The following is a 144,179-nucleotide window of genomic DNA, read 5'->3' on the forward strand; positions in this document are numbered from 1 at the left end:
GCGTTCATCCAATAGACTGCGAAATTTTCAGTGGCGACTATGTTCACTGGCCGACATCCCGAGACCTTTTTTTCGCCATCTATGTCCAGAATCCAAAGCTTTCGGACGTCGAAAAGCTGTTCCACCTCAACTCGAAAACGAGTGGTGAAGCAAAGTTTATCTCCTTTAACAAACGAAGGGTTTGAATCAGCCTGGAGGAACCTGCAGAATCGTTTTGAAAGCAAGCGATTGCTCGACAACAGCCAGCTTAAGATTCTGTTCAATCTGTTTGCGCACTCAGCGCTTGTATTTAAATCACTAGTTGTAGGGCGAGAGCGGGAGCCAATAAAGCTTTCGTCTGTTCGCTCTTGCGAATTCGCCCCGTCTCTCGCCACCGTAGCATAAGTTAGGTTCTAAGAGAAATTATTGAAATATAATTGTTAGTGATCCATCGAACATCATCGTAGCCACTCCTTTTCGTCGCGCTTTCGACATAGTTTCACAATTTTTCGCAAATTAAAATCGTCTCGAACTACTGCGTTCACAAAGTTTTCGCGTTGTTAATACAAAATAGTATTAAATTTTTCATGGTGACCCCGACGTGATCAGCAGTAGAGTTCGCGAGTTTTAATTTTTTTTTGTCGGTGAAAACTATAAACAATACCAACAACAACCAATTTATTCGTGTCGGTTCGGCCAACAAATTAAATTCAATAATTTCGTCGCTGGAAATTTTCTGCGTTCTTGAAGTTGCGCCTGACATTTCGGCAATGTTAATTGCTCAATTTGCTGCTGCCGCCAAATGGAAGACAAAAAGGAAGTTGCAATTATCAAGTCGGCCATCCAGGTATAGTTGAAAGTTAATCTGTGGCGTTTTGTCAATTGTGTTTTGGCCCATCTTTCAACTTTTTGCATTCGTGTAAAAATCGGTAGATAGTGAGCATTCTTACCAAGAAATAAAAATTTGCATGTACTAACAACCAAAATTCTACAATAAACATAATCTATTTCGAATTATGTATATGTGAATCGCTTTGGCCAAAGAACAAGCAATAAAATACTCGTCGTCGACCCAATTAGTGCGAACTTAATTCCCCCAACTTTCGTCGTAGTGAGCACCAATTTAGGGTATAAATAAAAATAGCTGGAAAAAAAGTGCAAATTGTGAAAATTGAAGCTCTCAGAAAATTAGCGGCAATAACTTTCGCTGCAGTTTGTCCGAACATTTCCCGCGCTTTTCAGAATTTTCCCGCGCTTTTCCAATTTTCCGCGCTTTTCATAATTTTGCGCGCATTTTGGCATCAGGCTTATATATTCGTTGCCCTTAGTTATCGGTCAGTGTATCATTCTCCGTTAGCACCTGCATAGGAAGAGCCGCTAGCCGCGTACACATACACACGCACACCGACACCGCTGCCGCTATTTCGAGTTATCTTTTGTCGTTTTCGTTCTCGATCGCTGCAGCAGTGCAATTTTCGGTCTGCCTAAACGTTTGTTCGTTTTTTTCGGTACGCTTGAGCTTGAGCGGTAACTCCCCTACAGTGCGTGCGTGCGGCATATACTGTCGCAGGGTTTATATAAAAAATATAAAAACCCTATTTAGATTTTTCGCTGTAATTCTCTCGGCACTTAGCTCCCTTACACCGTGTGCGATCGGTATATTACTCGTTGATTTTTTATTTTATTATTTAACAAAAAAAAAAATAATTTAATAAAAATAAATATTTAACACCTCTTCGATACCAACCAAATAAATACAAATAAACGCAATGGCAACTAAGGATATCGAAGAGCTTAAACATCAACGAGATGTTTGCATGAAAAGTATTAACCGAACTTATTGCCACTTAAAAGAAGCTAAATTATCTATAAATCCGGTCGAGCTTGAGTGTCGATTAGAGATTCTAAATACGCACATTGAAAACGCTTCCGTTTTGCAAAACCAAATAGAAGTGAAAGATACAAAATATGTATACCGCGAAGAGTTGGAAGAGAGGGCCGTAATGACAAAGTCATTGCTGATTTCAATTTTAAACAAGTGCAAACAAAATAATATCGAGAAATCCGCTCCGCCAGCAAATCTCCCGCCTCAATGCCGTCTACCGAGCGTTGCTCTCCCAACTTTTAGCGGAAAACACTCCGAATTTAAAAATTTTATAAGCCTTTTCGAAACTTTCGTTGACAAAGATGACACTTTACACGATATTGAAAAATTCAATCATTTAATTTCGTGTTTAGCTGGAGACGCTTTAGGAACAGTTAGGGCCTTCCAAGTCACTGCGGAAAATTATCCCAAAGCCCTTGCTAGCCTGAAGCGGGTGTACGATAATGATTGTCTTATTTTTTTTGACAACATATCGACACTTTTTAATTTGCAAAAAATTTCCCAGCCTTCAGCTACAGCCTTGAGAACCCTCATCGACACGGTCACAGCCTTGTATGACTCCTTGCTGTCTATTGGGGATGATAGACGCATTACTAATGCCATTTTAATACATCTGGTAATGAGCAAGGTCGATGCAGGAACTAAAAGAAAATGGGAAGAACAGTTAGATTATACTTCGCTTCCACTTTGGAGCGAATGTGAGGCGGCCCTCAACAGGCGATACCAACACATGGTAGCAGAAGAGGCTTCCAAGCCCAAAACTGTTCAGCAGGCCCAATCCAACCCTAAGAAGAATGGAAATAGGAGTTTTTCGTTTGTCGCTGCCAGGAACGACTCTGTTCAATGCATGTATTGCAACTCAGCTGAACATCAGATTGGAAACTGCGCTTCCTTCGCAGCCCTGACAGTTCAGCAAAGATTCGATTTCGCTAAAAGAGCACCCTTATGCATTAACTGTTTAAGAAAGGGTCACACTGTCAAAAAATGCAAATCGAACAGATGTAGAGTGTGCAATTCCTCACATCACACTTTGCTACATATATATGCCCCAAACACAAATCTCGCGTTGCCACCTCCTTCTCAGCCCACGCTCATGCAGGAGTCTCCATCCACTTCGCATGTTTTGCATGCGAATGCATCGGATCGAGTCATTCTTGCAACTGCTGTTGTGAGCGTCCAAACAAAAAGCGGCGAGTTTGTATTAGCTCGAGCGTTGCTCGACTCTGGTTCACAATTAAACTTTGTAACCGACGAGCTCGCTCAGAGGCTCAAAATTACAAGAGAGGACGTGTGCATGAGCTTGCGAGGCATTGGTGGAACTAATGCCCAAGCCACAAAAAAAATACACACGATTGTGAAGTCGCGAGAAGGGAACAGCCAATTGTCGTCCGATTTTTGGATTATGAAAAATATTTCTGGTTATCATCCGGATCAAGCGGTGAACACCAGCGGGTGGAGGGTGCCTGAAAATATTCAGTTGGCAGATCCATTCTTCTTCAAGCCCCAAAAAATAGATATGCTTATCGGCGCTGAAACATTCTTTGAACTTTTATCTATTGGCCAGATAAAGCAGGGGCCTGAATTCCCCATCCTACAAAAGACAGTTCTCGGCTGGATAGTGTCAGGCAGATGTGCCTCTGAAAATAATAAAAACGCTGAAAAAATGGTACATCTCAGCTGCCAGGAGGAAGCGTTGGAGTCAATTGACACAACCCTGCAGAAATTTTGGTCTGTGGAGGACTTGCCGCCCAAGGCTAAAGTCCATACTCCTGAGCAACAACTCTGTCAACAACACTTTGAGAAAAATACTCAAAGATTGTCGTCCGGTAGATTTTCGGTTCGTTTGCCGTTTAAATCTGACCCAAATACTCTTGGTTCGTCATACGAAGTTGCGAAACGTAGATTTTTGTCGCTAGAAAGGAAATTGTCAAAGGACCCTTCGCTGAAGAAGATGTATATTGAATTCATGGAGGAATATGTTTCACTGGGCCACATGTCTTCCACCAATGACAAAATTCCGAATACTCCGCACTATTTCATTCCGCACCAATGCGTTTTACGGCCACAAAGTACTTCAACTAAGTTGAGAGTAGTTTTCGATGCATCGAGCCGTACTTATACGCAGGTAGCGTTGAATGACATCTTGATGGTAGGCCCAACTATTCAAGAGGAGCTGTACTCGACTCTGCTTCGGTTTAGATTGCGTAAGTTTGCCCTTGCGGCCGACGTCAAAAAGATGTATCGCCAAGTGATGGTGGACGAAGCTGATCGTAACTTCCAGCTCATAGTATGGAGACGAGATCCTTCTGAGTCCCTGAAAATCTTTAAGTTGAACACCGTTACATATGGAACTTCGCCAGCACCCTTTTTGGCGATTCGGTGTTTAATGCGGCTAGGAGAGATGGCGCAAGCAACTCATCCAAAAGCCGCAAAGGTTATTCAGAATGATTTTTATGTTGACGATTTGTTGACTGGCGCCGGGTGCGTTGAGGACCTGCAAAGCCTTCGAGACGAAGTTTCTCAGGTCTTGCAAGAGGCAGGCTTTGAATTGGCAAAGTGGTTTTCAAACTGCCCAGAGTTATCCGCATCTGATAGCGCTGTAATGCCACTTATGGCAGACTCAGACGTAACCAAGACCCTTGGCGTGGTTTGGTTACCGGTTAAAGATTACTTTCAATTTCGGTTGGATGACTCTTTCCTGGATCTTCGCGCGACAAAACGAAATATTTTGTCGGTGACTGCTCGACTTTTCGACCCACTTGGCCTCTTGTGCCCTTTGGTCACAAAGGCAAAGATGTTGTTGCAGGAACTGTGGCTTCGAAAATTAGATTGGGACGAGTCGCTACCGATGCAGTTGCTCACGTCGTGGGAGACTTTTAAAGCGACGCTTCTGCAGCTGCCTAAAATTAAGGTATCGCGATTCGTCAACACAGATCCACAAGTCCCGATTCAAATACATGGTTTCGCTGACGCTTCTATGCGAGCGTATGGAGCGTGCATCTACATTCGGACTCAAACTGCTGAAGGTTTGAAAGTGTCTTTATTGACCGCCAAATCGAAAGTAGCTCCCCTCAAGACGAAAACTTTGCCTCGCCTTGAGCTGTGTGCAGCTCACCTTTTAGCAGATCTCTATAATCGTGTCAGGCCATTGCTAAATTCTCCCATTGAGAATGTTTTCCTGTGGACAGACTCCGAGATCACTTTACACTGGATTAAAACCCATCCCTCGTCGTTGTCGGTTTTTGTTTCGAACCGGGTTGCAGAAATTCAGGAGTGGTCGGAGAAAGCAATTTGGAGACACGTTCCCACGAAAGTCAACCCAGCAGATATAGTGTCCCGAGGATGTGACGTAGAGGAGCTTACAACGTCCATTTGGTTCGGTGGGCCTTCGTTCTTGCTAGACTCAGAAAATAATTGGCCTGTAAATAAACATTTCGAACTGCCGGCTGATGTAATGTCGATGGAGCTACGCAAATCGGCAATAGCTCTCGTAGTCAGCCCAGAGCCAAATTATGTGCTTCAGAAAATAGAGTCTTTTTCGTCGCACCTGAAGCTTCTGAGAGTTTTCGTGTGGGTTTTTCGTTTTATTCAAAGGTGCAGAAAGGTGTCGAAGCCCTTTGAAAAAAGTATTTCGCCAAGAGAACTGGATTTCGCTTTTGATAAAATTGTCGAAGTTGTCCAATTTCACGAGTTCAGGGACGACATAAGTAAAATTCGGAAGAATAAACCGGTAGCAACGAATATTCAAAAGTTAAACCCTTTTCTTCAGGAAAATAAATTGGATTGGTGCTCCTCGACATTGCTACGAGTTGGGGGTCGGTTATTGAATGCTCCTATCCCGTACGAAGCCAAATTCCCGTTGTTGCTGTCTAAAAGCTCACAGGTCGTCAGATCCTATGTGTCATACCTGCACGTTACGAACTGTCACGCTGGCCCACGAGCTCTCGTAAGTCGTCTGCGCGAGAAAATCTGGCTAGTTAATGCTCAAGAAGTCTGCCGACGAACAGTTCGGTCGTGCATGCGCTGCTTTCGCTGTAAGCCGCAACTTTTGACGCAAATTATGGGAAACTTGCCAGCAGATAGACTTCGAGCTCTCCGCCCGTTCAATATTTGTGGCGTTGATTTTTGTGGTCCCTTCAGCACAACGTATCGTATCCGTGGTAAGCCACCGTACAAGTCGTACGTGGCCTTGTTCGTCTGTTTTGCGTCCAAAGCGGTCCACTTAGAATTAGTGTCTGACCTAACCACTGATGCGTTCTTGTTGGCATTTCAAAGGTTCGTGAGTCGTCGCGGGATTCCGGAGAAGGTGTGGTGCGACAACGCCACCAATTTCGTCGGCGCAGATCGCACATGAGAGAGTCCGAGCCCGTCTGGAGGAGCAGGGGGGCGGTATCGAAACATTCGCATCAAAAAAAGGATGCGAGTTTGCGTTCATACCGCCCAGAGCACCGCACTTCGGCGGACTATGGGAGGCAGGTGTGAAGTCTGCAAAGCACCTGTTCCTTCGGACGGTAGGCCAAGACCTCTTGACCGCGGAGGAGCTCGGAACTCTGCTCACCAGCGTGGAGGCCGTGCTCAACTCCAGGCCCCTCGGCGCTCTAAGCAGCGACCCGAACGACGGCGAGGCCCTGACCCCCGGGCATCTGCTCATCGGCGGCCCTCTTCTGGCCCCACCATCAGCGGCGCTCCCGGACCAGATCAGCCTGACCTGCTTGCGACGATGGCGAGGTGTCTCGTCTCTCAGGCACAGGTTCTGGCAGCGATGGTCCCGGGAGTACATCTCCAGCCTCCAGCAGCGGTCCAAGTGGCACCAGGGGGAGCCCAACCTCGTCGTGGGAGCGCTCGTCGCCGTCGCAGAAGACAATCTTCCGCCCCAGCAGTGGAGGATCGGACGAGTGGTAGCGGTGCACGCCGGCGCCGATAGCAAGGTTCGCGTGGCGGACGTCAGGACGCAGGACGGCGAATATCGGCGAGCTGTCCACCGACTGGCCCTGTTGCCCGTTCTGGGCTGAAGGACGTCGTCCCTTCAGAGGGGGCGGTGTTTGCGCACTCAGCGCTTGTATTTAAATCACTAGTTGTAGGGCGAGAGCGGGAGCCAATAAAGCTTTCGTCTGTTCGCTCTTGCGAATTCGCCCCGTCTCTCGCCACCGTAGCATAAGTTAGGTTCTAAGAGAAATTATTGAAATATAATTGTTAGTGATCCATCGAACATCATCGTAGCCACTCCTTTTCGTCGCGCTTTCGACATAGTTTCACAATTTTTCGCAAATTAAAATCGTCTCGAACTACTGCGTTCACAAAGTTTTCGCGTTGTTAATACAAAATAGTATTAAATTTTTCACAATCCTTAAAGCACCCGGAGAGCACAATCCAAGGGTGTTTGTCAGCCTTGGAAATCGCTAAGGTAGACACCACCAAATGGGATTGTCTGCTCGTCTTTTTGTGCTCCTCGAGGCTGCCGAAATTGACGCTGTCTCTGTGGGAGCAGTCTCTCCTTCAACCATCCGTGATTCCAGGGTGGAATGATTTCAAGGTTTTTTTTACTAGGTCGTCATCACACCCTTGAGGCAATTGAAGAATTCAAACCTACGGTGGCGGCTCAATCCAGAGGCCCACGAGCTGAAAGCGGGCCGCGGATCATCCACAACAATCGTGTAGATTTTGTTCAAGGGAAAACCATACTATCCGTCTGTGTCCCCAGTTCCAAAATATGCCCGTCGCGGATCGGGAACAGTATATAAAACAGCAGAAACTCTGTTTGAACTGTTTTGCAAGAACCCACATGTTGAGAGACTGCACAAGTACTCACAACTGATACACTTGCAAAGGTCCCCATAACACTCTCCTGCATCGTGGCGGCCCCCCACAACTCCAGTCAGAACCCATATTTGACCTCCAACCACCATTACAGACAGCATCCATACCTGACCTCCAGCATACCTGACCGCCGTGAACTCGCAAGGGGTCCTCCTGAGCTCGGCGCTCATAGAGATCAGCATAAGGTACTCTGCACGCGCTTTAGTTGACTCAGGATCAGAAGCAACCTTTATATCGGAACGGTTATTTAACCTAATTAAGATCCCCTATGAATCCATCCAAGCTCAAGTTGCGGGAGTAAACCAAATTGTTGCTGCTCAGCCTCGCAAGCGCTGTCAGTTCAACATAGGCTCCCAACATAGGCGACATATACAAATCGAAGCCTTCGCATATGTATTACCTCATTTAGGCGAAATCTCGAAGGTTCGTTAAGGGACCTGCACAACCTCCAACTAGCAGATCCGAATTTCTACCAGAGTTTGCAGATTGACGTGCTCATAGGCGCCGATCTACTTCCATCGATTATTCTAGGCGGCTTCCAGTCAAACGTTAGCGGAACACTCCTTGGCCAAGAGACCATAATCGGGTGCATTCTTCGCACTAACAGAATAGCTTCCTTCTCGACACAAATGTCTGTCACTGAGTCTAAGCTAGACAGCATCTTCACCAAATTTTGGGAGGTGGAGGATGTTCCAGTGAAGCTGGTTGAGGAATACAGCTCGCTGTGTGAGAACAACTTCCAGCAGACCACTAAAAGGGGTGAGAAAGGGAGGTATGTGGTTTCCAGCAGATCACTAAAAGGGATGGGAAAGGAAGGTATGTGGTTTCCTTGCCCTTTAAGGAGCCTAGCAATATAAACCTGGGACATTCAAGGCCTATAGCCTTGGCGCAATTCCTAAGAAACGAGGCCGGCTAAACAAAAACGCCCCCATAAAAGTAGTATTTAGGAGTACTTAGATTTAGGTCATATGCAACTAGTCTCTCCAAACGACGACTCCAACAACTTTTATTTGCCTCACCACGGGGTTTTCAAACCAGACAGCACCACGACAAAGGTTCGCGTCGTGTTTAACGCCTTCAATCCATCGTCAAACGGATACAGTCTTAATGATATCCTTCATACAGGTCCCCCGCCGACATCACCAAGATGTACCGGCCAATTCTCGTCCATTCTGATCATACACGCTTCCAAAGAATCCTGTTCCGCGATAAGGAAGGGAAGCTCTGCGACTATGAGCTTAACACTGTGACTTTTCGCGTTAATTGTGCGCCCTTTCCGACCATTCGAGTGCTTCAACAGCTAGCTCACGATGTACTTGACCAATATCTTTTAGCAAGTGACACAATTTCCAGATTCATGTATGTCGAGGATGTTCTAGCAACCAGACGCAGCAGTCCGCTGTTCTAGCCATCAAAGAACTCCGTTTGGCCTTTCGTCATTCGGGCCAACATTTTCATGCAAGAAAATTGGCTGCGGGAATTAAGCTGGGACCAGCCTCTCCCGACTGATCTCGTCACAAGTTGGCATGATTTTCTTAAATGGTATCCAGCCCTGAAGGAGATTCGCATTCCCAGATGGGTGCGATTTCATCTAGCAGCGAAACTGCAGTACCACGGGTTTTGATGTGCATCGCAGAGCGCCTGCCATTTTTGTTCGTGTCGAAGCGACTGACTGCTTTCATTCAAGACCCGAGATGCTCCAGTAAAGTCCATTTCCATACCGCGCTTCTCTCTAAACTAGCTGCAGCAGTTCTCTCCGAAATGCCTCCTACTCACTACGACACATTTTATTGGACGGACTCAACGATAGTGCTTGCATAGTTAAGCAAGCCAGCATGCACCTGGACTACATTCGTTGCCAACAGAGTTGCGAGAGTTGATCAACTCACCAATAGAGACCTTTGGTGGCGCTTTCCTGAGTGGTTGCTTCACAACCAGGAGCAATGGCCACTCAATTCGTCGGTCCAGCTCGAAACCGAGCTCCAACAACGCCCAATAAAGTGTAACATCGCTATAACGCCTCCGGCAACTGACATTTTAGAGAGAGGTTTTCAACGTTTGAGAGGGCGTTAGTGTTCTCGCTTACGTGTTCGCTTACGCTTTGCAATAAGATGTCGCAAGCAACATGTCGACGTGAAGGCAGAACTCTCTGCAGCAGAGTTGTCTGACGTCCAGGAGCGGCTAATTGTGCTCACTCAGCGAAGTGAATTTGCAACAGATAGCAAGGCCTTGAGCAACAAGCGACGAATTCCAGTCTCAATCAGCATCTCCAATTTAAACCCCATTCACGACAGTCACGGTGTCTTAAGAGCAAGCGGACGTTTACGAGCGTCTAAGATGCTAAGTTATGATAAGAAACATCCAATCGTGTATTTTTGCAAAACTTCTTGTCCTTTTTACCCATCGCATATCCTTGCATGGGGGTAATCAGTTGGGGATTCGACTGATTGGTTCCAAGAATTGGATTCCTAAGCTTCGGAATCTTGTAAAGGAAGAAGAAGAAGCTGCAGACTCAGCTGATGGGAGATTTGCCCTCTGCGAGATCCACATTTTTCAGGCCGTTGACTCACACGGCCATTGATTTCGCGGAACCATTTGACATTAAAAGCTAGGGCGGTCGAGGTTGCAAGGTAACAAAGGGGTATGATGGCTACGTCAGACTTAACCACTGAGAAGTTTATAGAAGCCTTCTGCGCTTCTCCGCCCGACGTGGATGTGCACACCACATACACTCTGACAACGGCAAATCCTTATCCAAGGATTTCATTGAAGCCACGAGTACATTGATCCTTTCCAAGTTTTGTAACGAACTGATTTTATTTGTTTCTCCGCTCGCTACGAATGTCGTGTTTGTCCCACCAAATTTATATAAACGTGACAGCCCTATTGATCAGTGAAAACGCACAGAAAAATTGGGAATATACAATGATCTTTTATTCGTCGACTTGACCCTCGGCCGGGGTTTTGTATTGACAATTGGAAATATTCTCCGCCGTCGGCTCCTTCCCACGTTGAAACGTCTCGCTGGGTTGTGATCGCTACGAAGTGGTGTCTCCCTCGCCAGTTTCGCTCGCTATGCCTTCTTCTTAGGGATGCGTCACCGTTCCCAGACTAGGGTGAACAAGCACTGTGCTCTCCAGGCGTACGCCTTTCGCAGCCGCAGCCTCCTGTCCCTTGCTCTGTCCCGGCCGGTCGCACCTACCAACGCAGTCCCTGGGTCAACGTCAAACGCGACAGAAGTTGCGACAAAGCGCCTGGACCTAGCCGTGTGATGCCGTAAGGACCTCAGCTACCTGTGTCTCAATTCGGAGACTTTAGCTCTAAGTCCCAAACGTCTCGACGTAGCGATCTTGTTTCCTTGATGACTCCACACGGCTTTACTTGGTTCTTAACGTTGTTTCACTGGTTCTGGGCACCACTCACTCTCGCCGCACTACCGTTACTACGGGCAAATTCGCCGCGTAACTGGTAACTGATAGGCCACTGCTTGCATGCGCTTACTCTGCTTTCTAACTTGTGGGGAGTTATTCAACTCCTCACAACTTAGTCTCCAAAATGTGGTCTGGCACTTCAACCCTCCCGGCGCACTTCATATGGGAGGCAGGTGTCAAAAGCTTCAAGACACTTCCACAAGCAGACGGCTGTCGGGAAATACACATTTGAGGAACTAACTAATTTCCTAGCAAAAATTGAGGCCTGTTTAAACTCAAGGCCTATTTCCCTAATGTCCGAAGACCCTACTGACCTTGTAGCTCTCAGCTCCGGGCACGTCTTATTGGGTGGGCCGCTCCTCTCCGTGAACGAGCCCGAGATTAAAGAGCCCCCATTTCCATTATATACCGGTGGCAGCGGCTAAAGGCCCTACATCAGCAGTTTTGCTTTCGATGGAAGGAAGAGTATCTGAAGGAGCCCCACAAAAGAACTAAATGGCAATTCCCAATGCGAGGCATTCAGACGGGGTATATGGTGGTGATCAAGGAAGAAAACCTACCACAAACGAATGGCGTCTTGGGCGGATCCAACTTGTGCACCCAGGCGCAGATAGCTTGAAACGAGTGGCAGATGTCCTCAACACACGTGGCGTCATCCGACGACCAATCGCGAAGATGATCCGTCTCACGATGGAGGCCACTGATTCCAAGTGTTTCCGCCTACCAGAATTACCCACTGTCAGACGTTCTTACTAGTCCTAAGTTCATGTCATCCTCTGGTGTCTGTCCTCATACATGTCACAGTCATCCGCATCATTCATAACGCATTACTTTTGTTTTTATCTACTCCCACACGCAGAGAGTTTATGATGGCGCCAACCAGCAACCAACACGCTTACAGGTGCCGCGATTTCGCGCGTTAAGAAAATGCCAACGGTTTCTCCATTTTCCGGCCCTTAAGCGACTCCGCGCTGTCCTAATTAACCGGTATTGCGCAAACTGCCTTGCTCACGAGCATTAATTTCTTTCGGAGACTAGAACAGGGTCGGCGGAATTGCTAAAATGCTTAAAGCTAGAATCGGACCGATTCTGAAACGCAGCCACAAAATAATTTTTAATAGGTTAAATATGTTTTTATAAACCAAATTTGTAAAGCAAAATTGTTCTTAAAATACCAAAGAACAATGTAAAAATATCATCTGCGCTTTTACTTATCGCAAAGTATTGTAAATCATTTAATTTCTGTGCTTGCGGAATTGAATCCGCCAGCCAATTGCTTGGCGGAAAGTTTCAGTGAGTTTTTTTTTGAAGTTAACAGAGACTAAACAGAGGGAACTTAGATTCCGTTTGAATCTTTCGGAAGTGAAAACTGGAACTGGTCTAGGAAATTCGAACCCGTGTGAATCTTTCGGAGGGGAAAACTGGAATAGGGCTGATAATTTTATTTTTGTAGATATGGCTGCAATTATATTTTTATAAGCATTATAAATAGAAGCTAACTGCCTAATACATAAGAGAGATTTTATGTTTACCTCGCTTTTTGATGGTTTAACAAGTTCTTACACAACTCATGATTGTTTAGCTTTTTCAATATTTAATTCAGCTGATTTTTATATCCGACAGTTGCCAACACTGCACTGCATACAGTTAACAGTCCTGTAAGCGCTATGCCTACTGGGATGTTGTTCAAATTTAACGGACGAAAAAAACCTAAAACGCCTAACTTTAAATACCACAAGAAATCTAATTTCCAATGAATTTCAGGCATGATTAGCTTGTCCGATTAAGTCGGATACCAACATAAAATTAGAACCTATAACAATTTTTAACGGACTTTTTCGAGTGTTATATTGTGAGGAGTTGAATAACTCCCCACAAGTTAAGAAGCAAGCAGGGTAAGCGCATGCAAGCAGTGGCCTACCAGTTACCAGTTACGCGGCGAATTCGCCCGTAGTAACGGTAGTGCGGCGAGAGAGAGTGGTGCACTGAGCACCAGACAAGAACAAGGAGAGTCCGAGAGGGACAGCAATACAAGAGAGCGGCGAAGGGCCGTGGGCAGAAGGAAGTAACGGGACGGCACCGGACTTTGGACCCTGATATTGGTGCCGTGCGCAGAGGGCGAAAGGTCGAACGGTAAAACCGTGGACTTTGGACCAGGAGGCAAGGAGACGCCGATAATTAGCGGTAAATGGAGGCCTATATAAACCGGCCGAGCGCAGGAAGCTGGATCAGTCGATTTCTACCAAGTCAACAAGTAACAGTCATCAAGTGAACCAGTAACCAGTGGAACAACGTGAAGGAGCAAGTAAAGCCGTGCGGAGTCATTAAGGAAGCAAGATCGCTACGTCGAGACGTTCGGGACTTAGAGTTAAAGTCTCCGAATTGAGACACAGGTAACTGAGGTCCTTACGGCATCACACGGCTAAGTCCAGGCGCTTTGTCACAACTTCTGTCGCGATTTGAGCTTGGCATACCACCCGGCGTGTCCGGCAGAGTTGAACAAATAGAGTCCTTCGACAAAGAACCGTGGGCTCAGAAGGAAAGTTGTCTAGAACTAGCTGCCTGCCTACAAGGACTGCATTGGCGAACTCCGGCGTATGCCTGATCATCCTGCAGGAGCTGTACAAGGTCCTGGTGCGACTGGCCCGGAAGGACGCGCGTTTGTTCAGCTGGTGTCTCGAAAGGCGTATGCGTTAAGAGCACAGCAGTCCACCGCTAGAGTCCCAGAACGGCAGCTTACCGAGTCGCCAACAAGGAGCGGAGCTGGTCGAGATACCTGGAGGCAGAACAAGGACAGCGAGGACCCCAGGACGACGAACAACGAGCGTCGAGCGAGCAGCCTATACGTCGAATTCTTAAGCCTGCGGCAGAGAGGGTAGGGTGGAAGCGTTCGTCTAGAACCTGGCGGTTGACCCAGGGACTGCGTTGGCGGCCTCCGGCGTACGCCTGAACCGTCAAGTAGAAACTGAGCCGACGTCCGGTGCGACCGGCCGGGACAGAGCAAGGGACAGGAGGCTGCGGCTGCGAAAGGCATACGCCTTGAGAGTACAGTGCCTGTTCACCCTAGTCTGGGAACGGTGACGCGTCCCTAATCCCTATAACCCAGCCGAGCCAAGGGCAGCAGAGGACATCGCAAGCCAAACCGGCGAGAGAGACACCATTCCCGGCGAGCCAGCACGATCCAGCGAGGCGTTCAACGTGGGAAGGCGACGACGGAAGAACGTAGTTCTACATTATCATTACATCACCCCGGCCGAGGGTCAAGTCGGCGAATAAAAGATCACTGTGTACTCCCAATCTTCTGTGCGCTTTTCACTGATCAACAGGGCGGTCACGTATATATAAATTTGGTGGGACGAACACTTACATCTTCTGAGCTAGCCGCACGACATTCGTAGCGAGCAGATAATAAAGAAAATCAGTTCGTTACATCTGGCGCCCAACGTGATTGTCCTGACAGTGAAAATACAGCAATAAACAGAAATGGGGAAAAATTGGATCTATCTCCTGAAGAAAGAGGATTTCCCAAAGGTGGCAGCCAAGCTTGGCATTATCCTGGAGGGCAAGTCGGACGACATGCGAAAAGCCCTTTCAGAGTATGTTACGAAGACACAAAACGACCCAGGAATGGCGGAAATTTGGGCAGAGCTGGAGGAATTGTACGACAAACCAGGCTCGAGCGGCAAGTTACTAGTCCCAGACGCCGAACAGCTCATAGCTAGCCTGGGCCTGGAGAGTATGAAGGAGGCAGGAAGATCCAGGGGCCCAAGCCAAGAAAGAAGAACAGAACAGCCTAGCGCACCAGACTATGCAAAAGTCGCAAAGCAAGTCAGGGAATGGCCGTTCAAGTTTAACGGCACGGAGAAACCACTGGAGTTTCTGGACAAGTGGAATGGTCAGCAAACACATACGGTTTGAACCTGAACCTCATTCCCCGAGCCATGCCTGAATTTCTGCAAGGCCCTTAAATGGTTCATATCAAACAATAAACACTGGAGGACATGAGGAGAGCTCAGCGACAGTTTTCAAACGTATTTCCTGCCAAGGGGTTTCTTCTCAAAGCTCGCAGATCAGGTCAAACAAAGAAAACAGGGCTTTAGAGAGTCGTTCAAGGACTATATGGTTGACATGCAGACCATGATGAGACCACTCGGCTACTCCCCAAAGGAAATACTAGAGCAGATAAAGGAAAACTGCACGCCGGACCTGAGGATTTCCCTGAGGACGTATAAGATAGACGATCTAGAGTCTCTAATGGTGCTGGCTGACGAGTATGAAGAACTCGAGAAAGAGCGAGAAGCATTTATTCAAGAAAACAAATTCTCGCGAAGCAAAGCAACAGCACTACAACAAGTCACGTGTAGAAGGTGCGAAGAAGAAGGCGGACACCAAGCACCTATCGACGGCCCAAGCCAATGGACTCCAAACGCCTACAACCACCAGAGCACGTTATGGAGGCCACCCAATACCAATCAGAGATTACCCAGGGCAGCACCAAGAGCCCACAGGTCACAGACACACATCGTGAACCCACACGAAGCTTGTAGACGGTGTGGCGGTCACGGACATTGGGCAAGAGGATGCCAATACCAGCGGCTGCTTTTCTGCTGGACTTGCGGCAAGGTGGGGGTTAGGAGTGTAGAGTGCTGCCAGAGGTCGGGAAATGGCCCGCGATCCCAGCCGCAGAGAGGCGAGCAGGGGTCGCAAGGTGTTGTCTCTCCAAACTAACTAGCGAATTAATCGAAGAAGAGCAGCAGTTATCCGCAGCGGTACAGATTGGCAGAACCTCACACAAAGCCACAATCGACACCGGGGCAACAGCGAGCTTTATAAGCGAGGAGCTTACAAGGACGAGAAGGCAAGTTAGGTTGGCAGATGGCAGGTGTAGCGGGATAAACACGCAACTCGAGGTGGAAATCGAATTCGGCAATAAGCGATTGCCCATGAGCCTGCTGATCCTACCAGGAGTAGTAGACTCGCTGGTGCTAGGATGGAATTTCCTCACGGGAGTCGGCGCCGAAATAAGGTGTGCCGGACATACGGTGGTGATCCCAGGAAGTAGAAGGCACAACGGGTGGTTAGAGGAAAAATTGTCCGTGGCGGTGGTGCAAACCAACTCTGAGGAATACGACGTTGAAAAATTCCAAGAGCAGGAGCTCGCGGGATTTCGAACAATGAGTGGAACGTCCAACATAGCCGAGCACCGAATCACCATGAAGGACGACAAACCAATCAAACAGAGATACTATCCGAAAAATCCAAAGGTTCAAGGGGAAATCAATGCGAAAGTCGACGAGTTGCTGGAGAAGGGATGCATAGAACACTCGAGAAGCCCGTACAGCTCCCCGATAGTCATGGTGAAGAAAAAGACAGGTCAGTGGAGGCTTTGTGTCGACTTTAGACAGATCAATGCCAAATCCATCAAAGATGCTTATCCGATGCCAAGGATAAATTACATATTGGACCAGTTGAGGGAGGCGAGATACATAAGCAGTCTGGATTTGAAAGATGGATACTGGCAAATTCCTCTGGAAGAAAATAGCAGGCCATTCACGGCGTTCACAGTGCCAGGAAAGGGGCTTTTCCAGTGGAAAGTAATGCCATTTGGTTTACACTCCGCCTCGGCGACTTTCAGAGAGCACTGGACCAGGTTATTGGACCGGAGATGTCACCACACGCGTTTGCATACCAAGATGACATCATCGTGATCGGACGGACACTGGAAGAACACAGTAGGAACCTGAGAGAAGTTTTCCGACGCCTTAAACAGGCAAACCTGAGGATAAATCCCGAAAAATGTCATTTCTTCAAAAGCGAACTGCTTTACCTGGGACACCGCGTTACGGACCAAGGAATCGGCACCGATCCCGAAAAAGTAGCAGCCATAGCCGAGCTGGAACCACCCACAACCATCCGGGAACTGCGCCAATACTTTGCGCGAATAGTGAAACCACTAAATGATCTATTGCGGAAAGGCACGAAATGGACATGAACAGCAGAGCACCAGCAAGCATTCGAGGAGGTTAAGGCAATGCTAGTGGCCGATCCTGTGCTGGCATGCCCAGATTTCGATAAACCATTCGTACTGCAGACGGACGCAAGCGATTATGGCATAGGGGCAGTCCTGACACAGGAAACTGAAAGCGGCGAAAAGGTCATTTCATATTCGAGCCGGACCCTGAATGGCGCGGAAAAGAACTATTCAACCAGCGAAAAGGAATGCCTGGCAATCGAGTGGGCAATCCGGAAGCTCAAACCATACTTGGAAGGATACCACTTCAAAGTGGTGACTGACCATATGGCGCTTAAATGGTTGAACAGCATCGAAAGTCCCTCAGGAAGAATAGCGAGGTGGGCCCTGGAGCTGCAGTAGTATGATTTTGAAATATCGTACAGGATAGGGGGCAGCTTAACGTGGTCGCTGATGCACTCTCAAGACAGCCTCTGCCAGAAGCCTTTAGGCTAGCCAAGGAAGCTCCGGAGGACACGCAGGGAACATGCAGCTGGATCAAGGATATATGTGAGAAGATTAACACACAGCCACAGAAGTTTCCAGACTACCTCATGGAGGGAGGCGAATTATACAGGCATATCCCGCACAGAGCAGGCAGCGAAGACGTGGCAGCATGGAAGCTCTGTGTTCCACGGGGGCTGAGGGAAACAGTCCTGAAGGAGAATCACGACTCACCAGCCGCTGGACACGTGGGAAGTCGGAAAACGATTGCAAGGCTGGCGGCTCGATATTACTGGCCAGGAATGCATAGGGGCGCCCGAGCCCACGTAAGGAAATGCGAGACATGCCTCAAATACAAGCCGAACCAGATGCAGGCAGCTGGGAAAATGCTGACGCAGATACCCGAAGAACCATGGGCAAATGTATGTGCAGACTTTGTCGGACCATTGCCCAGATCGAAGAATGGCAACCAGATGCTGCTAGTGCTGATTTTCAAAGTGGACAGAGTTGGTGCCACTGCGAGCAGCAACGGCAGAAACACTTCAAAAGGCGTTCCGAGAAAGAGGCGTTCGGAGTCCCGAAGGTGGTAATAACGGACAATGGAGTTCAGTTTGCCAGCCGCGCATTCAAAAAATTCCTCAGCGAAATGGGCATTAAGCAACAATTCACAGCACCATATACACCGCAGGAGAATCCGACGGAAAGAGCAAACCGGACAGTTAAAACCATGATAGCGCAATTTGCGGGACAGAACCAGAGGAATTGGGACGAGAAGTGGCCGGAGATTATGCTAGCGGTAAATTCAAGTACGTCGGAGTCAACAGGGTACTCCCCGTGTTTCCTCACGCAGGCTCGAGAGCCTCGACTGCCCAGCGCCCTGTACGACAGGGAAACCATAGGCACAGGAAAACAGACGGAAACACCTGAAGATAAGGCCAATAAGATGAAGGAGATCTTCGAAATTGTGCGCCGGAACATGGAGAAGGCTGCTCAGGACCAAGCCAGGCATTACAATCTACGAAGAAGGCAATGGAATCCAACAATAGGGGACACAGTCTGGGCGAAGGAGCACCATTTGTCAAAGGCAGCCGAGGGTTTCGCGGCAAAGCTAGCGCCGAAATATGACGGACCGTACACGGTAATAGATTTCGTCTCACCAGTCATTTGTAAAATCCGCCACAAGGATACACAAAAAGGAACGAACCGTCCACGTCAGTGATCTTAAGCAACAAACACAAGAACTCGGTACAGACAAGCAAGTACAACACGAGCATGCAACGACAAAAGGTGCGGGCATAAGCCAGAGTCTATATAGACCGCAGGGTAGCACAAGCATGCAACGACAAAAAGCACAGCCTATAGCGTCAGGCATAAGCCAGAGTCTATATAGACCGCGAAACACACGAGCATTCAACGACAAAAAGTGCAGACTATATCGTCGGGCACAAGAACCAGAGTCTATATAGAACGCAGGAAACAGGGAGGCACAGTGACCCAGACAACGAGGCAAACAGATTCTGCGTCGGGCATGAAGCCAGAGTCATCCGTTAATACGCCGCGAAGAATAAGGTGATGCACAGGACAAGAAAACGAAAAGACCGCAGGCCAACAACAATCCGTAGCTTCGGCAGACTCTGTACGAATCGAGGAAGACCACGACCAGATCTTTGTTTCCCGAGGAAAGAGAGAGACGGTACAGCTCGAGAGCTTTACCGTAGCATGCCAAGCCGGAAAAACACGAAAATAACGCGCACACACATTAAAAAAAAAAGGAAGGAAAATACACACACATGAAATGCACTACGGATGATCCGGCAATTTGAAATGAGAGATATACATGAAAACCGGGGTCGCAGGGAAACAAACCACTTGCCAACTAAATGCAGAACGACGCAAGAAAGCGATGAGCCGAGCAGGGTCGTTGACCCCGACCCCAAGGGCAGGAAAGGCCAACTCTGCAATCCTGGGCCAAGCTTTGGGGGAAAAAGAAAATAAGTAAAAATGAAATAGACAGGAAATTGCGCTTACCAAAGCATTATGCGAAGTCAATATAAACAAGGGATGGGGGCACTTCGATTCATGGCGGCCGATTGGCACTAGACGATAGTGTCGATCGGTGGGCACAAAATACTGGAAATATCGGCACAAGGAGTCACACGTTGGAACATCGATACATTAAGTGGCAACGCCACGTTGGGTCACGGAACCGATAACAACTGGAGACCGATCGATTTGGCGGAGAGTGACCATACAACAGAGAGTCACACGAGAGAGTATCGATAACACCGATAACGACTGGAGACCGATCGGCACGACGTAGAGTGACCATCCGACGGAGAAGGCAAATCACGGAGATCGAGAAAATCATCGGGGGAAACGTCTGGGCGGGAATTCAAAAGTCTACGGGGGAAACGTCTGGGCGGGAATTTAAAGTCTACGGGGGAAACGTCTGGGGCGGGAGATTCAAAATCTGGAAGGAGGATCGGCGCTGTGGAACTCAAGAAGTAGCTGTGAGCGTCGTGGGAACCGTCTGGAGGAGCAAGTCGACTAGAAGACTACAGGCAAACGAGGACAAGTACGAGGAGAAGACACGTCGAGGGAAGGATGTCAGAATGTGGAGAATACCAAGGCAGAGGGAACAGCGAGTCTCTTTTTTATTCCCGAAGTAAGGGGAGAATGTGAGGAGTTGAATAACTCCCCACAAGTTAAGAAGCAAGCAGGGTAAGCGCATGCAAGCAGTGGCCTACCAGTTACCAGTTACGCGGCGAATTCGAATACAGGCAAACGAGGACAAGTACGAGGAGAAGACACGTCGAGGGAAGTATGTCAGAATGTGGAGTATACCAAGGCAGAGGGAACAGCGAGTCTCTTTTTCATTCCCGAAGTAAGGGGATAATGTGAGGAGTTGAATAACTCCCCACAAGTTAAGAAGCAAGCAGGGTAAGCGCATGCAAGCAGTGGCCTACCAGTTACCAGTTACGCGGCGAATTCGCCCGTAGTAACGGTAGTGCGGTGAGAGAGAGTGGTGCACTGAGCACCAGACAAGAACAAGGAGAGTCCGAGAGGGACAGCAATACAAGAGAGCGGTGAAGGGCCGTGGGCAGAAGGAAGTAACGGGACGGCACCGGACTTTGGACCCTGATATTGGTGCCGTGCGCAGAGGGCGAAAGGTCGAACGGTAAAACCGTGGACTTTGGACCAGGAGGCAAGGAGACGCCGATAATTAGCGGTAAATGGAGGCCTATATAAACCGGCCGAGCGCAGGAAGCTGGATCAGTCGATTTCTACCAAGTCAACAAGTAACAGTCATCAAGTGAACCAGTAACCAGTGGAACAACGTGAAGGAGCAAGTAAAGCCGTGCGGAGTCATTAAGGAAGCAAGATCGCTACGTCGAGACGTTCGGGACTTAGAGTTAAAGTCTCCGAATTGAGACACAGGTAACTGAGGTCCTTACGGCATCACACGGCTAAGTCCAGGCGCTTTGTCACAACTTCTGTCGCGATTTGAGCTTGGCATACCACCCGGCGTGTCCGGCAGAGTTGAACAAATAGAGTCCTTCGACAAAGAACCGTGGGCTCAGAAGGAAAGTTGTCTAGAACTAGCTGCCTGCCTACAAGGACTGCATTGGCGAACTCCGGCGTATGCCTGATCATCCTGCAGGAGCTGTACAAGGTCCTGGTGCGACTGGCCCGGAAGGACGTGCGTTTGTTCAGCTGGTGTCTCGAAAGGCGTATGCGTTAAGAGCACAGCAGTCCACCGCTAGAGTCCCAGAACGGCAGCTTACCGAGTCGCCAACAAGGAGCGGAGCTGGTCGAGATACCTGGAGGCAGAACAAGGACAGCGAGGACCCCAGGACGACGAACAACGAGCGTCGAGCGAGCAGCCTATACGTCGAATTCTTAAGACTGCGGCAGAGAGGGTAGGGTGGAAGCGTTCGTCTAGAACCTGGCGGTTGACCCAGGGACTGCGTTGGCGGCCTCCGGCGTACGCCTGAACCGTCAAGTAGAAACTGAGCCGACGTCCGGTGCGACCGGCCGGGACAGAGCAAGGGACAGGAGGCTGCGGCTGCGAAAGGCGTACGCCTTGAGAGTACAGTGCCTGTTCACCCTAGTCTGGGAACGGTGACGCGTCCCTAATCCCTATAACCCAGCCGAGCCAAGGGCAGCAGAGGACATCGCAAGCCAAACCGGCGAGAGAGACACCATTCCCGGCGAGCCAGCACGATCCAGCGAGGCGTTCAACGTGGGAAGGCGACGACGGAAGAACGTAGTTCTACATTATCATTACATCACCCCGGCCGAGGGTCAAGTCGGCGAATAAAAGATCACTGTGTACTCCCAATCTTCTGTGCGCTTTTCACTGATCAACAGGGCGGTCACGTATATATAAATTTGGTGGGACGAACACTTACATCTTCTGAGCTAGCCGCACGACATTCGTAGCGAGCAGATAATAAAGAAAATCAGTTCGTTACAATATATAGGAGCCGTTTTACAATCGTTAAACAGCCATAAATTTTCAAAAAGTTTGTGTTTGTCGAGCTTTTGCAGACAAATGACTTGTCCAATCCAATATGACAATGTTAAGGGTTGATCTATTGGAAGTTTTCTTGCACCAGGATCGGTTTGCCACAACTCGAGATATAAAATAAAACTTGAACCGACAGCTGAAAATTTTTTTAATTTAAAAAAATCTTTAAAAAAATCTAAAGAAATAATTTTTCTGTGATATACACTTAGTTTAGAAGTCGTACGATACCAGAAATTTTCCGAAGGCGTATTTTTTTTTTAATTTTGTAATCTTGTGTTATCTGTGGAAACAGGGCTATAGAATCATTAGCTTTTATTCTTGGGCTTTGTTTTTGTCGACTAGTGTTAATAATCATGGTAGAAAAAAATATCTAAAAAAAATAATTATGTGAAACGAAACTTAAAAATATATTTGTAAAAATGAATGATGACAGTGACATTAAGGGACCGCATTGGCATACGGAATGTGTGATGGTAAACAAACAGCGCTCGAGCCAGCTTTTAAGGGAACTTATAGGCAGCGAAATAAATGCCAAGCGAAAAAGCCAGCCTAGCCAGGCCCTCGACCCATATCATTTGGACTGGGCCAACGTAACGTTTTACTACAATACCCTGGCTAGACGCCGGCAATCATGAAAAACTGTCGCGTATCAATCCTGGGCGGTCTCGAGCTGTATTATTTTTATTCTTAACATATTTTTTAAAGTTGCCGCCATCACAAACATGATTTTAAATAAGACAATTATATTCGCAGTAAAAAAAACATTGCAAGTTTTACATTAAAACGTTTTTTAATTTACTTAAAGTTTACATTCGTATTAATTTTAAAATCCTTAATCGAGTTAATCTAATCAAATAAATATTATAAATTTATTCGATAAGAGGATTTTAAATGTTTTTCTGCGTCACATTAACTAGGCCACAGCAATTGAAAGTCTAACTGTCAGTCAGAATCATTAATAGCTTTTTTTCTTTTCTTAGCCACTTGTGCCATTTTAGGTTTCGACCAATCCTCCTTAAAAATGTGTCATTTATTTAAATCGTATAGAATATCAAAATATGTTACCAACCTCACTAAAGTTTTCATCTGAAGAATATATTGTTTTCATCATTTCAGAATTCTTCTTATTGGTGGTGCTATGATTGTTGGCATCCTTTTTTCCAACAGGCTGCTTACGCCCACGGCCACTTCCACCGCGTCGCCCAACTGCTGTTGTATCGTCTTCCGCTGCCTGTGCAAACAGATCGCTAAATTGTTTCTGCAGATATTGTGTTAGCTCAATATTAAAAGTAACAGGTTATTATATTTTTTGTACCTTTGTGACCTCATTACTGTGAGAGTGCGCGGATTGCAGTGCCCGCTGCATCATACCATGAACGTAAAGGCCAGTACCTATACTATGCCTGCAACTTCTTCTATAATGCTCTAGATGGTATAATACCTATTGCAAAGATTGGTACAATTTATTAATTTATTGCTTGAAATAATTAATTAAAACGCACTTGATCAGCAGAAGGAGTACTACTCGCGACGAAATTCCCCTTTGATGGTCGTTTTCTTTTGTTGGGAGATGAACTCGGATATTTTGATGTAAGTAGTGATGCAATAATTTCTTCATACCGTTGGCACCAGAACCTGTTTATAAAACAAATAAAAAAAGTAAATGTTTATTTAACTTTCTATTTTGGCCCCACTTTTTAAACAAAAACCTTAGTAATACGTACTTACCTTTAAGCTCATCTTTAAAATTAGTTAGTTTTTTATTCTGAAAATCTAAAACTTTGTCTTTTCTTTATTTTTTTAATTGCATTTTAATGGTATAAAAAAATATTTTGAGCTTACTAAAATACGAAATGGGAATATTATCACAAAAAAGGAACTTTTTTTAATTAAAAATCCTTACCAGCTTTTTCAAAGCACGGACCAAACTTTTTGACGGTCATCACCAATCTTGATCAAAATTACTTTTGCTAAGAGTATAGAAACTTCAGAAACATAGACTTGCTCACAAAGTGAGTTAAACTTCTGCGACTGCAACTCTTTGTACAAAGGTACACACTCTGCAAGACATTTTGCACCGTGAAGTGAATTTTTCTTTAATACAAAGCGAAACACAGCAAGAAAACCGTGACAGAACGTATGCATAATGAAAACGCTTAAGAACAGATAACATATTAAACGAATTTTAATAAGAAATTGGTTTGTAAATGTAAGGTCGTTTCAAAATGAAATCCTTGAACTATAAATTCAGAAACCCAAAATTTTAAAGGATGCACAAATTGTACATTTTAGGCAATAGACATACAATTTTAGAAAAACAGTCCAGTCACTACAATCACTAAAGATATTACAATATCACTATCGACGTCTGCATAGGAGATGGTCAGATCTGCTGTGATGGTCCGATCGTAACGAGTAATTCACCAATCGAATCGCAGTAAAAGAATAGGGACTTTAAGAAAATTTATTGAGGAGTTCTTGAGCGCGTAGTGATAAAATATTCTACTTTTTTAGCACAGTTTAAATTTTATTGAATACGTGTCGAAAGTAAAACTTTTATTGGTATATCTCAAAATAAAAATGTTGTCGTGCTCGTTTGTCAGCTTCAAAAAATTTTAAGGACTTGTTTTAGAATTCTGGAATATATTTTTTTTTGTTGGGCAGGCCTTTATACAAAAATATGTGTTATTTACCGGAAAATCGATAAAAATAGCCAAACTTTTTTTAAAAATTGAATTTAAAACTATTCTTAGTTTAAGCAAACCGATATGAAATCCGATACTTTGCAATAAGTGAGCAAGAAAATTTAATGTTTTATTGGGAGCCAGACAACTTTATACTTCATTTTTATATTATTACAAATGGTGTTATAATTTCAGTCAGAAGGACACATTCCCGACCTTTTCACCATCACTAGGAAAGTCGATCTAGCCATATACGTCCTTTTGTCCTTTCGTTCCTACGGTTACTATCCTATCAGCTTAAAAGCTAATAGCAGTAGTTAAATCGAGCCGGATCGGACGACTGTATCGTATAGCTCCCGTGAAAACAATCGGACAAAAATATGAAAAATTTTTAACTTCGCTTTTTTTGAATTGATTTGAATATACTTCGATACAAAATAACGGTTTACTGTTTTATTTTAATTTTATTAAAACCGGACAATATCATATAGCTGCTTTTTAAACATAAAATCATAAAAATCGTATTATTGTTGTTTTAAAAAATATAATAATAATAATTTTTGGAATAGCTGCAACGGTATATAAACGTTGCCTTTAGCTTTAAAGTCTTGTTTGTTAAAATAAAATTAGTACTAAAGTATAACTAAACGTTATTTTTTTTTAAATCATCGAAATAATATTGACGCACTTTGACTATATTTTAAAATAAAACTTCTGATTTCAAACAAAAACACCTATTAACGAAGTAAAAAAGTCGTGACGGTCGCACCTTCAACATACAAAATATCTGATATTAAATTTTGTGACGAATGAATAAGCACTCGACACTTTTTAAATGTTCGTATTCAGCTCGCTGAGGTAAATAATGCCTGTTTAGGAACTGGGGGGATCCAACTTGTGCACCCAGGCGCAGATGGCTTGACCCGAGTGGCAGATGTCCTCAACACACGGGGGTCATCCGACGACCAATCGCGAAGATGATCCGTCTCCCGATGGAGGCCACTGATTCCAAGTGTTTCCGCCTCCCAGAATTATCCACTGTCAGACGTTCTTACTAGTCCTAAGTTCATGTCATCCTCTGGTGTCTGTCCTCATACAAGTCACAGTCATCCGCATCATTCATAACGCATTACTTTTGTTTTTATCTACTCCCTCACACAGAGAGTTTATGATGGCGTCAACCAGCAACCAACACGCTTACAGGTGCCGCGATTTCACGCGTTAAGAAAATGCCAACGGTTTCTCCATCTTTCGGCCCTAAAGGGACTCCGCGTTGTCCTAATTAACCGGTATTGCGCAAACTGCCTTGCTCACGAGCATTAATTTCTTTCGGAGACTAGAACAGGGTCGGCGGAATTGCTAAAATGCTTAAAGCTAGAATCGGACCGATTCTGAAACGCAGCCACAAAATAATTTTTAATAGGTTAAATATGTTTTTATAAACCAAATTTGTAAAGCAAAATTGTTCTTAAAATACCAAAGAACAATGTAAAAATATCATCTGCGCTTTTACTTATCGCAAAGTATTGTAAATCATTTAATTTCTGTGCTTGCGGAATTGAATCCGCCAGCCAATTGCTTGGCGGAAAGTTTCAGTGAGTTTTTTTTTGAAGTTAACAGAGACTAAACAGAGGGAACTTAGATTCCGTTTGAATCTTTCGGAAGTGAAAACTGGAACTGGTCTAGGAAATTCGAACCCGTGTGAATCTTTCGGAGGGGAAAACTGGAACAGGGCTGATAATTTTATTTTTGTAGATATGGCTGCAATTTTTATAAGCATTATAAATAGAAGCTAACTGCCTAATACATAAGAGAGATTTTATTTTTACCTCGCTTTTTGATGGTTTAACAAGTTCTTACACAACTCATGATTGTTTAGCTTTTTCAATATTTAATTTAGCTGCTTTTTATGCCAACACTGCACTGCATACCGTTAACAGTCCTGTAAGCGCTATGCCTACTGGGATGTTGTTCAAATTTAACGGACGAAAAAAAACTAAAACGCCTAACTTTAAATACCACAAGAAATCTAATTTCCAATGAATTTCAGGCATGATTAGCTTGTCCGATTAAGTCGGATACCAACATTAAATTAGAACCTATAACAATTTTTAACGGACTTTTTCGAGTGTTATATGTAGGAGTTTTACAATCGTTAAACAGTCTTAAATTTTCAAAAAGTTTGTGTTTGTCGAGTTCTTGCAGACAAATGACTTGTCCAATCCAATACAACAGTATGACAATGTTAAGGGTTGATCTATTGGAAGTTTTCTTGCACCAGGATCGGTTTGCCACAACTCGAGATATAAAATAAAACTTGAACCGACAGCTGAAAATTTTTTTAATTTAAAAAAATCTTTAAAAAAATCTAAAGAAATCATTTTTTGTGATATACACTTAGTTTAGAAGTCGTACGATACCAGAAATTTTTCGAAGGCGGATTTTTTTTTTTTAAATTTTGTAATCTCGTGTTATCTGTGGAAACAGGGCTATAGAATCATTAGCTTTTATTCTTGGGCTTTGTTTTTGTCGACTAGTGTTAATAATCATGGTAGAAAAAAATATCTAAAAAAAATAATTATGTGAAACGAAACTTAAAAATATATTTGTAAAAATGAATGATGACAGTGACATTAAGGGACCGCATAGGCATACGGAATGTGTGAAGGTAAAAAAACACATGCTTCCGACAGTTCAATCAAGCGCTCGAGCCAGCTTTTAAGGGAACTTCTAGGCAGCGAAATAAATGCCAAGCGAAAAAGCCAGCCTAGCCAGGCCCTCGACCCATATCATTTGGACTGGGCCAACGTAACGTTTTACTACAATACCCTGGCTAGACGCCGGCAATCATGAAAAACTGTCGCGTATCAATCCTGGGCGGTCTCGAGCTGTATTATTTTTATTCTTAACATAGTTTTCAAAGTTGCCGCCATAACAAACATGATTTTAAATTAGACAATTTTATTCGCAGTAAAAATAAAAAAATATAACATTGCAAGTTTTACATTAAAACGTTTTTTAATTTGCTTAAAGTTTACATTCGTATTAATTTTAAAATCCTTAATCGAGTTAATCTAATCAAATTAATATTATTAATTTATTCGATAAGAGGATTTTAAATGTTTTTCTGCGTCACATTAACTAGGGCACAGCAATTGAAAGTCAAACTGTCAGTCAGAATCATTAATAGCTTTTTTTCTTTTCTTTGCCACTTGTGCCATTTTAGGTTTCGACCAATCCTCCTTAAAAATGTGTCATTTATTTAAATCGTATAGAATATCAAAATATGTTACCAACCTCACTAAAGTTTTCATCTGAAGAATATATTGTTTTCATCATTTCAGAATTCTTCTTATTGGTGGTGCTATGATTGTTGGCATCCTTTTTTCCAACAGGCTGCTTACGCCCACGGCCACTTCCACCGCGTCGCCCAACTGCTGTTGTATCGTCTTCCGCTGCCAGTGCAAACAGATCGCTAAATTGTTTCTGCAGATATTGTGTTAGCTCAATTTTAAAAATAACCTGTTATTATGTTTTTTTGTACCTTTGTGACCTCATTACTGTGAGAGTGCGCGGATTGCAGTGCCCGCTGCATCATATCATGAACGTAAAGGCCAGTACCTGTACCATGCCTGCAACTTCTTCTATAATGCTCTAGATGGTATAATACCTATTGCAAAGATTGGTACAATTTATTAATTTATTGCTTGAAATAATTCATTAAAACGCACTTGATCAGCAGAAGGAGTACTACTCGCGACGAAATTCCCCTTTGATGGTCGTTTTCTTTTGTTGGGAGATGAACTCGGATATTTTGATGTAAGTAGTGATGCAATAATTTCAGACAGCTTTTCTTCATACCGTTGGCACCAGAACCTGTTTATAAAACAAATCAAAAAAGTAAATATTTATTTAACTTTCTATTTTAGCCCCACTTTTTAAACAAAAACTTTAGAAATACGTATGTAAATTAGATTTTTCACTTTGCGATATATTAAAAAAAAGCGATTTTTATTTTAATATACAGTGGAGTTTTATTGGTAATGTCTTAATAGTTAGATTCCCAAAATTGAACTGTCTTTACAATTGCATTATTCTTATAACTATGGCTTTTATCAGTGACAGCGACGCTAGCAGCGAAAGTGGACTTCGATCAGAAGATTTGGATTGGTCGAATTAGTGGCCTGATGGGTGGGTTGTCAGGCTGCATCTTTTGTTTATTAAATTTGGATTGGTCAAAGCTTTTATGCTGATGAATGGGTTCTCATGCTGGACCCTTTGCTTAAAAGTTTACCTCTTGTTTATGTCTGCTGTCGTCGGTAAAGGCGTGTGAAATGTTTATAATAAGGGGACTGTTGATAACAGGCGTGGGAAATGTTTATGTCTAACGGGAAATGTTATGTCTGATTAATTTGAATAACTCCTATAGTAGGCTCTGAAATGTTATGTTTGACAAATGAATTAATGGGTATCTCGGGATATACAGGCTGGGTGTTATGTTTGACAAATGTAAATGTAATGTAATGGGTATCTCGGGATATACAGGTTGGGTGTTAGGCTTGATGTCTGGAGTATTTGGTAATACGTCACTCGCCCCTCCTTTAGAACATTCAACATCCTTGTTGAATCTAACAAAAATTTCTTTTTTGTTGGCTAGGCGCCTGTAGGTAAATATGATGTAAGTAGTGATAGTTAAAACTATAATTATTAAAATTGTGAATACAATACACTTGTAAACTGTTTCTTGCTTTTCTTGATAGCTAATTGATTTCTTAATTTTTAACAATGGAATTGGTTCATATAATGTTACATTGGTGCTAGATAATATAATTTTATATTCGTTTATAATCTTTGAAGTAGTAAATTTTATGTTTCTTATTTCTAAAGTGCATTGACTTAATTGTATTATGTTGTTTCCCTGTATCGTTTTGTTGAATATTTCACAATCTTGCTTAATTTGTGTTTTGCTTAAATTATAAGTTATAATGATGTTCGGTTCAATATATTTTATAGATTCATTTTCTGATACAAACGTGTGTTGACAATTCGCTAGTTGATTAGTAAGAATTTGAGAGATACATTGATCAGTGATTATAAATTTTTGGTCTAAACTTGGTGTGTTTTCTAAATAAAAAACAATGTTTTTATCAGTTACAAAATATTCAAAATTATCATTTATGTCAATTTGTCGGCCTATATTATCTGGGTATTTTATAATTCTATATTTTTGGGTTTCCTTAAATGAAGTTGGTATATGAACTAAAATAAAAGTGTCTTTAGTCTGGCTACTTATCCAAGCTGAAGTTTTGATTGCTAAAAGTTTTTCTTCGTCTATATCATCCAACTCTTCATGTTTCAATATTTTAGGATTGAATATTCCTATTCTTGTTAATTGTAATCCCATTTGTAAATCTTCAATATACTCAAGGAAAATGTTTAATGAATATCTAAAAATGTGTAATGCATCCATTTCCTCTTCATCTTTCACAAGTCTTTTTATGTCTTGGGATTGTTTATTTATTACTGTAACTATTTCATTAAAATCTTTATTTTCAATTACTTGATCTTGTAAATTTTCTAATTTATCTTCTAGCTCTTTTTTATCGTCTTCTGTTAATGTTCCAAATAAGTATTTATAAGCAGTTCCTACAATATTAAATAATCCTCGTTTTTGTCTTTGTGTAGAAATAATTCCCTTGATTTCATGTTTTAGTTGTTTTAGTGCTAAGGCAATATCTGGTACGTAATTAAACTTGTTTTCGTATTTCATAAAGTCGTGGTATGTTTCTAATATTTTTGTTTGATTAATCTGTATCATATGATGTTCGTAATTTAAAGGTATTTTTACAATCCCTGTGTTCAGAAGTAAATAACCGTTGTTTGAAGTGATAGGTGTAATACTAATTTGTTGAGCTGTTGTCAATGTTACATTCGTCCACGTCATTATCAAGATCATTTTCAAGATCAGAGTCAGTACTGTCAGATTCCCTGGAATGATTAGAGAGATTTTGCGCTTTAGCTTTTTTAAATTTACTTATGTGCTTTATTACTTTATGACCCCTATTAGTTTCTTGCCAATGCTTTTCGTCTTTCTGTTCTAATGCTCCTGTCTTTTTGAATGGGTTTACTAATTTCGCTTTACGTTTCATATCTTTTTCAACTTTAGTATATCTAAGATCTACTTCATGTTCCTCACGATTTTTATTAATTTTATCTATTTTATGTTCTTTTTGTTTTTGCATATTTTTACTCGGTTCCATACCATAAAGAAAGATTTGAGCAGGGGTTTTACCAGTGGCATCATGAATTATTTCGTGATTATAGACATAAGTTGCTTTTTCTATATTCATTAATTTGTCTTCAGCATCTGAGAGTGTATTTATGATTCTAAGTTTTTCGTTAATTGTTTTATGAACCCTTTCTATGTCAGCTATACCGTTTTTACTACTAGTGATTTCAATATTGATATTTTCTTTCTGTAGCCAGTTTTGTAAAGATTTGGATACTAGACCGGGATCTTGATCCATTTTAATAGTTTTCGGTTTACCTATCATATTAAAAATTTTGAGTAATGCTTTTTTACTTTCAATCCAGTCTGTGGTTTTTGTTTCTATGATAGAAATGAATTTTGAATGAATGTCAATACATGTCAAAAATTTACGTTGGTCAATAAAATAATAGTCAATAACATATTTGTCACGAATATTTTGAGTTTCAGGAGTCTTTTCAAAAGGGAGTGCAACTTTTCTGTGCTCTGCTTTGCATAAATTACAGGCCTCGCATTTATTTATTATGTTTTGAATAAGTTTTTGTGCGTCTGGGAAATAGTATTTAGTTTTAAAATCGTCATACGTCTTTTTAATGCCTTGGTGTATCGTCTTTTCGTGTATTTCTAATATTTTTTCGTGGAAGTCTGCATATGTGGACAAGTTTGGAAGTATTACTGAAGTTTTCATTAATTTTGTACCAGTGTTTGGTTTAATTAAATCCATATAGGCTCGTTGAAAGATAGCAAAGTCTTCGTCATTATTAATGAACATAACAAAATTGTGTCCACATATGAATTTTATAATTATATCTTTTGCTAAACGGTCAGTCATGTCACTGTAAATTATTTTATTTATAGTTTTGTTAAAGTAGTGAGTAAGTTCGTTAGTGTCTTTATTTCCTTTTTCAAATATTAGTTGGTGATTAAAAACGTTAATAGGTCGTTCTGTGATCTGTATGCAATTGCCATTATCTTCTTGTGCACTATGCACTGTTGCTGCAGTAGTTTCTAATTCATCATCATTTTGAAAAACTTCTTCAAATTTTTTATCTTTAGTTTCCTTTTTTGTAATTCTTGATAAAGCATCTGCTACGTGATTCTCTTTTCCTTTAATGTATTTTATTTCATAATCAAACTCTCTAAGTTTAATTTTCCAACGTTGTAACTTCATATTAGGTTCTTTTATATTATGTAACCAAACAAGCGGTTTATGGTCTGAGCATATTTTAAAACTTCTTCCAAAAAGATAAGGGCGGAAATATTTGGTTGCCCATACTATAGCTAGTAATTCTTTTTCAATAGCTGCGTAATTTAAAATTTAATTTGTTTAAAGTTCTACTGGCGAAACAAATAGGCTTACCTTCTTGAGATAAAACAGCACCTAATGCATAATTGCTTGCATCTGTAGTTAAATCAAACTTTTTTTTCGAAATCTGGATATGTGAGAATTGGGTCGTTACTTATTAGAGTTTTTAATTTTTCAAATGCTTCGTTATAAGTTGGATCTTTAATATTTATTTTGGCTCCTTTCTTTAAACAAAGAGTCATTGGTTTTGCGATTTTTGCGAAATCTTTTATGAATTTGCGATAAAATCCGCAAAGGCCTAAAAATGATTTTATTTGTTTCGGAGAGTTTGGAATTTTAAAATCTTGAATAGCTTGAATCTTATTTGGATTTGCTTTGATTCCTTCAGTTGTAATTATATGTCCTAAAAATTCAGTTTCTCGTTTCATAAACTCACATTTATCTAATTGCAGTTTAAGATTTGATCTGCGAAGACGTTCGAATACTTTTCTAAGAGATTGGATATGCTCTTGCAATGAGGTTGAAAATATGACAATATCGTCCAAATACACAAGACAATGGGTACCTATTATGTCGTATAAAATATTATTCATGCAACGCTGAAATGTCGCTGGGGCATTTTTTAGACCAAATGGCATCCTAGTATACTCATAGTGACCTTTCTTGGTGGAAAATGCAGTTTTTTGTATAGATCCTGGGTCCATTTCAATTTGATGGAATCCTTTAGCTAGGTCTAATGTTGTAAAGTATTGACATTTACCTAATTTATCTAAAATTTCATCCATGTTTGGAATAGGAAATTTGTCATTTATGGTTATTTCATTGAGTCCTCTGTAATCAATGGCCATACGAAATTTGGGAATGCCCGATGCATCCTTTTTCTTTGGTACCATTACAATAGGACTACAATAAGGAGATTTTGATTTTCTGATAATACCTTGATTTATCATTTCCTCAATTTGTTTTTCTACTTCTGTGTCATAAATGTACGGATAACTATATGGTTTCCTATAAATCGGTTCTTCATGTTTTGTTTTTATTATGTGTTTGATTTCGTTCGTGAAAGTCAAATTGTCACCTTCGCGATACTGAATATCAAAATACTTGGACATTAAATAATGAAGTTCAGTTTTTTCTTCATTATTTAAGTGATCGTCTCTTAAATAATTATTTGTTAAGTCTGTTTGCATGGCATAAATATATTCGTCATCGTTTGTTATACTTGAAAAAGTTATATTTATCATTGGGAATTCGTAATTATTTAGAATAATAGTATTTCTCATGAAATCAATTTTGGCTGAGGTTTCTTTTAGAATTTTTCTTCCTATGAGAATATCATAATGATTTGAAAAGTTTTTTAAAAAAAATGTTTGCTTGGATGAAAATAATTTTGGGATGCTAAATTCGATATATTTTTCTAAAGTTACAGATTCTCCTATCGTTTGGACTTTTGTCGAAATATTTTTAGTTGGATATTTCAAAAAGTTTTCGTTTATCAAATTTATGCTTGAGCCTGTATCAATAAGACAGAGGCATAGTTTGTTATCAATTTTAATTTTTATTGCGGTGGTGTTTCTTCCGAGGCTATTGTCTGAAAATTTTCACTTGTGTCCATTGGCTCAGTTCTACGTTGTTGACCTGAGTCTGAGGTTCGGGCACGTTTTTGGGGAATATTAGTACTTTGAGTAGTCTGGGCATTTTGTACTTGATTATTTTGAAAAGATCTAGGATAATATTGATTGCCAGAAGAATTATTATTATAGCTGCTATTATTACCCCAGTTCCTATTTGAGTCGAACTTGTTCTGTCTCTGTTGATTGTTGTTATATCGATTTTGGTAGTTATTATTTTGGATTTTTTCTCTTTGACTATTATCTGACTGATTATTTGGGTTAAAGTTTCTTGCTGATCTAAAGTATTGATATTCGTCGTCATCATTAGAGTTTTGGGATGTATACGAGCGGGTATTTAAAGGTTTATCTACAAACAATCCTACAGCTTGGGCAGCTTGTTTTAATTTGAGAGGAGTTGATATGTCAAATTTGCTCAACGTAATGTATGTTTGAACTGGCAATTTTTCACGAATCACTTCAGCTAATGTATCATTCAAAGTTCTTGAAACTAAAACCGTGTTTGATGGATTGTTATCTAAGCTGAGTTTACAACATATTCTACTTGTTTGTTCTTCTAATTCTTCGACAAATCTACGTAAATTATTTTTATATTTAGTCTCACGTAATTCCATAATCATCCGATGTGGAGGTGTTGCGCTGTTGTATTCGCTGATAAGTAAAGTCCTTAATTCCTTCCAGTCCTGTGGTATATTTCTCATCAACAATGTTCGGGCTCGTCCTATTAGAAGGTTTCGGATGGCTGCTTGTATAATTTGATGTTGGGCTTCTGATGTTGTCGGATAATGGTAAACTAGTTCGTCAACTTCCTTTATGAAGAGAGCCAAGTAGAGTGGGTCTCCATTAAATTTGTTTATCTGCTTAAGTTGCAGAAGAAAATGGTTCATGGTCACGTCTGTAAGAATTTGTGTTGCTTTTGCGGCTGTGGCTGCGGCTGCTGTTGATGTTGATGGCATTTCCATTTTTACAGTTTATTAAAATTTTTTTTTTTTTTTTTTTAATTTTTTTTTTAAAAAAAATTTTGTTTACACGAAATATATCAGTTATTAGATTTATTATCGCTGAATTTAGACATTAGAAATCCTCATTCGTGATTTGACTAATGTTGTTGTTTTATTTTCACAATATTTAAGTAAGTTCGTTTTGCGGATACAAATAAATTTATTTTCACGAAGTGATTTTTGAAGTCCTTTTTAGGTAGTCACTCGCGAGGATATTACTTGTATCCTACCGGCTGCGCCAATTAGATTTTTCACTTTGCGATATATTAAAAAAAAGCGATTTTTATTTTAATATACAGTGGAGTTTTATTGGTAATGTCTTAATAGTTAGATTCCCAAAATTGAACTGTCTTTACAATTGCATTATTCTTATAACTATGGCTTTTATCAGTGACAGCGACGCTAGCAGCGAAAGTGCACTTCGATCAGAAGATTTGGATTGGTCGAATTAGTGGCCTGATGGGTGGGTTGTCAGGCTGCATCTTTTGTTTATTAAATTTGGATTGGTCAAAGCTTTTATGCTGATGAATGGGTTCTCATGCTGGACCCTTTGTTTAAAAGTTTACCTCTTGTTTATGTCTGCTGTCGTCGGTAAAGGCGTGTGAAATGTTTATAATAAGGGGACTGTTGATAACAGGCGTGGGAAATGTTTATGTCTAACGGGAAATGTTTATGTCTGATTAATTTGAATAACTCCTATAGTAGGCTCTGAAATGTTATGTTTGACAAATGAATTAATGGGTATCTCGGGATATACAGGCTGGGTGTTATGTTTGACAAATGAAGTAATGGGTATCTCGGGATATACAGGTTGGGTGTTAGGCTTGATGTCTGGAGTATTTGGTAATACGTCACTCGCCCCTCCTTTAGAACATTCAACATCCTTGTTGAATCTAACAAAAATTTCTTTTTTGTTGGCTAGGCGCCTGTAGGTAAATATGATGTAAGTAGTGATAGTTAAAACTATAATTATTAAAATTGTGAATACAATACACTTGTAAACTGTTTCTTGCTTTTCTTGATAGCTAATTGATTTCTTAATTTTTAACAATGGAATTGGTTCATATAATGTTACATTGGTGCTAGATAATATAATTTTATATTCGTTTATAATCTTTGAAGTAGTAAATTTTATGTTTCTTATTTCTAAAGTGCATTGACTTAATTGTATTATGTTGTTTCCCTGTATCGTTTTGTTGAATATTTCACAATCTTGCTTAATTTGTGTTTTGCTTAAATTATAAGTTATAATGATGTTCGGTTCAATATATTTTATAGATTCATTTTCTGATACAAACGTGTGTTGACAATTCGCTAGTTGATTAGTAAGAATTTGAGAGATACATTGATCAGTGATTATAAATTTTTGGTCTAAACTTGGTGTGTTTTCTAAATAAAAAACAATGTTTTTATCAGTTACAAAATATTCAAAATTATCATTTATGTCAATTTGTCGGCCTATATTATCTGGGTATTTTATAATTCTATATTTTTGGGTTTCCTTAAATGAAGTTGGTATATGAACTAAAATAAAAGTGTCTTTAGTCTGGCTACTTATCCAAGCTGAAGTTTTGATTGCTAAAAGTTTTTCTTCGTCTATATCATCCAACTCTTCATGTTTCAATATTTTAGGATTGAATATTCCTATTCTTGTTAATTGTAATCCCATTTGTAAATCTTCAATATACTCAAGGAAAATGTTTAATGAATATCTAAAAATGTGTAATGCATCCATTTCCTCTTCATCTTTCACAAGTCTTTTTATGTCTTGGGATTGTTTATTTATTACTGTAACTATTTCATTAAAATCTTTATTTTCAATTACTTGATCTTGTAAATTTTCTAATTTATCTTCTAGCTCTTTTTTATCGTCTTCTGTTAATGTTCCAAATAAGTATTTATAAGCAGTTCCTACAATATTAAATAATCCTCGTTTTTGTCTTTGTGTAGAAATAATTCCCTTGATTTCATGTTTTAGTTGTTTTAGTGCTAAGGCAATATCTGGTACGTAATTAAACTTGTTTTCGTATTTCATAAAGTCGTGGTATGTTTCTAATATTTTTGTTTGATTAATCTGTATCATATGATGTTCGTAATTTAAAGGTATTTTTACAATCCCTGTGTTCAGAAGTAAATAACCGTTGTTTGAAGTGATAGGTGTAATACTAATTTGTTGAGCTGTTGTCAATGTTACATTCGTCCACGTCATTATCAAGATCATTTTCAAGATCAGAGTCAGTACTGTCAGATTCCCTGGAATGATTAGAGAGATTTTGCGCTTTAGCTTTTTTAAATTTACTTATGTGCTTTATTACTTTATGACCCCTATTAGTTTCTTGCCAATGCTTTTCGTCTTTCTGTTCTAATGCTCCTGTCTTTTTGAATGGGTTTACTAATTTCGCTTTACGTTTCATATCTTTTTCAACTTTAGTATATCTAAGATCTACTTCATGTTCCTCACGATTTTTATTAATTTTATCTATTTTATGTTCTTTTTGTTTTTGCATATTTTTACTCGGTTCCATACCATAAAGAAAGATTTGAGCAGGGGTTTTACCAGTGGCATCATGGATTATTTCGTGATTATAGACATAAGTTGCTTTTTCTATATTCATTAATTTGTCTTCAGCATCTGAGAGTGTATTTATGATTCTAAGTTTTTCGTTAATTGTTTTATGAACCCTTTCTATGTCAGCTATACCGTTTTTACTACTAGTGATTTCAATATTGATATTTTCTTTCTGTAGCCAATTTTGTAAAGATTTGGATACTAGACCGGGATCTTGATCCATTTTAATAGTTTTCGGTTTACCTATCATATTAAAAATTTTGAGTAATGCTTTTTTACTTTCAATCCAGTCTGTGGTTTTTGTTTCTATGATAGAAATGAATTTTGAATGAATGTCAATACATGTCAAAAATTTACGTTGGTCAATAAAATAATAGTCAATAACATATTTGTCACGAATATTTTGAGTTTCAGGAGTCTTTTCAAAAGGGAGTGCAACTTTTCTGTGCTCTGCTTTGCATAAATTACAGGCCTCGCATTTATTTATTATGTTTTGAATAAGTTTTTGTGCGTCTGGGAAATAGTATTTAGTTTTAAAATCGTCATACGTCTTTTTAATGCCTTGGTGTATCGTCTTTTCGTGTATTTCTAATATTTTTTCGTGGAAGTCTGCATATGTGGACAAGTTTGGAAGTATTACTGAAGTTTTCATTAATTTTGTACCAGTGTTTGGTTTAATTAAATCCATATAGGCTCGTTGAAAGATAGCAAAGTCTTCGTCATTATTAATGAACATAACAAAATTGTGTCCACATATGAATTTTATAATTATATCTTTTGCTAAACGGTCAGTCATGTCACTGTAAATTATTTTATTTATAGTTTTGTTAAAGTAGTGAGTAAGTTCGTTAGTGTCTTTATTTCCTTTTTCAAATATTAGTTGGTGATTAAAAACGTTAATAGGTCGTTCTGTGATCTGTATGCAATTGCCATTATCTTCTTGTGCACTATGCACTGTTGCTGCAGCAGTTTCTAATTCATCATCATTTTGAAAAACTTCTTCAAATTTTTTATCTTTAGTTTCCTTTTTTGTAATTCTTGATAAAGCATCTGCTACGTGATTCTCTTTTCCTTTAATGTATTTTATTTCATAATCAAACTCTCTAAGTTTAATTTTCCAACGTTGTAACTTCATATTAGGTTCTTTTATATTATGTAACCAAACAAGCGGTTTATGGTCTGAGCATATTTTAAAACTTCTTCCAAAAAGATAAGGGCGGAAATATTTGGTTGCCCATACTATAGCTAGTAATTCTTTTTCAATAGCTGCGTAATTTAACTCATGTTCATTTAAAGTTCTACTGGCGAAACAAATAGGCTTACCTTCTTGAGATAAAACAGCACCTAATGCATAATTGCTTGCATCTGTAGTTAAATCAAACTTTTTTTTCGAAATCTGGATATGTGAGTATTGGGTCGTTACTTATTAGAGTTTTTAATTTTTCAAATGCTTCGTTATAAGTTGGATCTTTAATATTTATTTTGGCTCCTTTCTTTAAACAAAGAGTCATTGGTTTTGCGATTTTTGCGAAATCTTTTATGAATTTGCGATAAAATCCGCAAAGGCCTAAAAATGATTTTATTTGTTTCGGAGAGTTTGGAATTTTAAAATCTTGAATAGCTTGAATCTTATTTGGATTTGCTTTGATTCCTTCAGTTGTAATTATATGTCCTAAAAATTCAGTTTCTCGTTTCATAAACTCACATTTATCTAATTGCAGTTTAAGATTTGATCTGCGAAGACGTTCGAATACTTTTCTAAGAGATTGGATATGCTCTTGCAATGAGGTTGAAAATATGACAATATCGTCCAAATACACAAGACAATGGGTACCTATTATGTCGTATAAAATATTATTCATGCAACGCTGAAATGTCGCTGGGGCATTTTTTAGACCAAATGGCATCCTAGTATACTCATAGTGACCTTTCTTGGTGGAAAATGCAGTTTTTTGTATAGATCCTGGGTCCATTTCAATTTGATGGAATCCTTTAGCTAGGTCTAATGTTGTAAAGTATTGACATTTACCTAATTTATCTAAAATTTCATCCATGTTTGGAATAGGAAATTTGTCATTTATGGTTATTTCATTGAGTCCTCTGTAATCAATGGCCATACGAAATTTGGGAATGCCCGATGCATCCTTTTTCTTTGGTACCATTACAATAGGACTACAATAAGGAGATTTTGATTTTCTGATAATACCTTGATTTATCATTTCCTCAATTTGTTTTTCTACTTCTGTGTCATAAATGTACGGATAACTATATGGTTTCCTATAAATCGGTTCTTCATGTTTTGTTTTTATTATGTGTTTGATTTCGTTCGTGAAAGTCAAATTGTCACCTTCGCGATACTGAATATCAAAATACTTGGACATTAAATAATGAAGTTCAGTTTTTTCTTCATTATTTAAGTGATCGTCTCTTAAATAATTATTTGTTAAGTCTGTTTGCATGGCATAAATATATTCGTCATCGTTTGTTATACTTGAAAAAGTTTGATTCCGTTCCTCTGTTATATTTATCATTGGGAATTCGTAATTATTTAGAATAATAGTATTTCTCATGAAATCAATTTTGGCTGAGGTTTCTTTTAGAATTTTTCTTCCTATGAGAATATCATAATGATTTGAAAAGTTTTTTAAAAAAAATGTTTGCTTGGATGAAAATAATTTTGGGATGCTAAATTCGATATATTTTTCTAAAGTTACAGATTCTCCTATCGTTTGGACTTTTGTCGAAATATTTTTAGTTGGATATTTCAAAAAGTTTTCGTTTATCAAATTTATGCTTGAGCCTGTATCAATAAGACAGAGGCATAGTTTGTTATCAATTTTAATTTTTATTGCGGTGGTGTTTCTTCCGAGGCTATTGTCTGAAAATTTTCACTTGTGTCCATTGGCTCAGTTCTACGTTGTTGACCTGAGTCTGAGGTTCGGGCACGTTTTTGGGGAATATTAGTACTTTGAGTAGTCTGGGCATTTTGTACTTGATTATTTTGAAAAGATCTAGGATAATATTGATTGCCAGAAGAATTATTATTATAGCTGCTATTATTACCCCAGTTCCTATTTGAGTCGAACTTGTTCTGTCTCTGTTGATTGTTGTTATATCGATTTTGGTAGTTATTATTTTGGATTTTTTCTCTTTGACTATTATCTGACTGATTATTTGGGTTAAAGTTTCTTGCTGATCTAAAGTATTGATATTCGTCGTCATCATTAGAGTTTTGGGATGTATACGAGCGGGTATTTAAAGGTTTATCTACAAACAATCCTACAGCTTGGGCAGCTTGTTTTAATTTGAGAGGAGTTGATATGTCAAATTTGCTCAACGTAATGTATGTTTGAACTGGCAATTTTTCACGAATCACTTCAGCTAATGTATCATTCAAAGTTCTTGAAACTAAAACCGTGTTTGATGGATTGTTATCTAAGCTGAGTTTACAACATATTCTACTTGTTTGTTCTTCTAATTCTTCGACAAATCTACGTAAATTATTTTTATATTTAGTCTCACGTAATTCCATAATCATCCGATGTGGAGGTGTTGCGCTGTTGTATTCGCTGATAAGTAAAGTCCTTAATTCCTTCCAGTCCTGTGGTATATTTCTCATCAACAATGTTCGGGCTCGTCCTATTAGAAGGTTTCGGATGGCTGCTTGTATAATTTGATGTTGGGCTTCTGATGTTGTCGGATAATGGTAAACTAGTTCGTCAACTTCCTTTATGAAGAGAGCCAAGTAGAGTGGGTCTCCATTAAATTTGTTTATCTGCTTAAGTTGCAGAAGAAAATGGTTCATGGCCACGTCTGTAAGAATTTGTGTTGCTTTTGCGGCTGTGGCTGCGGCTGCTGTTGATGTTGATGGCATTTCCATTTTTACAGTTTATTAAAAATTTTTTTTTTTTTTTTTTTTTAAATTTTTTTTTAAAAAAAAATTTTGTTTACACGAAATATATCAGTTATTAGATTTATTATTGCTGAATTTAGACATTAGAAATCCTCATTCGTGATTTGACTAATGTTGTTGTTTTATTTTCACAATATTTAAGTAAGTTCGTTTTGCGGATACAAGTAAATTTATTTTCACGAAGTGATTTTTGAAGTCCTTTTTAGGTAGTCACTCGCGAGGATATTACTTGTATCCTACCGGCTGCGCCAATTAGATTTTTCACTTTGCGATATATTAAAAAAAAGCGATTTTTATTTTAATATACAGTGGAGTTTTATTGGTAATGTCTTAATAGTTAGATTCCCAAAATTGAACTGTCTTTACAATTGCATTATTCTTATAACTATGGCTTTTATCAGTGACAGCGACGCTAGCAGCGAAAGTGCACTTCGATCAGAAGATTTGGATTGGTCGAATTAGTGGCCTGATGGGTGGGTTGTCAGGCTGCATCTTTTGTTTATTAAATTTGGATTGGTCAAAGCTTTTATGCTGATGAATGGGTTCTCATGCTGGACCCTTTGTTTAAAAGTTTACCTCTTGTTTATGTCTGCTGTCGTCGGTAAAGGCGTGTGAAATGTTTATAATAAGGGGACTGTTGATAACAGGCGTGGGAAATGTTTATGTCTAACGGGAAATGTTTATGTCTGATTAATTTGAATAACTCCTATAGTAGGCTCTGAAATGTTATGTTTGACAAATGAATTAATGGGTATCTCGGGATATACAGGCTGGGTGTTATGTTTGACAAATGAAGTAATGGGTATCTCGGGATATACAGGTTGGGTGTTAGGCTTGATGTCTGGAGTATTTGGTAATACGTCACTTGTACCTTTAAGCTCATCTCTAAAATTAGTTCGTTTTTTATTCTGAAAATCTAAAACTTTGCCTTTTCTTTATTTTTTACATTGCATTTTAATGGTATAAAAAACGTTTAACTATTTTGAGCTTACTGAAATATGAAATGGGAATATTATCACGAAAGAGGAACTTTTTATATAATATAAGTTATAATGCCTTACTTTGAGTGTTTTTTTGTTAATGTTAACTTTTTTAATTAAAAATCCTTACCAGCTTTTTCAAAGCACGGACCAAACTTTTTGACGATAATCACCAATCTTGATCAAAATTACTTTTGCTAAGAGTATAGAAACTTCAGAAACATAGACTTGCTCACATAGTGATTTTAACTTCTGCGACTGCAACTTTTTGTACAGAGGTACACACTCTGCAAGACATTTTGCACCGTGAAGTGAATTTTTCTTTAATACAAATCCTTGAACTAAAAATTCAGAAGCCCAAAAAACAATAAAACGACGTAGTAAATTTTAAAGGATGCACAAATTGTACATTTTAGGCAATAGACATACAATTTTAGAAAAACAGTCCAGTCACTGAAATCACTAAAGATATTGCAATATCACTATCGACGTCTGCATAGGAGATGGTCAGATCTGCTGTGATGGTCCGATCGTAACGAGTAATTCACCAATCGAAAGGTACTGCTAAAAGAATAGGGATTGCATACCAAGACTTTAAGAAAATTTATTGGTTCTGGAGAATGGGCGGTGAATGTGAAATACTAAAAAAAAGTGGAGTTCTTGAGCGCGTAGTGATAAAATATTCTATTTTTTTAGCACAGTTTAAATTTTATTGAATACGTGTCGAATGACACCCGATTTGGATCCGATGCTCCGTTCAAAAGTAATTCAAAATAAAACTTTTATTGGTATATCTCAAAATAAAAATGTTGTCGTGCTCGTTTGTCAGCTTCAAAAAATTTTAAGGACTTGTTTTAGAATTCTGGAATATTTTTTTTTTTGTGTTGGGCAGGCCTTTATACAAAAATAAGTGTTATTTACCGGAAAATCGATAAAAATAGCCAAACTTTTTTTAAAAATTGAATTTAAAACTATTCCTAGATTAAGCAAACCAATATGAAATCCGATACTTTGCAAAAAGTGAGCAAGAAAATTTAATGTTTTATTGGGAGCCAGATAACTTTCTACTTCATTTTTATATTATTACAAATGGTGTTATAATTTCAGTCAGAAGGACACATTCCCGACCTTTTCACCATCACTAGGAAAGTCGATCTAGCCATATACGTCCTTTTGTCCTTTCGTTCCTACGGCTTAAAAGCTAATAGCAGTAGTTAAATCGAGCCGGATCGGACGACTGTATCGTACAGCTCCCGTGAAAACAATCGGACAAAAATATGAAAAATATTTAACTTCGCTTTTTTTGAATTGATTTGAATATACTTCGATACAAAATAACGGTTTACTGTTTTATTTTAATTTTATTAAAACCGGACAATATCATATAGCTGCTTTTTAAACATAAAATCATAAAAATCGTATTATTGTTGTTTTAAAAAATATATATATAAATTTTGGAATAGCTGCAACGGTATATAAACGTTGCCTTTAGCTTTAAAGTCTTGCCAAACGTAGTTTGTTAAAATAAAATTAGTACTAAAGTATAACTAAACTTTTTTTTTTAAATCATCGAAATAATATTGACGCACTTTGACTATATTTTACCTATTACCTATTTTACCTATTAACGAAGTAAAAAAGTCGTGACGGTCACACCTTCAACATACAAAATATCTGATATTAAATTTTGTGACGAATGAATAAGCATTCGACACTTTTTAAATGTTTCCATTCAGCTCGCTGTGGTAAAAATGCCTGTTTAGGAAAAATACATTAATAAAGCGGTCCGAATGAGAACGTTTAAAAAGTATATTTTTTTAGTTTACAATGGTAGATAGAAACATGAGTAAACGTATAGGGGGTCTGTTTCCCAAACATACCGGCCCGTCTGAACAGTTGCTCAGCAAATGGGTAAGACAGCAATTTTGGTGATCGGACGTTTAAAAATTCATCAAGTGGTTTTTACTGAAACAACCCGAACCTTGTCATCTTGGCCTGTGGATTCATTTCGATGGAGGTAACTTAGTTTCCTATAGTACTACCAAAGTTCTACATTCAAGTTCATGGTCTCCAGTTGCCATTTGGTACGTTAATGCAAAGGGGTGAGGTATTCCTTGTGGCAACGTTTTCAAAAGACTTGCCCCAGTGCTTGTAGTTGAGTCTACCGCTCTAATTGATTATTAAGAACATCGAGGCAAAATGCTTCCGGTAATAGTATGGGGAGCCCCAGTCAAAAAATGGGCCGGAGTCAGCGGACCAAAAGTGTTATCCCCTGATAAGCAAAGCGGACGCGAGTTCAGTAGTGTTTGAATATATATACAAACTTTAGAAAGGAGCTCGAGCTCCTTGCTCTGCCCCATGGCATCAAGTACGCGTCGTATGTCATGAAATGTGGTGCCGCTGTCAAAGAAGAGATAAGTTGGCTTACATCGGCAGGCAAGAAAAAGTTTGAACGCAGCGTTAAAAGCCTTGGTAGTTAGGTCACTAACAGCATCGATGTGAAGTGCCTTAGTTGATAGGCATACGAATATTGGGAACTATCCCTTTCCCATCCGTGGTGTGCACCCAGTTGCTTCTTTAATTGAAATTGGGCCAGAAATGTAATCCTGTATGTTGAAAGCAGCAGCTCGCTTGAACTCGAGGAATAGGAAGATCTCACATGATCTGGCTACTTGTGATTTGTTCGTTGTAGGAAATAGCGTTTGCACTGGAATACAATCTTTCTTATAATGTTGCGGGATCCCACAACCCAGTAGTGTTGCCGAAGATTTGTAGTTTCCACTCCAGTGTGCAGATACATCACTGTTAAGGAAGCGGGGTAAGGAATAAAACAAGAAAGAATTAAATAAAATAATCAGAGAAGACGACACTGTGAAGTGCAGGTGGCGAAACACCGAAATTGGCCAATACAGTAAACAGCAACGTATTTGTCAGAGTAAGCAATTCATAAGAACATACAGCAGAAAATGGGTGTGAGCAGCAATGAATACAAAACTTAGCAGAATCCAGAAGTGGGCCATTAAGCCAGAAAACGGGGAAATGCTGTACCTAAGTGGGAACACTTAGATGACCCGGAAGCAATACCACCAAAATAAAAAATCTTCCACCTTAGGATCGAGAAGACAGTCCAAGATACGACCGCAGAACCGCGCTAGGTCCATTACCGGCGAAAACAGTAAACGCGGAGGACCTATCCAAGTGACCTAATTTGGAACCCGATAGAAACACACTTTTTATATATCATGGGATCTACAACCTCAAATAACGTCGAAATTGTAGATCACAAGGAGTACATCACTTAAGTATACCATGTTTTGTGCCTCATTACTCTTGATTCTTATGTTGATTCTGAATCTCCTCCGGACGTACAAGCGATCTGTGCAAATTGGTCGGGACCACGGACACGCACTGGAGAAAATCGTAGCTGTCACTGCCAATTGGCCAGTAGGGTATGCAGGCACCAACCGCTCGCATAACATCGACAAGAGCTGATTTAGTTTTAAGTGTTCTCAACCACTGAAGAGCAGTCGTTGTTTTAAGTGACACGACTGCGATATGCCCTGTTCCCATCTCAGTGGACTGATTTCTATTAATTCGAATACATACATATATGTAAAACATTTTACTGCTACCACTAATTTAAGTTTGTAAACAAAAATAAAATGTATGCGATATGCCCTGTTCCCATCTCAGTGGACTGATTTCTATTAATTCGAATACATACATATATGTAAAACATTTTACTGCTACCACTGATTTGAGTTTGTAAGCAAAAATAAAATGTATCCTGAAATATTAAAAAATATATTATAACATATAATAATCATATTTATTATATCATAACCCAATAGTTAATACGCCCATATTCTTAGGGTACCAAGTTTGAAAAGTGGCAAAAGACAAAATATTCTTGATGCGCCGAAATGAAATAAACACACACATGTTCCCGGGTATGAGAATGCATGATCACGCATACATACAAAGACCAATTCAAGCAAAAAGCAGCCTTCTTCAAAATGCGCCTCTCTGCGACTTAACGACTGAACTCGCGCAATGAGTGCGCGAGCATAAAGATGAGAATAAGAATGAGAGAGCAAAAAACCCGAATGCACACGAAGTGCAGGGGCCTGCTGCTGAGAGCCCCGGGGGCCTCCCGATAAAAAGATTTTGTGTCCAAATTCGTTATATGAAATGACCAGTCTATATGTTATATGGTTAGTGGTTCGAATTAGTGTCAAGCGAACTTTTATAAAATATATATAATTAAATATTCGAACTATACGTTTTACATAAAAAAAAACTTTATTTAATTTTCTTTATCAACTAGTTTTAGGCCTCAAACTGAACTCGCTTCTTAACTTAAACTTCTTTGACGATCATACCTCGGTTTTGAGCTTTAGAGCTTTCTATGAGTGGAGTTGGTGTTAATTGAGTGAGTTTTCTAATTTCCCTTTGGATTGTTGATTAATAATGCACCAGCCACTCAATCCGATTGTTTAGTCTAAAATCTTGGGGTTTTGCTCGCATGGTAATTTTCCATTGGGATCCGAATGTGTGGGAACGAACTGATAAAGTAACTTGATTCGTTCTGGATGTTTAGTCTAAGACTTGGGTACATTTGCAATTAGATATTGGCTGATTGGGGTACTAAGGGTGTACGTGTGTGTGGGCGTGTACATGTATAAGAGTTATATGGGATTATGGATATGTCACTATATATATATATATATATATATATATATACATAGTGACATATATATATATATATACATATGCATATATACCTACATCTATGTGCAATTTAAACATTTAGATACATATATAATCCTCATGCATTAAATTTAGAGTCATGTAATATCCATAGTATTATTTTTATAAATTGACTCAAAGTATTATTCTTAAATATATATTCATTCTTAACAGTTTTGTTTCACGTTAATACAAATATTATATACACCGCGTAGAATATTTCTCAGTTTAATTTGGCACCTTAATTTACTCTTTTATTTGTCAATTAAATGTGCACCTTTTTAAATGAAAATCATTTCAATAAATTATGATGTGAAGCAGAAGTAAATAACATTTTGGTAAATGGGAAAACTCGGGTCAAGAACAATGACGTAACTTTCGACTGACGACACCGCCATTAGGGGATCGCATTGCAGTGGCCGGCAGTGATCGATCGGCATACGGAACGTATGAAGAGGCAGGGTAAAACAGCCACACGATGCCGATCGAAATTCGGTCAAGCGCTTGAGAAAGCTACTTGAGAAGCTTGTGGGCAGCGACGACAAATAACGAAACGAACTGAATCAGCTCTACCTTTTTCCTAAGGCACGATAAAATTATTCTTGTAATGTAGGGGAGGGAGTGGTTTCCAAAAAACCCACCCCGTCCGGCGAGCTGAGCCGGCAACCAGTGTGCCTACCCAGGACACAACTCCCTCGGCCCAAGTCCTTTGGACTGGGCACTAATACACCGACGTAACAGAATTGGCGCCCAGCGGAGGATTCTTCGCATCCTAAGAACTAGCACTTTCAACATCTGAAGATTTTTGTTTTACGTATTAAAGGTTACGATTACAAAATCGGAATACCGGATGTAGGGCATATCTGAAAAATTACATGCCAGTCATAATTTTAAATTTTTCTGAACAAAGATCAAAAATAACTTCCAGTGCCAGCGAACCCGATTTAATAATTGTTGTATTTTTTCATAATATAATTGCTGTTGTATGCAAAAAAAAAATCAAGCAGCATAAAAAGTGAACGAACACACACATATATTTGTCCAGTCTTTTTGAGTCGCGTCTTGGCTCAAGTGTCTTTATCGTCGTCATTCAAATTGGTAACTTGAAGATTTACCTCAAATATTTTAAATTTTTCTGATTTAACAAGAAAGTGTGACAGGCGGGTGCCACTATCAAGGTTGATTGGTATTTAATTACTTCGGCACGGGCCAAAACTTTAAGTTAAGATAGGTCAGTAAATGGCAGGGAAGAGGGAGAAGGTAACGTTGTCAATACCGCATACTAGGACTGCAAGACAGGCCTGGAGAGCAAGGCAAACCGTGACATCTAGCGATCAACAGGCACAGGAAACACAACAGTCTGTCAGCTTGGGCAGCAAGCTAGATAATTTAGGAAGCCTGGCAGATTACCACAGTTCCATCATGGAGGAGTCGTCAGGAGCTGTAGGAGCTAAGAACTACTATTTAGGGCCGCCACAAGGAAGGTCCAGCGTGTTACCTAATACAGGGGCACGATCGCGGCATTCGGAGTTAGAAAGCAGGCTGGAGCGAATGATATCTGCGCTGATCATGCAAGGCAACGAGTTAAGGGCTACAGTCGCAACCCAAATTACGGAATTATTTACCCAAGTAATTAATCTACAAACGAAAATAGCAGAAATTAGTGAATCACAATCAGGTAATTCACAAACAACCGGAGACACGTCCGCACAAAACAGCACTACTCGGCCGGCACCTTCAAGCCGCTATGAGAGTCAACTTAACACCGAAACAGAAGTTCCGGGGTCAGCGGCGCCGCCAGGTCTCTGGACCAGCATAATCAGAATGACTCTGACAGACGATACAGCAACAGTGGATGGGATATATCGGGCCCTGAGCACCGACCAACAGAGAACCGTAGCGTTATATTGGACAAGTGGAATCTTAAATTTGATGGGAACCGCCGAGGGATGTCAATAGAAAGTTTTCTCTTCCGAGTAGATCGCATGAAAGCATTATGGTACACTGATGAACAGGTATTCCGAGAATTTCACTGTCTACTCACTGGATCCGCCAACAAATGGTATTGGCAAATGCTCGAAGACAAAGCAGGCGACTATTATTTTGGATACCACTCGTTAACCCGAGCAATGACCAGAGCCTTTTCGACATCTGAGAAGGACTATGTCACCATAAAAGAATAAATGGAACGTCGACAGGGATATAACGAGAGTTTGGAGGATTAAATTTCTGCGCTGCAAAATTTGCAGTTTAAGCTAAGAAATAAAACTCCAGAATCTAACCTTGTGGATATATTGAAGGAGAACCTAAATTCTCAAATGGAAGCCTTTTTGTTGGCGTCAAGCATAACTACATTAGCCGAGCCTTAGAGGGAAGGAATACGTGTCGGATAATGGTTGAAGGACAAGAGGTCGCACCCACGGCACGTTAACGAGAATCGGAAGAGGGATATGAGGCCGATGACTACCAAGTAGAGGCTTTTCAGAACAACCGGCTACAGAAGGGTGCTGGAATGGTAAAGACAGCAAGGGGAAATCCATTCCGCCAAAACTTGGACAAGAAAACCTTGGAGTCAATGGGAACAAAACCCGGGGGAGAATGCACGTCGCCGTTTTATACATACCTTTGCTATACGTGCAATAAGCCGGCGGACTTTTATCGCAACCGTAAAATTGTAGACGGAACAGGGTGCCAAGCCCGGTTCCATGCAACGCAGTGTCACTATTGTGGTAAAAACGACTCTTATCACTCTACTCACTCTTCTTTTGTACGGAAAGGTCTGATCGGAGAGTCGGGGATGACCGGTCAGAAAAACGAGACAATAAAAGAGGCGACCTCAAGCCCCGCACAAATATCGTCTCATAAGACACGGTGTCAGCGTAAGACAGAGGCTCGCGACCGTATTTTTAATACGGCACAAGAGGAAGAAGACGAAAGGGGTAACCGGAAGAATAAGATACTTCGACACCTGCACCAGACCCTGGAGACTGCACGGGAACTTAAAAGAAAATTAGTTGCGTCTATCATCACCCTGAAGAATGACAACCGCCAAGACGAAAGTAGACGGCGAAGAGATTGTAGCCTTATTGGATACAGGGGCAAGTGCCAACTGCATTGGCAAAGGCGCGGAGCTGTTTTTACAACGGAGGCAACATAAGGTGCAGAGGTTAACCAGTCAAAACGTACAAACGGCCAGTGGGGGGAAAACTCAAGTTACAGGCATGATCACTCTGCCAGTGGAATGGGTAGGCGGAACAAGAGAATTGGAATTTTTAATAGAGCCCGCTCTACAGCAAAAAGTGTTTGGAATAGAATTCTGGGAGGAATTTAAGTTGCCTTTACCGAGGAAACGCCTATTAGATATTAGATATTACTTAGAATCCGCTATCGACCTGAAAGATGCATTTTGGAAAATACCTCTGGAAGCTAAAAGTAGAAAAAAAAACAGCTTTCACAGTGCCAGGACGACCTTTGTACCAATTTACCGTCATGCCGTTCGGCCTATGTAATGCTGCCCAGCGAATGTGCAGACTGATGGACAAAGTTATTCCAGCAGCATTAAGAGAATTTGTCTCCGTGTATCTGGATGATTTACTGGTTTGTTCTCCAACTTTTGAAGAACATTTGGATATGTTGCGGCAAATCAGTGATTGCTATAGGAGAGCAAAATTAACAATCATTGTGGCGAAAAGTAAGTTCTGTTACAGCCAAGCTAAATACCTGGGATATGTAGTAGGTGGGGGTTTCATAAAAACAGATCCAGCAAAAATAAAGGCTACTCAAGAATTCCCATAGCCAATATCCGCTAAGCAGATGCGGAGATTTTTGGGAATGACAGGGTGGTACCGGGGTTTTATACAAAACTACGCTCAAACTGCAGCACCGCTTCATGAAAGTCTCAAAAAGGACCGTGTTAGGAAATATGAGCTCGATGAAGAAGGCATTAGAGACCAGCCTGGTATCAGCACCAGTATTAACAACACCGGATTTTTCAAAACCTTTCACGATTTAGTGCGATGCATCGACGACCGGAGTCGATGGGGTGTTGTTCTAGACAGATGAAGAGGGTGGCGAGCATCCTATCGCATACATGTCCTCGAAGCTGGACAAAGCCCAAAGGAACTACAGCATCACTGAACTTGAATGTTTATCGGCAATATTGAGCATCAGAAAGTTCCGCCCATACGTTGAAGGAATGCCATTCAAGGTCATAACAGATCATGCTAGTTTAAAGTGGCTCATGGGCCAGAAAGACTTATCGGGCAGACTAGCAATGTGAAGTTTGAAACTACAGGCCTTTGATTTTGAAATCGAACATCGAAAAGGGTCACAAAATGTGGTTCCAGATGCGCTTTCAAGGATACATATGGAAAAGGTAACATCGGGACTTAGGGATACGGCAGAGGTAAACCTCGACTTACAATCAGCAGCTTTCCAGTCAAAAGAATACAAAGAATTAGTTTAAGCTGTTGAAAAACACGCCGAAAAGACTCCTGATACCCAAACGTCTGAGGGATACGTGTATAAAAGGTTAGTATTCCGAACAGGCGAAATAATTATCGACTGAGGCAGTTATATTACTGTCCGCAATGACGGTTGATGTACAAACCACTGTTAAGAATTGTGAAATCTGCAGGGTCAGCAAATCGACAAACAAATCCAGCAGACCGCCAATGGGAAAACAACAAATAACTGAACGGCCAGGGCAAAGACTTTACATTGATTTCATGGGACCATATCCCCGGACCAAAACCGGAAACATTTTGTGTGTGATTTTTGTGTGTCTGGACCATTTCACCAAATTCGTCTGGCTACAGGCAATGCGAAAAGCAACCACAACAGCCGCAGTAACCTTCCTCGAAAGAAATATCTTTCATCAATTTGGAGTGCCAGAATGCATTCACTCCGATAACGGTAAGCATTTTGTGTCGTCAACATTTGCCGAATTATTCACCCAATAAGGAATCCGACACGTTCGAACGGGCTTTTATTCGCCAAGCGAATGCAGCAGAACAAGTGCTACAAATGCTCAGGTCAGCTACGGACAAAGACCAGCGGCATTGGGACACACACCTGAGTCGAATCTCGTGGCTATCACGAAGCTTTGGGACTGGAACCATATTATGCAATGTTTGGGACCAACATGGTCACACACGCAAGTGCGTATCCGATCATGAGACGTATCGGCCGCCTATCAGCAACAGATCAAGCTCTATGCTTGGCGGATAAGATGGAACTAGTTCGCAGTGTACAGCAAGGATTAGCTCGGGCACACGAAAAAGCTGAAAGAACGTATAATACCCGCAGTAAGGAAATTAAATTTGCAGTAGGTCAGGTTGTATACTGAAAAAACTACAAGCAGAGTAGCCGAAAAGAAGGGTATAATGCAAAGCTAGGGCCCAATCGGGTACGGTGTCTCATACTTGGACGCAAAGGAGGGCCACTGTACGAATTAGGAAATTTAGTTGGAAAAAGTATTCGAGTATATCACGCCAAAGACCTTTTCGCTGTTTAAAACTGGTTGAAAATCAACAGCGATCAGTGCAATTGTACTACCCAGCGAGGAAGGAACCTTTTTGCCCGAGTGACAAATAAAAGAAGAAGAAGAAAAACTGCAAAATGAAAATTATATAAGAAATCGAAATCATGAGGGAGGCCGTGAAGAAGCATCTTAAAAAGGTGCGAGGCTAAGGGAAGACCTCTCCCCTCAGAAGTAGAAGCTCGGAACCGCAGAGACATAGCGGTGGACTAGCGGGAGAGACACGCCTGGGCGGATATTGCCCTAGAAGATGCGCTGCAGTCAACGCAGCGAGAAATTGAGAAAACCATGGCGAGGATAAAGGCCGACCTACGTCTCAATGAACTAATACGGCTGAGGAACGCCACACAGCGGGACCTGCGGATATGGGAGGAGGACTACCGCCAGGCACGGCTAGAGACTCCGCTCTTAGAAGCGATGTTTGAATACATCCACGCGAAGAATGAGCGGATCCGGCGAGAAAGCCAATTTGCAATTCGCCGGCGGCAGAAGAGGCAAAGTCTGCCTCCAGACTACCGTATTCATACCGAAAATGAAGACGACTACGAGCCGACCCCGGCAAGACGGCGTTTATCAACGTAGGACTTTAATGTATGTTTTTCCAAATAAATAAAAAGAAAAAAAAAATAAATATAAATAAATAAATATATATATTAACCATATGTTTCCTTCTGATTTTTTTTCTATTGTGAGGGCAATCAATGATAACAATAGCCCGGCTATCTCAGATAAGAGAGCGTAAGACGCCTAAATTCCAGGGTATGGGTCGAGGCCACACGTTAGGGCAATAACAACCTGACTACAATCGCTCCTCGTAGTTTTTTTTGCGAGTGCATTCCATGCTGAATCAGCATCGACGACCCTCGAGCGTGTTACGGGAGCGGGGTAAGGAATAAAACAAGAAAGAAAGAAATAAAATAATCAGAGAAGAAGACACTGCGAAGTGCAGGTGGCGAAACACCGAAATTGGCCAATACACTAAACAGCAACGAATTTGTCAGATTAAGCAATTCATAAGAACATACAGCACACAATGGGTGTGAACAGCAATTAATACGAAACTTAGCAGAATCCAGAAGTGGGCCATTAAGCCAGAAAACGGGGAAATGCTGTACCTAAGTGGGAACACTTAGATGACACGGAAGCAATACCACCGGTATAAAAGATCTTCCACCTTAGGATCGAGAAGACAGTCCAAGATACGACCGCAGAACCGCGCTAGGTCCATTACCGGCGAAAACAGTAAACGCGGAGGACCTATCCAAGTGACCTAATTTGGAACCCGATAGAAACACACTTTTTATATATCATGGGATCTACAACTTCAAAGGCATCCGAAAATACGGCGAACGTGGTAAATAACGTAGATCAATTGTAGATCACAAGGATCACATCACTAAAGTATACAATGTTTTGTGCCTCATTACTGGACTCTTGATCCTTATGTTGATTCTGAATCTCCTCCGGACGTACAAGCGATCTGTGCAGATTCGTCGGGACCACGGACACGCATTGGAGAAAATCGTAGCTGTCACCGCCAATTGGCCAGAAAGGAGCCAGCACTAACATATCAACCCGTGCACAAATAACAATCACTTTATTACTAATTATTGCAATTTCGGCACCTGAACAATAAACAATACTCATCAATCATAAATGAACAATTAAATACAAGCAAAAAACCAAAGTTTTTATATGTAATTGGAACCACCACGAGAAATCACTGCTAAAAGTGCTACCGTTAATCATCGCGAGTGCCGTTTTTCACTCTTCCATTCCTCGCAATTCGAATCGCAATAAGAGAAAATTTTTTTTTGTTTGTGAAAGATGAACAACATTGATCAATTCTAAGAAATGTCAATTAATATACGTTTTTTTTATATAAATTAATTCAACAATTTATTAATTATGTTAAGTGAATTTGCACTAATATATATATATATTTATGCATATGTGTATAATTAATTTTCCAAACCCAGAATACCACAATGAGAGCTCTCGTCGATGGAAATAAAAAGGGGTAAGTTAGTTGCGTTCGACTTACTGTCAAGCAAACCTTTATGAAATATATATATATATATATATATTTACACATATGCGTATATACCTAGATCTATATGCAATTTAAACATTTAGATATATATATATACATTTAGAGTCATTTAATATCCATAGTATTATTTTTATAAATTGACTCAAAGTATTATTCTTAAATATATATTCATTCTTAACAGTTTTGTTTCACGTTAATACAAATATTATATACACCGCGTAGAATATTTCTCAGTTTAATTTGGCACCTTAATTTACTCTTTTATTTGTCAATTAAATGTGCACCTACTTAAATGAAAATCATTTCAATAAATTATAATGTGAAGCAGAAGTCAATAATGTTTTGGTAAACGTCTATAAAAGGGGTCAAGAACAATGACGTAACTTTCGACTGACGACATTGACATTAGGGGATCGCATTGCAGTGGCCGGCAGCGATCCATCGGCATACGGAACGTATGAAGGGGCAGGGTAAAACAGCCACACGCTGCCGATCAAAATTCGGTCAAGCGCTTGAGAAAGCTACTTAAGAAGCTTGTGGGCCGCGACGACAAATGACAAAACGAACTGAACCAGCTCGACCTTTTTCCTAAGGCACGATAAAAATATTCTTGTTATGTAGGGGAGGGAGTGGTTTCCAAAGAACACACCCCGTCCGGCGAGCTGAGCCGAGCCGGCAACCAGTGTGCCTACCCAGGACGCAACTCCCTCGGCCCAAGTCCTTTGGACTGGGCAATAATGCACCGACGTAACATCACATGAAAATGTCGGAAAAAAACTCAGCGATTGAAGAGCTATTTGGAATGAGAATAGGATGCTTGGCGTTGTAGTTAAGGTACGACTTCACAATTCGTCCACCAACTCTTAATATTTTATTAACACCCACAAATGTAGCGTGGAGCTGGACGTTTCATTACTGTGTATACTCTTTTTGAAAATATGTTTCATAGAATATGCCGAAGGATTCCATTGAACTGAGGTACTCAGAAGCATGCCTTTGCTTTTAACGAAGGCGTACGATGAAGCGATAACAATAGCAAGTTATTCTTTTAAGACGCGTCCATGGTGATATCTTGTTGATGATTAAAAGTTCGATACTTTCATTAGAAAGGCTCTGTAAAATTGAAGGTTTTGCTAAACGTTCCTCGCTGTTGACATCCGGAAGTTTCGAAACGCGGAATTTGTTAGATGACGACGGCCATTCGTATTGTGGCTTGGCCAGCCCAGATAGGCCTTTTCCACAAAAGTTAATGTTCAAGAAGTTTGGATGGGTTAAGGCATCGATACACGCAGTCGGCAGGATTGTCCTCGGAGCGGACATGGCTCCAGCTGTTACGTGGCTACTCTTTCAGGATCTCAGCCGTTCTGTTGCCGACGTATGTGTTCCAGTGCCGTGTTGGTGCAGACAGCCACTGGTGCATTAATTAGGAATTGTTAATGAAGCCTTGATAGTCTCGTAACAGGAAGGGCAGCGTTTATTTCAACTGAATATTTTACACAATAAAATAGTTCTTTTAAAATTCACGCCTAAAACCCGGAAATATTTTTATCACTTCAAGTTCCAGAAAAAAAAATTTGTTTGTGTTGCTACACAACCGAGATATATTTTTATTTTTCAGTTTTTAACAAGAAAGAATACCTGTTACTCAGCTACAAATTTTTGTCGAACTGCATTGCCACCACTAAAAGCTAAGAGCGTTCAGCACATCCACCCCCGGCTAACAGTTATTCGTTCTGTCACTCTACATCAGCGATCACCGCCCCCCAATATAACGAGCATAGGACAGTGTTATGCCGGCAGAGCAGTGGCCGAGAAAGGGCAGAGCGGCGGCATGAACTTCATAGCTCAACATTTCTAAAGTAACTTCTAATGTGTCTACCGAAACACACAGCAACAGTCTAATAACGAAGGTCTAACATGTATCAGGTTGATGTGACAGACTTTATCCGCTGCTCTTCAAGCACAAAGTGCAATGACGACATAACAAAACATGATTGCCAATAGCTTCTAAAAATAATAGCTCGATTTTTTCAATTTTTGTGTCAGCCGAAAGATATGACACAATCAACACAATCCAATAACTTAGGTCTAACATGAAAAATACTTGGGCTGCGTAAGAGTTTACAGAATGTGCGTGTCAATTCCAAACTTCCGAGACCATAAATTCCGAGACCTACAGAAATGGCACGACAATCAAAAGGTATTGCTTTAATAAGAGTTTGTGCATACTTAGACCTTAAAAAAGTATGTTGGTTCAGGAGAAATGAGGGTGAAAGTGCGAACATTTTTGTTTCTAATATTGGAGCTTTTGGGGCCGGTTAAGCAAAAAGTCTGATGAAGTATTCTGGTTTTAAATACACACCCAACGATTTATCAAGCATCGCAAATAAAAACTTTTGTCCACCGCTTTGTTTGTTAAATTAAATCGATGTTTTAGGGTCCCAAAACAAATTTTAATGTATTAAGTAGTTCGAGCTGAAAAACTTTTGTTCTAGTACTTTTTGAAAAAGTGTTTAATGCCGTGATTACCACGTCGACTTTCTCCAACTCCTTAAAAATTGCAAAAATCATGCCAATTCCAAAAGCCTATACTGAATATAGACCATTGGTGCCCAAGCCCATTGCTCATGTTCCTCTTTTTTTTGTTAGATTGCTCATTGATAAAAGAAGAGCAATGTCATATACATGTGCTGCACTCAGCATAGCGAAGGCCAATTACAAGAACCATTTCGCGTGCTCTCCTCATTCTCTTCATTCGCTTCTTCTGTCTCTGAGCAGAACAATAATATTTGCATAGGCTTTACTATTTGCACTAATCCGAAAGCCTCGGTCGCCGAGCTGAGCAACAACAAATTATATTCTTTTGATATATTTTGTTCCTAAGCAAAATCATCTGACTGGCAGCTGTCCCCTATTGGAATAGAGTTTGATTTGTCAGAGTTTTGCTGCCTCAGGGTTGATTCAATTTTAGCCCGCTGGTGTCCCTCATCTATTGGTATTAATGGTATACTAGTTCAACGCATAAAATCGAAGTAACTGGCATTGGCGACCACAAAAACATATTTTTAAATGTTTTAGAAACTTTTGGTGTTAGTTTTGTAAACTTTTCACTAATTGTTTTGAGACTGGAGTTGCCGAAGGCAATGAAAAAGGACCCAACGAAACACGTTTCGCACAAATAATACATAAAATTATACGGTAAATTTTAAATTTGACTTTGATTAAATACCTATCTGACCATATTTAAACGAACACAAAAAGGAATGCTAAAAAATAAGTCCCAAGAAAATACTGTTTTTTTTCGTACCATGACAGCCATGGCAGCTTTCTCTTAAATTCGTTCGTAAAAGTGGTGGGACATTTGTAAAAGTGCTGAAGGCTAGGATCGAACCGATTCTGAGATTTTTAATAGGTTAAATATGTTTTTATAAACCAAATTTGTAAAGCAAAATTGTTCTTAAAATATCAAAGAACAATATAAAAAAAACATCTGCGCTTCTACTTATCGCAAAGTATTTTGAATCATTTAATTTCTGTGCTTGCGGAATTGAATCCGCCAGCCAATTGCTTGGAGAAAGCTTCTGTGCGATTTTTCGGAAGTTAACAGAGATTTAACAGAGGGATGATTCCGTTTGAATCTTTCGGAAGTGAAAACTGGAACTGGTCTGGGAAAATCGAATCCTTGTGAATCTTTCGGAAGTGAAAACTAAAACAGGGCTGAATTTCATAAAACAAATGGAACTTCAGAATAATGTTTATAAGTTAATCTAATCATACAATTTTCATTAGATAGAGTCCTAGGGGAAATCAGTAAAAATAACATACGAGAAAGATACAAAATTTGTTAAAAGTTACGAAGATCATTCGCTCTTCACAGTAAACGGTTGTGATTTTGTTTTGCGCTCCGAAGTTTTCCTTTTTATCGTACGGGGTTGCATTCAAACTTAGTAAATAACAGAACGCCTTTTGTTTTATTAACAACTTTCTGTTAACATCGCGTGTGCATTGTGTTTAATTTGTGTTAAATAAATGAAATCCCTTTGAACATCTAATTTTAATTTTTCTTTTCTGTCGCTCTCGCCTAAAATACTTCTAGAGTAGCTATCCCTTTGAAACTTGTACCAAAAATCTAGAAAAATGTTATAAATATATAGGACTAGAAATGGCCAGATCGTACCACTATATCCATAGCTTTCATAGGAACCGTCGGGAAAAAAATTAAAAAAAATATACAAATAGATTTGTTTGTGCCAAAGAATGCCATCACAACTAAAACTCTAACCAAACACAGAAAAGACAAGCCAAGAAAGCCCACAATTATGTACCAAATACAATATTAATTTACACAAAACACAACACATACTTCATATACTTTTTGTTGTAAAATGGAAGTTAATACCTTTATTTATAATATTAAGCACTTTCATTGCACTAAAACTTGATTTTAATGAGCTTAATGCCTTCCATTTCCTTCTTTCCTTTGGAAAGAAAAGTGGCTTACTCTATTATTGTGATGAGTGCATTGTATTTTAAAACCATAAAGTCACAACTAGGCGGCTCACTAAAAGCTCCGTAACAGCAAAAAAAAAAATACGGATCTGCTTTTGGCGCTCAAATCGCAGCTCTCTATCGGATCCCGGCGTTAGCCGAAGTCTGTCGTCAGTGGGCAGACTTCGGCTAACGCGGGTCGTGATGTGGTGTCGCCTGGGACATCCAAACAAAATAAAATAGTGGCCCCAACACCCCATGTTGAATTAACGTCCGTATTACCGGGCGACAATGGTAGTGCATACAATAGTTCTGCATTATCAAAAACTGCCACATGTGTGGTACCAAAAACGGTTACATGTGCTCGGGTGCCACAATTAAAATACATATTTATTTCACGGCTTGCCCCTGACCTTTCATCTCATCATCTTACGGCTTATATCCGTAACAAAGTCAAAGTGGATGATATAAAAGTCAAACAGCTTACATTTTCATGGATTTCGTATTATCTAAGTGGTAGGACACCACGAGTCCAATTTAAAATCTCTGTTTCTATAATGATCCAAGTTACTTCAGGCGTCCCACCAGGGAGCAACCTTGGCATACTTCTGTTTACATTATTTGATGACCTGGGCGTTCTTTTGAACCCAAAAAGTTTTCTGTCCATATTTCTTCCATGGTAAATGAAGCCAGGGGAGTGCTTAAGTTTATAAATGGGAGGACTCAGAAATTTGATGATCTCTGTGTCACAAAGACTTTGTTAATTTAATTAGTTCGTCCAACCCTAGAGTATAGCTCTTCAGTTTGGAGTCCCCAATATAGTATACATATAGACCGGATACAGTCTGCGAAACAGAACTTTTTACTATTTGCTCTACGGGGCCTAAGTTGGAATGCAAACGTAATCTTACCATCTTACCCTAGTAGGCTTCTTTTAATTAATTTACCAACTTGGCATTACTTTTATTCGTATTCTAATTCACGGAGAAGTGGAGATTTCCGAGTTACAGGGTCGCTCACATTTCTCTATGCCTAATAGAATTACTAGGAACTATATTCCTCTTATTTTAAACCATTGCCGATCAAATTAAGATATGCATGACGTTTTAGAGTACTATGTAATGACTAGAATAAACTATCTCACATCACATTTCTATTACCGACTCTTTACCGATTTTGAAAGCATTAAACTTATCTTACTTATCACGAAATTAGTATTTAGTATTTTGTTTCGTATGTATTTTTATTTAATCCGTCTGTTCTTTCATTGTCCCTTTTCCGTAAACTCTCGCGATCATGTTTTTAACGACCCTTGGCTCGCGCTTAATAAGCATCACTTGTTTGCACTTACCATAGTGCATAAACTTCCAAATTTATTAAAAAAAAAATTGATAAAAGAAAAATTACAATTAATTTTTAATGAATAAAAGTAAAATGCATCTTTCGATATAGTATTTATATTTTTAAATAATATATAAAGTGGTGTACGTTTTATTTTCTTTAGGAAAAACCTGGTGGCTTTGAAGTTGCCATCGCTTCATCCCAAAAGCCGTGAAATCGTCGCTCGAAGACCAATACGAAATATTGTAATAGAATTAAGAACAAACTGAAACCAAAAAAAGAAGTAATGCAGTGTATTGATTTAAAAACCAACAATGTGAGATGTGCCATTACTTAAAAGAAATAAACCTTATTTTACACGACACCGACGCAAGCGTGACAAGAAGATATAAACATATAGCAACAGCTCTACATGGCAACCGTGACATGGTGTCACAAGGACACGGAATCTCATTAAAAGGATACTTAACAACAACAACACTACAACAAAGGCAACAAAAACCAGGAAAATTCGAAAAACGGCAACTGGAATGGCAATAACCAGAAGGAGCCGAGCAACTGCAACTGGAAACTGCAACCAAAATAAAACTGAGTGAGTAGAGAAGGAGTTATGGCTAAACGTGGGTGCTTAAAAAATTAAATAAATAAAAGTGTAGCGCACATAAATTGGCTATTGTTTTAAAACAACCGCCTCCGGGAACAGGCCAAAAATTACAAGAAGAACTTGATTTTCTTCATTCAAGTCTTGAACAGAAAAAGCCACTAACTTCAGCTCACTCAGTAATTAAGACAATTAATAAAGAAACCAAATTAACATAATAAAACAAATATATATATAAGACAGAAATTGTGAAATTGAGCGGAACCATTTCTGCCCCGTAGCAGAATAGCCCGTAAAGCTTTACGACAAAAGAGGTAGAATGATGTAAAAAAAAATTAAACTGAAACACAGAAATTCAAAATTAAAAATTACTTAGTTTTTTTGTATATATACTAAATAAAAAAAAATATATAAAAAAAAAAAATATATATATATATGTACACTAAATAATAATAATAAGAATGAAATAAATAAAATAAATTTAAAACAAGAGAGGAAGCAAAATTCGGCAAACCGAAGTTTATATACCCTTGCAGCAATTTAATATTCTTTATTTTTCCGATTGTTCCTATGGGAGCTATATGCTATAGTCGTCCGATTTTGATGAAATTTAAACCTTAATTCTGAAAAATTTGACTATTACTATCGGTCGAAGAACTAAAAAAAAATTAAAAAACAACAAAGTTATAAATTTTTTTCATTTATTTTTCCGATTGTTCATATGATAGCTATATGCTATAGTCGTCCGATTTTGATGAAATTTAAACCGTAATTCTAAAATATTTAACCACTACTATATGTCGACGAACTAAATAAAAAAATTAAAAAACACCAAAGTTATAATTTTTTTTCATTTTGTTTCCGATTGTTCCTATGGGAGCTATATGCTAAAGTCGTCCCATCCGGCTCGTTCCGACTTATATACTACCTGCAATAGAAAGACAACTTTTGGGACAGTTTTGGGACAGACGGACAGACAGACGTACGGACAGACGGATAGACGGACATGGCTAGATCAACTCTCCTAGTGATGCTGATCAAGAATATATATACTTTATAGGGTCGGAAACGTTACCTTCACTGCGTTGCAAACTTCTGACTAAAATTATAATACTCTCTGCAAGGGTATAAAAAACACGTATGGGTGTACCAGAATGATTATGTAAGAGCATTTCTTTTTTAAGATTTAAATAAAAAAATAAAACAAATAAACATGAACACAAATGAGTGTAAAAGAATTACGGTAGATAAGGAACCAGATTTTGAGAAGAGTGTATTTTCGATATTCCGAAATATAGAAGAATTACCGATTTGGAATATGAATATATGGAATATGGAATATATTGGAATATGAATATATGGATAGGTACAACCTAACTTTTTCCCCCCAAATCCATTGCAAGAGCACTCAGGAGGCCATAGTTCTGTCTACTGTGAGAAATTGCAAAATATTCTAGGAAATAAACACACACCCAATGTTAGGACAAATAATTGTATTAAAAACTACAAATAAATAAGACTCAAGAATATATACTACGTATGAACATAAAATACAATTTCGATTAGTCGTACAAATGTGTAAGCCAGAATGGGGTAATACAGACAGACACAATTAATAAACATGCAATGATTCTTGTTTATTCCATCATTGAGACAAGAATATTAGTGCATGAAAATAGGGAAATAATAAATAAAACGAACTGGTCAAAAATATTTAAACTATTGATCAAGTTACGTTTAAATTTAACAAATGTCAGAGAGGTATCATTTAGACATATTAATACCGACAATCTTAAATCCCTTTTTGACAATAGATTCTAGTCAGGAGCAAAAATCCAAATTAACAGGTAGAAATAGATTTAACGGAAGACGAAGACACCAAATCAAGCGAAGGACTTGATATAAAAGAAAAAGATCTACACGATCTGGTACACAGATACAAGTGTAATAGACACATAAGACACATATAAAAATAACTTTTCGAATGTCATTAAAGAATTTAATGGACAAAGGTTAAACCTTAAAAGGTTCATAATAGCTTTGAAGTTATTGAACTTAACAAAAGGCACATTAGAAAAGATAGCTGTTGAGGCTATAAAATCGAAAGTAATAGGATATACATTGTACAAGGTACAAAATGAAATAACAATTAGTGCAATTATAAACAAGAAGGAAAGCAAACTTCGGCAAGCCGAAGTTCATATACCCTTGCAGCTATTGCATTAATTAAATACTTTTGAAAACATTTAAATTATGATTTACTTGAGTATGTGCTAAAAAAAAACATTGAAACTATGATGATTTGCAGCTCAATTATTAGATAGTTATTTTTATATATTTTTATTATTTCTATGGGAGCTATATGCTATAGACGTCCGATTTTGATAAAATTTATACCATAATTCTGAAATAATTAAACATCGCTATATGTCGAAGAACTCAACAAAAAATTAAAAAACAGAAAAGTTATAATTTTTTTTCATTTATTTTTCCGATTGTTCCTATGGGAGCTATATGCTATAGTCGTCCGATTTTGATGAAATTAAAACCGTAATTCTGAAATATTAAACCATTACTATATCTCGAAGAACTAAACAAAAAACTAAAAAACAGCAAAGTTATAATTTTTTCATTTATTTTTCCGATTGTTCCTATGGGAGCTATATGCTATAGTCGTCCGATTTTGATGAAATTTAAACCGTAAATCGGAAATATTTTACCATTACTATATGTCGAAGAACTAAACAAAAAATTAAAAAACAGCAAAGTTATAATTTTTTTTCATTTATTTTTCCGATTGTTCCTATGGGAGCTATATGCTATAGTCGTCCGATCCGGCTCGTTCCGACTTATATACTACCTGCAATAGAAAGACAACTTTTGGGAAAGTTTCATGCAGATAGCTTTAAAACTGAGAGACTAGTTTGCATATAAACGGACGGACAGACGGACGGACAGACGGACGGACAGACGGACAGACGGACGGACAGACGGACATGGCTAGATCGACTCTACTAGTGATGCTGATCAAGAATATATATACTTTATAGGGTCGGAAACTTCTCCTTCACTGCGTTGCAAACTTCTGACTGAAATTATAATACCCTCTGCAAGGGTATAAAAATTGCAGTATACTATAGTTGGTGAAACATCCGATGTAGTAAAGGCGAAATTGAAAAAACCACACATAATGGAAAAACTGTCAAAAAGTTCACTACAGAAATATATTGACAAAGGCCTTCCGGCCGAACATGCTGATAAATTTAGCACCAAAGAAGCAATTGGTCAAAAAGTACTTGCAATTTAGTACAGAAATGACAAGCAACGCGAATTTCATTTGATACGCCCAAAAAGCCATAGCAAGCTTGGTAATTTCTACAACAGAGGGCATGTTCGCGGTAGAGGTAATGGTCGTGGTTAATATAATATAATAATTATAATAATAATTATTAATGCAACAACGGACAATATCATAAAATTAATAAATATAGGGGAAGCAATAGAGGAAACAATAGAAGAAACAATAGAGGAAGTTATAAAGGAAATAAGCATCAAAATGGAATAATACAAATTAAAACAACAACAATGTTAGGATAGCCCAAAACGCTTCGGGAAACTCCCAACAACCTTTAAGTACACAGCAGTAGGAAATTTAAAAATTCACACATCAATCTCAGCCAAAGCACATTCGTCACTTTTATAAATGTAGAAACGGGAAAGATATTAGTCTTTTTAATAGACACAGGTGCAAAAATATTTATATTGAAGGAAAATTCCGATGTTTTTATATACATCCAAAATAATTATATAATCAATATACAGGGAATAGGTCAAGAAGTTACCAAATCAAAAGGGCGAACTTCTGTTGATATATAAAATGTAAACAAATAATCCCACACCATTTTCATATAGAAAATTTACAATCGCTATTACTTGCGATGGAATACTATAAATCGATTTTATTAAATAATACAACTGTCAATTATATTTCAAGCCATCTTAAGACCGGCTTGTAATTAGACCAAATAACCTAAAATATCCGATTTATGTTCCAATAACATACAGATCTTGCAAAAACTTTATAATTCTGCCAGCATGTTGTCCCAAGTTGTGCGAAAAATTTAAATAAATTCAGCAGGAGACAGTATATTGATTCCGAAAATTCAATATAGCAAATACCAAAGCTACAGTTCAAAATGCATTCATAAGACTACTAAATTCAACAAATGTAGTAACAACTTTTTTACCTTGCCAAAAGGTGTTTTTGTTTGATTTAGAAACGTTCATAAAAAATTAAAACTAAGTAAGTATATTAGGATTGTAGTTTTCAGAACAAGGATAGAGGTTAAGGGGTTATATACAGGGGTTAATAGAGTTTTTTTATATACAGTTTTCTGAGAAAACTATTAAATTTAATTATTTGACTAAGTATTGGGAAAATTATTGATTTGGAAAAGAGCAATAACTAATCTCCGGGAGGTTTTGTAAAAAAAAAACCCTTTGTGGTGACCACTATATCAATGGACTGGAAATTAAAAAATCAGAGTATTGTCAAAATTTCGGTCTTAAATTGCTTATAAAAAACAAATATTTATTTATTAAAAAAAAATATATTTAAGAAGCTTGTGTTAAAATTGAGTCTAATGAGTTATCTTGATCCCAGTTCAAAACACGAGGGGCAAAATAAGAAATTTTGTTTTTGCCGACTTATTATTATAGATGTGAAATTGATATTGGCTCGTCAAGTTCTTTTGACTATCGCTTAATATACTGAAGAACAATCATAGCCTTGTTAACAGTAGACTTTATGTGACAGTCAAGTTTTAATTTTGGGTCAAAAAGAACTCCTAAATCGTTGACCGAATATATACGATCCAGTGGCTCATAAGTGAAGGTGTTCCCCCATAAAAAGTCATAACGTTACATTTTAGGCATTTCAGATTTAAGAGGTTAAACTGACACCATTTCTGAAAACAATCAATATCAGACTGTAAACCGAAGCCGATTGCAAATTATTATAGGACAAAAAAAACTTAACATCACCAGCATATATTAGTACACGCGATGTGTTATGACAGAAGGAAGATCACTGTTTAACAAAGTAAATAGCAAAGGACCTAAATGACTACCCTGTGGCACTTCAAATGTAAGCTGATTCACAATAAAAACAGCGTTTTTTAAAATAACCCTCTGCGTTCTTCCATTCAAATAACTTGAAATCCAAGTTAATAAATAATGCCCGAGATGATGTAATTTAAATAAAAGAAGAGAATTGTAAAAAGAATCAAAAGCCTTACTTAATTCTGTATATATGAGATCAGTCCGAGATGATCTAATATCAATAAAACAAGAGAATGGTTAGCAGAACTAAAATCTGCATTTTATTGTAGTTCAGATGACCTTCGCTTAAAAAAAATAAATAATAATCCGCTTAAATGGCTTCCCTCCCTGTTGATGTAGACTTGTTGGGGTAGACAAATGAAACAGTTTAGGACTCGGTTTACAAAAAATTGAGCCACAAAATTTAAGCACCCACCCAGGAAGCCCGTCCGGCCCTGGAGAATATGTTGTTGTTGTGGTCTTCAAATCCCTTAGAAGAGAACTTTCTGTTACTACCGCGAAAAAAATACAATTTGATCTGTTTAAATTGTAGTGCTTTGTATTTATAGTAGCGGACAAAGAAATCGGGACATGCAAAAAAAAGTTCGTTTCGTAAATTTTTTTAAATTATGTTTATGGTGTTAAGAAAACAAAACAAAAAAATATTGTTTTCGATTCCAACCAGGTGTTTTGAAAAAAAAATCTTGATTTAAAATTATTGATACATTTTAAAAGAGTAAAAAAGTCTTGCCAAAGGCCTTCCTCCGCTGGCTCGGCCTGTATTTTGTTCCACAAATGTTTAATAATATGCCTAAAAATATTTTAAAAAGTTCTTATAAATACGTTTTCTTCTTACAGCCTGATTCCATTGCCGCATTAGCGGACTTTTTAAATGTGCCGGGTTCCATTGGCGCATAAGAATTTAGCTTTTGCTACTCCAACATGTGAGTGGCAAGAACAGCTGATCTGGGTTTTTTACTTTTGAATTGTCGTAAATCAAAACGACATGAAGTTAAAATCATGAATAAGAGCGAGTTTAAGGATATCTTTAATGCTCAACATGACACTCATAATACGACCGAGGCATTTGCCAACAGAAATCGGTGTGCTTGCTATTGGTTTCAGTCGATTTTACGCAAAATAAATTTGTATATTCAAAAGAAATCAAAAATTCCTGCATATAAAAACCACTCTGCCACCAGCCAGAGTGCTTGCACTAACGACATGTCGATAGCTATCGGTATTTTTCGGTATTTTTACTAAAAATAAGTTCGAGCGAATGGTTTGTAGTCGCAAATAATTTTCGCATTTATTTTAAATGCAGCATTTAGCATTCCTTGTGTAAATAAATGCGCATTAGGCCAATAGCGTTTTAATGTTATGCTATATATAAAAAAGAATTTGAAAGATTTTCTAAGCTTTTTCTAACTAATTAATTTTTTGTCCTCTGCTCTAGTTTTTTAACGATTATTTTTATATTAAAAAATGTCCAAAAAGGTTTTTTAATATAATATTTCATCATCCTGTTCAAGAAAAGCTTAATTTCAATAATTACAATTAACTGCTTTAATCGTTTATTAAGATGTTTTCCGTCGTCTTCCCTCTTTATCCAGGAGCTTTCTAATGTTTTCCGCTCCTGCAACAAGAAAAAAAAAGGTTTGTTGTTCGCCAGGGTTCCTCTCAGCCGACATGCCTTAAGGACGATCAGACACAGATTTCAAACTCACCTGTCCCTGTGCGCTGTATATTGAAATAAGTATTTTTTAAATTCAACCGCATTTTAATTCTTTTCTATTATTTGCAAATGACTAAATTTGGCCAAAGCCCAATGCCAAGCCAAAAATTTTACTTGAAAATACATTCCTGACTCAGTGACGTGGAATCTCTAAGGGCATTTTGCATCGATCTAAATAAATAATAATCAAAAAGGAAATGACTAAACGGGGAATGAGGTAAAACTCGTTTTCAAAAAGTTTTGAACAAGTTTTGCAATATATGGTCGGTCGTTATTATGAAAAAGAATGGACTCGTGTCGCATATTCTGGGCGTTATTCAGCGACCGCTTTCCTTAAACGGATCCGTTGTGGTCGGTAGAGATCCCGTGTGATCGTCTTACAGCTCAAAATTACACCCGTTTTCATCCCTCTTGTTACATAGCAATACCTTCGTAATGCAAGTGATTTGCAGTTGAATTAGCTGGATGTCGTAATAATACCATTTTTAATCACCTTCAGTACATAAGGCACCGAGATTCCTATCTTTTGTGTTAATCCTGGTGCTCATCATGTATTTGGAAAATTATTTTTGCATTTAAAAACAATCCCAATCCAGAATTGCTTAATTTTCTTAATCCTTAAATTGTTTATCAGACCAACCCTTTTGTTGTCTTCTGTATCAAAATCGCCACTTCTGAAGCGTTGAAGCTAGAAATCAGAAGTTCAAATTACTGTAGCATGAGCACCATAGGCTTCGTGTATCATACGAAGACTCTCAGAAGCAGATTTTTGCAAACAAACGCAAACAGGTTAACAGGTACTGCAAAATTATTTATCAGTTTCATTTAAAAAAAAAACAAATTTAAAAAATTAATGTTACAATTTGTAAAACTTAAAAATCTGACGGCAACTTTATTAAGAATTTATTTTTCAAACAGTCAAAACTCAAACTTACCATACTTGAAAGGCATCATATTACGAGCTGGATGCGTTTAAATTTGTTTAACATTTAACCTTTATAAAACACAAGTATGCCTAAAGATTGAAAGTCAATGAAATATAACTTATGAAATTTAAAACATACTTTGTGTTATTATTTACAGGTGTGTGACGAACCCGTTCGGACCCTTTACAACAAAATAAGTTTTTCTGGAGTTTTAAAGCCTTTTAACTGATTTAAGCATTAGAGTAAATTTAAAATACCAAAACTACAGTTTTCGGACTTTTGAAAGAGTTGAATTTGTTCAGAGTCTGAGTTGAGTTTGGAATCAGCTCCGAACTAGAGCTTGGTCTGTTTGTCTATGACTTTGGAATCATAGGTCATGGTATCAAGCAATCATCAAGAAAGAGCTCATGTTAAAAGCTGTGATTTTGTTGACTCACAACAACAAAGCAAACAAGTCAATCAAAGCTCACATTACTCGAAAAGATACAGCTCAACTTAAAGCTTCTTCCTCGTATATTAATTTTTTTAGCTGAAAGTAATCTAATAAGTTTTAAAGGGCGGAAATGAAAAAAATGATACTTTAAATATAATATTTAAATAATTATAAAAATTTAAAAAAAAAGTGTTTTTTAATAATTTTCTTAAAACTACTCAAAATTTATCTTGGTCAGTAGAATAGACGCACTTACACTTTTTAATTTTTTATTAAAAAAGTTTTTCTTTTCTAGCTTAAATTTTTAGTTGGTGTTTATATTTGATTTATTAAAAATAAAACAAATAATTTCAGTAATGAGTACTGCGTCCTTTGTTAGTAATAACTTCAGATATCCGATCCTTAATAGAATGATACAAGGAATCTACATGTTCACGGAAATCTCGCTCCAATCACGTTTAGTAGCTGCAGTTAATGCTTCATTATCTTCGTATTGCTTTCCTGTTTCGTATAGCTTCCGTGCTAGCCAGTCCCAAACATTTTCAATTTCGTTAAGATCTAGAGAACATTGTGGCCAGGTCATTATATTAACGTTTTAACTTGAAATAAACGACTTTACTACTTGAGCGTTATGAATAGGGTCATTGTTTTGTTGAAAAATCCAGGGAATTGGTCCTAAGAGATCAATTCATTTTGGAAATTTGATCGCCGTTCATTTTCTGACCGATAAAAATCAAGTCAATTGTTCCATATAACGTGATAGGACCTCACACCTTTATTCCTCCCTCTCGGCTGTGGTGGCGACTTAAATATGGCTCATCTGTCCGCAAATCGTGATAATAATGTTGAAAGCCATCAAGGCCATCTAAATAAATACGGTTTTTTATCGGTAAAGACAACTGAACGCCAATTATTATATTTTTACGAATGGAAGCCGTGTTTCATTGAGTGTTCCATTAAACAAAGTTTTTTTTTTTATTTTTAAACGCTTAAAGTGTTCTGCATTTCTGATTGTACGCTGAACAGTGATTTTGCTCCGGCTAATTTGAAGGGGTTCTAAAAATTTGGCGTACTGCTTGCTTGATAGTCCTTTTTTCCTTTGAAGTTTTTTTTCCATATGCCTCTGTGTCCTTTAAATATCTATCAACAGTTCTGGAGCTGCGATTTATCTGTTTGGTAATGTTTCGAGTCCTTGCGAGTTAAAAAGTCTACTTTTTGACGTTCCATAAGCTCATAACAGCAGCTTTTACCATTTTTCTTTAAATCTAGCTCGAAAACAATTTATTTTTTTGTTTTTAATATTTTCTCAATTCTAAAACTGCACTTGCTTGCGCAAGACAAATAAATGTAAAGTATGTCTATTCCAACCGAAAACACGCGTGATATCTATAGACATTTCTAAAGTTTTCGAATGTACAGTTATTTATCGCAAATCAACCAGCTGTAACCACATATTTTTATTGTACAAGATTCAAACTTCGATCAAAAGAATTTCGGCTTATAGCATTTATAAAAAAAAGTTGGTGCGTTTAACCTAAGACCAGCAGTGTATACAGAAGGTGACAACCTAAGAAATATCTTTAACCAGCTCTGCTATTCTCTGCACCTCACTCCTTAATTCTAATATTTTATTTTATAAATTTAAAAACATAAGTAGATTTAAATCAATCATATTTATACTTTTGCAGGGGGTATTATAATTTCAGTCAGAAATATGTATATTCTTGATCAGCATCACTAGGAGAGTCGATCTAGCCATGTCCGTCTGTCCGTCCGTTTCTACGCAAACTAGTCCCTTAGTTTAAAGCTATCTGCATGAAACTTTCCTAAAAGTTTTCTTTCTATTGCAGGGAGTATATTAGTCGAAACAAGCCGGATAGGACGACTATAGCATATAGCTCTAATAGGAACAATCGGAAAAATAAATGAATAAAAATTATAACTTTGCTGTTTTTTAATTTTTTTTTTAGTTCGAAATATAGTAGTATTTAAATATTTAAGAATTTCGTTGAATTTTCATGAAAATCCGACGACTATAACATAAAGATCCCATAGGAACAATAAAAATAAAAAAAAAAAAAATTCTCAAAAATTTAACTTTTTTATTTGGTAATTTTTTTTTAAATTATTTTTGATTATTTAATGAGCTGCAATTCATCATACATAGCTTCAATGCTTTTAAACATACACGCAAGTAAATCATAATGTTACTGTCTTAAAGAATATTTAATTTTTGCAATAGCTGCAAGGGTATATGAACTTCGGCTTGCCGAAGTTTGCGACCTTTCTTGTTTCTATTTTATTTAAAAACAAATAATTAAAATTACGACTACGCTTTCGCTGGCAAAAAATGCTTGACTGGGCACTAATGGGCATACGTAACAAATGAAGATAGTGTGTTAATTTTAAACGAGAAAGTTCAAACTGGTATATTTGTTGCAAATTTATTTCAAAGAATGATGACAATTTTTAAAAGTAGTTTTCAAACTTTTTCAAAACTAAAAAAAAAACTTTTAATTATACTTATAGAATACTTTTTATATTTTTGTAAATTTAAATGAAACAAATATACAAATCTGCCTTTTCTGTTTAAATAATATTTTAATGGTAATAATTGTATAATTTTAATTGAACCAATATCTTGGATTAAAACGAAATGTTTAAAGACAATTAAAACTATTAAAGAAATTTTTGCAAAAGTTAAAACTACTATTTAGCTTTTGCAAAAATTAAATATTCTTGAAACATTAAAATTATGATTGACTTGCGTGTATGTTTACATTGAAGCTATATGAAGCTTGTTTTATAGTTCCTATGGCAGCTATATGATATCGTTTTCCGATTTTAATAAAATTAAAAGCGTAATTCTGAACTGTCAAATTATTAATTAATCATAAAGAAATTGTAAAAAAAATTACAAAATTAAAAAGGTAAATTAAAAAAATTTTTTTTTATATTTTTATTGTTCCTATGGGAGCTTTAAGTTATAGTCGTCCGATTTTGATGAAATTTAAACCGTTATTCTGAAATATTTAACCATTACTATATCTTGAAGAACTAAAAAAAAATTAAAAAACCTCAGTTATAATTTTTTTTAATTACCTTTCCGATTGTTTCTATGGGAGCTATATGCTATAGTCGTCCGATTTTGATTATTAATTAATCATAAAGAAATTGTAAAAAAAATTACAAAATTAAAAAGGTAAATTAAAAAAAAAATTTTTTTATATTTTTATTGTTCCTATGGGAGCTTTAAGTTATAGTCGTCCGATTTTGATGAAATTTAAACCGTAATTCTGAAATATTCAACCATTACAATATCTCGAAGAACTAAAAAAAAAATTAAGAAACACCAAAGTTATAATTTTTTTTATTTATTTTCCGATTGTTCCTATGGGAGCTATATGCTATAGTCGTCCGATCCGGCTCGTTCCGACTTATAGACTTCCTGCAATAGAAAGACAACTTTTGGGAAAGTTTCATGCAGATAGCTTTAAAACTGAGAGACTAGTTTGCGTAGAAACGGACGGACAGACGGACGGACGGACAGACGGACAGACGGACGGACAGACTGACGGACAGACGGACGGACAGACGGACGGACAGACGGACGGACAGACGGACATGGCTAGATCGAGTCTCCTTGTGATGCTGATCAAGAATATATATACTTTATAGGGTCGGAGATGTCTCCTTCACTGCGTTGCAAACTTCTGACTGAAACTATAATATTTTCTGCAAGGGTATAAAAAAGTTGAAGCGCTCCTATTGAAAACCCCTTTAGTAGAAGGGACGAATACATACATATATGCAAAACATTTTACTGCTACCACTGATTTTAATTTGTAATCAAAAATAAAGCGTATGCTGAAATATTTAAAAATATATTCTAACATATAATATTCTTATTTTTAACATTAACCCAATAATAAATACGCCCATATTGTTAGGATACCAAGTATGAAAAGTAACAATTGTCTTTTAAAAGACAAAATATTCTTGATGTGTCGAAATGAAATAAACGCACACATGCACCCGTGTATGAGAATGCATGATCACGCATACACACAAAGACCACTTCAAGCGCAGGGCAACCTTTTTCAAAATGCAACTCTTTGCCACAGAACGACCGAACTAGCGACTGCGCGAGCATAAAAATGAGAATACGAATGAGGGAGCAAAAAACCCGAATGCACACGAAGCACCAGGCCTGCTACTAAGAGCCCCTGGGGCCTGTCGCTAGGAAATTTTTGTGTCCATTTTGGTTGTAAGAAATAAGTAGTCTTTATGTTGTAGGGTAAGTGCTTTTAGGCATCACCAAACAAAGCACTTTTATGTCTTTTGATGAGGTCGTGTTCGGATGTTAGGCCTATATAGTCCCAGCAATGTATTTTTTATGCTGATGTACAGTGTAATTGATAAACCTATATTTGCCTTCGACAGAGTGAGAGTAGATACCATTAGTCTACTACCCAAATCAGAGAATGGCAACGAGTATATCATAATGTGTTGCTAATAGCCTGATTCCATTGCCGCATCAGTGGACTTTTTAAATGTGCCTGATTCCATGATTCTACTCCGACATGTGAGTGGCACGAACAGCTGATCTGGGCTTGTTTACTTTTGAATTAAAATAAATGAACATGAGTGAGTTTAGTAAACTCTTTAAAGCTCAGCAGGACATTCATAATGCGACCGAGGCATTTGTCAACTTGGACGACAAGGAAGAGAAGCTGATTGCGTTGTTACGACGGGTTTGCAATAGAGACCACCACAGTTTGTAAAAAAGGAAAGGATCCCCGTATATATGGGAGTTATTTTATGCCAGAGATCCAGCAGTAATGCATTGTGGTACTGCGAGCAGAATTTGCAGCGTGCGCTGTAGGTTTCAGTCATTTTTATACAAAATAGATTTTATATTCAAAAGACATAAAAAATTGCGCCAACCTTGCATAAAAAAACAGCTGTTGTAGTGGTGGCACGAACAAAATATCGTTAAACATCGGTATTTTCCGGCATTTTTTCTAAAAACGTTTGGGGCGAATGGTTTTTAATCGCATTTAATAATAGCATTTATTTTAAATGCGGCATTTAGCCTCATGGGATTCCCTGTGTAAATAAATGCCTATTAGGCTAAATGCGTTTTAATGCGCCAATGGAATCAGGCTATTAAAGAACCCTTATATACAAGCTTTGTAAAATAGGGATAACAGCGAAAATTGTAAACATTCTGCAATGTGTATATACGAGTGGCAAGGCCACTCCATTTGGCCAAACAACTTGTGGGCTAGCTTTGAGGACGCCGAGCTGAAGGCAATCAATCGGGTCGCAGGTTGCAGACAGTCAAAGCACTGCTTACAAGCAGGGTGGATAAGCGTGAAAGTCCGAAGGATTTGGCAACCGCTAATGACTGAAAGACCGTAGCGCAAATAAACGGCCCCGGCCAGTCAAAGCGTATCTGCGCGTTACCTTCAACCGTCCTCTTTCCCCAAGAGAGTCAGTTTGGCTAAGGTCCGAGTTAACAAACAATCTCAGAAAAGTGGCGACCGACTTTTCTAATCTAGCCTTACACTACAGCGGATCTCTTCCCGGGCGGACCTGTCCCTTCTCCACAGCTCGTGGGAGCAAGTATGGAGAATATTAAAGTAAATAACAAAATAAAACAATAAAACAGATACTCAAGATATTTACCAGGCTCAAACTAGAACTGCCTGGAATCCCTAGCAGTCCTATAAAACTTACAGTACTATGGGTTCGAGTAAACAAAGCTCCGTATATACGAAACGGACAAATTGGCGGCCAACAGCCTGGCGGTTTATGCATCTGATGAAAAGACAAGCAACACAGGTTATGTGTCAACCGGCACAGTCACACAAATGGCTTCACACCCAAGCTGGCACCCAGAATAGATTTTCGGACATTCAAGAGGAGATGAAGGCCAGCCGGCCACCTGCAAATTAACCTGCACCACTAAAAGGCAGTCACAGCTGCCCTTTTAAAGTGCCTAGTGGCAGGCGCTATTGACATATTCTAATACAAGAACCTTGGAGTGTGGGTAACAAAATCTGTATAACCTCTATAATTGTTAAACCACACCTTAACGCATTTCTTCTCCGTCAGTTTAGCGACGACGGACAGACTAGACACACATACACACCACACCATATCATCATTCTATCTAGCCTATGACCGCAATGGGTCCTCGACAAAGGAACTCATTTGCGTCCCCTTGTTCCTTTGTCGACACTCAATAAGTACAAACTGAAATGAAAACGGGGTAAGTTACTTTTTCAGCACCTTCTTCAGTCAAATATATATACCTGCAACAAAGGTAATGCCCGACCTTTACCAACAGGAATAAAAGGGAAAACTCTGCTCCTATTCTCTGAGACCCTGATTGACCATCTCGGGGCTTGGAGGGTCGGGAATGAAGACTGCTTCTCCGACCACCGATACATAAAGTTCATAGATTAATTATGCAAATGAATTTCATCCCGATCGACCATTACTCAGTAGCAGCAAGGTTGTTTCTCTTCATCTTCATTTGGACGGGAACTCTATCATAAGAGTATGAACAGGGGTGGAATATGCTACAATTTCTCGGGATGCAAAGAACTTAGGCTCCTTACCCACTTTGTAAACAACTTCTAGCTGGGAACTTCTTACTCAGCTTTCCTACCAAATTATTGTCTTCCCCACTCCAATGAATTCATTATTAGGTTTCGATTGCGCCGCGATCATTCTCTGTAAACAATTGCCGCTCCGCGGTCTTTCTACTGTAAACTAAGCCGGGCCTTCCGAATGTAAACAATAGCATCCGGTCAGCTTCCAGCGCGGCCCAAAATTGCAGAGATATCAGTTTAATTGATTTTCACAATCAAACCAAATATTTCATCATCCAATTTATTCCGGCTCTCTTGAGTCAATCTCTTATCCAATATTCAAGTCCCTAGATTTTCTTAAACCGAGGTTTGCTTATCAGATAATCGGCCCTTGGCCAGTCAGTCCGTTTTGGAGAACAGAATCGAGCAAACCGAGATAAAGAGCAGTAAATTAAATAAGTTCGACCTATTGTAATAGTGAATAAGTGATTAAATAAAATAAAATAAAATAAAATAAACTTAACTTGCATTGCGGTCAATATACTTTAAACAGAACTGCACGAAAACAATATCACATTGTTAAATTCCCTCCCATGGTAAGAAACGTAATTATAAAGGCGTGCCATGTACCAGGTTTCGACCAAAATGGCTTTCTTCAATAATGGGGAAACATATCTATCAGTGCAATTTGAAAGGAGTCCACTTTAAATTCATTCCACCAAGATCCCCTCACATTGGTGGATAATGGGAAGTTGCAGTAAAGTCAGCAAAAACATTATTGGTGATAAATGTGTCAACTGCTAACCTCACCTTTGAGCAGTTGAGCACTGTAATCACCAATGTCGAGGCAGTACTAAATTCTCGACCTCTTACTCCAAGGTCAGATGATCCTATTATTGATTGGAGAAGCGCTAGTCGCTCAGCCAGACCCAGAGCCGCTAAGAATAAAATCGCTACCTGAACAGTGGAAACTGGTGCAGCGACTCAATTTCACATTTTGGACGCAATGGTCCAGAGAATATTAACCAGTCCTTCAACCACAGTCGAAATGGAAGAAGCGGAAAAGCCCATCCTTACCATTGCTATCGATGCCGTTGTTAATCTTGCTGCTATTACCATTAGATGGTTTGATTCGAGGCCAGGAATTTATTAAGAAAAGATTGGTCAATTATAGCTTATTATGATTTAAAGCCAAATCTCGAATATGTGAAGACATTTTACATGGGAAAAATTTAGGACTGTCAAATGTGCTTACATATACAAACAGTTTAAGCTTGTGCTGCTTTATACCATCACTTTCAATACGTTTACGAAGAAAAAAATAAAGAAAATGATTTACTGCAAATGTCAAGAATGAGTCGATTTTGCCAACAGATTTTTTGGCATATTAGATACAGAGTATGCCAGTAGAACGTTATCAACTATTCAAAAGGTGAAATCGAATAACGAATGCATTTTGGAATGAGTTAAGAATCAAACTTCAATAATTGATTCTACTTTCACATCATGAAAATAGCTGAAGCTGCTTTCGACAAAAATATGAAAATAATGACTCAGCAAATGAAGGATGAAGCTAACGCTTCTCTGAATTCTCTCAAAGTCATTCAATGATACATCGTATTGACAAATCAATTATCCATATTGGCGGCAAGTTTACAAAGATTTTAGACAGATATTTCACATGTTCTGACAAATGTTCATTCTAACGATATTAGTCCACTGCTCGTTTCTCCCAAGCAACTTTTAAATAGTCTATACATTCACATGCCTCAACAATCATGTACTACATTTATATAGATTAATAATGACAGAAACAAAGGTGATAAAGGACTATGTAAACTTTAAAATAAAACTGGCGTTGATATCAACACAGCTATTTTAAGTATATAACTTGATTCCAACAATTAAATTGTGGTCCTTTATATTGAATATCCAATTATGGCAGTGAATCAACATGAAGATCAATTCATTACTATGTCGTTAAGAGACTTTGATCTTTGTAACTTACTAAACAGATCCATGTTCTCTATTGACAATCATTGTGAGATTCAAATGTTTAATAACAAATCATCGTCATTGTGACAGAAAATAAGTTCGGCGATATCATTCACATGGCAAAGATTGAGAACAAAAAATCTACGGATATTTTCGATTAGATCACCAATGGAGTTATCAGCTATATGTGACGATCAATTATCAACCGATTATCAACCAATTATCGATCGATTGATAATATCGGACTTTTATCCTTGCATCCGATGTGCACTTTAAGAAATCTTTTCTGAGTGTGATTGCCCATCAGGTTACCTCTACTGGAACATTGAAATTATCTTACGCTCGATTGGGCAGTCTGAATGAATCTTTAACACCGCTTGCTAAAGTTTCACATTCAAATCATTCAGTGAAGCAAAGTTATAGTGCTTGAAGTGACCTAGTGAAGAATTGATTCCGAGAATAAAAATGCCAAACGAGATTGTCGATCTACAACACCACCACATAAGTGACTATGTCGAGTTATTGATCCTGATCAAGAATATGTACACTTTATAGGGTCAGAAACGTTTTCTTCTACCTGTTAGATACATTTTTAACGTATACAATACAACATTTTACTCTACGAGTATATTTAGAGTTTACCTTAAAGCTGAGGTCACGAAAGGATCGCCCCTCGTCTTTGCTTCCCTGCTGAGCATTAATCGAATTATTTCATTCGTTGGTTCTTCGTTCTTCAACAATAACAGAAAGTGGCTTAATGCTTCCGAGTGACTTCCAGCTTCCAATTCTGGCAAGAGGTCCTAAAGAGAAAATCCAATATAATTTTTAAGAAATTTTTAAAATGAATGCCGTTTTATACCTGAATACTCTTGAGGGATACATCGTGAGCTTGAACAATTTGCCATAGGCAAAATTGTTCATAAGTCTCAAACTCAAGACTTTCTCTAATACAATCAATGAGTCCATCCTGTTTAAATATTGTAAGTTTCCCTTGTGCGACTGAGTATATTATGTCACGCACATTTTTTGCATCTATGCAGCGCAGCGTTATTCGCAAAATATCAGTATTATTAACGGCTATCGACTTAAACTCTCTATATATGTCAGGAAGAAGCCACAAGTATATGATAGTGTTTTTTTTTTCAAGCAGATCGAGGTCTCGGACCAGGCAATTGCCGATCTTATCATTTATCGCATCGCAAATTTGTCGATAAATACTTGTTTTAAACTGATATGACTGCTGGGAATTTTTGCGCGCTTGAAGCTTATAATATATTTTCATAAAATACAGAAACAAGTATCCAATTTCAGGGATGCGATCACATATTTCGGACAATAAAGTTTGAAACGGCTTTTTGTTTTTTTCATCGTTTTCATAAAGATAACGAAACAAGCCATACAAGGGATAACTAATACTCTTGGCTAAAAGTTTTTCTTCGGTCTTGCTTTCCGAAAATATATTCTGCTGTGGTAATGTCTCACGCAGTATTAAAACAGTATTTGATATCACATAATTAAGCTGAAACTCTTCAACGGCAGAGGCTGGCAAAGACCGAAAATCTTTTAAAAATGCCTCCCAAGTGTATGAATTCCGCTTTGTAATAAATGTTTCAAATGAATCAGCTATTGCTTCCGCTAGTTCAACCTTTGGCTTTTCTTTTAATCTGACCTGAAAAAAATTTTGAGTTAGATCTAAGGAAAGTTGTTTTATGATTAACAACCTTTGAAAGAGGCAAGTCGTCATCGTCATCAGTATTCTCCTCGATTTTATTAAGTTTTCCGAAACTTTCAGCATTCTCGATGTTAAAAACATCTTCAACGTCTAGATCCGTTGGCACAAGTGCTAACTTTTTGTCCTCATCTACCAATAATAAGGCTGTTTCAGCATTATTGATAAGTCCAGTTTCAAGTAAATCAACGTTTTCTGCCAAAAAATATTAAGGAAAATTATTTTCTCATTAAACATATTTATGGTTATACTAATACTAACCTTCATGTAAAATTCTCTGATCTACCTCTTTTTTTAAAATGTGAGTCTGATTTGGATGCAATAAAGGGTACATTGGTTGATTAAGACTAGCACCTGGAGATAAAAACTCTCTAAAGTTTTCTCGTATTAAATTACGAAGTTCTCTGTCAAGCTTTGGTGACTCAAAAAGCGGTTGTATGTTTGGTATCACCTGAATTTAAAAAGAATTATTGCATTTAAAAAGGTTTCATATTTATCAAATTACCTGCTTGTCCAGAATTAGTTTTAATGAATTGTAAACGCCCATTCGGATTTTATCTTCATGGTTTACATAAAAATTTTTTGTAATTCGGCATAGGAAATCCAAAAGCGTACTACTGACAAAAGGATGATTTCTTATAGAGTGGTACATAACTAGAATCCCAGGCTCAATGTTCATAATATTATCTTTAGAGGGATCGAAAAATAACCAATCATAAAACAATGACAGCTTTGCATTGGCCGAAGCAATTGGATTTGTGCACGATGAGATTAACCAGCCTATAATTGCCCATCGCGGTATAATATCCGAGCACAGCATATCGTTAGTCGGATGAATTACATTTATTATAAAACGAATAAGATCTGAGCGTAAGCTGTGAGACTCAGGTGTTGCGAAATATTTGTCTTGAAACCAATCTTGGTATTTTTTTTGATTGCCAAATTTTACAGACGATGCCAAAAAACTTATTTTTCGTTCCATATCTGGTAGAAGACGACATTGCAGAAACCGACGACTTGTTCGGACTTGTAGTAAGTGCCAAATTCCGTTGAATGTTGGGTGTAAACATTTTGGATTAAAAAGAATATCACGCCAAAGTTGTTCGAATTCCGGAATGCGGGCTACGTTTTGTAGGAGGCTGTTTGGAAACACAAAGGTTAAAGGTAAAATTACTTATTCCTATCACTTGCAAAGACGAAAAATATGCTGTTTTCATCAAATTTTTGCTTACAAAAACTACAAATTCTTCCATCGGATTGCTTAAGAGCTAGTCAGAAGGTAAGGACAATTTTTTATTGAATTAGGAACCGAGACTTATTACACTGTGCAACAAATAGAGGTCGATGAAAATATACAAAAGTGCGACTATATAGGCCTAATAAATCTCGTTGTGCTGAACACGAGTTCATTCTTGGAATTTCTCCATCAACTTTAGTTTTCGAAGAAATTTGATGACTTAACGGGTTCTTTGATTCTAAGCAACAACTGCACTGAATTTTACTGCCTTAACCTATTATATTTTTGCTACAGTGCAACTTTTTGAGTAAGGGTCCTTATAGCAAAAACCAGATTTTTAAAAAATTTTATGGATGAAAAAACCTTTTTTTTAACATGATTTACATAAAATTGTAGATATTTTACATGACCGCAGCAGTTTCTAAATGCGGAATTCAAAAAATAACAACCTTCATGCGACAATGGCTCTCGCCAAATCATAGGTACGGAAAATGGAAACGATTTTTGTTCGACGCGCTCATAGAGGAACAGGACGGGACGCAGACATAGGTACGGAAAATGGCAAACGGGTTTTGTTCGAGCACGGGGCGCATACAGATGAGAAACCCATGCCATATCCAGATTAGTCATTTCTAATTTGGAATTTAAGTATTTCAAATTCTTTAATTTAATTACTTTTCACATTTTTTGTCTTAGCTTTTTTGCAGTGAACCTCCCGCATATGTAGCAGACTATGTCTGGCATATTGACTCATTTGGTAATGAGAAGTTAAACGCAATACGTCTTGTCGCATCGGCTGCCGAAACATAAGTGGCTTATCTTCGTTAAAGTTCATATTTATGGTAATTTTAATTTTTGTTATTTTTTCAATTCCGCGTTCAGAAACAGCAGAAGCCACTTTGGTTGGAAGAAAGGTTTCTCAGCCCTGTCAAGTTAAATTACTACAATTTTATGTCAATCATGTAAAATTTTATATGAATATTGAAGGCATATCAAAATAATTGTTTGCCTACTTAAAGGAACCATTAAGCAAAGGGCTTTTAGGTCTTTTAAAGTGATTGCATTCTTTATCATACATAACATTTTAATAAGTCTCTCGACTCTTTTGGGTATGAGGATCCTTAGTCAAAAAAATCATAGGTTTAGGCAGAAAAATTCAGTTGGGCCGTTATTTTAAATAAAAGAACCCGTGAAATCGTCCTTTTTGGGTCCTTAAAATAATTTTTCTCGAAATCAGGGGGATGGAGAATTTCCAAGAACGACGTCGTGTTCAGCCCACCAAGATTTTAGGTCTATACAGTCGCATGATTTTTTTGCACAGTGTTCTTAATAACCTAATTACTAATTCATTAAATTATAGGTATATAAACATAGTACGATCCAAGTATTAGAGTTAAGCTCAAACTGTAAAAGGTTTCAAAATAAACCAAAAAATATGCTTAACTCGACTTTCAGATACAAGTTACTTTGTTAACTAATTTAAAAATAAATAACTAACGAGCGGATACTTTAAATAGGAATAATTTGATTACTATACTTTTAAGTTAACAAAATATCTTCATCTTAAAAGTAAATGTGAAAGGAATTAAAAACATAGGTGTGCAGATTATTATTTAAATTGACTGTTTCATGGCATTGTTGAACTGAAAAACATGAAAGAACGCTTTAGTCGAGTTCCCCAACTATTAGATACCCGTTACTCAGCAAACAAATTTCAAACTAAATATTCCTTCACAAAACAATCGGTGTCTAGGGGCGCCAGCTGTCGAACTGCAAATCTACTAGAAGCTAAGAGTGTGCAGCACACTCACCCTCCGCTATCAGTTCTTTCGTCTGTCTCTCTACATCATCGATTACCGGCGGCAGAACATTTAACATATGTCCAAAACACACACACAGAGTACAACAGCTACGGTCTTACATTTTCCAGAGTAAAGTGACAGACGTGTTCAGTGTTCCTGCATTATAAATCCCAAATCTCTAACGGTATAGTTTCCGAGATCTCGTCTTTCATACGGACGGACAGTCGGACCAACGGACAAACAGACGGACATGGCTAGATCGACTCGGCTATTGATCCTGATTAAGAATATGCACACTTTATAGAGTCGGAAACGTTTCCTTCTATCTTTTACATACTTTTCAACGATAACAATATACCCGAGTAACATGTATAATTAAAAATCTTTTAAAACAATGTACAATTTGTAAGCAAGCAAATATGACAGATATTCCCCAAGTCCAGTAAAATTTCGGCCAATCCTCGAGGACCCAGGATATGATTTTCATATAGATATTTATTCCGCAGAAATAATTAAGTTTTGACCGCTTTAGATAATGTCTTAATTAGCACAAAGCAGAAATTTTAAATAAAAATTAACAGGTCACATGAAACTGCACTGCACTATTTTTATACCCTTGCAGAGGGTATTATAATTTCAGTCAGAAGTTTGCAACGCAGTGAAGGAGACATCTCCGGCCCTATAAAGTACATATATTCTTGATCAGCATCACTAGGCGAGTCGATCTAGCCATGTCCGTCTGTCCGTCCGTCTGTCCGTTCGTTTCTACGCAAACTAGTCTCTCAGTTTTAAAGCTATCTGCATGAAACTTTCCCAAAAGTTGTCTTTCTATTGCAGGTAGTATATAAGACGGATCGAGCCGGATCGGACGACTATAGCATATAGCTCCCATAGGAACAATCGGAAAAATAAATAAAAAAAAATTATAACTTTGGGGTTTTTTTATTTTTTTTTAGTTCTTCAAGATATAGTAATGGTTATCTATTTTAGAATTACGGTTTAAATTTCATCAAAATCGGACGACTATATCATATAGCTCCCATAGGAACAATCGGAAAAAAATACAAAAAAAAATTATAACTTTGCTGTTTTTAAAATTTTTTTCATTTTACGAACACCCAGTAACTTAAAATTTTATGAATTATATTTTTTGAAGTAACTTTTTAACAAATCCCACAAAGCCCACAACATAATATCGGTAAACTAAAAGTAAAACAACAGTCAGATTTAAAGACACTTTATCAAAACCAATGATAAGATACTCTTCATTCAGGTCCTGAACTTTTTGACAATTTAAATGTTAGGTAGGCTCAAATCTAAATAAAATAGTAAAACAAAATGACCCAAACATCTGACACATTTGACGCAATCATAATCATTTTCAAACCGCTGTCAAAAAAGTCTTTTAACTGGATTGGACCCGGTTGGAAAAATAGATTTCCAGAAATCCTAATCACAATGACTTAATTACCGATTGAAGAAAATCTTAACACTGTTAGTTTTAGCAACAATATAAACAACAATTGAAGATAATCTTAACACTATTAGTTTTAGCAACAATAAAAAAAAGTAATAATAAATATGCAATTTAAAACAATTTATAGAAAAATAACAGTCACGATTGACTTATTAAACTCCATTAAGAAGAATAGTTCTTTAAGTAATAACAAAGCTATAAATCAGACTAAAAGAAGAATTTAATTATATAAGATACGTTATACAATGTCCCAAATTAAATGTAATCAATATAACTTAATAAATATAACTTTCATTTTTAGTAATAAGCCATCTCTTTTAATTGAAGATATGCCAGAATTAAGATACGTCTCAATTTTCAATAACAAAACCACCTCAATATTTGCCTTCATAAAATTCCAAAAGTTGAAAAATTAAAAATCAAAACATTTTCTTTAAAGAAGTAAAGTAAAGAAACAAATCAATCAAATCATACACTTAAATTAATTACTTTAGCTCAAAGTTTAAATATATAGAATACAATACATTTTTTAAAAACAATGGTTTTATACAAAAACATGTAGTTACAAAAAAAAATGTTGATTAAAGTATCTCCGGTTGGATGGCCGTGGATGGCATATTGCAGTTCGAGCACGTGCAAACAGTGGTAGGGCCTTTCACAACTGTAAAGGATTTCATACAATAGTTCTAATGGCCACTTGTTATACGAAGTACATTCACTTATTTAAACGTTAGAGCTTACGGCAGTGAACGTGATGTTTTCTCAGCATCGCAGTTTGGAATGGATATTCTCGGTAACAGAATTGAGATGCCTTCCTCCTTAACAGGAGACGATGCATTTCCAAAAGAATTATGAAGCAGTATAGCGGAAGAAATCTAAGAAGATCGGCATCTTCAACTCTCGGTTGAGCCGCGCTAGTAGATGTATAGAAAATGCTTTTGGCTATGCATACAAGGAACTCTCAATTGCCAACCAAAGACGACGCAAAAAATGATTACCACGTGCTGCTTGTTTTATAACTTCTTAATCAGAAATGGAAGAGTCGATTATACAAGGGGATTTGGAGAACAGCAAACTGAAACTACTATTACATCGCTGCAGCCATATATTGGCAGACCAAATGATTATGCGAAGATGAACAGAAATGGTCAATGTAGCCAGTGAGGAGTTGCAAAACATTCCGCAAAGATAAGCACATCACACAGATATAAAATAAACATACACTTTTGTAATTTTTAATTGCTTTAATTTTTGAAGCTTTGTTTTATTAGCTTTTTCAGCTATTACTGATGTTGCAGTCACCAGCACTACTTGTATAGTTTCCTTAGAAAAGTAATCAATCTTCTTATTCCAAAATGAAAAACGTCCTGGTTTTTAAAGGTCGAGTCGTTTGTTTTTGTTGGACCACCGAGATGAGGGGTTTGCGAGATTTAAAAGTTCTCTTATTTTGTCCTTCATAGGATCTTTTTCTGTTTTTTTTTTGCCATGCCAAGTCAAATTATGCTGATGTAAATGAAACTTGGATAATCATATTGTCCGGATTTATAAATAATGTTTTTTTTTTTTATAAATTTAACTGTCCTGGGATGTTAAGTGTTCAAGATTCAAGATTCCTCAAGATTCCTCTGCTTTCAACATTTTAAACCTCCAGCACTTCCAGACTTTACCTTTTGGACTGCCTTCTTTTTCGTGTGATACCGAAGGCTGTCAAGAAGTGACTTTCAAGTGGACTTGACCTCATCGACTGCAAAATGAAGTATAATACTTCAAATTCATATGGATGCGAATTCCTTACCTATCTTTTCCATTGAAGCACCAACAGATTGTCATGCACTTTCTTAGACACTTACATTGCAGTGGCTTTTGTTGGTCAAATCCCAAAACTCGTTTTTATTGCCTTGATGAGCTTAATTGTATCTTCGAGATTGTTTTTGAAAATTCTTTTTTTTTTAATTTTTCGAGCTCCCGGCATTGATTTCGAAACTCAACCGCGTGACAGCAAATGCAACTATAGGGTGGATCGATTTGAGGCCCCAACAATCGTATGGGCGGTACGTAATCTTTAGGCAATTCTTATCAATATTGCCAAAGGAACTATTGTCTAAAATAACGTTTGACCCTTCCCATTTGCAAAAGTTTTTCCTCTTCCTCATTTTGAAAATTTTGGTCACCAGCTTGACTAAATTGTTTCTCCAAAAAACAAATCGAAAGCAAACGCCTAGCCATAATGTTTTTAGCTCACCGCAACTTCGTTCTACAAACATAAATACATTTACTTCAAGTTTCAAGGGCTCACAAAAAATATGTTGTATTTCATTATAAAAAATATATTCCTCAATATTCGGAAAGCGTCAACCGTTTGTCACTGTGAGCATATATCACAATAATTAATTGATTTATTCTTGGGTCGGTAATACAGTATTTCTGTAAAAATTGTAATAAAATTATTGAGGAAAATAAAATTAAGTTTCCGTTTGTTTGATTGTTTTATAAATTTTAAATACACAGTCAAAAGAGTAAAATAATGTGCGATTCAAAAGAAATTTAAAAAAAAACGAATTTTCAGTTGCAGCGATGGCAACCGCCAAGTTCAATAAGATTTTTGCTATATCCAACCTTCTGAGCTATTTCCAGACCGGCTTCTACTTCAACCTTATCAATCTGCAAGGTAGGTACGTCGCAGCCAATTCAAAGTATTATGGAGGAGGCTATGATACATGCTCCACAGACACATTAAGGGTTTATATACAATTAGAAGGCCGAAATAAGCGATTTTTTCAGAATATTTCCTGAAAAAACTGTTAAACGGTTTGATCTAGACAGATCAAAGCTACAACTGATCTCTGGCAGCTCCTCTAAAAAAACGACGTTTTCCGGTAACCAATATATCTCTAAGCTGGATCCTGCGAAATTAAAAAAACCTAACAGATATCGTTAAAGTAATGAAACCTAGAAGAAATAAGCAAAATAAAATTTGGTGACAAAATGGCGGTTTAAAAAAAAAATTATTTTTGACCAAAATTTTGGCTTTAAAATAAACTAATATTTATCGGTGAGAAAAAATCTTGGATAAATTACTAAAAATATATATAAGAATCTCGTATTAAAATTGAAAACAAATCGGTTTGGCCGTTTTCGCGAAATTTGAGAAAAACGTATATAAAGTTTTTACTTGTAAAGGGTTTTTCAATAGGAGCGCTTCAACTTTTTTTATACCCTTGCAGAGGGTATTATAATTTCAGTCAGAAGTTTGCAACGCAGTGATGGAGACATCTCCGACCCTATAAAGTATATATATTCTTGATCAGCATCACAAGGAGACTCGATCTAGCCATGTCCGTCTGTCCGTCCGTCTGTCCGTCTGTCCGTCCGTTTATATGCAAACTAGTCTCTCAGTTTTAAAGCTATCTGCATGAAACTTTCCCAAAAGTTGTCTTTCTATTGCAGGTAGTATATAAGTCGGAACGAGCCGGATCGGACGACTATAGCATATAGCTCCCATAGGAACAATCGGAAAAATAAATGAAAAAAAATTATAACTTTGCTGTTTTTTAATTTTTTGTTTAGTTCTTCGACATATAGTAATGGTAAAATATTTCCGATTTACGGTTTAAATTTCATCAAAATCGGACGACTATAGCATATAGCTTCCATAGGAACAATCGGAAAAATAAATGAAAAAAAATTATAACTTTGCTGTTTTTTAATTTTTTGTTTAGTTCTTCGAGATATAGTAATGGTTTAATATTTCAGAATTACGGTTTTAATTTCATCAAAATCGGACGACTATAGCATATAGCTCCCATAGGAACAATCGGAAAAATAAATGAAAAAAAATTATAACTTTTCTGTTTTTTAATTTTTATACCCTTGCAGAGGGTATTATAATTTCAGTCAGAAGTTTGCAACGCAGTGAAGGAGACGTTTCCGACCCTATAAAGTATATATATTCTTGATCAGCATCACTAGTAGAGTCGATCTAGCCATGTCCGTCTGTCCGTCTGTCCGTCTGTCCGTCCGTTTATATGCAAACTAGTCTCTCAGTTTTAAAGCTATCTGCATGAAACTTTCCCAAAAGTTGTCTTTCTATTGCAGGTAGTATATAAGTCGGAACGAGCCGGATCGGACGACTATAGCATATAGCTCCCATAGGAACAATCGGAAAAATAAATGAAAAAAAATTATAACTTTTCTGTTTTTTATTTTTTTGTTTAGTTCTTCGACATTTAGTAATGGTTAAATATTTCCGATTTACGGATTAAATTTCATCAAAGTCGGACGACTATATCATATAGCTCTCATAGGAACAATCGGAAAAATAAATGAAAAAAATTATAACTTTTCTGTTTTTTAATTTTTTGTTTAGTTCTTCGACATATAGCAATGGTTAAATATTTCAGAATTATGGTTTAAATTTTATCAAAATCGGACGTCTATATCATATAGCTCCCTTAGAAATAATAAAAATATATAAAATAACTATCAAATAATTGAGCTGCAAATCATCATAGCTTCAATGTTTTTAAACATATACGAAAGTAAATCATAATTTTAATGTTTTCAAAAATGTTTAATTCTTGCAATAGCTGCAAGGGTATATGAACTTCGGCTTGCCGAAGTTTGCTTTCTTTCTTGTTTGTTTAGTTCTTTGACATATAGCAATGTTTAATTATTTCAGAATTATGGTATAAATTTTATCAAAATCGGACGTCTATAGCATATAGCTCCCATAGAAATAATAAAAATATATAAAATAACTATCTAATAATTGAGCTGCAAATCATCATAGTTTCAATGTTTTTTTTTAGCACATACTCAAGTAAATCATAATTTAAATGTTTTCAAAAGTATTTAATTAATGCAATAGCTGCAAGGGTATATGAACTTCGGCTTGCCGAAGTTTGCTTTCCTTCTTGTTTTTTAATAAAACTCAAACGGTTTGACTTTTCAACTAACATTTTGTTTTATTATCAAATTTGAACATATACATTTAATTATGAAACTCGATTTCTTTCGCATGACCACCGCGTGCACGTTTTACGAAGTCCAATCGTTGAACCCAATTTTCAACCACTTTTTCGCATAAATCGATAGAAATTCCAGCAATATCGCGTTCAATATAGGCTCTGAGCTCTTGCAACGTCGCTGGCTTATTGGCATAGACCAATGACTTTAAGTAACCCCAAAGAAAATAGTCTATAGATGTCAAATCACACGAGCGCGGCCACTCGACCGGTCCATTTCGCGAGATAACACGCTCATCGAACTTAGTTTTCAATATTGCGATTGTAGCGTGTGCTGTGTGGCATGTGGCTCCGTCCTGTTGAGCATCACTTCGAGCACTTCTTGCTCTCACAGACACCGGAACATTATGTAGCGAAAACGTAGACTCAAATTTTGCCACTAGACGGTCGATTGTCGAACGGTCTGGCCTGTTAAATGGACCGTAAAATGGCCGTAATGCTCTTAAAGTAGCAGCAACAGAACGATTATTTTGATAAAAAATTTGCACAATTTGCAATCGCTGTTCAAGTGAATGAAAAAAGATTTGTGCCGTCCAATCGGTGACCAAGGAGGAGAACATACCATCATAAAGGCTCGGCAAGGTCTTAATACAAGGAAAATGTCACGATGTGGTAAAAGATGTGGTGGTAAGCGCTCATCCCCTTTCTGATCATGTGCCTATTGAAGTTCTTTTGAAAGTCTTTCTGCAAAAACTGAACCGAAAGCTAAAGTGGAAGGACAACCACCGCCTAAGTTACGCATATGTATTTATCAGGAGTTCAAAGTCTGGAACATCTGAGTTAAACAAACTGCTCAACTTAATCGTAATCTTTAGCAGAAAGCACCCGTGCGAAATGACTCGAAAACACTCATTTGATTGCCTTAAACAACTAAGACGAAAAGAAATAACGGTCAATATCTACAAAACGGCAATAACAAACTGAAAACGTTTATGAAAAGAAAAACGCCAACTACAATAAAACGGGAACAGACAGAAAAAAAATAAGCTCAACAGATTTCAGTGGCCTACTCTTCAAATGCAGTCCAAATGGACTCCCCTTTCAGCATAGAAGAAATAGAAAGCGCTGTCCTAATACCAAACCTAAAAAAAGCTCCTGATAATGCCAGAACAACCGCTGAATTTTTCAAAAACGCCCCGCTCCGTTCAGTCGCTAAGATTTGTGCTGGAGCCCTGCTAACACGTATGACGACATGGGTTAACCAGGAACATATTCTCAGTGAGTTTCAGACATTGGAAAAGGTTTCTCCACAGTGTTTTCGTGCTGACATCAATCGCAACAAAAAAGAAAGCTATAATTTTCTTTGTGACTTTAAAGCCGCCTTTGATACGGCGAACCAAAATAGCCTTTTGCACAAACTAAGTCAACTCGGACTCTCAACTTAAGCCATACTAGCACTGTCAAATATCTTAGAGGATAACAAAAAAAAGTGTGTGGAATGGGTCAGAGTTTTTAAATTGGTTTGATACCAACATTGAAGTCAAACAAGGCTGCATTCTCAGACCTCTCCCCTTTTCTTCTCTCTCCGAGTACTGTAGCTTACGGAACCACGTCTTAAATACAAGCAAATCTAATATTATGAAAGTTAAGTGTACTGGTACTGGCCGTCGCGCTAGAAACGAATACTAGCAACTTAACGGAATCCAGCGGGAACGTGATTAATCCATAAAATAAAAGATTAGCTCAGGGAAAAAACTTTTTTGGCAAAAAAAAACGTTTAAACGAGAGCCAGTCGGTACCAGGCGACAGTCTAAACAATCATGTGCTATCCGGCAGAGGTGTTGGGAAATCAGAAATATGAAAGTGCGACACACGTGCTAATTTTTATGGTAAAAAAAATTTCGACTCACAAAATACTCACAACTATGCCAGTTTTATTGAAACTGGACTGCCAAATATATTTTCTTACACCCTTCAGTAGCACGTTAACTAATTTCTGATGGGAACGCATTTCCGTCCTTTAGATGGACGGATATTGCAACCGAATGAAACTGCTTCCTTGATCTCGATGATGCATTTCGTGAAGCAGGACTCATGCCAAAATCGTTACCAGATACCACAGAAACGAAATGGAAACTTTTATAACTATAACTAAGACCAAAATCAGAGCGTCGAGGCGTGTTTATAAAAATATTCAGCACAATTTATTTGAAAACAAGAAAGGAAACAAACTACGGCAAGTCGAAGTTTATATACCCTTTCAGCTATTGCAAGAAGTAAATGTTCTTGAAAACATTAAAATTATGATTTACTTGCGTATATGTTTAAAAACATTGAAGCTATGATGATTTGCAGCTTAATTATTCGATAGTTCCTATGGCAGCTATATGATATCGTTTTCCGATTTCAATAAAACTAAAAGCGTAATTCTAAACTGTCAAATTATTAATAAGTCAAAAAGAATTTGTTAAGAAAAGTTACAAAATAGAAAAGTAACATTTACGAAAAAAAAATTGTTTATATATTTTTATTGTTTCCATGGGAGCTATATAATATAGTCGTCCGATCCGACTAGCAAAAGAAAGAGCAATAGAAAGACATCTTTTGGGAAAGTTTCATGCAGATAGATTTAAAACTGAGAGACTAGTTTGCGTAGAAACGGACGGACAGACGGACATGGCTAGATCGACTCTCCTAGTGATGCTGATCAAGAATATATATACTTTAAAGGGTCGGAAATGTCTCCTTCACTGCGTTGCAAACTTCTGACTGAAATTATAATACCCTCTGCAAGGGTATAACAAGAAAGAAAGCAAACTTTGGCAAGCCATAGTTTATATAAGTTAACACAGGCAGTTCCCAAGAGAAGAAACTGCCGAGTTGCAGACCGCGCGTTCCGGGTGCAAGTGCCCGGAGTCAGAACAGAGCACTCGCGGAGCGAGTGATCGCCACGGGCAGGGACAAAACGCTGACCCGGCACCTTGGCGACAGCGCTGCACCCAGGCAAAGGCCTCAAGCTGCAGTTGGATAGGTTCTTTAGTTTAGTCAAAAATTGTACTCCAAAGAATTAACTCTGTATAAAAAACCTATGCCCTTACGGGCGTATGGAAATAAATAAAAATATAAAATAAATACCTAACGGTTTTATAATTGTCGCCCAACTCAACGACACTCACGCGATCCAAGTGCAAGAAATTGCAAGTGAAAGTAAAAAATACAATTAAAATCAACGACTCATGCGATCCAGTGCAATAAGTGCAAGTGAAAATATAATTAAAAGTGCGGTCAAAACCTGGCACTGAAAAATAAATACGAAAATCAAACCATAATATTTCCCAAAACTTTTAACAAAGTGAAGGAAAACTGAAAAAAAATTCCTCTTAACAAGTGGAAGAAACCCAAAGTCTGCAACCCAAAATCTAAACAAGTGGTAGAAATCTAAAATCTGCAACCCAAAATCTGCAATCCAAAATCTAAAAAATTCCTCTTAACAAGTGGAAAAAACCCGAAGTCTGCAACGGAAATTGCAAAAAATTACTCCCTAAGAAGACAACAGCAGCGGCAGCGATAACGGCAGCAGCAGCGACAACAGCAGCGACAGCGGCGGCAGCGACAACAGCAGAGGCAGCGACAACGGCTGCGGCAGTACCAGTGGCGGCAAAAGCCGTCGGCAAAACATAGAACTCGAAGACGAAATAAATATAAGAACATGTGAGTATCCTTTTTGTCCTAAGTGTTCGCTAATGCAAATATTTCAAAAATAAATTTCATTGACACTTAAAAACGAATAAATTTCAAATTTTCCTATAATAAAATAAACCAATTATATTTTTTGGAGAATTTTTAGTAATAAACATTTTTATTTTTGAAGCCTAATTTCCGTCACAAAAAATATAAAACATTTTTTTAATAAAACGTTCTTTTTGATATTTAAATTTTGTTGCAAAAAATAATAGGTGCAAAAATATTTTTTTAACAAAACCTTGATTGAATTTTGTGGCATCCACATTTTTTTTTTTCTGACTCATGTATAGAAATAGCGACAACGTCTCATCAGACGAAGAAGTTCTAGAAGAATACAAAAAACTTTTGAAGACAAGAGTAGAAAGGCAGAAATCAGAACAGAATCAATCTGAAAGAGATTGTCACCCATCGGCCAGCAGGGTACTACACATCCGAGACAGTGTTCTTGACTTTAAAAACGCACGAACCCAGAACACAGAAGAAATGCAGGCTGAACAAATTGCGAGCATGGAAGCTGCCATAGCCTGCGCGTTATGCTCATTAAAGGATAAAGCTCCGAAAATTCAGACTTTCCTGGAAAAAGAAATAGAACCAGGAAAAGAATGTAACGAACCTCTGGACATGGTAAAATCTGTACCGGAATTCGACGGGAAGCAGGAAAACTATGTGTTCTGGAGGCAGGCTGCTACTGCAGCATATAGGGTATTTGAGGCAGCAGCCGACATTACCAGGCTGTAGGAATACTTAAAAATAAGGTACGGGGCGCGGCAGCGGCTGTATTAGAATCATTTAACACAGTGTTTAACTTTCATGCCATACTAGGAAGGTTGGATTTTACATATGCGGACAAAACTCCAGCTAAGTCTATCAAGACAGGGAGAACTGCCCCTTCTTAAAAACTATGACGAGATCGAACGGAAGCTAACGCTTCTTACCAACAAAACAATCATGACTCACGACGCAACCGCGGCGGCAGTCCTAAATGAACAGCACAGAGATGACGCTTTACATGCGTTCATATCTGGCTTAAAAAAGTCATTGAAAATAGCCGTTTTTCCGGCGCAACCAAGAGACTTACCATCAGCCTTGGCATTAGCTCAAAAAGCTGAGGCAAGTAATGACAGAAGCGCTTTCGCAGCCACCTTCGCCCGCCATAGCGAGGAAAAGATATTTAGGCCGAGCAACCAGCGGCAAAAGGGGTGGAAAAACTATGAACAGAACCAAAGCCAGGGGGCGATAAAAAAGAACCCCCACTTTTTCAGGACCCAAAAGGGAGCAACTAATCAGAGCGGTTCTTTTAAACAAAAACTATATAATAGCGCAGGTCCAAGCCAACCAGCGCCTGAACCATTGGAGGTCGACACCTCCTCCAGGTTCAAGCAGCCAACGGCGTGGCAAAGGGGGTCGACACGATCCCAACAAAAAATAAACTTCATGACGGAAGAAAAAAACCGACGATGAGGAATATGACTTCGTTGCGCACGCAAGCACCACGGAGATAGAGGACGAGTTAGCTGGAGAAGACTCCTGCAATTTTTTAGAATAAAATCCCTGCTTCCTTACATTACACGTACGGTAGCAGGAAAAGAAATAAGACTATTAATCGACACAGGCACCTCTAAAAATTACATTACTGCACTCCCGGGGCTGAAAGGCATCGTGGCAGCGGATAAACCCTTCACAGTAAAGTCGATCCATGGCTTTACTAAAATAGATAAAAAATGTCTAGTTTCAGTGTTCAACGTAAAAACACCCTTTTTCATTCTTAACGACCTTAAAGATTTTAACGGCATTATCGGACTTGACTTACTTAAACAAGTGAGTGCAAAGCTCGATTTTACCAAAAATGTTCTGCACATTAGCAATGGAACTGAAAAGATCCAGTTTGCTAAAGCGGAAAACGTTAACTTCATAAAAATCGATGACGAGGACGTTCCTCTGGCAATTAAAGCCACCTTCGATAAAATGATTGTAAAAAATCATGAAGCCTTCGCCGATCCGGACGAAGCGCTACCTTTCAACATAAACACATTGGCAACGATTAAAACGGATGGGGAACCGGTATACTCTAAGTCATACCCGCACCCCATGGATGTAACCGAATTCGTCAATGCAGAGGTTAAGCAACTTCTTGCGGACGGCGTAATAAGGCCATCCAAGTCCCCATATAATAACCCTACCTGGGTTGTGGACAAAAAAGGAACTGACCAAAATGGGGTTAAAAAGAAGCGATTGGTTATCGACTTTAGGAAACTCAACCAAAAAGCCGTAGACGATAGATACCCTATCCCAACCATCTCGACAATACTGTCGAATATGGGCGAGTCGAAATTTTTTACGACACTCGACCTCAAGTCAGGCTTTCATCAGATAGAGCTGGCAGAAAAGGACAGGGAAAAGACAGCCTTTTCAATCAACAACGGCAAATACGAATTCTGTAGACTGCCATTTGGACTTAAGAATGCCCCGTGCATTTTCCAGAGGGCCATCGACGATGTCCTCCGGGAAGGAATTTCAAAGATATGCTATGTGTATGTCGATGACGTTATAATATTTTCCAAAACAAAAGAGGACCATGTTAGCGTCGTGGATTGGGCCTTAACGAAACTCTTAGGGGCGGGCATGAGAGTGTCCCAAGAAAAGTCAAAGTTCCTTAAAAAAAGCGTCGAATACTTGGGATTCATAGTGTCTCAAACAGGGCTACTAACTTCACCTGAGAAGATCAAAGCAATAAAACAATTCCCCCCGCCTAGAACGTTATACGAACTCAGATCTTTCCTGGGACTGGCAAGCTATTATAGGTGCTTCATAAAAAACTTCGCGACTATCGCAAGACCCTTAACGAATATCCTAAAGGGAGAAAATGGTAAAACTAGCAAATATCAGTTGAGAAAAGTCGACATAGATATGACCAAGGAACAGAGAGAAACGTTTGACAGGCTGAGAGAGATCTTGGCATCAGAGGACGTTCTGCTATCCTACCCGGACTTCAAAAAGCCATTTGACTTGACGACTGATGCGTCAGGCTCTGGATTGGGAGCAGTAGTATCACAAGATGGCCGCCCCATCACTATGATATCACGAGCGCTGCGGGACAACGAAAACAATTATGCAACCAACGAGCGAGAGCTCCTCGCTATAGTTTGGGCACTGAAAAACCTCCGGAATTACTTGTACGGAGTGAAAGGCTTGCAGATCTTTACCGACCACCAGCCACTTACCTTTGCCGTCTCGGACAAAAACCCTAACGCGAAACTAAAACGCTGGAAGGGGATTATCGACGATCACGGCGCGAAATTAGTTTATAAACCTGGCAAAGAAAACCTTGTGGCAGACGCGCTGTCTCGCCAGAACATAAACGTTTTAGAAGACGAAATAGAATCAGATGTAACAACCATACACAGCGAACAACCACTGACATACACCATAGACACGACGGACAACCCAGTAAACTGTTTCCGGAACCAAATAGTAATTGAGGAAGGAAACAGCTCCTCTGTTGACACATTCATCTTGTTTAAAAGCAAGGTGCGACACGTAATAAAAATTTCTAACCGAGAAAATCTGGTTAACACTTTACAAGATTTAGTTAATGCTGAGGTGGTAAACGCAATATATTGCTCCCTACCGATCTTGGCATTTATTCAACATCGACTAGTAGAATTGTTCCCCAGCACGTCATTCAAATATACGAAAAGCTTCGTGCAGGACATAACGGATACAACTGAGCAAAGGGAAATTGTCATAGCAGAACACAACAGTGCTCACCGAGCAGCACAAGAAAATGTAAAGCAAATCTTGAGGGACTATTTTTTCCCTAAAATGCTTCGGTTAGCAACAGAAACAACTTTGAATTGCAAGACCTGTTCAATGGCAAAATACAAACGCCATCCATCTAAGCAAGTGGTAGCAGAAACACCGATACCTTCTTTTGTGGGGAAATTCTCCACATCGACATTTTTTCAACAGATGGAACCCTTTTTCTAACATGCATCGATAAATTTTCAAAATTCGCCACGGTGCAGGCTATCGCTTCGAGGGCCATAGTGGACGTAAAATCCCCTATACTGCACATAATAAATTTCTTCCCAAAAATCAAAACAATTTATTGTGATAACGAGAGGTCGTTCAACTCCGAAACAATTAAATCGATACTAATGAATCATTTCAATATCACCATCGCCAACGCCCCGCCCCTACATACCTCAAACGGTCAAGTAGAAAGGTGTCATAGCACCCTGGCGGAAATAGCCAGATACGACCGAACTAATTCTTTTGGCAACCAACAAATACAACAATTCTATCCACTCGGTAACCAACAAAAAACCCATAGAAATTGTTCGCTCAAAACCCGCGGATTTAGGAAGAGAGTCTAACAGGCTCAAGAAAAATCCCTTGACCAGGTAAACAAAGATAGGACCCAAAAGGGCTATCAAGCTGGTAAAGGCAAACAAACGCATAGGAAACAAGCTCTCGCCACTATGTTCGGAAAAAATCATTGAAGCAGACCTGGGGACCACGGTCCAAATTGAGGGGAGGGTGGTCCACAAGGACAATCTACGCTAACCATCTTCGCGAGATTACTGAACCCCTTTTTCTATTATTTTTATATTTTTCTAGGTTAGGAAAATTCGTCTTAGTTTTTGTACTTACGGCTGTCAAGACGGACGCGACAGTAAAACTTAATGACTACACGAACAAGACTACATCCCGATAGAAGACAACAAAATTGTCATCTGGGAGTCCTACGGATACCTACAGCACTCAACGAACGTGACGACTTATGAAGACTACGCCGACCAGACGGAAACAATGACGAAGACATTTACAGACGATCACAGGACACCAGTCATAATGACAGACCTTTCAAATATTCGCAAGTATGTGACTACCTTAAACTCCACCATAGAGTATTAACTTAATCGGGACAGCACTAAAAGGTTATTGCCGGCACACCCAACTTTAACGATTGGGAGCAAATAAAATTCAATCAAAAACAATTAATTAGAACAGATGAAGGACAAACAGAATTAAATATTAAATTTCAGAAACGTCTAAATGAACTCACAAACTCAAGCTTATTGACGTTAGTTTGATAGAATTATTAGAGGTATCTAGTATTAGTGTTTTTCAAAATTCTGAAATTCTACATTTTCTTCTTAAACTCCCTAGCCCTTAATTAATATGTAAGAAGATAACAGTCTATCCAGTTCAGCACCAGAAAAAAATCCTGGACTTTGAAGATAGGACCCTTGTCGCCGAATGCCCAGCGCGAAACCTTAACATCGGTCATTGCAAAACGACGGTCGGCGCCACCTTCTGCAGGGAGCTGCAAAATGGCACCTGCGCCCAGCAAACAGTTTCTGGGGCTATTGCGCACTGCTCCACGCTCCCAGGTCACCTGGATCCGGTTGCCATTGTGGATCATGGCACCCTCATCGTGAACGATGCCAACGTGACCATAACCGATAACCAAGGGCGAGAGAAAAAAATATCCGGAACCTACCTGGTAACCTATTCTGACAAGGTAGCCCTCAACGGAACTTGGGAAGTTCAATGAGAAAACCTGCTGTGTCGGCCATGGCCATAGTCAACATCACGGCCCACCAGAACCGGCTGAGTCTCCCATTTCTTCACGAGCTGAGTCTGAGCAATCTCCACCACTTCGGGACCCTCAGAGAAGAACTTACACTGGGGTCCTTCCTCGGCAACTCCTTTTCCCTACTTGCTACCTTCTTTCTGTGTTCCACCATCTGGCTCGGCTATCGCTATCTAAGGACCAGAAGTCACACCAAACCAAGAACTGGCAACGATGTGGAACGAGCGGGTCCCCGGGACGTCGATCACTTGAAGGGGGGAGAAGTTAACACAGGCAGTTCCCAAGAGAAGAAACTGCCGAGTTCCAGACCATATCCGGTGGCCTGCACGCGCAGCGAAGAAACCTGCACGCGCAGCGAAGAAACCGCTGACCGCGCGTTCCGGGTGCAAGTGCCCGGAGTCAGAACAGAGCGGAGCGAGTGATCGCCACAGGCAGGGACAAAACGCTGACCCGGCACCTTGGCGACAGAGCTGCAGCCAGGCAAAGGCCTCAAGCTACAGTTGGATAGGTTCTTTAGTTTAGTCAAAAATTGTACTCCAGAGAATAAACTCTGTATAAAATACCTATGCCCTTACGGGCGTATGGAAATAAATAAAAATATAAAATAAATACCTAACGGTTTTATAATATATACCCTTGCAGCTATTACAAAAGTTAAAAATTCTTGAAAACATTAAAATTATGATTTACTTGCGTATATGGTTAAAGGCATTGAAGCTATGATAATTTGCAGCTCAATTATTCGATGGCTCCTATGACATCTATACGAAGTGGTTTTCCGGTTTTAAAAGAATTAATAGAATAAGTCAAAAGGAATTTTTGAAAAATTATTAAATAGAAAAGTTACATTTTTTAAAAAATTTGTTTTTTTATGTTTTCATAGGAGCTATATGATATAATCGTCCGATTTTAATGAAATTTAAACCGTCATTCTGAAATATTTAACCATTACTATATGTCAAAGAACTAAATAAAAATACAGCAAAGCTATAATTTTTTTTCCCGTTGATGCTATAGTCGTCCGATACAGCTCGTACCGATTTATGTACTACCTGCAATAGAAAGACAACTTTAGGGAAAGTTTCATGCATATAGCTTTAAAACTGAGAGACTAGTTTGCGTAGAAACGGACGGACAGACGGTCAGACAGTCGGGCAGACGGACATGGCTAGAGCGACTCTCCTAGTGTAGCTGATCAAGAATATATATACTTTATAGGGTCGGAAATATCTCCTGCACTGCGTTGCAAACTTCTGACTGAAATTATAATACCCTCTGCAAGGGAATAAAAATTACTTCCACGACCAACATAGAGGAGAATTTATAAAACATATCTTTCAAGAAAGTACCGAGACATTGCCTCTTAATAACAGACCATACAGCAGCAGCCTATCACAGGAGTGCAGCCTCTGCAACATGCGAGAAAACGAGGATGTTCAACAATTCATTGCAGTCTGCCCTATTCTGAGAGAGATTTGTTTTACATGTTTTACCAAAACCACCCTTTGCGAATCGGATCTCCCCAGTCTTCTTATAACTTAGAGATTCTGGCATGCTTTATTTTCAGCCAGTATCTACAAGCAAAACATTATTTTAGAATATTTTTAGAATCAAAAATTACTAAATTAACCGACTGACGGCATTAAAGCCACTGTCCTCGTAACCAAGTTTTGTTTGTTTATTTGTAACTCACAAATTATTTTTTATTATTTGAAAAAAAATCTTGGTTGCAAAAACGCCACTCACAGCCCCCCTTTATGACTAACGCTTTACAATTTTTATACCCTTGCAGAGGGTATTATAATTTCAGTCAGAAGTTTGCAACGCAGTGAAGGAGACGTTTCCGACCCTATAAAGTATATATATTCTTGATCAGCATCACTAGTAGAGTCGATCTAGCCATGTCCGTCTGTCCGTCCGTCTGTCCGTCTGTCCGTCCGTTTATATGCAAACTAGTCTCTCAGTTTTAAAGCTATCTGCATGAAACTTTCCCAAAAGTTGTCTTTCTATTGCAGGTAGTATATAAGTCGGAACGAGCCGGATCGGACGACTATAGCATATAGCTCCCATAGGAACAATCGGAAAAATAAATGAAAAAAAATTATAACTTTTCTGTTTTTTAATTTTTTGTTTAGTTCTTCGACATATAGCAATGTTTAATTATTTCAGAATTATGGTATAAATTTTATCAAAATCGGACGTCTATAGCATATAGCTCCCATAGAAATAATAAAAATATATAAAATAACTATCTAATAATTGAGCTGCAAATCATCATAGTTTCAATGTTTTTTTTTAGCACATACTCAAGTAAATCATAATTTAAATGTTTTCAAAAGTATTTAATTAATGCAATAGCTGCAAGGGAATATGAACTTCGGCTTGCTGAAGTTTGCTTTCCTTCTTGTTTTTTTTTTTAATTTTTAAAAATTATAAATAGATTATGCACATATAATAAATTTGTATAACATGTGATTTCCCACCAGCTTAGCTCTTTGAAAAATAAAATCAAGTCAAAAATTTGTGTTTCGTTATTTTGTGCGTGCTTGTCCAGACGTCTAGCAACGCTAAGTGGAAGAATTTATATGTAGCAAAACGGTTTGATAGCAGTTTTTTATACCCTTGCAGAGGGTATTATAATTTCAGTCAGAAGTTTGCAACGCAGTGAAGGAGACGTTTCCGACCCTATAAAGTATATATATTCTTGATCAGCATCACTAGTAGAGTCGATCTAGCCATGTCCGTCTGTCCGTCTGTCCGTCCGTCTGTCCGTCTGTCCGTCCGTTTATATGCAAACTAGTCTCTCAGTTTTAAAGCTATCTGCATGAAACTTTCCCAAAAGTTGTCTTTCTATTGCAGGTAGTATATAAGTCGGAACGAGCCGGATCGGACGACTATAGCATTTAGCTCCCATAGGAACAATCGGAAAAATAAATGAAAAAAAATTATAACTTTGCTGTTTTTTAATTTTTTGTTTAGTTCTTCGACATATAGTAATGGTAAAATATTTCCGATTTACGGTTTAAATTTTATCAAAATCGGACGACTATAGCATATAGCTCCCATAGGAACAATCGGAAAAATAAATGAAAAAAAATTATAACTTTGCTGTTTTTTAATTTTTTGTTTAGTTCTTCGAGATATAGTAATGGTTTAATATTTCAGAATTACGGTTTTAATTTCATCAAAATCGGACGACTATAGCATATAGCTCCCATAGGAACAATCGGAAAAATAAATGAAAAAAAATTATAACTTTTCTGTTTTTTAATTTTTTGTTTAGTTCTTCGACATATAGCTATGTTTAATTATTTCAGAATTATGGTATAAATTTTATCAAAATCGGACGTCTATAGCATATAGCTCCCATAGAAATAATAAAAATATATAAAATAACTATCTAATAATTGAGCTGCAAATCATCATAGTTTCAATGTTTTTTTTTAGCACATACTCAAGTAAATCATAATTTAAATGTTTTCAAAAGTATTTAATTAATGCAATAGCTGCAAGGGTATATGAACTTCGGCTTGCCGAAGTTTGCTTTCCTTCTTGTTTAATTAATATTTTGTTAACACAATTACATTTAAACCTTGCGTTGATTCGCGTTGATTCTAAACTAAAACTTTACAGACGTTATTGACGTTGGCTTTCCGTATTTTATTATATTTTTTTAACCTTTGAAACATTTTTTACGTCGACAAAAAAGTTGGTGCAAAAAAGCACGCTTTTTCATTAGAGATGAGGCCATTCATCGATTGGCTTCTATCGATTATTATACCCTTGCAGAGGGTATTATAATTTCAGTCAGAAGTTTGCAACGCAGTGAAGGAGACATTTCCGACCCTATAAAGTATATATATTCTTGATCAACATCACTAGCAGAGTCGATCTAGCCCTGTCCGTCTGTCAGTCTGTCAGTCTGCCCGTCTGTCCGTCTGTCCGTCCGTTTATACGCAAACTAGTCTCTCAGTTTTAAAGCTATATGCATAAAACTTTCCCAAAAGTTGTCTTTCTATTGCAGGTAGTATATAAGTCGGAACGAGCCGGATCGGACGACTAAAGCATATAGCTCCCATAGGAACAATCGGAAGAAATAAATAAAAACAAATTATAACTTTGATGTTTTTTAATTTTTTTTTTTGTTCTTCGACATATAGTAATAGTTAAATATTTGCGAATTACGGTTTAAATTTCATTAAAATAGGACGACTATATCATATAGCTGCCTTAGGAATAATCGGAAAAAAAATACAAAAAAAATGATAACTTTGCTGTTTTAAAATTTTTATCTTAGTTCTTCGACATATATTATTGGCTAATTATTTCAGAATTATGTTTTAAATTTCATCAAAATCGGACGACTATATCATATAGCTCCCATAGGAGCAATTGGAAAAAAATGAAAAAAAATTATAACTTATCTGTTTTTTAATTTTTTTTTTCTTAGTTCTTCGACATATAGTATTGGGTAATTATTTCAGAATTACGGTTTAAATTTCATTAAAATCGGACGACTATATCACATAGCTCCCATAGAAATAATAAAAATATATAAAATAACTATCTAATAATTGAGCTGTAAATCATCATAGCTTCAATGTTTTTCAGCATATACGCAAGTAAATCATAATTTTAATGTTTTCGAAAGTATTTAATGCAATAGCTGCAAGGGTATATGAACTTCGGCTTGCCGAAGTTAGCTTTCTTTCTTGTTAAAAATGATTTTTATATTTTTAAGGCGATTAAGATTTAAAAAAATATTTTTTTTTTGGATTTTTACTTCAAAAATTAGCTTCTATGCCAAAAAAAAATTGAATTTTTTCCCATGGTGCTGTGTTGAAAAATTGTTTTTTTTTAAAGCGAAAACTGGACCCGAAAGTCACGCCAAAGTTTCAATTTCACTCCTTACTAACGATGGCTTTCGCTCAGCTTGGGATAACCGAGCCTTTCGAAAACAAGTGGATGCAGGTTAATAGCGACCTGCAAACATAACTCTATATGCAACCCACCGCACAAATACTTTAAATCACCTTTCAGCGTTGTTTGACAACCCTAGAAATTACCGGCATTTTTCTCGGGCTTGGCTGGATCGTCTCTCCTAGTGATGCTGATCAAGATTACATACACTTTATAGGAAATGTCTCCTTCACTGCGTTGCGAACTTCTGCAGAAATTATACCTGCCACGGTATAAAAACCAATGGTACTGTATGACGTATGACAATTAATAAATATTCTGTTCTGTAATTTTTATGGAGAAATAATAAAAAAGCGTCTCGGAAAAAGGTTGAATTGCGCTGCCCGTCAAAACTTGGCTGGATCGTCCCAAATCAAAAACTCAAATTTTTTTTAATTTTAAATTTATCACTTTTTGGGAAAAAAATAATGTAAAATAAAATATAACAAACAAGAAAGAAAGCAAACTCGGCAAGCCGAAGTTCATATACCCTTGCAGCTATTAAATATTCTTGAAGACATTGAAATTATGATTTAATTGCGTGTATGTTTAAAATCATTGAAGCTATGATGATTTGCAGCTTAATTATTTGAGTTTCTATGGCAATTAAAAGCGTAGTTCTGAACTGTCAAATAATTAAATAATCATAAAGAATTTCAAAAAAAAAATTTCAAACTAAAAAAGTTAAATGTTTTTTAATTTTTTTTTTTATATTTTTATTGATTCCATGGGAGCTTTAAGTTATAGTCGTACGATTTTGATGAAATTTAAACCGTAATTCTGAACACCGCTTAACGAGGGAGTTAAGGCCTGCTGATCGCACCTTCAACATATAAAATATCTGATATCAAATTTTGTGACTTAAAATAAATAAACATTCGACTAAATAAATACAGTTTTTTATGTTCCCATTCGGCACGCTGAGATAAAAAATCCCTGTGTAGGCAAAATACCTGGATAAAGCGGTCCGAATGGAACTTTTAAAAAAGGTTTTTTATTGTTTTATATTACGCTTTTTCATTTTTCGTCACATAATTTTATATCATATATTTTATATGATGAAGGTGCGATCGACAGGACTTAACTCCCTCGTTAAGAGGTGTTTTTATTTCATAAGATTTTAAAGTATTAACGTTAGTCAAACAAACTTATAGTCCATGATCAGCCGACAACAATATGACAACAAATGTACTTTTAAAGATCAATAAATAAATCAGGTCTACGCCGCCTCTATGAAATAAAAAATATATGACCGAAGCCCAATTTATTAGGGCGGGAGTATAAAAAGAGATAAGAGTATGGCCTTCAATTTTTCATACGATTGGCGTCTTCTCTTATTTACACACAGTAAGCTAAAAAAATACTCTTAACCCCATACTCTTTAATAGTGAAATCCCATAATTTCTAAATTATTAAGTACAAGCAATACAAAAAAATAAGAGAGATTATCAACTAACATATCTTAAATACGTTCAAAAAACATGTATACTTATTCTATCATGTTCTCGCACAAATATCATTTGTACACTGTAAGTAAATGAAATATTTTTAAGTTTTTATATTTTTCAGTTCTTAAATTTAACCAGAAAATGTAAGCCGGGATTGATGGTTTTGGCAAAATATTAGATGTCTTTTCCTCTAGTTTCAAGGATTTTCTAGCAGAAATTTTTTGTTTGAGAATTTTAGTTCCTTTTAATAGCAACTAAGCTAGTCATAATCAATAACACATACAATGTTTGAAAAAGTTGTAAAAAAAAAGCCTAGATTCGAGCTTAAGTTTAATAAAAATTGGAACAAAATGGTAAGGCCAAATATGATTGGGATACGTTAGTTGTTACTCCCCCTTTTTTTGTTTTTGTTTACATGTATATTCGTTAAAACTTATAGGATTTCAGAGTTAAAAGTGATCGGTGTACAAATAGTTTTGTTGCTCACTATGTGCACGAAAAAAAGATATTCCTTTATTAATAAAGTTATTATAGTTAGGCAGTTACCGTACAAAATCCCTTCCTAGTGGTATAACATCATGGAACCTTTCCCGGATCAACGATATTGTAAACTTGACTTCTTTTTGACGTAGAGGCATCAGAGCAGGGTTGGCGTGGTCCTCTATAAGACGCACATAACTGTAAACTGTGGACTGTACGAGGAATGGATTGCCCTCCAACCACGTTCTGTATTCAATAAATATATCCAGAAGGCTCTCAATTAGAAAAAGGTTTCTGTGGGACGCATCTCCTCCTCCAGCCTGACGAAGACAGTTCCAGATAACGTTTTCGACACTGAGTACCTGGTGCTTAACGAATTCCCGTAACACCCAAATTAATTGTCTTCGCGCTATCTCCGTGAGCTTCGTATATTTCTCAGCGACTAGCAAAGTAAGGTTTGCAACAATCACATTCATCCCGTCTCTAGAAACTAAAGTTACGTCCCGATATGTTTTTGGAGCCATAACAGGATCGGTAAGCATGATGTAGAGAAATCCAATTGAAATCTCTTCGTGCTGTTTGTCTTTGCACACGATTTGCGACAATATGTCATGCATTTCCTTATCACTAAGTCCACCAATTTGCAACTGCAGATTGATGAACGACCGCTCAAATTTCTAAAAAAAAAAAAATATGAAAGCCTTGTGTATAGAACCTTTTTTAATGGATCGAACCTCTTCAATTTCATCTTTACAGTCAACGGCCGTGCAGACAAATAACTTTGAGACGTGAGGAGCACTTTTCTGTGGCTGATCCATTTGCTGACGTATGTGTAAAGTTTTCATAAGTGTCGCTCAGATCGCGACTCTGTTTCACTTTGGTTTCATAACCAAACACAAATACAAATATCTCAAAAACGTTCTTCTTATTAACAATTTTTATCAACGTCAGCCAAGTAGCCTTTTCTGTTTTGATTTGAAGGAGACTAGGCAGATAAAACATGGTGCCTGAAAAAGAGCACGTGTAATACCCTATTCCCACATAAGACCATCAAATTGAGGTAGGTTTCATAAAAACTAATGGGCTTATGACACTACGTTGTTGTCCTATCCAATTGCTTTTTTTTTAACTATACGATTTTACATAAGTGCGAGCAAGACAAACTTATGTCGATTTTAATGTGCAATGAACGAAGAAAAATGGCAGAACCTGATACCCGAGAGTTAAACCCTAGACGGCATTGGGAGAAATATACCATTCAATAAAATACCACCGGGACTGATACATCAATGAGCTAAATTGTGTTTAAAAACTACCGTTTTGCTCATTCATTGGAGTTGGTGACGAAACGGATAAAAAGGGAGCCTAAATGTATACGAAATATTTTTTCCCATTTAAGCCTAGTACTCAGATCGAGAGCGAGAAGCAAATAACCGTTGTACACTTTTCGTCAGTGACTTTTCTCACCCCGGTACTTAGATCGACGAAAAAACACCAGAAAATTGCAAGGCGTTTACAGATTTCTCTAGGTGAACGTACGCCAGGCCCTGGCGTAAAGAATACAATATTTAATCTTTTCAGGTTGGCGTTTGCAGAGCTTAGATATGTCGGATTATAAAATGGACGGGAATGAAATCAGGCTATTAAACAGCTTCTATGATCGAAACGATTTTTTTCCAACAACCCTAATTTTTGGGATGGTCGACTAGATTTTGCCTAATAGCCTAGTCCCGCGGAGCACCATCCACTATTTCTTTGAAAGATGGTCGGCTATAGCCAATTCACGTTAGACTCCGTCTACCGTCTATCGTCTATCGTCAATGACAGTGCGTATAGACAAATTTTACCAAAATACTCCACCGTCAACTTCTGCTGTTCCTATCTTATTCATTGGAGCCTAGAAAAAGTCAACTATGTATAACGATTGCTTAAGATTTTGTTTGAATTAAAAACGTAAACAAATATTCAAAAATTTAGTTTTCAGATAAAATGTGCAATTATTTTGTAGAAAAAATAAATCAAAATACTTTTTCCGGTGGTATTCTATCGAATGGAATTTTTATTTCTAAATCCGCCTGGTATTATTACCACCGGTTATCGGGTCCTGTCAATTTTCTTCATTTTTTGCTCATTGAAATCGTCTTACTGTTGCCTTGCTCAAGCTTACGTAAAATCGTAAAGCTAAAAAAAAGAGCAATAAATGAGGCCAACAATGTAATGTCATGAGCCCATACATCACTGTTATTTAAATCAGTTTCTACAGTATTTTTTGGGAAACAATGAAAAAACGCTAAAAAATTGAAACTCCAATTCACCATCTACCGTCATCGTCTTCTTCTTCCGAGTGCTAAAAAAAAAAAATGATTTTCAGCCAAGAATTACTGATTCCACAATGCTCTACAAAAAATCGAGCAGCTTGTGCTCGGCAGCAGCCCTATTATTATCGAATGAATTTTCCATTTTGAATTTCACTTTATTTTAAAGATTGATTCCATTGCCGCCTTAGTGGACTTTTTAAATGTGCCTGATTCCATTGGCGCATTAGCATTTAGCTTAAGCTACTCCGACATGTGAGTGGCACGAACAGCTGATCTGGGTTTATTTACTATTGAATTTTGGCAAATCCAAAAGAAATTAATAAAAATCATGAATTTGAGTGAGTTTACTCAACTCATTAATGCTCAGCAGGACATCCATAATGCGACGGAGGCATTTGCCAACTTGGACGACAGGGAAGAGAAGATGATGGTGTTGTTTGACGGGTTTGCAATGGAGACAAACACAGTTTCTAAAAAGGGCAAGGATCCCCGTATATGCGGAAGTTATTTCCTGCCAGAGATCCAGCAGTAATGTATTGTGGTACTGCGAGCAGAATTTGCATTGTGCGCTCTTGTTTTCAGTAATTATTATTCAAAATAGATTTTACATCCGAAATAAATAAAAACTTGGGCCAACCTTGCATATAGAAAACATCTGTTGTAGTGGTGGTACAAACAAAATATCGTTATACATCGGTATTTTCCGATATTTTTTCTAGAAACGTTCGGGGTGGATGATTTTGTATCGCATTTATTTCAAATGCGGCATTTAGTCTTATGGAATTCCCTGAGTAAATAAATGCGCATTAGGCTAATGAAGTTTTAATGCGCAATGGAGTCCGTCTATTAAGCACTCGGAACAAGAAGACGTTGACGGTAGTTGGCAGACGGTGGCAGTTTGAATTGGAGTTTCACTTATTTACCGTTTTCTTATCGGTCCCCCAAGAAATACTGTAATGTGAATAGGATGGTTTTGATGTGCCAAAAATTTCCCGGTTACTCCTTGGAGGTGGAACTTACGTTCCAAACAGGACGTTTCCTGCCGATATTTAGCCGATGTTATTTAGGTGCAACTCTACGGTCTTGGCCATCTCTGTTTCTGTTAAGCAGAGGCGTAGTCGAAAGAGAAGGGTGTCTTGGGGGGTTAACCGTTTTGCTTGGATAAGCTCTGTGGGACTGGGCTTTAACCATAAATTATCCTTTTAGTTTTGGTCTAAGAAAAGGTGAGAGGATTGACTCTGACTGACTTTTATTGGGCCACAGGGCCATTTTTATAGGGGAAATTTACATAGGTGCTTATGGCTAGGTAAGGGTTACATGGGTGTGGGGAGTTCTAAGCGTATTCTAATGGTATCCTAGTAAAACGGATAATTACATTCTAGTTTTCTTATTATTATAATACAATGATTACCCCGTCAGATAACTGGGGTTCTTAACCTGTCTTATTATAACATATTTTTAGAACGGTTGTCGTCTTGGCTAACCGTATGATAAAGCTTATATGATGGAACAGTGGGTTTCTGAATATGCTACACTAGGTTAGGGAATAATGGGTGATTGCTCACTTGGCGCTTTTATCTAAATTGAAGCCACTAGTCGTAGGGAGAGAGCGGGAGCCAATAAAGCTTTCGTCCGTTCGCTCTTGCGAATTCGCCCCGTCTCTCGCCACCTTAGCATAAGTTAGGCTCTAAGAGAAATTATTGGAAAATTAAATTTAGTGATCATTTGAACTCCATTGAAACCACTCCCTTTCGTCGTCGCATTTTCGCTAACTTTACACAAGTTATTATTGCAAATAAATCAACCGAAACCTACTGCAGTCACACAAGTTTCGCGTTCGTTAATACAAACTAGTATTAAATTTTCAATGGGTTCTTTTAATTAAATAATATCAGGGAAAGCTTTGACTGCAATTTTGACTGTTGTCAGCTTTTTCTGATAACGAGCCAGGTGTTGCAGGTCTTTCCCATGTGCAATAGTTACCAGATCGTTATATCTGGCAACACGAAAACAATAACAAACAGTTGGCAAACAAAGATTGGAGTATGTGGATTTTAGTTTTGTCGTTGCAACCAAAATATGTTGTTAGAATATTCATTATACTTCTTGAGTTCCAAATTATAGAAGCTTTTAAAGGCTTCCTTTAAAAAAAAAACGTAAAAAATTTACGATTGTCCTTGCAAATAATCATTTTTTTTTTAATTTTACTTTCCCAGATTTTGTAATTTTGGCTAAACAAATTTAAACAAAAGTACATGCCATTAATTTTTCAATATATCGGCTATATCGGTGTTTGGCGGGGCGATGTTTTTCAATCTTCAGCTGCGCAGTGAGCGAGACAGACACGTGCATTGTAAATAAACAAAATTATTTAATTTTCCCCTATAAATACTATATGATGTTAAAATGTATTGTTCTTTCGGCGCTGGGTGCTGATGTCGTGGAGGACCTGGATAAATTTAAATTTAAATTTAAATATAAGCTGTTTATATTTATGTATGCTTGAACTTTCACCCACTGGCGTACATACATATGTACTTTCATTGCCTTGTCCCACAGGGCTCCATCCACCTAATTTGTGCGATAGCTAGACGATGTTGCTGTGGTCCAACCTTCATTCCACACAGTCCATCCCTGAAAAACTGTTGAGATTTTTGAAAAAAGTGACACTCCGATTTCCTCAGAAAACATCCACCTTCCACCATCCGATTTTAGCTGATCTGAACAGCTGTGGCTCATGAAAACATAAACAAAAATGGTTGACCTGTTGACTTTGCTTACGTTTTGGCGGGCCACAGCTGTGTGGAAAGAAGGCATAAGGTTTTGCCGTTCCAAAAATGTTCCGCTTATTCCTTGACAGTGAATGGGTTGGATGGGATGTGTGGGACTGGGCTATTACATTTGGAAGACGCAAGTATTTTAGTCTGAAGGAAAATATCGGGTGTTTTTTTCACCGACTATTAAGTACCCGTTATGCCCTCTTTCCACACAGTCCCTCCGTTAAAAACGGTTGGAATTTTCAAGAAATGTGATACTCGGATTTCCACATTCACCTTCCACCTTGCGATTTTAGGTGATCTGAACAGCTGTGGCTCGTTAATACGTAAACAAAGTCAACAGGTCAACCATCTTTGTTTATGTTTTGATGAGCTACAGCTGTTAAGATCAGCTGAAATCGGAAGGCTAAAGGTGGATGTGCTCTGTGGAAACAGGAGTTTCACTTTTTTCAAAAATCCCAACGGCTTTTTAGGGATGGACTGCGTAGAATGAGGGTTGGACCACAGAAACATCGGCTAACTATCGCACAAATTAGTCCGTCAAAGCCTGTCAAATCTTAACGGCGGACTAACTGGGAAGTTTCAGGAACTAAATAAGCTTACGGACCATCCTTTCAAGGGAAGGTGGGTGGATCTCTGTGGAAAGACGCTATTACCACTAACCATACAACATATAGACTGGTCATTTCACACAAGGCATTTGGACACAAAAAAACGGATCTCGGGAGGTCCCCGTGCTCACAGCAGCAGGTCCCTGCACTTCGTGTGCGTTCGGGTTTTTTTGCATTTACACGATCCTTAGGAAGGTCAGCCATTAAATGTTGAGATAATTGTGGTTTAGCTCGGAAACATAAGACGCACTTGCACGTTGCCGCCGATGCTGTTTTTCGGCCACCTATCGGCCAAAATTGAAGACGCATGTTAGCGAGCAGCGCTCGCGGACCAGAATGCAAATTTTTCCGAAGCAAGTACAGTATAATAGCACGTGTACCTAGATGCTGCCGAGGTAGTATGAAAGGATGCTGCGCATTGTAATCCAAGGACGAATTTTGTAGTCTGCCACCAACTCGCATCAGACCAAGGCTATTGATGAATGGAGAAAGTGAGGACAACTGGCTGGACGATGTAATTTTCCGCTTAGAATGCAGCCTCCGGTAGTCATCAGCCAAGTTGCTCATTTGGATTCTTGTGATAAGCATCTAAGTGCCCATTTTAACATCTTCGGCGTTGAGACCAGGACGTCTTATTTATTTATTAAGTCACATGTTAGTTGAAAGTTTTTTGCACTCACACAAGGCTCTATAAAGTGGCTCGTTTTGGGAGTAATTAGTCCTGCGTAACTCAGCAATAAAGGGAGCAAAATCTCGGAGGTGCCTAGCCGGAGCATTAAAGCCTAGTTTTGACTGAAGTTGTGAACAGTCAATGATTTCAGCCACCAGGTCGGCGATGAAACAGATGGAGATAATTGTTCTGCGATTGGTAAGTGTGGTAAGGTGAACGAGAAGACACTGCTGTTTATAAGGGGGGAGGGGTTCAAAAAATCTTAAGGGTAAAAGAGCTAATTTTAAAAAGTTTTTTGTAGCCTTTCTATTCTGTTTATATGGATATTGGCTGAGAGATTCCATATAAAAGCAGCATACTCTATTTTAGAGCGTACAAATGTCGAGTTGAGCGCCAAGCCTCGTAAAGGGATCAGTAGAATGTGCTAAGTTCCGCTTTACGAACCGAAACATAGCTGTTTGCGCACTTGACGCTTGTATTTAAATCACGAGTTGTAGGGCGAGAGCGGGAGCCAATAAAGCTTTCGTCCGTTCGCCCTTGCGAATTCGCTCGTCTCTCGCCACCGTAGCATAAGTTAGGTTCTAAGAGAAATTATTGAAATATAATAATTAGTGATCAATCAACGTCATCGTAGCCACTCCTTTTAATACTGTTTTTCCCGCGCTTTTCAGAATTTTCCCGCGCCTTTTAATTTTCCCGCGCTTTTCATAATTTTTGCGCGCATTTCGGCGTCAGGCTTATATATTCGTTGCCCTTAGTTATCGATCAGTGTATCATTCTCCGTTAGCATTTGCCTAGGAAGAGCCGCTAGCCGCGTACACATACACACGCACACCGACACCGCTGCCGCTATTTCGAGTTATCTTTGGTCGTTTTTGTTCTCGATCGCTGCAGCAGTGCAATTTTCGGTCTGCCTAAACGTTTGTTCGTTTTTTCGGTACGCTTGAGCTTGAGTGTTGGCTCCCCTACAGTGAGTGCGTGCGGCATATACTGTCGCAGGGTTTATATAGAAAAATAAAAAACCCTATTTAGATATTTTTCGCTGTAATTCTCTCGGCACTTAGCTCCCTTACACCGTGTGCGATCGGTATATTACTCGTTGATTTTTATTATATTATTTAACAAATAATAATATAATAAAAATAAATATTCAACACCTCTTCGATACCAACCAAATAAATACAAATAAACGCAATGGCAACTAAGGATATCGAAGAGCTTAAACACCAACGAGATGTTTGCATGAAAAGTATTAACCGAACTTATCGCCACTTAAAAGAAGCTAAATTATGTATAAATCCGGTCGAGCTTGAGTGTCGACTAGAGATTCTAAATACGCACATTGAAAATACTTCACTTTTGCAAAACCAAATAGAAGTGAAAGATACAAAAGATGAATACCGCGAAGAGTTGGAAGAGAGGGCCGTAATGACAAAGTCATTGCTGATTTCAATTTTAAATAAGTCCAAACAAAATAATATCGAGAAATCCGCTCTGCCAGCAAATCGCCCGCCTCAATGCCGTCTGCCGAGCGTTGCTCTCCCAACATTTAGCGGAAAACACTCAGAATTTAAAAATTTTATAAGCCTTTTCGAAACTTTCGTTGACAAAGATGACACTTTACATGATGTTGAAAAATTCCATCATTTAATTTCGTGTTTAGCTGGAGACGCTTTAGGAACAGTAAGGGCCTTTCAAGTCACTGCGGAAAATTATCCCAAAGCCCTTGCTAGCCTGAAGCGGGTGTACGATAATGATTGTCTTATTTTTTTTGACAACATATCGACACTTTTTAATTTGCAAAAAATTTCCCAGCCTTCAGCTACAGCCTTGACAACCCTCATCGACACGGTCACAGCCTTGTATGACTCCTTGCTGTCTATTGGGGATGATAGACGCATTACTAATGCCATTTTAATACATCTGGTAATGAGCAAGGTCGATGCAGGAACTAAAAGAAAATGAAAAGAACAGTTAGATTATACTTCGCTTCCACTTTGGAGCGAATGTGAGGCGGCCCTCAACAGGCGATGCCAACACATGGTAGCAGAAGAGGCTTCCAAGCCCAAAATTGTTCAGCAGACCCAATCTAACCCTAAGAAGAATGGAAATAGGAGTTGTTCGTTTGTCGCTGCCAGGAACGACTCTGTTCAATGCATGTATTGCAATTCCGCTGAACATCAGATTGGAAACTGCGCTTCCTTCGCAGCCCTAACAGTTCAGCAAAAATTCGATTTCGCTAAAAGAGCACCCTTATGCATTAACTGCTTAAGAAAGGGTCACACTGTCAAAAAATGCAAATCGAACAGATGTAGAGTGTGCAATTCCTCACATCACACTTTGCTACACATATATGCCCCAAACACAAATCTCGCGTTGCCACCTCCTTCTCAGCCCACGCTCATGCAGGAGTCTCCATCCACTTCGCATGTTTTGCATGCGAATGCATCGGATCGAGTCATTCTTGCAACTGCTGTTGTGAACGTCCAAACAAAAAGCGGCGAGTTTGTATTAGCTCGAGCGTTGCTCGACTCTGGTTCACAAATAAACTTTGTAACCGACGAGCTCGCTCAGAGGCTCAAAATTACAAGAGAGGACGTGTGCATGAGCTTGCGAGGCATTGGTGGAACTAATGCCCAAGCCACAAAAAAAATACACACGATTGTGAAGTCGCGAGTAGGGAACAGCCAATTGTCGTCCGATTTTTGGATTATGAAAAATATTTCTGGTTATCATCCGGATCAAGCGGTGAACACCAGCGGGTGGAGGGTGCCTGAAAATATTCAGTTGGCAGATCCATTCTTCTTCAAGCCCCAAAAAATAGATATGCTTATCGGCGCTGAAACATTCTTTGAACTTTTATCTATTGGCCAGATAAAGCAGGGGCCTGAATTCCCCATCCTACAAAAGGCAGTTCTCGGCTGGATAGTGTCAGGCAGATGTGCCTCTGAAAATAATAAAAACGCTGAAAAAATGGTACATCTCAGCTGCCAGGAGGAAGCGTTGGAGTCAATTGACACAACCCTGCAGAAATTTTGGTCTGTGGAGGACTTGCCGCCCAAGGCTAAAGTCCATACTCCTAAGCAACAACTCTGTCAACAACACTTTGAGAAAAATACTCAAAGATTGTCGTCCAATAGATTTTCGGTTCGTTTGCCGTTTAAATCTGACCCAAATACTCTTGGTTCGTCATACGAAGTTGCGAAACGTAGATTTTTGTCGCTAAAAAGGAAATTGTCAAAGGACCCTTCGCTGAAGAAGATGAATATTGAATTCATAGAGGAATATGTTTCACTGGGCCACATGTCCTCCACCAATGACAAAATTCCGAATACTCCGCACTATTTCATTCCGCACCATTGCGTTTTACGGCCACAAAGTACTTCAACTAAGTTGAGAGTAGTTTTCGATGCATCGAGCCGTACTTCTACGCAGGTAGCGTTGAATGACATCTTGATGGTAGGCCCAACTATTCAAGAGGAGCTGTACTCGACTCTGCTTCGGTTTAGATTGCATAAGTTTGCCCTTGCGGCCGACATCAAAATGATGTATCGCCTAGTGAGGGTGGACGAAGCTGATCGTAACTTCCAGCTCATAGTATGGAGACGAGATCCTTCTGAGTCCCTGAAAATCTTTAAGTTAAACACCGTTACACATGGAACTTCGCCAGCACCCTTTTTGGCGATTCGGTGTTTAATGCGGCTAGGAGAGATGGCGCAAGCAACTCATCCAAAAGCCGCAAAGGTTATTCAGACTGATTTTTATGTTGACGATTTGTTGACTGGCGCCGGATGCGTTGAGGACCTGCAAAGCCTTCGAGACGAAGTTTCTCAGGCCTTGCAAGAGGCAGGCTTTGAATTGGCAAAGTGGTTTTCAAACTGCCCAGAGTTATCCGCATCTGATAGCGCTGTAATGCCACTTATGGCAGACTTAGACGTAACCAAGACCCTTGGAGTGGTTTGGTTACCGGTTAAAGATTACTTTCAATTTCGGTTGGATGACTCTTTCCTGGATCTTCGCGCGACAAAACGAAATATTTTGTCGGTGACTGCTCGACTTTTCGACCCACTTGGCCTCTTGTGTCCTTTGGTCACAAAGGCAAAGATGTTGCTGCAGGAACTGTGGCTTCGAAAATTAGATTGGGACGAGTCGCTACCGATGCAGTTGCTCACGTCGTGGGAGACGTTTAAAGCAAAGCTTCTGCAGCTGCCTAAAATTAAGGTATCGCGATTCGTCAACACAGATCCACAAGTCCCGATTCAAATACATGGTTTCGCTGACGCTTCCATGCGAGCGTATGGAGCGTGCATCTACGTTCGGACTCAAACTGCTGAAGGTTTGAAAGTGTCTTTATTGACCGCCAAATCGAAAGTAGCTCCCCTCAAGACGAAAACTTTGCCTCGCCTTGAACTGTGTGCAGCTCACCTTTTTGCAGATCTCTATAATCGTGTCAGGCCTTTGCTAAATTCTCCCATTGAGAATGTTTTCCTGTGGACAGACTCCGAGATCACTTTACACTGGATTAAAACCCATCCCTCGTCGTTGTCGGTTTTTGTTTCGATCCGGGTTGCAGAAATTCAGGAGTGGTCGGAGAAAGCAATTTGGAGACACGTTCCCACGAAAGTCAACCCAGCAGATATAGTGTCCCGAGGATGTGACGTAGAGGAGCTTACAACGTCCATTTGGTTCAGTGGGCCTTCGTTCTTGCTAGACTCAGAAAATAATTGGCCTGTAAATAAACATTTCGAACTGCCGGCTGATGTAATGTCAATGGAGCTACGCAAATCGGCAATAGCTCTCGTAGTCAGCCCAGAGCCAAATTATGTGCTTCAGAAAATAGAGTCCATTTCGTCGCACCTGAAGCTTCTGAGAGTTTTCGTGTGGGTTTTTCGTTTTATTCAAAGGTGCAGAAAGGTGTCGAAGCCCTTTGAAAAAAGTATTTCGCCAAGAGAACTGGATTTCGCTTTTGATAAAATTGTTGAAGTTGTCCAATTTCACGAGTTCAGGGACGACATAAGTAAAATTCGGAAGAATAAACCGGTAGCAACGAATATTCAAAAGTTAAACCCTTTTCTTCAGGAAAATAAATTAGATTGGTGCTCCTCGACATTGCTACAAGTTGGAGGTCGGTTATTGAATGCTCCTATCCCGTACGAAGCCAAATTCCCGTTGTTGCTGTCTAAAAGCTCACAGTTCGGTGATCAATCAAAGTCATCGTAGCCACTCCTTTTCGTCGCGCTTTGGGACCGTAATTAAGCAAAAAAAAGCCACCGCGTTCGCCCGATTTGACGCCGCCTGACTTCTTCTTGTGGGGATATTTGAAGTCAAAGGTTTACGTTAACAAGCCAAGGACCCTAGAAGAGCTCAAGGACAACATTCGTGAAGAAATAGCCGCTATTCCGGCCGAAATGTTGGCGAAAACGATGGAAAATGCTGCAAAAGGGCACAATACGCCATCAACGCCAGAGGCGGCCATTTGAAAGATATCATATTCAAAAATTGATGTAAACAAATCTACTTGGAACAAATTAAATGATTAAGATTGCCAACCGCCAAATTTTTTTCTTTGATTTTTAAAAAAAAAAACATGGGTCCGTCGAATATGGGCAACCCTGTACAAAACAGTATTTAATTTTCAATAGCGTACGTTTTAGGCATGATGAACTCAAAAATTATTGAGAAATTAAATTTGGAATCAAACATTACACTTAGCTTAAGGGATTTTTTGTTTAACATTTAAGGGTTGACCAGCAATACTAGGTGTGGTTATAGGATTTACAGCATAAAGGTATTTATTAGTATTTAGCTTAAGTAAAGTTCGGCGGCACCATTAGCTCAATGAATCTAAGTCCGGAGTTTCGACTACTTTGAATATTTTTAAATCATCTGCATAGAGAAGACACTCTGTAGAAATATTAAACTGTACATCATTTATAAAAATAATAAAAAGCTGTGGTCCCAAATCACTCCCTTACGGAAGGCCAAATGCTGCCAAAAATGGTTCCGAAAAAGTCTCATTAATGTTTACTTTGTTGCTAGGATGCTTTAAATAAGAAATTATCCAGTTTAACATTGATGTGTGTATGCCCAAATGAGAAAGTATTGCCAACAAGGCACAGTGGCAAACTTTATCGAAAGCTTTGGTGAAATCCGTGTATATGGTATCAACTTGACAATGTTTATCAAAGGCTTGAATGCAATTGTTGCTGATAACTGCTAGGTTTGTCGTTGTTGACCGGCCTGATACAAAACCATGTTGACAGTTGCTTATGTATCTTTTTAGAAAAAACGAAAGTTTGTAGGCAACAATACGCTCAAAAAGCTTAGAAATATTACTTATTTTAGCAATAGGGCGATAATTGGCAATGTTTTTCTTGGCCCCGGATTTTAGAATTGGAGTCACGTATGCAACCTTCCATCTATCAGCAAAGTGTCCACTCAAAAGTGATAGATTAATAATAATTTTCAAGGGTACATATAGCTCTTCAATAAGGTACATAGCAAAGGGAACTGAAGAAACTTTTTTTTGGATCTGACAAACCTCCAAAAAGATTTGGGGTTAAGTTTCAGCCCGCTCTCGACGTCTGCTATGTACTGTTGGTAAAGAAATTTATTTAAAAACTCAAAATCACGTTTGTGTTGCAGGTGCCTATTCCAATCACTCGGATCACGCGATACTAAAATTTTTTTATAAAACTTAATGCGAAGATTTTTCAGCTTTTTTAGGTCTTTTGTATACCAAGGCAGCTTGAATGAATTTTGCACTTTTTCTTGTGCATTATTTTTAATTATGTTTAAAAGAACATCTAAAAAGTGATCATAACACAACTTCAAACTAACATGCGAAAGAATTGATTGGAAAAATTATCCGCTGAAGGCGCAAGACTATAAAAGTCTAATTTTAGTAGCAACGGCCTATGATGAACATTGCAATTGCTGACAGGTAAATTACATTCAACTAAGGAAAAATTTATATCGGGACTAAGAAATACTAAATCTAAGAGCTTATATAAATCATTGAATACATTATGAACTTGTATTAAGCCCATACTGAATAGATCGTCGATGAAAAGAACCTCATGTGGCTGATGCAAGTTACTTGGCAGTAAGGAATGAGCGTCAGGGTTCTTCGTCCAGGTAAGGGATGGCAGGTTAAAATCACCAATAACGCATAGATGCTGTTGGTCCAGTACATTATCATAGATATTGGTCACGTTCTCCAGATGAGCCTTGTAAAGAGAATAGGTACTCTTCGGCGGTATATAAGATGCCACAATAAGTAGCGTATTCATTGGTCCAATAACAGAAACAGCCACTTGATCCAGAAGGGTGTCTTCATTGAGAAGACCAATAGATAAACATCTCATGCTAGGACGAGCAGCCACAATAACGCCTCCTCCTCTAGCGCATTGTGTTTTTGTACAATCTCTGTCCTTGCGATAGCCTTGATACAAGTTGAAATCGAAGTACTTGCTAGTGTAAAAGTTCATGTTGAGCCAGGTTTCTACTAGGACTATGACATCAAAGTTGCTGTGGGATGTAGCTAGATATATCAACTTGGCAGTGCTTATTAAAGGCTTGAATGCAATAGTTGCTGAAAACTGCTAGGTTTGTCGTGGTTGACCGACCTGATACAAAACCATGTTGACAGTTGCTTATGTATCTTTTTAGAAGAAACGAAAGTTTGTAGGCAACAATACGCTCAAAAAGCTTAGAAATATTACTTATTTTAGCAATAGGGCGATAATTGGCAATGTTTTTCTTGGGCCCGGATTTTAGAATTGGAGTCACGTATGCAACCTTCCATCTATCAGCAAAGTGTCCACTCAAAAGTGATAGATTAAAATAATTTTCAAGGGTACACATAGCTCTTCAATGCAACATTTGAGGACATAAGCAGGAATCCCATCCCAGAATTTAAGAGCGATGGCTCTAAACTAAAAGCGGCCATTTCCAAAGGAGCAACTTTAAGAGAACGTAGCGATAAAAGCGGGCGATGTTGTTGTTCATCCATCAGCTGAACAGAAAGTTTAGCAGAGAGCTCAACTCCCAAACGCACTTTCAGAGTCTCATCAAATCCAAAACAGCTATACAAAGCGGGTGGTAAAAATTCCAGATAGTGTTGTAGTTGTAGCATCATTGCAGAGAGCTCGAATCCGGAGAGCGGACAAAGAGCATTGACATTAAGACTATGACTTAGGAGAGCCTCGCTCAAAGCGGACGTTGGAAGCTGAAGCCGAGAATTTTGTGGGGCTGTCGTGAGCGTATGGAAATAATAGAGCACGTCTCGGAAGAGCACGCAATCCGTAGTAGGAATGGAACCCGATGTTTGGCGAGGGTCGAAGAAAACGAACAACGAGAGCTCCAGCTGGTGTTGTTGGATATTTGTCGGTGGATAGAGCGCAAATACTTTAAAATTTGGGAGAATAAAGGCAATAGGCAAGCCCAGCCTTTGTTGTTGCGAGCACAAACCCAGTAGGTGAAATAGGAGTATGATCAGTGTGCGACTCAAAAATTGTTTCCTCAACAATTGGTCTGTTCCTGTGGATGAATCTGTTGACTTTTACTGCTTCTGGCCAAAATTCATCGCAAAACACAGATTGATAGTATTTTTCAGGCACTCCCAGCTTAAAATTGATGAATTTCAATGCTGATATATGCTGATGGGATGAAGCCTTGTTCGCTTGATGGGAAGTAGAAGGAGTTGGTGCTGCAGGTTTCACCAATTTTTTGCGCTGACTGACATTATTGTTGCCAATAGCAGGAACGGGAAAAGCATTATTAAACTTTGAATTTAAGTCCATGTATAGATTTCTTAGCTCCCGAATCTCTTTCATAAGTTCTCCGATTTTAGAGTGAGAATCGTTACTCACAACACAATCGTCGCATTGCCAGAGAAGGTTCGGCATATTAATTAGTAATTTAATTGCCTCTTTGGGCAAATCAACACAGTCTATGTGAAATGTGCGGCGACAGACCGACGAACAACGAACCGCCTCGAAGCTACGTAGCTGCGTAGCAGTAACCTCGGAATTGCATTCGGTGCAAAGAGACATAGTGAAAAACAACCGATCACAATGAAAGCTCATCGACATAAGTGATCAGATGTAAATCGCTTGGTTGGGTCTCGCAGTGCGCAATTGCACCTGCGTGGAGCTCTCAAGCGCATGTGGTCTCCGCAGATAGTCGGCAGAAAGTGACTCCTGGTGTTCTGGAGCAATTCTGGATCGCATACATTTCTCCATTGCATTCTGCTATTATACTATCCACTAACCTTAGCATCACATTAATATGTGCTACTGGGAACATTGTAATCTTCTTACATGATAATTTAATTTTTGGGAATTTAATAATGAAGTGCAATATGTTAACAGACTGGACGCTACGGACATAATATCTTTTATAGGAGTGTCGGTGGGCTCCTCCATCCAAATACTTTTTATTTCTGCGTGATCTTATATGTTTGGGCTGACTATATTAACTTGAGCAAGCGAGACTGCCATCATTAAATTTTGAAGTTCCATTTTTAACATTCGATTTCTGGAGAGCAATGTTTCATATAAATGGCCAGTGTCCACTTGTGAACCCTTTGCCATTTTCAGGATTTGATTTACGGTTGACGTTAATTCATTAATTTGACTTTGTATTCTGATATTTAATTTTATTTGTCTATTGTTTGAATTGATTAATTGTGTTTCTGTAAATTTAATTCTTTCTAAATCCCCGGCGTCCGGAGTTCCTGCTACGACTTTTAACATTGATCCTAAAAGGTCTAAACTCCTGGCTACTCTGTGGTGCACGCCTAACGAGTCGCGCAGGTCGCGGAGGTGAGCTGTGTCCACATTCAAAAGTTTTCTCATTTGTGACTGGGGAAACATATCGCTCATATTTTCTGTTTCTTCTACTACGCGCCTGTACTCTGAAGGGTTCGCTGAATGCCTTAGCCTTTAGGAACTATTACATCTGCAAGTTCATCAAGTAATGACTCTTTGCAGGTGAAGCTGATCGCATGCCGTCTCTTGTTTCCAAAGAGGACAAAGCTGCGTTTTAGCGGAAAGCGTGCTTCCTCCAGATTTATCTGGTTCTGAAAGCAATTCAAAGGCTTACCCGTTGCCTCAATTGTGTGGGTCAGGGAGAGTTCGCTGTGTATAGTAGCTAAGCCCCTTGATTTTTGCGTTCGGATTGGATTACGAAACTGCAAAATTTAGTGGCTGGTGGTCGGTAAATATATTTATATCCTTGACCGCGTATAAGTATTGCCGTAGTTTGGCCAATGCACAAATTATGGCCAACAATTCTCTTTCATTGGTGGCATAATTTACCTCCCTGTCTTTCAATGTTCTTGAGATCATAGTAATAGGGCGTCCTTCTTGGGACAGCACTGCACCAATGCCATAGGCCGAGGCATCTGTCGTTAGATCAAATGCCTTCTTGTAATCAGGGTATCTCAGCATCATATCTTCAGATACCAAGATATTTCGCAGCTCCTGAAACGCCTTTTGCTGCACTTCAGAGAACTGAACTGGAATGTTCCGTGACCTGTGTCTGCTAACACAAAATAAATATTTAAGTGAGGGGTGCACTTACATTTTATTTATTGTGGTTTCTTCTTCAAAGATAACATTTTTCATCCAAGAATGTAAGCAAAAATTTTTATTGTTGAGTGCCAATTAATCTTAGTTGATGGGCGCGGCCTGAGATGGTCCTCGTCGGCCGCACTGGCAAGGATGGTCTTCCTTAATGAGCCCACACGTAGATGCGAGGGAAACAATATATGGTATGTGTGTGTGGCTTAGGGTGGTCCTCTTCAGCCACATTGGTGAAACGCTGGTCTTCTCAGAGATACCCACTCGTAGGCGCGGGGGAAGCGGTCGCTGCTGGGAGCGCCCGCTATAGTTGAATGACGGCTAGCAGCTTCTGATTGCTTCTCGTTGATGCGGGGGGAATGCGTTAGCACCCGCATGTGAGGAAGCTGGAAACTGCTACGTAGAATTTACTCCCGTAAAAGCGGTAGGAAAGTGATTGTTGCTGGTCACACCTGCTGAAGCCCGCTCGGAAGTGCGGGGGCAGGAGGTGGCCTTAACTTCGTTGTCGTATGTGGAGATCGGGGATCCCTCGCCGCAGTCAGAGCCGGATGGCTATCCCTTCACAGTTGCTGATTAGGATGCTGATTAGGAGGTGTCTGCCCCCTTCGCCTGCTGGCCTAGAGACTCAGTCAGTGCAAAATAATAAAGATATGTTTAACGGCTGTTGCCGGAGTTTGTTTTATGAGCGATGTGCTCTTTATTGAATCTAAATCAGAACTGAACTTAAAGCTAACAAAAAATGAAATTCATAGCGGCCACGCAAATATGCAGTGCTTGCCGGCTATTCACGAGCATCCGGCTAAATGCCGCGTCAGCTGTTTTGGCCGCTGCTGGGCTTCGGACATTCGGTCATTGCCTTCGTCCGGTTAGCTACTTAGTTAACTACTCAAGATTGAGGCCGCCCTCGGCTGACCCTATTTCAGCAATCACCCTTCTTAGTTGGACCGCAGATCTTCTGGCACCGGTGATTGTAGGTTTGTAGGTTTGCCCGACACAAATCAACGCGCAACATATTACTCCTGTAATTAGCGCTACCATGTGTGTCTAATTGGTGTTGATTTTATCTCCGAACTTCTGTATTCCAGGTTACGTTCACTCAAGCGGTGAAGGTAGGGGAGGCTCAGAGTATTTTGATTGATGGTGATGTTTAGTGAGGCTGAGCTTGCCACCCCGGAGTCCTCTTCTGGGCGGAGTTTTGGTTTAAAACCAGGGTTTCGTTTACTGTGACGCGCTGATTAAACGTGACGAGATGCGTCCCGTGTATCCAGACGCTTGCTCCTTGTCTACTCGTACTTGCGCTGATTGATCATTGATTATGATAATTCCCTCATCGACATAAGTGATCGGATGTAAATCGCTTGATTGGGTCTCGCAGTGCGCAACTGCACCTGCGTGGAGCTCTCGGGCGCATGTGGTCTCCGCTGATAGTCGGCAGAAAGTGACTCCTGGTGTTCTGGAGCAATTCTGGATCGCATACATTTCCCAATTGCATTCTGCTATTATACTATCCACTATCCTTAGCATCACATTATTATGTGCTACCGGGAACATTGTAAAATTCTTACATGCTAATTTAATTTTTGGGAATTTAGTAATGAAGTGCCATATGTTAACACACTGGAGAATTTTCACGGACGCTACGGACATAATATCTTTTATAGAAGTGTCGGTGGGCTCCTTCATCCAAATACTTTCTAGGACTGCGTGATCTAATATGTTTGGGCTGACTATATTTACTTTAGCAAGCGAGACTGACATCATTAAGTTTTGAAGTTTCATTGTTAACATTCGATTTCTGGAGAGAAATGTTTCATATAAATGGCCAGTGTCCACTTGTGAACCCTTTGTCACTTTCAGGATTTGATTTACGGTTGACGTTAATTCATTAATTTGACTTTGTATTCTGGTATTTATTTCTATTTGTCTATTATTTGAATTGATTACTTGTGTTTCTGTAAATTTAATTCTTTCTAAATCCCCGGCGTCCGGAGTTCCTGCTACGACTTTTAACATTGATCCTAAAAAGTCTAAACTCCTGGCTACTCTGTGGTGCACGCCTAGCGAGTCGAGCAGGTCGCGGAGGTGAGCTGTGTCTCCGCACACAGTGATGTGAGTTTATTGCCAAGTCTTTGGTTTGACTTAACCAAGACTTTCTCGCCGACCTCGATTGCCCTGTTTTGTCGGGAGACATCTTCCCTGGCCCTAAGTGTGTCCTGGGTCCTTATGATCCTATTTCTTACTTTCGTTTTCGGATCGTCCGGATGCACCTCCACCACGTCGACTGGTTGTTTGTTGATGATCGAATGAATCGACTTGTTATATTTGGTGGCGGCCAACAAAATTACTTCCACAGTATCAGTTAAACTTTTGTCGATTTTCAAACAATGTGCGAGTTCCGACAGGGTGTTGTGGAAGCGCTCCACTTTTCCGTTTGAGACGCTATGGAGGGGTGGTGCGTTTGCAGTGCTAACACCAGAATGGTTCGCGAGCATAGTTGAGATTGTGTGCGAATTTAATTATGGTTCATTATCGCAATAGACTACCTTAGCCCTAGGGAAAAAAGTCATTAGTTGTAATATGGCCGGTTTAAGGCCCTCAATTGTCCTTGAGTGGACACGCTGCATGAAGGCGAATTTTGAAAATTTGACAATGCAGGTGAGGAATTATTTTTTATCCGTAAAAAAATTGTCAATATAAAGCATTTCTCCTACGTGAGAGGAGGTCGGCGTCTCGCCGAGCTCATGTTTTTGGGTGCGGAGAGGATTTCTCGTCTCTCCGCAATTACAAAAATGTCCTTTACGCGATTTTAACAATGCCAAAATCTTGTGGCTGGAAATTGGCGAGCTAGTTCGTTTTGTATCATTGCGAGTGTGTGTAAATGGATGCAATGGATGGCGTTTACGCCCTTAGGAACTATTACATCTGCGAGCTCATCAAGTAATGACTCTTTGCAGGAGAAGAGGACAAAGCTGCGTTTTAGCGGAAAGCGTGCTTCCTCCAGAGTTATCTGGTTTTGAAAGCAATTCAAGGGCTTATCCGTTGCTTCAATTGTGTGGGTCAGGGAGAGTTCGCTGTGTATAGTAGCTAAGCACGATTCAGGGTCTTGTTCCCCATGACATTGAGTTGTTGCTGAGAAAGTGCGTCGGCAACAAGATTTTCTTTACCTAGCTTGTAAAAAATGCGCGCCCCGGACTCGTCAATGCGCGCCTTCCACCTTTTGATTTTTGCGTTAGGATTGGATTCCGAAACTGCAAAAGTTAATGGTTGGTGGTCGGTAAAGATATTTATATCATTGACCGCGTATATGTATTGCCGTAGTTTGGCCAATGCCCAAATTATGGCCAACAATTCTCTTTCATTGGTGGCATAATTTACCTCCCTGTCTTTCAATGTTCTTGAGATCATTGTAATAGGGCGTCCTTTTTGGGACAGCACTGCACCAATGCCATAGGCATCTGTTGTTAGATCAAATGCCTTCTTGTAATCAGGGTATCTCAGGCTAAGAAATACAAAATCTAAGAGCTTATATAAATTATTGAATACATTATTAACTTGTATTAAGCCCATACTGATGTTGGATGAAAAGAACCTTATGTACAAATCCAAGTAACTTGGCAGTAAGAATTTCAGAATTTCTCGCCCAAGCAAGGGATGACGGGTTAAAGTCACCAATAACGCAGAGATGCTGCAGATTATCATAGATATTGGCCACGTTCTTCAGATGGGCCTTGTAAAGAGAATGGGTACTCTTCGGCGGTATATAGACGCCACAATTAGTAGCGTATCCCCTGGTCCAATAACAGAAACAGCCACATGATCCAGAAAGGTGTCTTCATTGAGAAGGCCAATAGATAAACATCTCAAGCTGCGACGAACAGCCACAATTACGCCTCCTCCTCTTGCGCATTGTGTTTTTGTACCATCTATGTCCTTGCTATAGATTTGATACAAGTTGAAATCGAAGAACTCGTTAGAGTAAAAGTTCATGTTGAGCCAGTTTTCAACTAGGACTATGACATCAAAGTTGGCTTGGGACGTAGCAAGATATACTTGTTCCGCTTTTTCCGCATTCCAGAGATATTTTGGAAATAGATTTTAAGTGGGGATGTGCTTAAAATGGAATGATTGTAAATCCTCGGGGTCGCCACCAGCTGGTTCGTGTTGTTCATGCTAATGCATTCCAGTGCTTGCGGGGTAACAGCACTTGCCGATCCTAATGTTTTAATTCCGCTGATCGCCCTTAGTAACGACGTCACTTTAATCCATTGCTTATCCTCGGAATTAAGTGCGCTGCATTCCCAAAATATATTAGATTTCTCGAAAAAAGAGAAGCCAGAATTTAAGAGCAGCGATAAAAGCGGGAGATGTTGTTTTTCATCCATCAGCTGATCAGAGAGTTTAGCAGAGAGCTCTACTCCCAAACGCACTTTCAGAGTCTCATCAAATCCAGAACAGCTATACGGTAAAAATTCCAGATAGGGTTGTAGTTGTAGCATTATTGCAGAAAGCTCGACTTCGGAGAGCGGACAAAGAGCATTGACATTAAAACTGTGACTTAGACGAATATCGCTCAAAGCGGAAGTTAAAAGCTCAAGCACTCCCAGCTTAAAATTGATGAGCTTCAATGCTGATATATCTGCATATTTTATAATTAAAGGTTTGCAATTTATACGATCAGTTTTTACGCACAACTTATTAGCATCAAATTCACAAAACGCCCCTAGTTTGGTGCTTACTGCAAATCTGCTAATATGCAGAAATTTGTTGTATGGTAGTCATCAAATTAACCACAACTAGGGGCTAAACCAACAATACGCCCCTTGTTCCTGTGATTATTTTTGTGATTCCTTTTGGGGGCAGCTCCTAAAGCGGTGGATACCAGAACAGCTTGCTTAGCATGATGGAAGTAGATGGAGTTGGTGCTGCAGGTATCACCAATTTTTTTAGCTGACTGGCAGTATTATTGCCAATAGCAGGAACGGGAAAAGCATTATTAAACTTTGAGTCTAAGTCCATTTATAGATTTCTTAGCCCCCGAATGCCTACCTATAGTTCTCCAATTTTAGAGTGAGAATTGTTACTTGAGAAGAAAATTTAAGCCTCTGAATAAAGGTCTTGACAAAATGTCGGGTGGATTGTAGTCAGTCGGTACATAGCACCAATTCATGCTCTTGAATTAAAGATATTCTATTAGTACTAAACACTTGAAAACGTGAAGGTTCATCGCTTAAAGCTACAGCAGAATCTGAGCAATAAAACGGGCAATCGAAGAGATTCATGTTGCGTACGTCCCGCAACAGTTGAGCCAGTAATAAAGCAGCGCACAACTCTAATTTGGGAACCGTGAGAGTCTTCAAAGGCGCCACACGAGATTTTGAGCCAAATAGACGTACTTCTCGTTTGCCATCAGCTATTGAAACGAGATATATATAATATCGTCGCAGAATCCGTGGATCTCAATAGCACCATTTCGATGCAACGCACGTCTAGGAAACTTAATTTGCTGAGTACGACCCATTTCAGATGACAGCTTTAGCCATGATGTGTTGAGTGCCTCAAGAAAGCTCTCATCCCACTCCAACTTCTCTCTCCAGACTTTTTGTAAGAAGATCATGGCCTTGGCAACCACAGGACCTATGAGACCAAGCGGCTCGTACACCCGAGCAATCGTGGAAAGCACCAGTCGTTTACATGGCTTTGGAGAGACCTGTATAAGAGAAAAGAAAAAACGAAAGATATCCGCTGCAGGGTCCCAAGCACGACCCAGTGTCTTGGTAAAGTCGCTGCCATCGTCAAATTTCAGTAATGTTTCTTTTTCCGAGTCAGGAATTTTATCAAGGACATCACGCTCAGCGAATGCCAACTTGATGTTTTGACAGACCCATCAAAAACGACTCGCAATTTAGTCGTGTCTTTCTTGAAAACGCAGTGGTGGGGCGGAAAAAATTTGCAAAGACTCAAGGTGTCTCTGGGCACGATGGCCATATGATTTAAATTAAAATATTCACGAATGAATGCCGAATATTGGACCTTGACTTCTGGCTTGCGCTTTAGCTTGTTTTCCAAATTGAGAAACGGACGATAAGCTTGATTATACGATTCACCCAGTAATTCTATAGTGTTCTTTCCAGTCAATTGTAAGGAATATTCACCAGAGTCTAAACGATATATAATATGTCAAAAACATGCTTGCGCCAATAAGAAGATCTATTCGCTGAGATCTATAAAATTCAGGATAGGCTAACTGAATATTCGAGAGAATTTTTCATTCATCGGGTTTAACGGTCAAACTGTGTTGATTGATAGTAATCGTTAGAGCAACAAGAGCAGATAGTCATGCGAAGTAATCAGAGTTACGCGACTTTAACTTAATACAAACGCAGACGCCTTCAGAGTAAAAACGAGCATCTCCAAGACTGGAGACTTCGTTTTATGCAATTGCAACTAGTTGGGAAGTTACAATGTGGACTTGAGATCCCGAGTCTAGCAGCGCACGACATGGGATCCAAGCACCTGTTCGATTTGAACGCTTATGACTGCAGTTGCAAGAAAGACAATGTCAGAACTCATATTCTGAGCCAGCAAAGAGGTAGAAAGTAATTGCAATTGGTAGCTGTCTGTGTGGTAAGCGGCGACGAATACTGCCACAGCTCGTCATTGCTTGTCGTAGGAGGTCCTATCCGGGCTTGTCGGAGCCAAAGGAGGAGGGCCTACCGAGCCCTTGAATTGCCTGGACCTGCGGCAAAGAGACCGAAGGTCCAACCAAACCTGTCTTTTGCGGACATCACGCGGGATTTGGATTAAGTTGGTGGCCGAGGGAAATCCCGGAGGTCGGGTCACCAAAAATCAATGGAAGGCAGTCGAGGAATAGCTGACCATCTTGTGTATGGGACTGCTCCGAGACTTTCCCCAGCCAACTTTATTCTGCAAGGACGCGGGGTGGTTCCAAGGCAGTCTCAAAGTGGTAACCTGCGATAGTCAGCGGTCAGCTGACCTATACGAGAAGGCGACAGTGCAGCTCGGCGAGGTTTACAAAAGGGCGAAAATCGTTGCGCTGGGTTGGCGTGACGTCCCCAGTAGGCCCCCGAGCGAGGATCTGGCTGCCGCCCTCCATAAAGACGCCGGATGACATCCTCTTCATGTTGCAGAGGAAGGTGGAGCAGCATGAGGGGCTGGTTAGTCAGGCCATCGTCGTCCTGAACAAGACGATGAGGCTGCTCACGGGAAACTGAATTTCGGTTTCAGCTCGATCAGACTGATGGTCTACAAGGGAGACTCGAACGCAAAGGAGGACCCCGTCGGTAAACCCAGCAGAGCAGGTTTTTCCGGAAGAGCTTAAGGCTCCCGGGGACGAAGAGCCGGCGATGAAGCCGGCTGTAGGAAACGACGACCTCAGTGACGCTGAGGAAGCCGACGTCACGGTGGTGGAGGGAAACGTTGCAGATGTCATTAAGACTTCTGCAAGTGAAACTCCACCACAGTAAGGCAGCGTCTGCTGCTCCGGTGAACCGCCTGGCTGACTGTGGGGCAGATCTTGTGCTGGATCAGGAACCTTGGGTCGTTGGAGGCAAGGTCTCTGGACTAGGCACCAAGAAATTCAAGTTACTTGACTCTAAAGGAGTTAAAATTCGAACCTGCATTTTAGACAAAAGGCACCTTAGCATATTTCTGCTTTATAATTACAGCAACGGAGACAACACCGTAGCAAGCCTGGAGCTTCCAGCGGCTACCATAAGGGTGACTTCAGCGTACATGGCCTTTGAAAAGGAAGAACCCCCAGACGAGTTAGTCCGAAAACTGGTCGAAGAGAGCGAGGCGCTCAACATCGGCCTGGTAATCGGCTGCGACGCAAATGCTCACCACACTCAGTGGGGAAGCCCATCAAGCAATAACGGGGGTGAGTTTCTTTTTAATTTCATCCTTGGCTTTAATATATTCCTATGCAACAGAGGTAACATCCCCACCTTCATTACAAAAAAAAACCAAACGGTCACTGACCTTACCTTGGTGTCAGGCAGTCTTGTAGAAAAAGTCAGAAATTGGGAAGTCTCAAGCGAGCACTTATTTTCAGACCACAGATTCATAGAAACTACTTTATCATTAGACCCTCCTACTCCAGCTGAATTCGTCAACCTTAGACGAATAAACTGGCGCGCTTATAGAGAAGCCTTACTAGGTATTCTTCCAATAGAAACCCCAAATGACAATAGTGATCTACCCAGTCTAGATAACTTAGTAGGGACCTTTACAGAAGCCTGCAATGTGACCATTGAATCAACCTACCCTAAACCGAGAGTATCCAAAAAGCCTGCTTGGTGGACTCAGAAACTTTCAGAACTCAGATCCAGCTGCAGAACCCTTTTTAACAGGGCGAAAGCGGGGAATAAAGATCTAAAATGGCAACAATATAAGTTGGAAATAGCCTCCTACAAGAAGGCCATAAGAAAAGGAAAACGATCAGCTTGGCAGGCCTTCTGCTCAAACATAGAGGAAACAACCGATGCTGCTCGGCTTAGGAAGATCCTCTCCAAAACAACCCCTTCCTTGGGATACCTTAAAAAAAGCAGATGGCTCATGGTCAGACTCTAGTGAGGAGACCCTAAGCTTACTTCTAGACTCCCGCTTTCCGGGTAGTCTCCCAGTAGAACGACTTTTAGAAAATCAGTCTGGTTCAAGCATTAACCTGGAAATGCTCCTGTCTGAACGTAACATAAAATGAGCCATAAACAGTTTCAAACCCTTCAAATCAGCAGGACCTGATCATCTCTCCCCTGAGCACATCCAAAATGCTAGTCAGATTGCTGTCAACTAGCTAAAGAAAATTTTCCGCACCATACTTAAGATAGGAACATTGCCATCAACATGGAGGGAAACAAATGCAGTCTTTATACCCAAAGCGGGCAAAGCCTCGCACACGACGACGAAAGATTTCAGGCCTATAAGTCTGCCGTCCATTCTACATAAGAGTTTTGAACGACTGATTGGGCTGCACATCAGGTCAGTCATGGACTCAAAACAATTATCAGCATGCTTACTCAAAGGGCAAGTCCACCGAATCAGCTCTGCACGCAGTATTCAGCCAAATCGAAAAGTCACTCAACCACATGGAATACGCACTAGTTGCATTCCTGGACATAGAGGGCGCTTTCAACAATGTTCTCCCTGCAGCCATAACCGAACCCCTCACTGACCTGGGTGTTGAGTTTCAAGTCGTGGAGCTAATCCATAAATTGCTGATGACCAGAATGGTAGCCTCTACTTTTGAAACCTCAACACAAACAAGGTTCGTGAACAGGGGAACCCCTCAGGGTGGTGTACTCTCCCCTGTACTATGGAACATCGCAGTGATTGAGCTTCTGTTTAACATGGAAGGGGGTGGATGTAAGGTTGTGGCATATGCGGACTATGTAGCCATTATTTTTTCAGGGAAATTCCCTCAGACACTATGCGATCTAATGACCGCCAAACTTAAAATACTCCATGACTGGACAACAGAAAGAGGTCTAGAGGTAAGCCCCTCGAAAACGGAGCTGGTGCTGTTCACAAACAGATACAAGGTTCCTCAACTAAACCCACCAACATTAAATAACTGCTCTCTCTCTCTCTCTTTCAGTGACATGGAGACTGAACAGTCAAGAGAGAACGAGAAAGGCAAAAATTGCCCTCTATTTCTGCAAAAAAGCCATCGGAAGGAAATGGGGCGTTAGTCAAGCCTATTCTACTCTACGGAGTGTCAATATAGTGGCCTGCGCTAATGAAGCAGACAGCCACAGCAAACCATAACAAGATTCAACGAATGGCATCCTTATGCATAGGCGTAGCCCTTCTCACCACCCCAATGAGGCGCTAAATGCTATTCTGAACCTTCTCAGCCTGGACTTAGCCGGCATGGCCAAGATAACTGCGGTTCGAATGATGGACTTAGGGCAATGCAAATCCCAAACATATGGTCATGCCAGGATACTCCAGCAAGACACAACGATCCCACCTAAAACGGATCTATGCGAACCAATTGAATATAGCCACACCCCCTTTGAAGCATTGCTTCCAACCAGAGAAGACTGGGAGCAAGGTCTACCGGGCCTAAAAGAGGCAGTCAATTTCTACACTGACGGCTCCAAGGCGGAGGAGGTATATACTCCGACCAACTAAACATCAAGAAATCCTTTAGACTTCCGGATCACTGCAGTGTCTTCCAAGAGGAAGTATATGCTAAAATGAAGCTTTGATGCTTCTAAAGAAATGGGTTAACATCTACAGTGATAGTCAAGCGGCTATCAGGTCGATTATCTTGACCAATACAAACTCGGAAACCATATCAAACTGCCGCAAATCTCTACATGAGATGGCTTTGCAGTTTAAAGTATACCTAACATGGGTCCCGGGTCACCAAAACATTGCAGGCAATTGTATTGCAGATGAGTTGGCCAGACACGGTACTACCGTTCCTCTCTTCCGGACGAGGAGAACATTGGTATGCCGATGGCCACCTGCAAGCTAAACATTAAAAACAAATATAAATAACTTGCGAGCCTAGCATGGACACAGGTAACACATTGTCACATCTCTCGCCAGACATGGCCAATTATTCTGTGCGAAGAGAACTTCTAAGGCTAAACCGTACCGAGTGCGGAATGCTAATACGGGTGCTTACAGGCCATTGGTTGGTCAAGCAGACTGGGCGCGCCCAAAAACGATTTCAGCAGAAGCTACAAGGACGAGGAGGAGGAAGTAACGGTGGAACACCTGTTCTGTTCCTGCCCGGCCCTATGCAGATCTAGACTGTACCATGAAAGCAACCGGATGGGAGCAACCGGATGGGAGCTATGCTAGGTCAGCTGCGGTAAGAACAGCAGACAATAATACAGGAAAGAAGACACAGATCCAAGCGGTATCACGACGGACCTTCTAAATCTAAGTGTGTCAATAATTTGACAGCTGCTCTAACCTAACCTAATCTAACCTAACCTAACTAACAGTCGTATGATTGAGTTATGGGGCCCTGAGAATTATTGCTAGGTTCAAAGGTCGTTGCCTTGTAGGCGGGTTCTGCTGAAAACCAGAGTCAAGCCTCTTGCGTGATGATTTGGGTACACAGAGAGTTTTTCATTGTGTGTCTCTTTTTATTTGTCTATTTCATCTTTTACTGTGGTTGTCCGAGGTCCCTGTGGATGTTTTGGTTGCGAAAATACCATGGTGCCCCAGTGATAGTTCTCAGGATTTTTGATTGTGCGCGCTATAGCTGGGAGCCATATGTCCAGATGGGCTTCAGAGTGAAATTGTACAGCAGGGCCTTGTATTCCAGACGCAGGGGCGATCGAGCGTTTAAGATCCAGTTGAAGCTGTTGGCTTTTAGTTTTAAACGTAGTTTTTTGCATTCGATGTGTCTTCTCCAGGTTAGTCTTCTGTCTAGGTGAACGCCGAGATACGTTACTTCGATAACTTGGGGAATCTGCGTACTATTCAATGATAGTGGAGGGCTTGTTTGCCTGTTCAGAGTAAACGTAATGTTTGCATTTTTGTTCATTTATTTTGATACGCCAGTTAGATAGCCACCTCTCTACTACGACGATGTGATTGGCTAGTTGTGTTGTTGCTCGGTTTGGGCACCTAGAGCGACTTAAGATTGCAGTGTCGCCAGCGAACGTAGATGTTGTTAGCTGCCCATTTGTATATAGGACGAACAGAGTAGGTCCAAGAGCGCTTCCTTGCGGGACTCCAGCTTCAATAATGTAGTCGTCAGATGTTGTTCTGTTTCACCTTACTACAAGACTCTGTTGTAGAGACTCAAGTAGCTTATGAGTGTATGTAGGCAAGTTTGTATTGATTTTATACATGAGGCCATCCAGCCAGACTCGATCGAAAGCTTGATATACATCGAGGAATATTGCGCTGCAGTATTCCCGATGCTCGAAGGCTGTGCGAAATTCTGATTTTAATATGTTAACTTGTTCGATTGTTCCATGGCTTTGACGGAAGCCAAATTGATGTGCTGGGATGACATTGTGTGCTTCCCAATATGGTATTATGCGTGTTAAAAGGAATTTTTCCAACTGTGTGGAAGTTCAATTCAAAGCTTTGAAGTTCAATTATCATTTTTGGGGTTATAAGGTCACAGCCCGGGTCTTTTTTTTGTTTAAGTTCCCCTATGAATTTCGCGATCCCCTTTGGCTGATACTGTGTTGGTATGGAATTTGTTTCAGATTCGGTTTGTGGTAACATAAATGGACAAGTGGCTGAGTTCGGCTGGAAGACTTTCCGGAGATGTAAAGCAAAAGTTTCGGCTCTATCTTCGCGCTGCGGGCCCAGCAACCTGAAGAATTTCTTATCAGAGTGACTGTTTCGATTGGAGAGCTCAGGTTTGGGTGAGCCCTCCACAGATGATATTTTGTATTCGTTGGCGAAAGTTTTTTGATGTACCGTAGTTGTGCCTTTTCAGCGCCTTTCTTCAGGGCTCGGTTTAGTGTGCGTGTGGCTTCCTTAAGACGTTGTTTTGAGGATGGTGATCTGTTGGTTTGCCAAGAACGTCGCAGTCGCCTCTTTTTATATTACGTGGAATGTTATTTGTCACCGCAAAATCTATTAAGTCAGGGACTTTTCTGGGGTCTGCTGGCCAGTATGTGCCGGTACCAGGGGAAATATAGTCCAATTTGGAGTGACGAGTCGTGAGTGACGAGTCGTGATGCCCAGTGCGTATGTTTAGCATTATAGTCTCCTGCAGCTATGAAGTGATCTCCAAGTAAACTGTAAAAATCCATTAATTGTCCTTCAGAGATTGTAAAGCGAAGCGGGCAGCATACGGCGGCTATAGAAAGGTTTCCGTTACCTGGCTGCACTATGATAGACGTGGCCTGCAATTAGTTAGTGTTCGCATGGTCGTTTTCGTGACGGACATAAATTCTATCATACTTTGTTGCATGGTAACCATCATGTGACTGTCCTGGGACCTGCTGAAGGTTTCCTAGATTAGAGTGGAGTGGGTTTTTCGTTTCTGATCGAAGGACATCGGCGTATGGGAAGCCCTTCTGGGTATATAGCTGACCAAATGAGGATCTTGCAGCCGTGTCAAAAAAAACTTCCGGCGTTTTTGAGTATGTCTACAAGTTTTGAGGATTTTGATGGTGCGTGGTTGTCACTCGTCGTATGCGGTTTTTCAACTTCTTGTAGAGCTCTCAGTATCCATATATCTTCTTTTGGGAGTCTTCCTTTTTGGAAGGGCAGTTTGCGTGTGTCCATACTCCTGACAGTTTGTGCATTGCACTCTTCGGTGCAATAGGTATTGCAGGTTATAGACAGGATGCACTTCACTTTTCTTCAAGACTCTGCTATCTGGCTCCAGCTCTACCTTGAAGAGTGGTTGTGGCTTTTTGTTCTTGTTAATGATGTTACTAACGTTCTTTGCAGAAAAACAGTTTTCTTTGAGGGCATCGATAACTTCATTAGGGGTTACATCGGGCTCGATTCCTTTTAGTAGCAAGGGCTTCCAAGGTGTTTTTTAGTTGGTACGTGTAGTAGTTTTTCTTTGCTTCCTCAATGTATTTGTACACAACTCGGAAATGTTCTTCAAATTTGGTCTGAAGTTTGGTTTCAAGAATATTCCCTTTAGAAAGCGGAATAACATAAAAATTTTCGTCCCCGACCAGCGCAACAAATTTGTTGACCTGGGTGTTCGAGCTTTTCTCCCTAATGTAAATTGGTGGGGGCTAAGGTTTCGGTTGGGTTTCTTGACCCAGTTCTGGTTGAATTTCAGCTAGTAGGACAAATCTGTTGTCGTTAGTTTTTCCGGGTATTTCTTTGTCTCTTTGGACACGGTTTATTTTTGGTTTGTTACCAATTTCGGTATTCTACGGGCTTAGCAGCCGCTTAATTTGGATGTATCGATCCATGCTGGATTGTATGGCCAGACCCGATTGTTGAATATACTTTTGGTTTTGTTTAGCTGTCAGAGTTTTTCTTGCCGTTGTATTTGGCGCTGCGGTCAACGACTTTGAAGTCGGTTTCGCGATAAGAGATGTTTCTGTCTCTGTTGTTAAATTTGCTGCCGTAACTGTTGTTGTTGCTATTTCTTTTCGTGCAATTGCAGACCTTTTACCGCTGCATATTGCTGGTGGCTATCGACCGTCAGTAGGGCCGAGATACCCTTGGTAGACGTTTTTTGCACTTCGCTATCGCGAGTTGATATATAAGTTAAAAGATTTATTATGATTTTGATATAAAAAAAATCAAACTTTTCTTTATTGAGTTGGATTAAGAACTGATTTACTTGGGTTAAACAATTGTTTTTTATAGCTACGCGTCGATCCATTGCTGCCGCCGTCTCTGCCGCTGTTGGTGATTCTGCTGACGTTCTTTCGTATTATTGGTTGCTGCTCTCGGTCGCCGTTGCCGTTGACCAAACTTAATTGTATTGGCCAGTGCATTTTAATCATTGTTTTTATTGTATGCACTTAGTTGAGTTCGATCAACTTTGGAAATTGGCTATTCTGCATTCCCACGATCGCTGACCAAAAGGTGCAAGCTCAGCGCACGTGACTAAGTTCGTTTGAACTTTATTGAGGGCATTGCTTTGCTGTTAGTTGTGCAATAAATGCTCTTTTCTTCGGTTTGGGAAATTGTATTATTGAGGGCATTTCTTTGCTGTTTGTTGTGCAATCGATGCTTACTCTTTTTTTCTGTCTGGGAAATTGTATTATTTTGGGTGTCAACTATTCCCTCCTTAAACGCGACTGTCCTCGGTCGCAACGTAGTAGAGTACAGGTCCGGAAAGCGTGGGCTTTTCTTTCGTTTCTGGCACGGAAGCTGGTGTACTTTCCGTTGACCTACGTCTTCGTAGGAGTTCCGTGATTGATCCTGTTATAAGTAGTAGTAGGATGATGGCGGATCCGTAGCTAACGGAAGATTCTATGGTTGCCTTGCTTCTTAATTTTTCCAACGCTTTTGTGTTGTTAATGTTGAGTTCCTTGACCATTTGTAGTGAGAGAACTTTCTCTAACTTAGTCTTTTCTTCCAATAGTTGGAATAACGGGGTTCTGGATCGACTACGTTGATTTACCTTGATTTGAAGATGGTTTCGCCAATTGCTACCGTCGAATTACGATATTGTATTATGAAAGAGCTTTGCAGTTGTAGAAGTTTTTCTTCTAGTGAGACTGGTCCATTGAAGTTGTTTAGAAGGATGGTGCCTGGTAGTATTTCTTCGAAAACCGGCATATGTTGATTGTTGATCATCTTAAATTCTGATTCTCAAAGGTTTTAAAGAGCGCTTACGCAAGTATCATTGCTTAAATCTAACAAATTTTCTGACAAATTGTCTTATCATTATAGGATTCACAAGGTTTAATTATTGCAAATAATTGTCTCTAACATTCTAACAAATTCTCATATTTTATATCATTGATTATTTGGACTTTTTTATTGCTTTAATTTTTAAAGTTCTACAATTATCTGATATAATGGTTGGGAGGCTAATAATGTAAATAAGGTCGTTGCCATTTGTGGCTAACTTGATTCGAGAAAATTCCAATAATCCCTCCATGTTAAAAAATAATGTATGTATAATTTTTCCGGTTTGTGTTTTAATGGTGGTCGTTTTGTTTTCCGCTACTTTCTCGGCTTTGTATCTAGGTGTAAGTTTAGTTCCTAACCTTTTATCTATTTTTACGTGTACAGTTTAAAAAATTTTGGTAGTGTTTTTCCTTGATTGTGGTATTCGAGGTCGGCTGTTTGTTTATTTTTATTTTTAATTTTCTTTTTTATTTATTCTCGTTGTTTTTCTATGTCTTCTGTTGAACCAGAGATTTTGCTTCTAAAAAATATGTCTCTGGGTCTTTCATTTGTTACAGAATGTATCGATTTATTATATTCCTGAAATGCTTTATAGATTAAATCCTCAAAAGATATGCTCCCGTTGTCTTTTTTGAGACACCGCATGATTTCAGATAGGGTTGAATGAAACCTTTCTATTTGTCCGTTACTTGTCGATGCGTACGGAGCAGTGGTGTGTACCGATATTTTAAGTTCATCTTCTAACAAAAACTTTATTGCTGCTGAGCCAAATGATCGTTCGTTGTCCATTATTATCCATTTCAGCTTACCGAAAGCAATTAACATTTCTCTCAACGGATTTTTAATATCTTTAGATGCTCTTGACTAAAATTTTTACTTGAACATATTTTGAAAACTTGTCAATTCCCGTTTAGACTCTATGTTTTTCGGTAATATAAATATCTATGTGAACTATTTCTCCTGGGTAATTGGGAATAGGGGTCGGTTGGATTTCTCCTTTTAAGGGGTGTCTATCGTATTTCGATTCTTTACAAGTTTGACAGGCTTGAACTATTGCTTGGATTTTCTTGGTAAGTTGTGGAAAAAAATAATTCTTCAAAATTTGTAATTTGTTCTCTTTTGCATCTCTATGGGCTCTTTTATGTTCGTGGGTAATAATTTGGGACTCCGAAGTTACGTCGTCTATTTCGTTTTGAGTAAACTTTACCTTGTATGATTTAAATAGGTAGGGTAAATGTTTTGAATTTTTTCGATTTCCTCTTCGGATGTGAATTTTTGCTTGATGCTCATTTCCCATCTTTGGGGCTCCGAACCTAGCGATGACTCTTTCTCGGAACGCCTTTTGAAGTGTTTCTGCTATCGCCGTTCGTAGTGGCATCAATTCTGTCCTCTTTGAAAATCTAACTATCAGCACTAGCAGCATCTGGTTACCATGCTTTGTTCTTGGCAATGCACAGTTGTTCCGTCAGAGGCCAAAAATCAAAAAATTTTATGACATATTTTTTAAGCAAAATGTATCAAAGTTGTCTCTTAAAAGTCCAAACTTCTCTTTGGCATACCGGATTTTACTAGAAATCTAACGGTACTTTCTAAAAATAGATTTGCAATCGTGAACACGTGTTCATTTTGGCAACGCAGCTGCGCTTTGGAAGTTATTTCTCTCTTTCAATTCGCCCTTTAAAGTGATCAGACGTACGCTGCAGTGCTCCGATTTGAATAATTTAACATGAATTATGAAATTGAAGGTATTTACTTTAAATTGAGATATTAATAATTAACTTTCCTGAAAAAGTTTTTTCGTAAAACTAATTTCATCGAATAACCCTTTTTTGTGTATTTTTTTAAAGTATATTTTATGTTTAGTTAGACTTTTAGTTATGTTCCAAGAAAACCCAGAACTTGGTTTGTATGTTTTTGTGATCGTCTTATTTTAGATTACTAAATATTTTAAAATTAGCTGCCGAAATTTGCCGATGTGTGTTTTCTACTAATATTACTAAAGCAGTTAAAGGTGAGTCTTTGCTTATTGTGCTGTTGCGCTTTTGCGCTGTTGCTTTGTCTTCGTCTTTAGTGGTTTGTGTTTTTGCAAAAATATTAATTTGTAAATTATTATTTAAATTTTGATTTTGGATTTTGATAGGTGCATCGCAAAAATGTGTTTTTCCACGTCTGCATATTTTTAATATGTGGTGCACAGGTAATGGAACCAACGCCGAAAAAATGAGGAAATTGATTTCCGATGTGCAAGCGGATATTGAAAACAACGGCTACATTATTCCAGAGTTGAGCGAAATATCCAATAAAATTGAGAACCTCTGCAAAACAATTGTAACTTTTTGGAAAAATTACAAACGGACAAAATCTGCAGTTATTAAATATCAATCTGGATGGCTTAATACAAAAGAATCAATTTCAATAAAACGCCCCTATTGCAAATCAAATCAAATAGAGGAAAGTGCTCATCGGGGCCGTCCTAAACTTGAATTTGAGGAGGCTTCAGAGAGAACAAAGCGACGACGTGTAGGTCAGCTCATTAAAATAGATGAATCCGCTGTTTCTTCTCTACGTAATGATGATCGAAATCAAAATTTCCTGCCGACAGATCCCATGGAAGTTATTTCGCTTTTAATGGAGACCTCCATGACGAAGCACCAATATTTGCTGATAAGAAACTTTGTAAATACCAAAATATCCTTTGAATTTTTTCCCAGTTACCAAAGATTACTAAGTCTCAAAAAAATAAGATACCCTGATGGTATTTATATAGACGAATCTCGTGCGGAAGTCGAACTACAAAGCTTACTAGACAATACGGCATCTAGTATAATAGAGCTTCAAAACAACATCATTGAAACTATGCCTGAAAATATAGTTACGAATTTAACTTTAATTGGAAAATGGGGCTTCGATGGAAGTACAGGCCATAGCGAGTATAAGCAAAAGTTTTCAAACGGTGATTTGGACGACAGAAGCTTATTTGTAACATCCTATGTACCTCTCCAACTGGTTACTCAAATAGATAACACAATAATTTGGAAAAACCCCCGGCCATCATCGACTCGTTACTGTCGACCAATAAGATTTCAATTTAAGAAAGAGACCGCGAAAGTGTCGAAAGACGAAGCAGAATATTTTGACGCAAAAATTAAACAATTAAAGCCAAAAGAATTAAGCGTCTTTAATAAAAAAGTTGTTATTACCCATAGCTTGCATCTTACAATGGTTGATGGAAAGGTGTGCAACGCAATCAGCGAATCATCCTCGGCAACGTGTTATATATGTGGAGCAAAGCCAACAGAAATGAACAATATACAAAAATGTTTGAGTAAAGAAGTTCGCCCAAGATTTTACGAATTTGGCTTATCTCCACTACATTCTTATATACGCTTCTTTGAATATTTTTTACATATTTCATATAAGCTAGAGGTCAAAATGTGGCAAGTACGCGATGAAGAAAAGAAGATGCAAGTATTGAACAGGAAGAAACACATTCAGGAGGAATTTCGCGAAAAAATGGGAATACTAGTGGACAAACCTAGAGATGGAGGTAGAGGATCTTCAAACGACGGAAATATCGCAAGGAAATTCTTTTGTAATGCAGATTTGAGCTCCGAAATAACAGGAATCGATGCATCTTTGATTCACAGATGTGCAACATTATTGCAAGCCATGGCATCGGGATTCAAAATTAATGTGGAGAAATTTGAAAATTACGCGCTGGATACAGCCAAATATCTTATAGCTGCATATCCATGGTACTATTTACCGGCTACCGTCCATAAGGTCTTAATTCATGGTTCAGCTGTAATAGAGTATGCATTAGTGTCGATAGGAGAGCTTTCAGAGGAAGCAGCAGAGTCCAATAACAAGGAACTAAAAAAATGTAGACTTCAACACAGTCGGAAAGTATCTCGTACTTTAACAAACACAGATGTCATGAACTATTTATTATTGCGTTCAGATCCATTTTTAACAGGACAGAGACAACTTCCTAAAAAAGATAGGTCGAGTTTGCTTACATCTGTCTACGAATTACTTGACGATGCTTTATAATTTTTGTTTCATTTATATTTTGTTTGTTGATTTTTATTTTAGTTTTTTAAGAATATGTATAACTACGAAAAATATCTTCCATACCAAAATCGTAATAAATTAGATTAAACAAATATGTTTTTATAATTCGGTATCGATTGTTCCTTTGGGAGCTATAGGATATAGCCGATCGATAAGTCCGATTTTTGTTGCTATATGTTTAGACAAATTTGCTAAATTATTGTTATAAATTTCAGCACGTTATGACCATTATTAGTATTTTTGGCCGCTCTTCCATACAAGCGGATCCACTGTGCAATGGTCCGACAAAGTCTGCGCAAACTGTTGCCCATGGTTCATCGGGTATCTGCGTCAGCTTTTCCCAGCTGCCTGCACCTGGTTAGGTTTGTATTTAAGGTATGTATACGTGTGCTCGAGCGTCTCTGGCCAGTAAAAGCGAGCCACCAGCCTTGCAAATGTTTTTCGACTTTCCCAATGTCCAGCAGCTGGTGAAAAGTGATTCTCCTTCAGGACGGTTTCTTTCAGCCCCCGTGGGACACAGAGCTTCCATGCTGCCACGTCTTCGGTGCCTGCTATGTGCGGGATATGCCTATATATCGCGCCTCCCTCCATAAGGTAGTCCAGAAACTTCTGTGGCCGTGTCTTTTCTCTCTTCTTCAATCCAGCTGCATTCTCCGTGAGTATCCTCCGCAGTATCCTTTGCTCGGCTCAGGGCTTCCGGCAGAGGTTGTCCCGACAGTGCATCAGCGACAACGTTAAGCTGCCCCTTCCTGCTCGATATTTCAAAATCATACTGCTGCAGTTCCAGGGACCACCGTTATCCGTCCTGAGGGACTTTCGATGCTGTTAAACCATTTAAGCGCCATATGGTCAGTTACCACTTTGAAATGGTATCCTTACAAATATGGTTTGAGCTTCCGGATCGCCCACACGATTGGCATGCCTGGTAATAATCCTTTTCGCTTGTTGAATAGTTATTTTCCGCGCTATTCAGGTCCGGCTTGAATACTAAATGAACTTCTCGCCGCTTTCTGTTTCCTGCGTCAGGACTACCCCTATACCATAATCGCTTTCGTCTGTCTGCAGCACGAATGGGTTATATAAATCTGGGCATGCCAGCACAGGATCGTCCACTAGCCTTGCCTTTACCTCCTCGAATGCCTTCTGGTGATCTGGAGTCCATTCCGCAGTAGATAATTTAGAAAGTTTCACTATTTGAGCAAAATCTGGCACAAACCGCCTGTTCCAAGATGCTTCGCCCAAGTATTGGCGCAGTTCCCGGATGATTGTGGGTGGTTCCAACTCGGCTATGGCTGCTACCTTTTCGGGATCAGTGCCGATTCCTTGATATGCAACGCGGTGTCCCAGTTAAAGCAGTTCGCTTCTGAAGAATTGACATTTCTTGCTTCCTACTGTGTTCCTCCAGTGTCCGATCACGATGATGTCGTCTTGGTATGCAAACGCGTGTGGTGACATCTCCGGTCCTATAACCTGGTCCAGTGCTCTCTGGAAAGTCGCCGAGGCGGAGTGTAAGCCAAATGTCATTACTTTCCACTGGAAAAGCCCCTTTCCTGGCACTGTGAACGCCGTGAATGGCCTGCTATTTTCCTCTAGGGGGATTTGCCAGTAGCCATCTTTCAAATCTAGGCTGCTTATGTACCTTGCCTCCCTCTACTGGTCCAAGATGTAATTTATCCTTGGCATTGGATAAGCATCTTTGATCGATTTGATCTGTCTAAAGTCGACACAAAGCCTCCATTGACCTGTCTTCTTTTTCACCATGACAATCGGTGAGCTGTACGGACTTCTCGAGTGTTCTATGAATCCCTTCTCTAGCAACTCGTCGACTTTCGCATTGATTTGCCCTTGAACCTTCGGGTTTTCGGGTAGTATCTCTGTTTGATTGGCTTGTCGTCGTTCATGCTGATACGGTGCTCGGCTATGTTGGATGTTGCACTCATTGTTCGAAATTCCGCGAGCTCCTGTTCTAAAAATTTTTCAACGTCGTATTCCTCAGAGTTGGTTTGCACCACCGCCACGGACAATTTTTCCTCTAACCACCCGTTGTGCCTTCTTCTTCCTGGGATCACCACCGTATGTCCGGCACACCTTATTTCGGCGCCGACTCCTGTGAGGAAATTCCATCCTAGCACCAGCGAGTCTACCACTCCTGGTAGGATCAGCAGGTTCTTAGGCAATCGCTTGTTGCCGAATTACATCTCTACCTCGAGCTGTGTGTTCATTCCGCTGCACCTGCCATCTGCCAACCTAACTTGCCTTCTTGCCCCTCTGCGGCTGGTATCGCTGGCCATTTCCCGATTTCTGGCAGCACTCTACGCTCCTAATCTCCCGCCCCAGACGTTTCCCCCGTAGACTTTAAATTCCCGCCCAGACGTTTCCCCCGTAGACTTTTGAATTCCCGCCCAGAC

The 144,179-nt window shown here is 39.1% G+C and overlaps 2 protein-coding genes and 2 pseudogenes across 3 annotated transcripts; 2 read left to right on the plus strand and 2 right to left on the minus strand.

Annotated features, from left to right (window-relative positions):
* Window positions 1–22,968: 22,968 nt before the first annotated feature.
* On the minus strand, window positions 22,969–23,747 carry LOC128263921 (integrator complex subunit 3 homolog). The gene is made up of 4 exons (XM_052999199.1): window positions 23,600–23,747; window positions 23,413–23,538; window positions 23,167–23,355; window positions 22,969–23,111 (listed from the first exon to the last, which is right to left on the minus strand). Exons 2-4 carry the CDS (start codon window positions 23,464–23,466, stop codon window positions 23,040–23,042), a joined length of 315 nt encoding a protein of 104 aa, XP_052855159.1. The 5' UTR covers window positions 23,467–23,538; window positions 23,600–23,747; the 3' UTR covers window positions 22,969–23,039.
* A 4,026-nt stretch (window positions 23,748–27,773) lies between these two features.
* Window positions 27,774–106,462, minus strand: LOC128263920 (integrator complex subunit 3 homolog). Of its 2 annotated transcripts, XM_052999197.1 has the most exons (11): window positions 106,185–106,462; window positions 105,517–106,127; window positions 80,246–80,879; window positions 80,002–80,191; window positions 79,733–79,935; window positions 78,871–79,680; window positions 78,654–78,811; window positions 28,513–28,657; window positions 28,326–28,451; window positions 28,079–28,267; window positions 27,774–28,023 (listed from the first exon to the last, which is right to left on the minus strand). In XM_052999197.1, the coding sequence occupies exons 1-11, from the start codon at window positions 106,293–106,295 to the stop codon at window positions 27,952–27,954; spliced, it is 3,249 nt and encodes a 1,082-aa protein (XP_052855157.1). In that variant the 5' UTR covers window positions 106,296–106,462; the 3' UTR covers window positions 27,774–27,951. The 2 variants fall into 2 exon arrangements, with proteins under 2 accessions (XP_052855157.1, XP_052855158.1); XM_052999198.1 differs by lacking the exons at window positions 78,654–78,811; window positions 78,871–79,680; window positions 79,733–79,935; window positions 80,002–80,191; window positions 80,246–80,879 and having other exon boundaries at window positions 106,185–106,460.
* A 23,314-nt stretch (window positions 106,463–129,776) lies between these two features.
* Window positions 129,777–133,245, plus strand: LOC128263911 (uncharacterized; annotated as a pseudogene).
* Window positions 133,246–141,129: 7,884 nt separating this feature from the next.
* LOC128263912 (uncharacterized) overlaps window positions 141,130–144,179 on the plus strand; it is a 16,735-nt pseudogene continuing 13,685 nt past the window's right edge.

Source organism: Drosophila gunungcola, unplaced genomic scaffold (assembly GCF_025200985.1).
Source record: "Drosophila gunungcola strain Sukarami unplaced genomic scaffold, Dgunungcola_SK_2 000026F, whole genome shotgun sequence".
Lineage (NCBI taxonomy): Eukaryota > Metazoa > Arthropoda > Insecta > Diptera > Drosophilidae > Drosophila > Drosophila gunungcola.

Coding starts and splice junctions, on each gene's coding strand:
- LOC128263921 (XM_052999199.1), bottom strand. CDS start 23,466: ATGATGCAGCGGGCACTGCAATCCGCGCACTCTCACAGTAATGAGGTC. Junction 23,356..23,412: donor ACAGTAATGAGGTCACAAAG/GTACAAAAAATA, acceptor CAATATCTGCAG/AAACAATTTAGCGATCTGTT. Junction 23,112..23,166: donor CAGATGAAAACTTTAGTGAG/GTTGGTAACATA, acceptor CACATTTTTAAG/GAGGATTGGTCGAAACCTAA.
- LOC128263920 (XM_052999197.1), bottom strand. CDS start 106,295: ATGAAAACTTTACACATACGTCAGCAAATGGATCAGCCACAGAAAAGT. Junction 79,681..79,732: donor ACGACTTGCCTCTTTCAAAG/GTTGTTAATCAT, acceptor AATTTTTTTCAG/GTCAGATTAAAAGAAAAGCC. Junction 28,268..28,325: donor ACAGTAATGAGGTCACAAAG/GTACAAAAAAAC, acceptor CAATATCTGCAG/AAACAATTTAGCGATCTGTT.